This window comes from Zalophus californianus, chromosome 9 (genome assembly GCF_009762305.2).
Source record: "Zalophus californianus isolate mZalCal1 chromosome 9, mZalCal1.pri.v2, whole genome shotgun sequence".
Classification (NCBI taxonomy): Eukaryota; Metazoa; Chordata; class Mammalia; order Carnivora; family Otariidae; genus Zalophus; species Zalophus californianus.
The window spans coordinates 79,488,717-79,632,895 of NC_045603.1; the positions used below are offsets into that span (position 1 = coordinate 79,488,717).

The window sequence follows — 144,179 nt, forward strand, 5'->3', positions numbered from 1 at the left end:
GTGTATGTGAAAGCATTTTGTATACATGTAAGTTCTTTTTATCAGAAGATGCTCTTGAAAGAAGATGCACTTAGTCTCCAAGTTTGCTCCAATGTCCAAATTTTCACATTCAGTGCTTTCACTGTTTTGTCTTAACAATGGCATTATTGAGACGATGTAAGTCAGGAACAGTTAGGAGCACACCTCTAGGATGAGCAGGATTCTGACTGGCCCCCTCTGAGCGTGGTGGAAAGAGTAGCATGACTGCTTACCAGTGTCTGCCACGGGACAGGACGTAATGGTACCTGGGTACCTAGGCCACTCTACTAGTTTCCATGCCATTCTGAGGCATTTTCAATTTCAATTCTGCTTGCAAATTGATTTTGGGGTAGTTATGTACAAACCTGTACAACTATCTTGATTGTTTAAACATAATACAATTGAAACTTCAAATATTGCATTCTTGATGTGATATTTAAGTGTGAAGGTTGCATATATTTACAGAAGAGTCTTTCTTGAGTTTTGGATAACACCTGTCTCGAAACTTGAATATAAAACCAAAACACCTCACCAACAGAAATATTATAAACATAGTTTTTATTCTTTTCTTACCTTCAATGAAAAAGGCCTCATGCCACCAAAACATTTTTTTTGAAATTCAGTAACTAAACACAGAACTTGACAGCCTGATGATTTTTTCTAGACAACTGCTGAATAATTTATATTGCTTTTTAAAAAATAACTAAGAACTATTTTTATTACTTCATTTCTTCTTAAAGTGGCAATATACCCTCACATTTTTTTCATAAAAATCTAAAATATATCTAGGAGTCCCAAGTGTTTTGTATTTATGTTTGTTCTAAGTGTTTCATTAAAACTTTTCAGAAATAAGTGCACTTCTAAAGAGAAAATAAATGTTAAATAAAGACGAGAAGAAATCGTCATCGTTATACAAAACAGTTGTTCTGAATGTTCTGAAACTTAACACCTCCTAGCAAATGTGTTTAGTTGCTAGGGGACCTCTCTCCTGATTAAAATCTCAACTCAGTAACTTAGAGATGGATAGCTGGTTCTTTTACCAGTAGATACTGTTTGATTGTCTAAAGGTTGTCTACAATAAAACATCAAAAATAAATGAATTTAAAAATATTTTTAAATTTACAGACTTACACTAAGATATACAGATGTTTTAAAAACAGAAGCAGTATGCCATTATAGAAATAAATGAAACCGTATCTTAAGCCTTAGCAACCAAAGGAAGTTTGGAGTTTCCACATGTTATTTTCCATTCAACTCTTAGCTTATTAAATCAGCCATTTCACTCAGAAAAGGTTGATTTATAAGAAATTCCTTGTTTTCAGATAGCACTATGCTTCAATAAATTTAAAGATTTAAACTATGTTAGTAAGAAAAGCATAAAAGAAAAATAACGTAACTTGCTTTAATACAAAGGTTTTTTTAATAAAAAAGTCAAAGTCTACATTAAATCTGGAAATCAATATATCTGAATTATACAAGCTTTCTATATACTTAGAAAAACCAAAACACACAGTTTATAATAAAACTCTTTAATTCAAAATAGAGTCTAATTTAAAGAAAATGTCATTATGCCCAGTTGATTAGATAGGGTTTTGTCATTTAAATTAAATGGTTCACCTGAAATATGGTAAGTGTATAATAGAGAAAATTCAATCTCAAGAGTACTTTGCAAATTATCTGGCTAATTTGCATCATGAATCAAATTCTTAGCTTCCAAAGGGCAGACACAGTCTTTAATTGCTTTTAGATAGGCACTTAAGAAATGCTTGTGACGAGAAGGAAACCCCAAAGATTGTGAATCACTCTGTTAACTCCAGGGAAAAATGAGACTCTAAACAAAGTAAACTTTCCAGAACTGCCCTTCCACTGCCAAGAAATCATAACTATTTCCAAGTTCCTCCTGCTAATAAAAATGAGGGAGATAAAAACCAATATGCTCTCCTCTTACTCGATTAAAAAGCAAACTTAGGTAATTCAGTTCCATTATATGAACCCCCCCACCCCCGTCAACTTGAATTAATGACATTTTTCTATACTAGAATAATTACCATATTATAACTAGAGAATGATGCAGTTTCCTCCTATCTTACTCATTCACTATCACACTAGCAAAACAGTCCTTTTTTTTTTTTTTTTTTTTTTAAAAAAAGAGGGGATGAGGTTGGGGTGAGAAAATCTCATAAAACTGAGCAGCAGTTACAGATTTTTTAAAATTAGAGGGAGTTATAATTAGAAGAACCAGAGTTGGTCAAATTGAGATAACCCCAAAATTTTAATAGTTCTCTCTCCTAGATATTCAGCCACATGATCCAAATGAGAAAAATGGAGATGAACTATTAGATGAACCCATAGTAAGTACCAAACAAATACTAGAAAGAATGGAAAGAAGAAGAAAAGAGAGAGAACAGGGGGGAGAAAAACCACCAACCAACCAACCAACCAACCAACCAGGATGGCCTTGTTGAAACATCGTGGAGCTACCTAGTGGCAGCATTTACAAAAGCTTCTGCAGATTTGCATAATGATCCTGGGCAGTTCTTCCCCATTAAGAAGAACATAGCTACAAATAAACCATCACTTTCGATTTTGATCACAGATCATGGTTATAATTGTTGTATCTTTAAAACACTCTTTATCAATTAACAGTTAAGACAAACATTAGGCCATTCTTTGATAAAGTATTGTTCCTTAACTAGTAGTTATGAAACCAAAACCTCAGAGAGTCATTTCAGAATAAAATGTTGAGCTAGAAAAGATGACTTAATTCTTCAGGAAACAGCTAAAGAATTTTATGCTGACATCATCACCCCCATCCTCATTACAACCTCCCCCACGCCCGCCCCCTCCTCCGCCTGCATTCACTTCCGTAATTCCACGTACGTTAACCACAGTGATGTGGCTGAACACGAATATTGCCCTTGAATAAGCTGACCTCTATCAAAGATCTGTCGTGTCTGAATATGGCATTCCCACGGGAAAGGAAAATTCGCAATTGTGAATATCCACTCTGTTCAGGATCTTTGGTACATTTGGAGTGTAAGAAAATAATGGCACGATAATACAAGTACTATCAAAGGAAAAATTTTCACCAAAAGAAAGAAAAGTTAACCAGCCATGATATGTAACAACTTTCTAGAAAACCAAAGTAGATAGCTCGTTGTTCTCTACAAGTCCATTTCCATGATCAGAAGTTTGACATTTAAAAAAATAGTTTAATAAAAATACACCAGTTCTACAGGCAGCCTTCATGGTCATTTCTTAAATTCAACTCACCATAATCAAATCAAAATAATGCCATGTCCTCTTGTTAAAAAAGAAGTCCTTTCGTCATAAGAAAAGCAACTTTACATTTTATATAATACAGTACATCTCCCTATGAGTATACAGACTACGTATATAAAGGTCATCAGTATTTCTGAATGCAAAGTAAATATATTAGTGGAGTGCTTGAGTGAAGATGTTAAACTTCCTCCCTATTATAAACTTGTCACTCCCGACTGTGCAGTTTGTGAAATAACATGATGATAAATTCTATTTTTTAAATAACCAGTGTATTTCCTTTTTAAAATTTCTTAAAACCATTACAGAAATTGTCTTCCTATCTATTCATTCTATAGATGTCCAAACCAGTAGGGCAAGTATTCTAACACCGACTATGGAAGATGGCTTTTTTTTGATTATCTAGACCCATAAGATTTGCAGTAAAACAGCAATACTGCAGCGTTACCTACTGGTTAGCCTATGTTGCTTTAAATGATATGTTTCTCCTGAATTGATCAGAGGTGTTACAGTACAAAGCCACAGCACACACAGGCAGAATGGACCTTAATACGCGTGTAGGCAGTGCAGTTACAAAGGGATGTACGTTTCTTTTATTCCAGTACCTTCGTATAATAAAGTTAACAAAAATAAAAAAATATTAAAAAAAAAAGAAAGCCAGCTGGCACTGCCAACCAATTCCTGTAGTAGTCTTAGAAATCCTAGTCCTGTAGAATTTCCTCTTGTAGTCATAAGCACCACCGTCTCCGGGAGTATTTCAGTGTATTGTTATCTACGCCAAGCAAGCCTGGTGATGCAGCTACCTGAGTTCTCTGGGTTGTGGGAGAACGTGATCTTTATTCATAATTTTCCAGCTTTCATGTAGGTGGGGATAGAGCCACGCTGAGTCAACCCTTCGAACCTTTTATAGGTATAATTGAGAAAAACCCAGTCTTTGGATTTGTAGTCCGGTTCTGTGGTGTTTGGCACTAGAAAGACAGGAAAATTAACCAAGAGCAAAAGAATTTCATTAGTGAACATGTCGGCATCTTTACAGACGGTGAACAGTGTTAGCTGTGTCATAGAGGATCTTACCTGGTTGTAAAATATCAGATTCAGGAAAGTCATCAAAATTTGATGTATCATCAATGCTTTTGATTTCTATAGGGATTGCTGCTGGCCTCTCCCTATAAAAAAAAAGGATTGAGTTGTAGCATGGTAAATTTTCTTGAACTCTTTAATTTTCCAAAAATAATTCTGCTTGCTGTTCTATAGATATTAGAGGAGCCAAGGAAATTTATTGTGGACCTGAAGACTGTTAAGTGGATGTCATGGTTGACTATAATATTTTATGAAAACAAGACCATTTACTTGGAATTTTTATTTCTTTGTACCCAGACTTTCTCATGCTGTTTTGTTTAAAGGGGAAAAATAAGAGCTAATGAAAGGGAAAGTAGAACAGAAGAGATTTTGTTCAAACAATTTTATAATTACGTAATGTATGCTGGCTATTGTGGGTACTGGATCCTAGCTAAGTAACTCAGGAACAGAATTCTTCTACTAGAGGATCCATAAATTAAAAGTCATCTGGGGGGCGTCTGGCTGGCTCAGACGGTAGAGCATTTGACTCTTGGTCTCGGGGTCATGAGTTCGAGCCCCACACTGGGTGTAGAGATTACTTTAAAAAATAAAGACACTTGAAAAACAAAAAACCCTTTGGGAAATTAAGGAGCGCAAAGGGACTACACATTTGCAATGAAATCTAAATCCAAAACCTTCTGTCATATAAATTTTAAGGGAATCAGGGAGATTAGGTTAAAAAAAAAATCAGTCATGAAAATACCTTATCATGCTAAAAATGTTTAAAAATAGAAATAGCTAAAAGAAGCTATCCATTTTTTATTGCTTCTATTTTTTTCACAAATACACTTAAATGGATGTATTAGGTGACAAGTGAACAAAGCCTGTTATCTAAAAGCCTGAGTATTTTTCTCAGAATCATTTCAACTTATTTATACTTAATGTGGTAAATTAATAAATTTATATTACTTTAGTGACAAGAACCATATACTCTGGTGTCCTAAGATGGAATCTCCTGTCATTAACTAGCAGCATGACCTTAGGCAGGCTAGTCCCTGCTCTGAGACTGTTCCCTTACTATCAAAGCAAGAGGTTGCACTAGTGAGCTCTAAGCGTCCTTCCAACTGTAAGAAGTGGGGGATCGTTGTTCCGTTCAACGAGATGAGGTATATACCGCATAATGCGGCATAGCAGTTAAGAACCAGGACACCCAGGGGTCCAATTCTAGTTAGAAATTCTAGCTAGATTATTTACTACCTGTGGCACTGTAGGCAAATTACTTCTCTGTGCTTTAGCTTCCTCATTCGTAAAAGAGACATCATAATAGTACCTATTTTTTAAGGTGTATTATGAGGATGAGAGAAAAAATGCACATAAAGCCCTTACTTGGAACAGTGCTGGACATATAAGTGGTCAAAAAAAAAAAATGAGTTACTATTACAACAGGTCGAGTGCCTGGCACACAGTGGGAGTTCCAGTAAAGGCCTGTGTGGAGCGAGTCACCCATTAGCTGTCTCGCAGGATGAACAGGAGCTGGCCCGGTGGGGCGGGAGTGGGGACAGGAAGGAGCGGGGAGAGAAGAGCGTTTCAGGCAGAATGAAGAGCAAATGGTAAAGCCCTGAGGTGGGAGGAGTGGGAAGGGCCATACAAGATGCCACTGGGGCCGATGAGGGAAGAGCCACACCCCACAGTCCTGAAAGCAGTTACGCTGCCTTCACTTTATTCTAAGTGCAAAGGGGAGGGAGAAAACAGCACGGCCGGTTTTGTTTCAGTACTGTCACAGATCTACTGAAGGTACTTTGGCCACAAACTGAGTAAAGGCCAATGCTTACAGGTAACAACGACAAAGTAGTTGTGCTTACGAGTAACAACAGGCAAATTCTTGAAAGTTACTTGCATCATTTCCCTTTTCCCACAGTGTTTAAAAAAGAGACTATGTCTTCTTATGACTTTACAAAGGAGATGGTATAGGACAAAGAGGAACAGTAGACATTATGATAGAACAGGACAAACATGAGGGCTTATCGTAACAGTGTTACTTCTTGTATTTAGCAGAATCAAAGACAAATTCATTGCTAAACGTAGTAAAAAACAAACATTTTTACTTAAACCTCTCCCGTCCAGAGCCTACGAGCGTACCTGATGTGCCCCCAGTCTACACCTTCAAAAAAAGGATGACCTTTTATTTCTTCTACTCCACTATTTCCAATTCTGTTTTCAGAATCAATACAAAATCTAGAAAATGGAAACAGAGAAAGGATCATATGCAAATTACATCTAAAGTACCCTATTTGCATTTTTTCCCCAAACATTTCGTTTTTTTCTGTTTACCAAAGTCCGCTCTGTTTCTTGTGGGAAATGTGGGAGAGAACAGAAATCCTCTGTAATTGCCCTGTACAGGGAGAGCCGCTGCAAACAGTTTCAAGCCATTTCCTTTAAGTCTTTTATTGCAATTTTTTAAAATACGTGTTAGTACAGTAGTTACTGTTTTAGGGCAATTCTTGTCATTTAATATACTGAGAAAACTTCCCAAAGTCATCGTATATTTTTCTATAACTTCATATTCTAAAATTTGCATGTGGAAATATTACAGTTTATTTAGCCAGTCCACTCTTGTTGAACACTTGGTTTTCAATTGTTCATTACTAAAAACATATGATAAACATATTCTCCCTATATCTTTACACACATCTAATTATCTGCATAAGAAAATTCCTAGAATTGGGGCGCCTGGGTGGCTCAGATGGTTAAGCGTCTGCCTTCAGCTCAGGTCATGATCCCAGGGTCCTGGGATTGAGTCCCGCATCGGGCTCCCTGCTCCTTGGGAGCCTGCTTCTTCCTCTGCTTCTCTCTCTCTCCCTCTGTCTCTCATGAATAAATAAATAAAATCTTAAAAAAAAAAAAATTCCTAGAATCACTGGGTCAAAGGTCATATACAGTTTAAAGATTTTTGACAATATACCATCAATTAGCTGTTCTCATAGGTGGTCCCAATTTATATTCCTTGCAGCCATTCACAACAATACCAAACTTCATCTTAGTTGAGAAATAGAATGGAATCCTTTGCTTAGAAACAATTTCATAGATAGACTTGTGATATGAACTGCTACTAACAATTTATTTTCCCTTTTCTCTTTAATGAAATAGGGTCATTGCATGGTTGCATCAACAGGAGTGACCTTTGAAATGATACAAGACACCTTCCCTCTTCTTAACTCTTACTTTTTTTTACTGCATGCTTCCTTTTAATTGTTTGCAGTTTTTAAAAAACACATTTTCTTTATTGATCTCTTTGACTGTATAGCTCAGTGGTGGTCCCTTTTCCTCCCACGAGAGTAAAATGGGCAATTCGATCTTTTTAGATAACCTGTAAAATTTTAAAATACCATAAACTCCTCTAGGGATTTAACCACTGACCTAAGAATTAAGTCCTTGGCTTTCTCAGATATAGGTACCTCTGGAGGAAATACCAAAGTTTCTTTCCAGTTCATCACTTTTCTATATGTTTCTTGAGGAGTTTCAGAGCAGAAAGGTGGATATCCTGCATATGAGATAAAACACAAGTTTTATCATCCTTAATAATCAAATATACTCTATCTACTGTGTATGTGCCATAGGAAAAGAGAATTAGCCAGAAGTGCTCTATTCAACAATAAAAAATGTCACCATTCATCAATTTATAATAAAATTGCTAATAAAGGCAATAAAACAAAAGGATTCAAACCATCACCCAGTTTATCTGAAAGACCATGTAGATACAATTTTGACACATGGAAGTTCTGGTTAAATACCCTTTTCCTGAATCTCTACAGAGCTCACTGGTATTTATCATTGTTGACAGTGGGGGATGTCAAAGAGCTCAGTGATTTTAGCCCATGAGATCTGTAATATGTTCAATCAGTGGCACTCACGAAATTTATATAGGATGTACATAAACAAATGATAAGACATACCTATTAGCATTTCATACATAATCACTCCCAAAGACCACCAGTCACACAATTTGTTGTAACCAGTCTGCATGAATACTTCTGGAGCAATGTAATCTGGTGTCCCAACTGTGGAATATGCCTGCAAAGGAAGAGCTTATCAAACCAGCATTCTTAAATATATGTTGAACGATCTGAGTATGGCTCACTACTGGAAAAAGCAATATATACAGCTGTTAAATTTTCATTTAATAATTGTTTTGCATGTTTATCATGTAGAGAGCTTAGTGACAGGTACCAAGTCAGATAATATGTTATTTAAGATATGATTTCTGACCCCCCACCCAAGAAGCTCAACTAAATTATTTACATATTTAGCCCTAAATCCTGTGAAAATTAATAAAAGGACAGCTCACTAACATGGACCCCGGATGCTAGAAGGGGGAGCTACACTACTGTACTACCCGCTGTCAGTTACAGGAGGGGCTGTCAATTGCAGACCCCAACAGAGGAATCATCAACAGGGAAAGAATCACCAATTATGGGCCCCAACAGGGAAAGATGTACACTGCATCTCCTATGAGAAAGCAACTACCCCGCAACTCAGCCAAGGAGAGACCTTCACCACCCTCAACTCTTGCTTTTCTCCAATGGACTTTTGTTCAAAACAGCTCCTTTCAAATCCTCCTTCTTCTCTTAAAATACCAATTTTCTTCTTTTTTGTTGGAGTTGCCAATGGTTTTGCCACAGCTTGCCTGTCCCAAATTGCAATTCTCTGTTATTCCTGAATAAACCCATTTTTGCTGGTAAAATAACTGTTTTATTTTTAAGGTTAACAATCCATTTCAAAAAGAATAAAGAGGTTGAACCCAGTGGGCCTGAGTCCACCACTCACAACTAACATGTTCTCAGGCAAGTGATTCAACCCATCTGAGCCTCAGCTTCTGCTTACAGAAAACTGGAGTGATAATATAGTCCTAACACAGTTGATAGGAGGATGAAACAAGAAAAGGAATGTGGTTTAGAAACTACAACCTACTGTATATATAAACGTCACGTATTTTCATTATAAACCTAATTCCAGGGCACTGCTTATCCATTAGAAAGCAATGGAGTATTTCATTCTTAATGCATATAAAATCTTACAAAAATGATTTCTTTAAGGCAGTAGTTCTCATTTAAGGCAGCATGCTAGGGACCACTTGAAAATGTGTGCCAGCAGACTTTGTCATTTCAAGGACCTGAGGGGTGGGAGTGGGAGGTTGCTGATTGGCATTTAGTTGGGGGGGGGGATACAAGATCTAAAGGATTTCCTACCCAAAATACTAAGAATCCCCTCTACTTCTCCCTTGGTAAATAAACATTGATAGAAGTCATGATAATGTCCACAAGAATATAAAACATGACAGCAGTAATCACCTGTGAATACTCTGTAAGTCGAATTCCCACCATATTTTTAAGCAGTATTCATTTTTTCCCCTTAAAAGTAGGAAATACTGCAATTCTTCTCTCAGTGGTAAAATCTGATCTGAAAATGGCACATTTAAAAGTAGAAGGAAGTTTTTGTCATTAATTCATAGCTCCATAGTTTTAAAACTTTTTTTTTTTTTAACTTTTAAAAACACTGAAATGTTTTACAAGCACAGGAAGCTTGCAGTTAATTACTCAGGCCATTGACAGAATGAGTTCACCCATGCAAAGGTCTTATTATTTGGTTGGAGAGTGTATCAGACTATTATCTTTCAGTCTATTTACCTCACCCAGTACTCAGAGGGAATGCTGAATTAATTTCCCTTTCATCACTTGGTTGAATTTAACAAGTATTTATAGTGTCTGTATGTACCGGGCTGTACAAGAGATCAGGAAAACATAGTCAAAAGGCACATTCCTAACCCTGAGAATGTTCGTGGACCTAGGCAATAGGATAAAGGGAAGAGGGAAAGGGGCAAGCAATTCTTATATTCACTAAGTAATAAAGGAGAAATAGTGTGGGGCAAAAGTAGTTTTATCCCACTGTCCTTAAAAAGAGTATTTAAATTTATCTGTGGTAAAGTCTGCTTTCCGTTTCTGTTTTATCTGTTAACATGCCAAACTTCCTATTTACTTTGTCCATGAAGAAGTTCTTAGAAACACACAACCACCTTACTTATGCTGACTGGCGTTTGTTGTTTCAGAACAAGTATGAAAAATGGAACACACAAGGCATTCACTACAATCACACTCACCTCTGTGAGTTTTATATTGTGCTAATTACTAGTAGACAGATTACTTAATCATAGGTATGAGCCATAAAATGCTATAAAGTTAAATCATAAAGTAAAAATCAGCATTTACTTTCCAGGCAAGGAAAGGTTACAGAGAAACTAAAAGAACTATGTGACCCAGGAAGCAGCTTTATCACTGCTACAAAGTAAGTACTAATCATTGTGAAGATAGGAAATGATCAACCAAAGCCAATGAAATTTTAGAACCAGGGCAACCTTTCTTAAAGACATGGCTAACTTACCAGCTGTCTCCGGTTCTTCTTCCATGTTTCTGCTTTCCTCTTTGAGTTCATGTTCTGAAATGCTAATTTCAATAAGAGAGAATTGTAATCATGAGGGAAAAAACTCCACCAAAAAACAAATTCACAAATATACACGTAAATACATTGGTTTAAGGAGAAGAGGAAGAGAACTTTCAGTGCTCAACAATACTGCATTAAACCGGCTACACTATGTTACCCAGGAAAAAAAAATCAGACTTACAGAAGTCACTTGGCGGGTTGTGTGTAAGGTTTCTGTAGAATTCAGTCCTATGAGCTTTCTTTAATCCCGTGCATAAACCAAAATCAGATAATTTTACATGACCCTAAAAAAAAAAATCCAGTAAAATCAAGAGATTATATTAACTTTGAAACAAAAGCCTAATTATAAATTCTTCTTTTAAATGCAATCATTATAAAAACTCTTAGCAGTATAAGAATTCCTACAGGTGATAAGTAAAATTATAAATATTTGATGACGATTTTTACGAGTAGAAAATGGAAGAAGATAAAGACGGCCATCCTCCCTTGATGTCAGTTCACTCCAGAGTCTTCTCTCATCGCATCATTCTATGACATCACGTAGTTGAGCAATAATATAAATGGTAGTTGTCCATTCAATCACAAAATCAGCTCCATTACTCCATTAAAGAATCAGCAACCCAATAATTCACCAGTTTCTTCACATACCTTGGCATCCAATAAAAGGTTGTCTGGTTTAATATCCCGATGGATGAAACCCAACTGGTGGATTGCATCTATTGCTAGAACAGTCTCTGAAATGTAGAACTGTGTCTCCTCTTCTGTCAAGGTATCTTTCTTCATTAGCAATGTCATCATGTCACCTACATAAGGGAAACCAAGTATCATGTATTAGAAACACCTCAAGCTTCCTCTGTATTCATACAACCTATGCCTGATTTTTGCATTGTGCGACCCACCCAGTATACCTCCAACCATCTCTGGAGCCAAGTAAAAAAAGTGTCATTGCATTAGCAGAAGTTTCACGACATTTAATGACTTTTAAGATAGAAAGCAGGTGATAATGAAGTAATATCCACCACTCAACATCCCGAATAGGTAGCTGAGGAAAATATGCTGAACTGAGAAAATGAATCAGAGGAAGCACACCTGGAAACGGGATATATTCTTTCAAATTCAAGTTTCAAAAATGTTCAGAGCTCTTCAGTCCATCAAAAACAAAACACTATCCCACTACAAGATATTCTTTTACTTTCAAGGAATGTTTTCTTTAAAAAGAGGCAAAGAATAAACAATGGAGCCCATCAAAAGTAAAACATTGTCCCACTAAAAGATATTTTTACTTTCAAGGAATTTTTTCTTTAAAAAGGGGCAAAGAATAAACAATGGTGAACTTACAACTCAGAGCTGACAACTGTTAATATTTTTTATAATACATCGAGTCTTAAAACACGGAAAGGTGTTCTTTGTCCTCTATCCCATTTTATTTATTCCCCTTTCCCTTTTTGCTGAGTAACCATTATCATGGACTTGGCTTGGTGGGTTTCTTTCTAGCTTATTTTTAAAATATGTTTTCAGATACATGTATCTTAATCTATGAAATTATAGTCTTTGAAATTTTTTAAAAATTACATAAATGGTATCAACTGTACATACAATTTTACAGCTTGCTTTCTTATTCCACTGTTCCTGAGATCTTCTTATTGAAAGGGATAGAGCTCCCGACTTTTAACTACTGTAAAATATTTCAGCACATAATTATGCCACATTTTATTTATCCATTCTACTGATGGGCATTTATCTTGCTTGCAGTTTTTCACTATCACAACAATGCTTCAGTGGTCTCACAGGTCTCTTGTGCATGTGTCCGGGACAATCTCTAGGGAATACACTAGTTGTAAAATTGCTGGATTGTAGGACGCATGCACTTTCAACTTCAGTGGTATCTATGAATTGCTCTCTGTTAAGAGTAGAGATTAATTTAGATACAAGAGAGGCCAGTTTCTCCCACAGCCTCATCAGACTCTTAATGTTCTTACTAATCAGATATGTGTGAAATGGTAGCTCATTTTTGTTTTAATTTGCATTTCCCTGAATATGAGCAGAGTTGAACATTTTCCTATATATTTATAGACCTGCCAGAGCTTCTCTTCTATATATTGTCTATCACTTGCCCATTGGGTTGTTTGTCTTTCTTAAGTGACTTATTGTTCCTAACTCTGGACCTGCAACAATCTAACTAATTATACCCCGTAAGCCCAGACCGGTAATGTTTAAAATATGCTGGATTTATTATTCCTTCAAAATAATCTGATTTGTGGTAAAAAATTAGCATTATTATGGGAGGAACTATTGGAAAACCATGACTGCTAGGAACAGGACAGTAAACCTAACCAACAGGATAATAATTACATATAAAGATGTGCTTGCGTTCAGTCTGTCCATCCTATTACATTTGTTTTTACCTCCAGGGAGAAATTCCATGATCAGATAAAGGTTCCTCTTATCTTGAAAACTGTAAAACATCTTCACCACCCAGGCACCATCTGCTTCTACCAAAATATCTCTTTCTGCTCGGATATGGGCCACCTAGATGAATGTATTTTGAAAAAAATAATTGCAACACATTACACATTTTTTCAAGTTTATTTCTTACCATCCAGTTCCTTAACAGTCATGAAGGAAAAGGGGGAGTTTTAGAAAAGATTTGAAATATACACGCATGTTCAGATCCTCATTATATATGGAGAACCTCAGGAAATGGTGTATTTTAGAGTTTATCTTTAGGCCTGAAAAGATGGGATCTACAGGTACATTACAGAAAGCTGAGGCCTCTGAGGTAGAAAAATGCTTAGTCCAAAAACTTTCCAACCAGAATCCTTATTCGCCAAGGATCCTGGCTTTGTTATATAAATTTCAGCCCCTGGTCTTTTTTTTTTTTTTTAAGGTTTGTTTGTTTATTTAGTTATTTATTTATTTGAAAGAGAGAGAGAGAGCAAGCAGGGGGAGGAGCAGATGCGGAAGAAGAAGGGGGAAGGAATCTCAAGCAGACTCTATGCTGAGCGCAGGGCCTGATATGGGGTCAGATCTCATGACCCTGAGATCATGATCCTGAGATCAAGATCTGAGTCAAAACCAACAGTCGGACACTTAACTGACTGAGCCACCCAGGTGCCCCTGGCCTGACTTTTGAAAGTTAAAAGTAGTAAGCAATGCCTTAACAGGTTGGTATGACAAAGTCAGGGTCCTCAGCAAACTGTTTTTAAGGGCTATTAGTTAAAAAAACGGGGGCCTTATGTGGTTTTTAAACATTTGTTTTGTTTTGTTTTTTAACAAGCAGAAACATTTATAATAACTTTGTATTATCCTGTCAATTATAATAACTTTATATTATTTTGTTAAATATAAAACCTCCATAATATCTATTAACATGATCTACAGCAAATTAGTGTAACTTTTGGGGGTTTTGCTGCTGACTTGTCAGACATACAATTATACTAGGGATACTTTTATATGAACATTTTATAGACTGGAAAATTGTATAAACTGAGTAATTTATCGGGTTGGTATAATCAATTTTCAGATGTTTTGCATTAATATATTTATACATTTTCTCTTCAAAGATTAACAATAATATTTGATTTTATCCCTTTGCTGTTCTCATTATGCATCATTATGAACTCTGGCCCAAAGCACATGAGAACCCAGATTTCCTAAGCCTTTTCATGGTAATGAAACATGATCTGCTTAAAATGTCATATTTGGGATTACTGTATTTATTACCTGGTACAATAAATGCTCTGAGATCAAAGCACAGGAAAAACAGTTGAAAACTAAGAACTTGCTTTCGGGCATGAAAAAACCTCAGAATTTCTCCGGATCTGTTTCATAAAGTGAATAATGGTATCAAAATTCCTACCTATTGCCTTCAACAAAGCATTTTAAGATTAATAAAGGAAAAACATTAAACCTTTGATGTTGCATCTGCTGCTGTCAGGAAAAACTATGTCATCAACTTGGCTTGATTGTTTTTAAATATCTTGAAGTCAGATTACAGGATGTTTTCAAAATGGGCCTATGTTTTCAAAGAATAGGAAGTTATCGTACATAGTAATCTGGTACCACAATATCAGGGAGATAAGTTGCTACTTTGTGAACTGGTTAGTATTAAAGTAAATGTAATAAACACTTCACATAATGACATATTAGAATTGAGTGGGAAAAAGTTTTCTAAAATGAAATTCAATGGTAGCAAATGCAGGTTAATTTATATAGGGGGAAAACAATAACAAAATGCAAAACAGACTTGATGTTTGGGCTCCAGTGAGATTTTCCCTGCATAGGAACGAACAGTGGTCAGAAACTCTTCAACTTCTGGCAAAATATTCTAGATCAGTGCTGTCCAACAGAAATACAATGCAAGCCACAAACATAATTTAAAATTCTAGTCACATAAATTACACAAATACAATGCAAGCCACAAACATAAATTAAAATTTGTAGTCACATAAAAAGTAAAAAGAAACAGATGAAATATTTTTAATTATATACAGTTTATCATTTCAGTATGTAATGAATACAAAAATTACTGAGATTTTTTTTTGTACGAAGTCTTCAAAATTTGGTATATATTTGCCATTTACAGCATATCTCAATTCAGACTAGCTACACTCAAGTGCCTGGTAGCCACATGTTGGCTAGTAAGATGAAGACTATAGCTGGAACGAACTGCTCCCTTTGTCCCTCCGCCAAAACCCTATCCAGGACTAATCCCAGACGGCTTAGTTAGATCCTGTTTATCTCTTTGTCTCTGAGGCTCTACATCTTGACCCAGACCTTTATTCTTATCATTATCTGTAATTCTCTAATACAATTCAATACCTCGACCTTCCTCGAGTTCCAAACCAACCTCTTCCCTCTGGAATCAGTGTGTCTTCAAAAAAGTCCCATATCGTCTCACCTCTGGATGGTTCTTTCACCTTGTCATTCTAACTGAAACCAGGCTGTTGACAGTTCTGTCTTCCTGCACAGTGAGTTCTCAGGAATGACCTGCTCTCCTCTCATGCCTTACTTGGCGAGGGGGTAAGTTTCCTGCTCATTCTTCTGCTGCTTCTGTACCACTGTGACCCTCTCCTTCTCTGCACCTCCTTTGAAGTGCACACTGGGCAACTCCATCACCCATCATCTATCCTCATGGCTATCATTTAGAGAGCTCCTGGGTCCACCCTCTCACTCATTCATGACTTCAGCTCCTGGCTCACCAACTTCCTTTCTAGCTTCTCCACTCATGGATAGATTTCAACATCCATAAGGTGAACCATCAAATGCCCTATCTACTGACTTCTTTCTCATCTGCAATGATCTCTTCCACCACTGCACCTCAGCCACCCATGGTAATCGTCTTGGCCTTCTCATCACCAATAACTGTACCCCCTCTAAAATCTCCATTTTGAGGAACTCTATTTCCACCTTTTATCCTTCCAGATCTCTTATTCTTATATTTCAATCTTCCTTCCATGGATTCTACAACTTTTTCTCTTTTGCTCTCCTCACAACCTCATTTCTTTTTCTACCCAGCCTAGATTCCATCATTCTGATCACTCTTTTTGCAAACACTCTGAACTCTCTTGTCCCCTTCCTCCATTGTATTTGCCTGGCAAAACACCAACCCTAATTAGACTCAAATTTCGGTCTATTCTCTATCTACCCCAGAGCAACTAAGTATTGCTACAGAAAGGTCACCCAACTATGCCAACAGGTTTCACTGTACATTCAGGATTGCAAATGTCAATGGGTATTCAACTGCATTTCCGCAGCAAGTCTGCTCTCCCACCCTTTAAGCCAATAGTTGTGACTGTTTCACAAATTCTCTCTCTATACACCTCCAGCAAGCCAGCTGTCCCTCTCTACTCTGAGATGATGACCTCACTTATTTGCACTCAGGCAGGAACTTGGCACCTGACGCTGCCAGATCAACCACCCTGCATTTGTTCCCATTTTCTCTGCCTCTCCTTCCTGTTTTAATGGATAGGTACTGTCCACTCCTCTCAAAGATCAACTCTTCTGTCTTCCAGTGTATTCCTATAGTTATCCGTCCCCTCTCTCCTGCATCTTCAATTTTTCTTTCTAATGGATTCTTCTAATCAGCATCAAAACATTTCTTGTCTTAAAAAAAAAAAAAAATCCTTTTTTACCCTAAGTCTCACTTTACAAATCTGTTCTTTGGGGGAAAAAAAGAAAAAAACAAACACAAACAAACAATCTGTTCTTTGTTCTGCCTCACATGGAAGATTTATCTGCACTCACATTCCCCACTCTTGCTTCCCATTTTCTTTCTCACCATTTCAGTTAGGCTTCTGCCCTGCAATCCACTGGAAATGTCTTTGCCAAGTTATTAAAAAATCTCCATATTGTGACATCCACTGGCTTGTCTTCCTCTTGTACTCTCTCAGCAGCATTCCACATAGTTGACCACCTACCTCCTCCTTTAAGCACTTTCTTCTCTTGGCTTCCATGACACGATGTTCTCCCAGTTTTCCCCTACCGGATTAGATGTTCCCTCTTGGTTCCCTCTGCTGGTTTCTCTTCTGCCTATTGTTCCCTAGGGCTTGGATCCAGGCCCTCTTTCCTTCTCTACTATATTTGTTTTCTAGGCAATTTCATCTTGTCCCCAGTATATGATCAATATATTGGTGGCTTCCAAATTATAATTCTAGTGAAACTTCTCTCCAGATTCCAGCCAACTGTGAACTTAATATCTTTTCCTGGATCTAACACGCAGCTCAAACTCAATATACCACAGAGAGAACCCTTCATTCCCACTATCTCCAAATCTGTTCTTTCTTCAGTCTTTTCTAAATCAGAAAACAACACCATAATGTGTCCCATTCCTAAATAAAACTCTAGGTAGTATCCTGATTCTTCCATTTTCCCCTCACTATCCTTACCCATTGTCTCATCCCCCAGTGTACAGGACATCACAGAAAATCCTGCTGGCTCTCCCACTAAAACACATACTTAATCTGACTTTTCTTCAGTTTCTCTGCTCTAAGCCACAATCACATCCTGGCTGGAATTGGTACACCAGTCTCTCAGTTGGCTTTTCTGATTCACCTCTTGTTTCCTCCATCAGCAAGCAAAGGGACTCATTCATCTTTGTAAAACATCAATCAGACATACCATTCCCCCTCAAACAACAGCGTCCTCCCATTGCATTTAGAATAAAACCCAAACGCTCTACCTTGGCCTTCAGAGCTCTGGGATCTGATCCTTGTCTACCTCTCCCACCATTCTTCTTGCACTGAATTCTAGCCACAATGGCTTCTTTCTCTTTAAGCGGGCCAAGATTATTCTTGCCTCAGGGCCTCTGCATTTGCTGCCTGGATATTTGTTCTACCTGATCTTTATCTGTCATTCTTTCTCATTATTTAGTCTTTCATCAAATATTCTCTCTTCAGAGAAACATTCCCTGATCTAATTCTTCCTCTTAAACCCAGATCAATTGCATCAATTCATCCTTTTGTAAAAACTTTCTTTGTAGTCTTTCTCAATCATGACTATTTGAAATAGCTGCCTGCCTATTTCCCCACTACTAGAAAAAAATAAGGATCGGGTTTGTCCTGTTAATCCCATCTATGTGTTACCCAGAACACCACAGGCCCATTTGGCACATCATAGGCCCCCAATAAATACTTGTTGAACGCATGAAATAGAAATAAAGTGAAAGAATGCAGTGAAAATTCAAGGGGGGGGCATATTTAAATAAAAACCAATATTATACTGCTGTAATAACTAAGTAAGTTTTAGGCGGGACTTTTCTCAGCTGCGGCTAAGGTGCTGGGTCCTTCCTGGGTCCTTCCGAGGAAGCTAGGACCGTGTTGGGTGAGACCCTCACTTCCTCCGGTTAGCACCTTGCGGCTACAGCACTCACCCACACTACGGCGGCGCTGTCTCGGGCTCGCCTGCATCTACTCAGCCCTCATCCTCCAGTCATGGAGGATAAGATCAATGTCCTCATTAAAGCAGCGGGTGTAAAAGTTGAACCTTTCTGGCCAGGTTTGTCTACAAAGGCCCCCAGCCAGTGTCAACATCAACATCAGGAGCCTCATCTGCAAGCAAGGGGCTGGTGGAGCCTCCCCAGCGCCTGATGCTGCCCCAGCAGGAGGTCCCGCCCCCTCCACCAAGGCTGCCCCCACTGAGGAGAAGGAATTGGAAGCAAAGAGAGGAGAATCAGAGAGGAGTCTGATGAGGACGTGCACTTTGGTCTTTTTGACTAAACCTCTTCTGTAACCTGTTCAGTCAAAAGCTGAACTCTTAAGTAAGCTTTAGGCAGGGACTAAAAGACTGAAGTAGAGCATTAGGTAGAGAGAGGGGCCATCCTCCCTCTATACTCTGTTGTTGAGTCCTCCCCTAGCATATGTAATCCATTTAGGGTTCTACAGAGCTTCTACCCAGACCAGAAACAGAGGGGAATACATAAATAATACTATTTTTGTTTTCAGATTTATGGCCTACCCTTAAGCTGCATTAAGTCACAGCAAACATAGAGAGTCCAGGAGTATGAAATTGGGGGAGGGGGGTGGTTTGCAGATTTTGGAAATATGTAAAATCAGCCAATTCACAGGAGACTGGTCTTGTTTATATGTGATAGGGATTAAGGAAGCTGAGAACTGTCCTTTATTTTCACTGAAGTCAGAAAAGAAGGTATTTTGTTATGGATTAAATGTTTGTGTATTGTCCCCCTCCACCAAATTCCTATAGTGATGCCCTAACCCCCAGGGTGACTGAATTTGGAGATGGGGCTCTAAGGAAGTAATTAAGGTTAAGTGAAGCCATAGAAGGAGAGGCGGATAGTGTCCTTTTAAGAAGAGGCACCAGAGAGCTCCCTTTCTTTCTCTGTGCACACAGCAAGGATAGGCGATGAGGGCCTTAGTGGGAAGGCAGCAAGCCATCTGCAAGCCAGAAGAGCACCTCACTAGAATCAAACCGTGCCAGAATCCTGGTCTTGGACTTTCAGCCTCCAGAACTGTGAGAAAATAAATTTCTGTTGTTTAAGCCACCCAGTCTTTGGTATTTTGTTATGGCAGGCTGAACAGGCTAATACATTTTCAGATTATAAATTTGGAAGCAATTTTAACTATAAGAATCAAGAAACAATAAAACAGGCTACCAAAATATTAATAGACCATATACAGTAAGATGTGTCGACTCCTTTTTACAAATTCCAATATTAACATTTACTCTAACACCTAGTCAGTGGTATTCCTTCGGTTATATGTGTTAAAGAACTCATACCTGCTCTTTTTCAAGCATATCAGCTTTTCTCAATATCTTCATTGCATAGATATGGCCTGTATCTTTCTTCTGGACCAGCCGCACCTAGAATGTAAAAATTGACCATACTATCAATGGTAAACAGTCACTACTATTGATTTAGAAGCAAAAGGTAAGTTCTTTTAAAGGGATCAGTGTTGCAATTTGCCATTGCTTATATTTTAGGAATTCTTAAACTATTCTGATACATTAAACTATTTTAATACATATTAACCTATTGAAATACCTATTTTAAACTATCTTAAGCTACATATTTTCAACAGCAGTGTCTTTAAAAAGGAAGTAACCTCTCCAAACGCTCCTCTTCCTATAACTTTCAGAGACTCAAAGTCATCCAAGCCAAGTCGGGTCCTCTTGAGCCGTAAGAACTCTGTTTCCTTTCGGGCATGTTGTGATCGGCGTAACTTTTTCTATTAAAAAAGACAATTTAAAAGGATGATTCTAAATTTAGATTGCTCTAAAGGAAGCCTGTAGTATTAAAATAGATAAGATAAGTAAAATGGGGGCAAAGTATCTTAAATATTATATACGAATGTTAGAACTTATTTACCAAAGTTGAGTATTTGTTAAGCATGGAAAGAATAAAACAATCTAAAGAAAACATTTTTTATTTTTACCAACTGATAAATCTTTATTCTTGAGGTGGACTCCTTTAATATTTCATCTTAGTGAAGTTTATCTTGTATTTCATGTATATGCTAACTTAATTCATACATAAAAGTTAAGCTTTAGGAAATGCTAATAGTATTCTGATCATGAATTTTACAGTCAGGCAATCTACTTTGCTTCAATTCCCTAATTTCCAGGTTGTGCTGTCACAACTCCTGAGATTTAGGACACCAAAATAATACCACAGCAGTGTTTCCATGGAGATTTACTTATGATAGAATTTTTTCCTAGATAAATTTTAATAAACTGCTTTGAGATTTGGCACACAACTTCCTAAGAATATAAAATTGCAAAATAATAATAAAGAATTCATTAAAATATTCAAGTCAGGAATTTCATAATGCACTCTCCAAAGATCACCAAAAAATAACAAACGCTGATAAGAAACATTATGAAATACCTGAAGGTTATATTTGGAAGAGGCGTTCACTTCACTGTTCTAAACGTCATTTCCCCCCTGACCAAACAAAACTCTGTTGACCTTCTGTTAGGTCCTGGTAAAGGTCACATAGAGTAGGAAATAAACAAAATCAAAAAAATTAAGCACCTGTTCATGGTCAACTGAACCCTACCAGGTTTTCAGGAGTTCCATTCTGAGGGAAAGGCAAGTCGACATGGCCATCGCAGCTCAGAAACACTGCTTTTAAATGCAGCTCAAGGTATAACCACTGAATGGTGTCTTACACTATTCCTGTGTATATCTGTTTTCAGAAAGGGATGGCAAACTATCAATCAATTGGAAATAGGTAAATGCGCATCCCAGTGCAATGGAATTCTGAAACTTCCAACAAAATTAATCTAAGAAGATGCAATCAAGAAATTTTATCTTCGATTTAAACATCTTTAAACAGCTGAAGGAAGTTACACACTCAGGCACATCAATGGTGGAAACAGACTATTTTTTTGTTCAAAAATGCCCACTGAATGATTTTTTTAAAAAAATAACTGAATTACTATAGTAAAACAACACTTGATCTTAGCCAAAAGGCCAAGCCCAAAAAAGCAGCTTAAGACTAATTAAAAAGGCCACATGGTGGCACTATAATATCATGTCTTTCAAAGCAATAGAGAGGTTTCGGGAGGTTTGTTTCAATTACATAAATGAATAAATATAAGAATTTTGAAACTCTTTCTGGGTCTATGACTTTATGGACTATAAAATGGAGTATGGTTGGGTGTAGTTTCAGAAACTTGTCTAATCTGAATGGAAAAGATGATCTCATTACACACTTTCATAATCATGCTCAAAATCAACAGAAGAGAGGCCACTAAAGAAAATAATGTTCACTAATATTTAATAGCTTGTGTAATGCAGCAAGTAAACAATGTTTATGTAGTTTGGGGCACAGCTATTTAATTGCAAAAAGGGAGAATCACAAGTAAACGGAGCACATAATTCTACAAAAATGAGACCACGCTATACCATTGTTACATTACTTAAAAAAAAAAACCTATTCCATGATATTAGTCTTTTTTTTTTTTAAGATTTATTTTTATTTTAGAGAGATAGAGAGTGGATGTGAGCGAGGGAGGGGCAGGGGGAGAGGGAAAGCAGACCCCCCGCTGAGTGGAGCCCAAGGCCCCACAACCCTGAGATCATAACCTGAGCCAAGACCAAGAGTCCAGAGCTTAACTGACTGAGCCACCCAGGCGCCCCCCCCATGATATTAGTCTTCAAATCAGTGTTGCAGTCCAGAGGGAGGTAAAGCAAGCTAGCATTAAAAAATAGACTGATGGAGCACCTGGGTGGCACAGTTAAGCATCAGACTCTTGGTTTTGATTCAGGTTGTCAGATGGAACCCCGTGTAGGGCTCTGCGCTCAGCTGGAGACTCTCTCTCTCTCCCTCTGCTCCTCCTGCACACGCTCTCTCTCTCTCAGATAAATAAATAAATCTTAAAAAAATATATTGATGACATGATGAGCACTGAGTAATGTATAGGATTGCTGAATCACTGAAACTTACACCTGAAACTAATATAACACTGTATGTTGACTATACTAAGAATTAAAATAAAAAAGTTAATAAAGTCAAAAAAATATACTGATGGAAAAAACATGTTGATGTATCTGCTTGTGTAGATTAAGTAGCCTTGAAAAACAAGTAACATTTTTGTGGTAATCATATCCTTTCTCGCCAAAGAGGACAACAAAATCTGTGGGCAGGCTTAACATTTCATGGCTCCCTTTTGCAGCTTAAATTTATTTTGTTTTTCCATCAGAGTGAATAATATTCCATGTCTGATGGGATTTTCTTAAGTGAGACGAAACTAGACATACATCGTTTTCTTCCTTTCTCCATTCCTTTTTAAATGGGTGTTCCTCAAATTCTCGATCTATGGGATGCTCAGGTTTTATATAAGACAGGCAGTGTACACAGAAGTTCTGAGATCTGAAAGAGTTCAGCTGGCAACTCCACCTCTGCATATATGCTCTACATGACCACATCACATGGTTTAATTTTCACAAATAACTTTCACGAATTATTTCACAAAGATTTTCTATTTTGAATGAATTAAGGATAAATACTAGTTTTCAATTTAAAACTAGATTTTTTATAAAACAATTTTATTTTTTAAAAAATCCACCCCAGGGTACCTGGGTGGCTCAGTCGGTTAAGCGTCTGCCTTTGGCTCAGGTCATGATCCCAGGGTCCAGGATCGAGCCCCACGTCAGGCTCCTTACTCGGCGGGGAGTCTGCTTCTCCCTCTCCCTCTCCCTCTGACCCTCCTCCCACTCTCTCAAATAAATAGAACCTTTAAAAAGAAAAATCCACCCCACACAATGATAGTTACAACATATTTTATATCAAGGTTTAAGAGATGGTATCTATTCTGTAGAATTTGACATAATCTAAGACCTAGCATAGGGCCTAACAAGCATTTGTGGAATTAAAATATCTTCACAAAAAAGTTTTAGAAGTTTTATAGTTATTATGGGCCACTATTTTTAGATATAAATCATATCACATTTTCTACAAGTTAATGAGAAGAATTAAAGAAAATAGCTCTAAATGTATTTAGCACTTCCTGGTGCAGAGCAGAGGTTGCGAACCGAAAGCTACAAACTGTATTCAACCTACAGATGTACTTAATTTGGCCTGCAAGTTGGTTTTAAAACACTTGAATTATTTGCAGATATTTTTAAAAAGCAGGTGATGTCACATAGAAGTCCAGATTTCCAGCCTCTCTTGAAAGACAGGAACTCGGCCACACTGGGCCAAAGAGGCAGTGAGTCCCCTTTTGATGGACACCAGGTCTCTAATTGGTCACAGTCTCCACCATTGATGCCAGTCATCAGGTGACGAGTAGACTGGGGCTGGTGCTCCTGTCTCCTTTCAGTGAAGTTGAAAAGGGGTATGTCTTTATCAAAAGATAAACTGTGAGGATCAGATATTTCAGAAAAAGAAAAAAAAAAAAGTCTATTTCTTTCTGGAAGTGAAAAAAAATATTCTTAGGAGTTGAATGTGCAAACAAAGTGTGTTGGATCAAAAGAATATATAACCTAAGATGTCATAAAAACAACCCGGCCAGCTTCCCTCATTCATGTTACCTGCTTGACCCCCTGAGCATCTGTTTTTATAATTTCTCCCTCCAGATTTCCAATTAAGATCTTATGCTTAAGATTTCTATACATATATTACAAATATATATGTGAAATATGTAAATATAATGATGTACAATATACATTAATACAATTATAAGATTATTAATAAGAAAGTTTTTAATACTAATGAATAAACAAGAAAAGGTTTGCTTAGCTTTATTTTTTCTTTATTGATTGTAATACAGATCTAAATCGCTACCTTTCTCATTTAAAGTTTAAAGAATATAATTAAATGAGTTTTTAAAACATTTATCATAGTAATTTTAGGCAAATAATTTGGGTTTTCTAGATTGAGTCAACTGATTAACAAGGTAACCACGTTTGGTACAAATCATAAAACATTTTATTCGAACAGTGCCAGCAGAAAAATAAAGGAACAGTCCTAGGAAAGGTACAGGGAAGATTAAATAATGGTTCGATTTCAAATCACCATTTGGACGACCACTCTTAAAGTATAGAAATTTTTTTCTGATCACTGAAAACTGTTAAGCTAATTAATCTCAGCTGTATTTCCCTATTGCCTAGAAAACAAAGTGTACATTTCTTAGTAGACTACTACCAGCCTAGCCTTTCCATAGGTGCTGTCAATTTACCTTGCTATTTCCTTTATCGCATCCTTTATAGTTCATTGTTCTGCAATTATTTTGTATTTATCTTTTGATTCTAATGTAAATCTACCTATTTTTCTAAGATTGAAATCAATTGCTACCTCTTCCATGAAACCTCTTCTGATCCATCCTATATAGAAAATCCCTGTATTTTCAGTTTGCCACATTCTATCATGTCTATGTGTTTTTACACACACACATACATCATCTCTCCTTGTAACTGGTAAATCCCTTGAGGGAAAGGTCATTGTGTCTTTAGTCACCAAACAGTTATTATGTCTATAGCCCTCCGCCATCCGTGGAGGTATAAAGCTGAATAAGACATTATGGAGTTTCTACTGTGGGGAGAGGATATTTAGAGCTGCCGCAGGGATAGGAACGGTGTTCATGCAGAATGTAGGAAGAGTACCTCAAGAGATTAGGCAAGATTTCCTAGTGGAACTGAGGCCCGAAGTGAGGCCCAGAGTTTCCTCAAGAATAAAGGGAATTGGGCAAGAGTAAGGAAGTTCTAGCGACAGAAATAGCCTATGAAAGGTCCACAGGCAAGAGCGTGGAAATTAAAGTAACTCAGTAGTGGTGGTCAGCATGGGGGTGGGGGACAAGAGATGAGGGTAGAGCGAGAACGCAGAGGCCAAACTGTGAAGGCTCTTGCACGTTAATGTTAAGGCCTACCCTCATCCGAGAGTACCCGGGAACCAAAAGAGGGATGTGATCAAACCCGTTTTTAGACAGAACTCTGGGTGGAGTGTGCAGAAAACCTGGGGGTGGGAGTGGGGCCCAGAATGCAGGAAGAGAGCCCAGCTGGGGGCAGTTTTTCTTCAAGTGAAACACACAGTAACTTAAAGAAGGGGAGAGGCACTGGACTAGAGCACTGGATGGTTTTAAGAAATATTCAGGAAAAAATGTGAGGAGATTTGGCGATTCACTGATTGTTCTTGGAGCCCACTTTTCCTGTTCCAGGCACTTAGGATACTGTAGACCCTGTTCACTAAATCTATGTTCTCGGATTTAAAACAATAAAAAGCTGCCTCCTTTTAAAGATCTCCATCATAGCAACAAAGTAAGAAGCCCATATTCAAATGATGAAATCCACATTACCTAAGTTATAAAATTATCTTATATCAATAAATGAAAAAGTCACTGGAGTTGCCATTATACAGTAATTAGTACCCCCCACCCAACTAACTTTCTTGGGATATAATTGACATACATATAACACTGCAAGTTTAAAGTCTACAATGTGATGTTTTGATGCACATACATATCATGAAATGATTACCACAATAAGGCTAGTTAACATATCCAATCGCCTCATATAAGTAATTTTTTTTTATAGTGAGAACATTTTAAGATCCACTCTTAGTAACTTTCAAGTACATGGTATCATTAACTACAGTCACAGTAATTACAGCTAACATTACCTCTTCATCTGCCAATCCTTCCTCTTCCATGGCCACTTCTAATTTCTTCTGCCTTTTCAAAGAAAAAATAATTTAAATTTTAAATACATTCCTAACTACTCCCATTTAAGAAATGTTCACTTATTTATTTGAGTTTACGACTCGGTTTGCTATGCTAAAAAAAAAAAACAAGTTGAATCAAAATAATTATTAAAAATAGTTTTCTTTCTCAAAATATAAACCCTACCCAGATTTCACTTTCTCATATTGGCCAAATAAAAACTTTGCTTCTAACGCTGCTTAAATCAATGATTAGCAAAGGTGACTAATGTTTTAATAAGGAAAATCTGTTGTCTAATATTCAAACCACCAAAATCATTAACATTTATCAGTGTTTACATTAGAAGCATATAAAAGTAACTACAGTGACTAAAAGTATAAATATTTAAGGTGGATATCCCTGTTTGAACCCTGATTCTAATACTTATTAGCTAAATGAGCTTACGGAAGTCCTTCATTTAAAGTCTAAGCTTGATTTCCTAATTAGTCAAGAAAAAATGTTCAATGCAATTGAGTGTATTTTATTCTAATTCTTCAAAAACTGTACATAAAAAAAAAAGTAACCACCAGAACATTTGCTTTTGTAGGTATAGCCAAGTCCAGTTATTCGTCATTTTTAAATGACACCGCCGGAGTTAGTTAAGCACAGCACTGCAGGGGGATGGGGAGGAGAAGGGGAGGGGTTGGGTGGATGAAGTAACTAGTAACTACAGAGATGGTTGTGATACAAATTGTGCAACTCACTCCCAACTGAATATTCATTATTTTACTTCTACTGTATTGGTTTTTCCTAAAGATAAACCTGACAGAGCTCTTCCTAGTTAGTTTTGGAATATGTTAGAATAAGACTAACTTTCCAGGATTTACCTACACGGGAATATAAGGGTTGAGGACTGAAATCATCGTATACATTTTTTAGCATTTGTCATTTACAATATGTCCATAGGTAAGCTCTTTCCTAACCCATTATTCTTATGGAAAATTCATAACAAAAATATCTAAAGCTGCTCATAAGTCAGCACCCCAATGGTAATGACACCTGCCTACTTCCTCAACATTTGTAATAGACACCTTCGTGCTTATCACGCTGATTTTTATCTGTTATTTACACACTGTTTTCCAAAGCCCAACCCTCAGAATGGAGCAAGCTCTGTGCCTGCCATCATGCCCCTCTGGGCCCTGCAGAGCTGCTCGTTGAAGGATTTTGAGTGCTCTCCTCTGCAGACAGAATACACAGTGGAGAAGGACCACTAATCTGGGAGGGCCCATGAGTATATAGGCAACTTCATTTTTCTGTCAAATCTCTACTGCCCCCTTCCCTCACTGTTGCCAAGACTAACACTTCATGAAATCATCCCTTACTCTGGAGAGAGAGGCAGTAACCTTCATCCGTTTCTACCATATCTAAACGAGAAGACCTGTGGCTTCTCTTGTACCTGCAAAGAAAACAGTGTTCCTCCTAAATGCCCTGGACATTTTGTTCTGATTGGTACTTTATTTGGCTTATGTATTTATCCAATTAGTTAAGCCTTAAAAATTCATCACATGTAGTCCTAAAGTATAAGCTTTTAGAAAATATGAGCTGAAATATGAAATACGACTTCCATGGCACCAAGCTGAGACTGCTTTTTTTTTTTTCTTCTTGAAATAACAGCAGATACTTTTATTCTTACTTTCCTTTGTTTGGAAATAGAGGGCAAAACTGAATTACTGAAAGATTTCATCAGGAAAAGACAAGGAGCGTTCAAAATTCTGATGCATAACCTCAGTGTCTGCCTCCTGAAAAAGCAGTCTTTCTTTGCCTGATTCTCTTCTACTTTGTTCACTCTCCCTTGGTGATTGGATGATTTCCAGAGACTTTCATTGTATTTACAATTAGTATAATTACTCATATGTTTGGATTCATTTCTAACTGATTGTGTGGTTTCTATTTGTGTCGACTTTTTGGTGTTTTAGTTTTTCTTTTTCCCTTGCCTTACTTTGAACCAGGACTTTTTCCTCATTCTATTGTCTCCCCTCTACTAGTTTGGAATTTATAAACTGTATTAGTCTGAAATGAATCAATCCTTACCCCCTCTGTATGTTGTACCTCTATTGCAGAGATACAAAGATCTCTAGGAACACTTTAATTATACTTACTTCCCTCCTGACTGATAGTCCACTCCTGGAAAATATTTTAATTCTACTTTAAAAAAGGTATAAGACATTATCATTATTGTTGTTTTTGTTTTTATGCTATTCATGTTGAGATTTATCCACACATTTACATTTAGATCTGTTTGTGATCGCTTTCCTTCAGCCTAAATTGAATCTTCTGGAAGTTTTGCTGATGGTGAATTTAGTTTAACCTGCTTCCACTCCAGCCTCTTTCCTCTCTTCCTTTAGGAACTTTGGTTAGAGATGTTAGCTCTACTCACTATTCTCCTTCATATTTTCCGACTCTGTGTCTCTAGGCTGACTTCAGAATAATCACTTAAGTTTTATTTTCTAGTTCAATTCTCTGCTCAGCTTGGCTGATCGGTAGTTAGACCTGTCCAACATTTCATACCCAGCTAGGCACCACTTTTGTCAATCTTTCTTGCTCCTAAGTTCTATTCTATTGTCACGATCCTAATTCAAGCCTTCTTTCTATGTGCCTGGACTACATCACTAGCCTTTCCTGTTTCCTATTTCTCCACCCACAATCCATTCTGTACATCACAACTAAAGTACTTTTCTAGAGAAACACCCATGATCACTGATTGTGTTCAAAAATCTTCAAGCCTTTCTACTCCCATGAGAATCGCTACATTAACAAAGCATCTGAGGCTCCCAGGAAATGCTGAAATCCAGCTCGAGTTAGACTGGCTCCTGCCTGACCCAGCACCAAAGGCGGTTTCTTCTGTCTGTAATATCCTTCCTCCTGCTCCTTTATCTCCTTCTTCTCCCATTAATGCATGTATAATTAATACTCTTCCTTGAGAGCCCTGATAAATGCCCCTACCATTTATGACGGCTTCCCAGTTACTTTAGTCAAAAGCAATCTCTCCCTTCTTTGCCCTTCTCTTAGTGATGCTGTTCATTCTTTCATGTAATATTTATGGGCCTTATCTCCCTCTTCAGAGTTTTCTGAAGGCAAAATAACACGTCGTTCATCTTTTTATTCTTCTCCCTCCACTTACACTCTATACATGTTTTTGGATAATTAATAATATTAATTATTCATAAAGTATAAAGATATATCATAATTTCATGATTAGAAATGTTTTACTGAAGATATCAGCTGACATGTGATTTAAGCATATGGGTGCACAGGACAAGAAACCATTCTGCGAAAATAACTAGAGACACTGTCAGTATAGGAAACCTAAAAACAGCATACAGGGATCCACAATATTTATATTATTAATGGACAACACGTTTACACCCTACTTGCAACCTAACGGCTTATTAAAACAAACAGAAAATTCTGACCAGCCTTTACTATACCTGGTTTCTCTCTCTTCATGCTGTAAAATTAGGTTGCTGTAAAAATTCTCCAACGTGAGCTTGGCCACAGTCACTCTTTCCCGGGTATGGTTGCTCATTGGAAAGGTGCTTGTAGTCCCTGCTGTCATTGCCATAGTAACAGAAACTGAAACAACACATAAACACAAATTGTTCAGTAGAAAAACACTTTCTATCCCTCACAATAAACTCTGGAGATGGTTTAATTTCTGCTCAGCACAATTCTACCCTAACAGTTAAGACATCCAAGTCTTTCACATTATAAATAACACAATGCTAGTAAAGAAGGAGGAAGCAATAGAAATTATTTTTGTGTTAGCACTACCAGGGCTAAGAGTCAAGAAGCACCAGTCCACACACAACATGGGCACATTTTATACAAAAGGTTGTAGTCAACAAGCATTCAAAACAAGAGGTTCGATCTATTTTGTTTTTGTTTTATTGATCACTAAATAAAATCCACAAGATTTTGTTAATGCATATGCCTGCACTAAACATAAGTCTCCGTAGAGTTAATGCAGGCCAGTTAAATAGTAAGAAATAACTTCTGCCATATAAATTCTAGGAAACACGAAGCAGTGCATCAAATCTGCACACAAACATCAGTCTGAAGCAATTCTTACATATCATAGGCTTTACGGGTAAACTACTTTTAAAAACAAGCCCCTTTGAATGGAGCCCTTGTTGCCCTATTTCATTCTGAACTCTATGTCATTTCAGAAAGTGCTGTAACAAGGTCAGGTGTACTTCTCCAGACTGTGAGGTCCATTTCATATCCAAATGACACTCAAATGTCCACAGGAATCAGGCAGAAAAGACAAATGAATCAAGGCAGGTGACGGTAGGGATGTTTTGGGACCTTAACTGGGCAACGTGTGTCTACTCAAAGCCATTCAAGTGCCATCTTCGAAAAACCACTGGGCCAGCCAAATGAAGTACTGGTTTGAAGAAGATAATTTGGACGATAAGACAAGGAATGTAGCAAAATGGCTGCTTCGGGCGGGGGGGCAGGGGACAGACTGAACTGTGGTGGCTGCTACTGGTAGGCACTGACCCTAAGAGACTTGTCTCCTACAGTCTACATCAGGACCAAAAAAGACTAGAATGGTTTCATACAGTAAAGAGGTTTTTGCTTATCTGGATGGAGATCATAACAGACCTAGAGAAGATCCAGACTGCCAACAGTGAGCATCCAACATTGCACTATTAGCTGGAAAGCATTCCCCCAAACCTGATACCTACTCCCCAACACCCACCTCTCCCTAATTACGTGAAGATACAGACCCCAGGTATGGACCTGAACTTCAGTAGACTCCAGGGATAATGGAATGAACCAAAAGACCTTTCTTATTCTTCAATGTCAAGCAAGTCGAGTATAGGCTGAAAGTATACAACTTAACTCGGGCAAATTCCCGGTTCCACTGCCCTCTTACTGGCTTTATACCTCAATGTACTGCATAAGCTTCAAAGTCATTATGTCTAAACATGAATCTATTATTTTAGCCTCACAAACTTGTGCCTCTGCTGACTACTCTAAAGATTTTTAGAACAAGAAGTTGATCGTGTCACTTGTTTAAAAATCATTCACTTCTCCTCACTGCCTATAGCAAATCAAATTAGCTTGGCATGATAAACAAAGGCAACTCACAGACACTGAATGGTTGTGCCTATCAGGAATCGTATGATATTTGATTCACTGATTTCTCCCTTTTTTCTCCAGAGGATTTAAGAGAGTGGCGCTTCCTATGCACGAGCGCATTTCCTCCTCACAACAGAAACTGAAGCTCAGAAAGGTCACAAGGCTAGTGTGCTGTGGAGTCAGGATCCAACTCCAGGTGCTGTCTCCAACTTGCCTGCCTAGCCTTCTCTATTGCCTCACCCCCACCCCCTCTTCTCCCAACATACTCAGCTCTTTCCTGCCTCCAAACCCTTGCATGACCTATCCCCAATCACTTTTGACCTTTAAGATCCACTTTAGCTCAAGTCTTCCTGTGATGACTTCTCTAACATTCGCTACCGAAAGAGGCATAACATTTGGTATTCTTCCATGTGTGTTGCCTAGCACCTGCACCAATATATCTCAGATACTGGTATTTAAGCCCTCATTTCTCTCTTCCACTAAACTAGGAGCACCTCTGGGGCAAGAACTTTTCCGCATTCATTTTTGAGTGTTCACCACAATAGCACTGTATCTGACACATAGTAGGCTTTAATGGATGAATGAGTCAACCTGTCAATGGGGGGGTGGAGGAAGAGCTGAAACAATTGGCAAAAAATAAAGTACACTATAAAGGTTGGCTACTACGCAACTATAGGAAAAGAAATTACTGAACCTAGGAGTCAGCAATTTCACAAAAGTGTGAATTTCGAGACCTAAACCAGACCCTGCTGCTAATGATCGTAAGGTCTTATTCGAATCACTAGAACACTGAACTCAAGAGGGATTTTATAATATTTGCTCTGTCTGGTTCACAGGCGTAGTCTAAGGCCATCTGAGATGATACACAGCAAAGCCACAATGGCTTATACAAATGTAAGACATTATTTGAGGCACCTAGTTCAATTTTTTAATGTGTTAAATCCTTTAACATAATGAATATTATTCAATAATATTCACAACAATAAAAAATGAAAACAAATAGAACTCAAGAATGATCATGGCCAAATGATTTTTGAGTACTCAGATCTCACTCTTCTTGGAATGCTATCTAAGGCAATGCCGCCACACCATCTTTAGAAACCTCAGAATCAATGGATTCACGTTCTGTATTTCAGGATCAGATGTAGAAAAGTCAAAGAAGGAAAAGTAGAACAGGCAGGGTATACAGCAGACACCCTGAACCCCACATAACTGGGATTTGAGGATGGAGGGAAGGCTGAGGAAGATGGACTAGAAGTTGAGGAATTCAAATAAATTTAGGAAATTAAAATTAAACAGAGTTAAACAAGTGTCTGATTTTAAGACTTCTCAGCACCTTTAATATGCTAATATGCATCTTAAATCCTCAAAAAGGGGATAGATATAAAATCTGCAGTAGTATCCTAAGGAGCTTCCTTTAGGCATATGAAATTTAAGTTCATAGATAATTCTCATCAAACACAAAGAAGTGCCTGTAACTTTTTTTCAACATTTGTGGGGGGAGCAAAAAACTTAGAAGCTCCAACACAGAGCAATACCCAGGGATTTCATAGTGTTTTCTCATTTGTCCAGAAGATCTGTACCTGATAAGGAATTTTCAAATTGGTTTGCCAGTTCCTAGGAGGAAAAAAGGCCAAGACCCAACTATGGCTGTCCAAGGTCTATACGTTCCTTTCAAAAAGTGAGTGGTGAAAAAACAACCAACCAACCAAAATCTTCTGTGGCGCCTCCTAATAAAGCACAAAGAAATAACACCTAAGTAATGCTTGTAAAGTCAGAAAGAAAGATGTGTGATGAACTCAGGGAATGGCCTTATAAGGCAGCTGACTGGCTGCCAAGGGACCTCGTAGAGCAAGCTCTGGCCTTCAGCTTCCAGAGACCCAGAGCAATCAAATTCTGGAAGCTACTTTAGCCTAACAGAGTTCACAAGGGACTGATATGTATGACATAATAGCAATTTATTGAATTACACAATAAGAGCAACAAGGAACAGAGACTTGCATCTTCTGGCAAATGTATTCCATCCTTGTAGGCAAGCTAGGTATAAAGCCTTAATTAGGATCAGAAGATTGCTTGGTGAGCATGGCATCAAAACAAAGAGAACCATTATTTAATTTAAATGTTTAATGGCATCAGACTAAGGCAGATTCTTAAAAATAAATAAATAAAAGACAGATCACTATCTTGCCCACGGTACTTTAAAGTAGCTGGAGATGGCCAGCATTAAGCTCTCCTGCTGACTGGGCTCTCCCAGAATGAAGCAAAACTGAGGAGCTAGATATGGGCAGAATTATTACTGAGCAAAACTTTGAGGGACACTTTTGTGAAACATAAAAAAAATTGCTAGGGAATTCTAAACATCAGTAATTGTGTGCATCAACAGTAGAGAGCAATATGAGGTTTTTTTAGATAAAAATGTTAAGAACCTGAGATCTTTATAAAAGAGGGATAAACACAAAATCAGGTTTCTCCCATCATAAGAAGATGTAATGAGTTCAATTCCAAAATCCAAAGGTGGATGTTGAGTAATGAAAAACAATTTCCAGACACTATATCATCTAATCATGATTAATTCTTTCCACTCTGCTTTATACATATATACCTGCAAGTACGTATACTGTGTTTAAAACACAAATCAGAGCAAAACCTATTCACCTTTGTATTCGTCTTTGTAATGAAAGTATTACAACACCTGGCAAGGTGCAGAGCACACAGTAGGCATTCAGCAAATGATGGTAACAGAACTCAAATTTAATGGAGTTGAAATTACATGTTTCATATGTAATAGTGTCCTTTGGATTAAGAACTACAGAATCATTTAATGTTACATTAACTTCAGGAAAAAAACCCTACTTGAGAGATATAATTGCAGAAAAAGCCAAAGCCCCACCCTTAGTCTTGATTAAATACTATCCTTTAGAAATTAGCTTTAAAAACAAGAAAAAATAATTTCCTTCTAATCAGACACAAATAGGCTTTAAAATTTTCAAATTAAACAAAACCAAGAACAGAAGTGACCAAATTATTACAAAGAATGATGTAGATGACTGGCACTTATTATATTGCAAATTTATTCCTCTAATGGATTTAACACTGTCCTTTGTCTTTTACTGAAGCCCTTTCTTTAGTCAGAAAAAGAACAGGATACAATTTGCAAGTCTAGAATTCCTGGACTGATAAAAACAACACTAGGTGCCCTTGAATTTCCTGTTCACGTGTTTTCTCCAGACTCCCCTATTCATTAATGGAGACGCTACCAATAGTTAAGTCCAACATTCTTTCATTTATCAAGCCTGGGGAAAGGAGATAACAAATCTGGCACTCAAGCTACCTATAAATAGATGTGGTGTCTCCAACCATTTACCATCAAACTTCTAAAGTAGGAAAACAGAACTGCTTTACCTGACTGGCAAAACACACTACTTCACTGGGGATTTCACCTTAATTTCCACATACTACATGTCTGAGGAACGAGTATCCTTAATGCTACCGTACTGCCTTGGAGTAGGAAATCTTTTCTTTCTTTTTTTTTTTAAAGATTTTTTTTTAAATTTATTCATTTGAGACAGAGAGATAGAGAGAGAGAGAGAGAGAGAGAGAGAGAGAGAGAGAGCATGAGCAGGGGCAGGTGCAGAGGGAGAGGGAGAAGCAGGCTCTCTGCTGAGCAGGGAGCCGGATATGGGACTCGATCCCAGGACCCTGGGATCACCATCTGAGCCGAAGGCAGAGGCTTAACCATCTGAGCCACGCAGGCACCCCAGAAAACTTTTCTAAATGCATTTAGAAAATGCAACCATAATGCCCTAAGCTACGACAGGTCCTCAGATTGGATACTATATACACCGGGTCCCTAAGCTTCAGGCAGCCACAGTTTCCTTCCTCTGGGCAGTACATTCAGAAGAGCAAGAAATTCGGTCAGGTGAAGGCTAAAGTTGTAGCACTCACTCTTACTGACTGGATCATTTCCAACTAACATATCCTGTGGGTTTACACTATGTGCCAACACTGCACACGTTACTGAGAATACTAAGATGGATAAAATTTAGTCCCTGCCTTAGGGAGTTCACAATCTTATGGGGATGCAAAGAAGGGAGAAATTAGCTCTCCAAGGGTTTAAGAGTAGTCAAAGGTTTCACAGAAGAGGAGATACTTGAACTGAATCTCAGGGTGGGTGGGAAGGACTAAAGGTTCACAAGTCAGATGAACAGGGCAGAGGAGGAAGTGTAAGGGTGTGAAACAGAGTGACACACAAGAGTGTAGACATGGCTTGAGTATATTCAGTGAAACAGCAGAAGATGAAGGTGAAAGGACAGGTAAAGAGTCATAATAAAATACCTTTCTGCCATGTTAAAGTATACTAAGCATAAATGGGAGCCCTTCAGGGCTTTTAGCCAAGTGAAAAGTAACAGCCAACAAATGACATTTCCTGAGGGCTTATTACCCAAGTATCAAGAACTCTCCTAAGAATGGTACATATTTTAATGCAGTTAAAACTCCTGTCACCAGCAAGACCCTAAGACCTGAACTCTGCTGCCCACCTGCATGTACCTACCTACCTTTGTGCCCCATTTTCCTTAAGTTCTTATTTCCAGGTTATCTCTCAACTCAGGCAAAAGACCCAATGGGCAAAGCATCCCATGATGGAAACCAAAACTACCCCTCAAGCTATAACAATTGCCATGGGGAAGAGCTCCAGAGGCCCAGGCCACCCAGACCAGCTTGAGCTTATCCACCGACTCACATAGGTGCATGTGCAAATGGACCAGGTAGTGACCAACAGCGACCTCTACCTCATTATCATGCTAAATTCCCCACCCAAGGAAGAGCACAAGCCTCATTAACATAACATACAATGTATGTATAGGCATGTTTCCTTGAGGCACACGTGTGACCCTATGCCTGCCTGTACATACAATGACAAGGATCCCCTTTATAAATATTCATCCTAACCCTAAATAAAAGGAACCCATTCACTCTTGCTTGGGGAATCACAGCTTTGGAAGTTATTCCCCATGATCTCCTTATCTGCTGCAAATAAAGGTGACTTTGTATGACAACTCTACCTGATGTAGTTTCTATCTGTAAGTCACCAAGGAGCTAACTCATGTTGGTTCAATTACATAACTACCTCTAAAATCCTATGTGACTGGTACCTCAGATACAGGATGCTAGTACGGGGAGGACAGCGAAAAGGCTGGGAGTAGACCAGACTGAAGGAATGTAAATCAGGTTGGGGGACGCCATAAGAAATAGTCACGGGTTACAAACTTGTGGCCTGCAGTCATATTTTTGTTTGGCTTGCACTGTGACTTAGAATATGAAGGTTTCACTTAAGAATTCAGATTTCTGGTCCTGAAAAAGCAGCTCGGTCAAATATAAGCCCACATGACTGCCTGGAACAGAAAAGCAGCAGCCCCCCTGCGAGAGAGAACATCTTGCCCAAGTCCACCAACTTTCTACTCCCTTTTGCCCAACATCCTTCACACATTTTATTACCTGACTCCTTCTGGTAAACATCTGAAATCACAATCTTTGGTTTAGTATAAAATAATGAGGGCCTAATTTAAGATAGTAGCGCAGAAAAGATTAAAAGAGGGGCTCATATATTCAGCTGGAAAGACTGAAATCTATAATTACCTCTGGGTTTCAGATTGGGATGAGCGGGTAAATGGTGATATCATTAATAATAGGAATTATGAGAAGAGCTACGTTGGTAGGGAAAGAAAATAAGTTCAAGTCTGATTCGGTCTGAGTTATATCACCAGACTCAGTTTAAAATTTATGCTTTAAAATGTGAATTTTAAAGATTTACATTTAGAAATGAAAAAAATAATCCTGTTCCCAAAGGTAGCAAAGAGAAGGGGATGAGAACAACATTCATAAAATACCTAGGAATACCTTGATTCAAAAAAAAAAAAAAGTTAGCCTTTTTATGAGGAAATCTAATCATAGATTGTAGAAGGAAGGGAAGAATTATTCCGTTAATGGTGTTGGAACTGGTTATCTATTTAAGCAAGCCAGATGTTCATTCCACTCCAAGGGACAAAATAAATTTCAAATGGTTCAAAAGTGTGAACATAAAAAGTAAAGAGGAAAAAAAAGGAAAGAAAAGGGGAAACAAAGTAAAAAGAAAAGTTTAACTTCAAAAAAATTACAAGAAAATATAGAAGAATAACTATCTGATCTTTGAATTGACAGGAACTGTATTAAAAAATCACAATAAGGGGCACTTGGGTGGCTCAGTGTTTAAGCGTCTGCCTTCGGCTCAGGTCATGATCCCAGGGTCCTGGAATCAAGCCCCGCATCGGGCTCCCGCTTCTCCCTCTCCCACTCCCCCTGCTGGTGTTCCCTCTCTCGCTGTCTCTCTCTGTGTCAAATAAATAAATAAAATCTTAAAAAAAAAAATCATCACAATAAAAATAGTGCTACATATCATTATGTAAAAATTTGGAATATACATATATGGATATATGGATATCAAGCAAGATTAAAAGACAGTATTTTGGGGGAAAACTGCAAAATAACAGTGTATGTTAAAAGTATTTATTGAAGTATAAAGGTATATGTTAAAAATAAATTCATTTCTTAAAACGTATGAAAAACTTATAACACAGCTTTTTAAACATTAAAGTTGTGAGGGGAAAATAAGGACCCTAATAATAAAGAAATAATACTGATTGACAATATATAAATAAAAACAGCTAACATCTAGAAAATGTTCAATTTTCCCAAGTAAATCAAAGATATGGAAACTTTAAAATAATACATATGTTTCCTATGTGAAAACAGCCATGATTTAGGGGGAAACCCTCTTGGTCCAGGCTATCATGAGATGACCTTCTCATATACCATCTGTGTTTGTGTAAAGTGTGGTTTTTTTCTAACTCTATTGAGATGTAATTGACATATAACATTGTGTAATGTTAAGACATACCAAGTAATGATTTGATACATACATACAATATATGCATAAATCATGAAATGATTACCACAGTAAGGTTAGTTATCTATCACATCGATAGTTACAATTTTGGTGTGTGTGGTGAGAATTTTTAAGTTTTTACTCTTAGCAACTTTCAAATATACAATACAGTATTGTTAACTATAGTTACCATGCTGTACAGTACATGACTAGAATTTATAATCGAAATTTTGTACACTTTAGCCACCTCTACCCATTCCCCCTCCAACTGCCCTTACCCCAGGGCCCATGGCAACCACCAACCCAACTGCTATTTCTTTCCTTTTTTTTTAAAGATTTATTTATTTGACAGAGAGAGAGCACAAATAGGCAGAGAGGCAGGCAGAGGGAGAGAGAGAAGCTGGACCCTGGGATCATGACCTGAGCTGAAGGCAGTTGCTTAATGGACTGAGCCACCCAGGCGCCCCCAAACTGCTATTTCTGAGTTCAATTTTTTTTAGATTCCACATATAAGTGATATCATACAGTATTTGTCTTTTCCTGTCTGATTTATTTCACTTAGCATAATGCCCTCAAGGTCCATCCATGTTGTCACAAGTGGCAGGCTATCCTTTTTTATGGCTGAATGATATTCTATTATATCAAAATACCACATTTTGTTTATTCATTCATCCATCAGTAGACACTTAGGTTGCTTCCATGCCTTGGCTATTGTGAATAATGCTGCAATGAACACAGGGGTGCAGCTATCTCGAGACAATGATTTCGTTTCATTTGCACATACCCAGAAATGGAATTACTAGAACATAGGGTAGTTCTATTTTTAGTTTTGGGGGGGAAACTCCGTACCAATTTATATTTCAACCAACAGTGTATAAGAGTTCCTATTTTTCCACATCCTCACAAACACTTGCTATCTCTTGATAATACCTATTCTAACAGGCGTGAAGTTAATACCTCACTGTGGTTTTCATTTGCATTTCTCTGGTGATTAGTGATATTAGCCACCTTTTAATCTACCTGTTGGCCATCTGAATATCTTCTTTGGAAAAAAAATGTTTATTCAAGTCTCTGTCCATTTTTTTTAATTTTATTTATTTATTCATGAGAGACAGGGAGAGAGAGAGAGAGAGAGAAGCAGAGGGAGAAGCAGGCTCCCAAGGAGCAGGGAGCCCGATGCGGGACTCGATCCCAGGACCCTGGGATCATGACCTGAGCCGAAGGCAGACGCTTAACCATCTGAGCCACCCAGGCGCCCAGTCTTTGTCCATTTTTAATCAGATTATTTACTCTTCTTGCTATTGAGTTACATAAGTTCCTTATATATATTAACCTCCGTCCTGAGCTTTTCTTTTCTGGGAGATTTTTTGATTACTGATTCAATCTCCTTACTCAGTGTTGGTCTGGTCAGATTTTCTATTTCTTCAGGATTTGGTCTTGGTAGATTGCATGTTTGCAGGAAATCATCTAGTTTTTCTAAGGCTATCCAATTTGTTGGCGTTTCATTGTTCACTGTAGTCTCTTATGATCCTTTGTATTTCTACAGGATCAGCTGTAATATCTTCTCTTTCATTTCTAATTTTACTTGAATCCTCTCTTTTTTTCTTTGTTAGTCTAGCTATAGGTTTCTCACTTTTGTTTACCTTTTCAAAAAACCAACCAAAAGTTTTGTTAAACTTTTCTATTGTTTCCCTTATCTCTACTTATTTCTTCTCAGGTCTTTATTAATTCCTTCCTTCAGCGAACTTTGAGCTTAATTTATTCTTCTTTTTGTAGTTCCTTGAGGAGTAAAGTTATGATATTTAAGATCTTTTTTCTTAATGTATGCATTTATCACTATAAACTTACAATAAACTCTTAGAACCACCTTTGCTGCATCCCATAAGTTTGGGTATGCTGGGTTTCCATTTTCACTTGTCCCATTTTTAAAAATTATTTTTCTTTTGATTTTACTTTGACCCACTGGTTGTCGAGGAGTGTGTTGTTTAATTTTCATGTATTTGTGAATTTTCCAGCTTTCCTCCTATTATTGATTTCTAGTTTCACACCATTGTGGTCAGAAAGATACTTCATGTAATTCCTGTCTTCTTGAGTTTGTTTAAGACTTGTGTTGTGGCCTGTTGGATGGCATGTTTTATTTTAGTCTGTTAGGTCCATTTGGTCTAGTGTTATTCATATCTGCTGTTTGCTTATTGATTCTCTGTCTGAATGATCTATCCATTATTGAGAGGGGGTATTAAAGTCCCCAACAATTATTGCATAGCTGTTTATTTCCCTTTAGTTCTGTTAGTATTTGTGTTATAGATTAGGCACTCTGATGTCAGGTACATAATTATTTACAGTTGCTATATATTCTTAATTAACCCCTTTATCATTACATAATGACCTTCTCTGTCTCTTCTGACCATTTTTAGCTTAGTCTATTTTGTCTGATTTAAGTTTAACTACCCCTGCTTTTTTCAGTTACCATTTGCTTGAAATGACTTTCCAACCCTTCATTCTCCATCTATGTGTGTCCTTAAAGCTTAAATGAGTGTCTTGTAGACAGCACATCATTGGATCTTGTTTTTTAATCCATTCGGCCATTCTGTGTCTTTTGATTGGAGAATTTAATCCATTTATGTTTAAAGCGATTAATGACAGGTAAGGACTTAATATTGCCATCGTGTTGTTTTCTGTTTTGTATATCCTTTCTTCTTTGCCTCCTCTTTTGCTACTTGTTTTATGAATGATGACTTTTTCTTTTTTTGGCAGTATGCTTTGACTCTTTTATGATAATCTTTTGTGTTTCTACTATAGTTTTTTTGTGATTATCATGAGGTTTACATTGATAACATCCTATTTTTTTATTATTATGTTCAATTAGCAACATATATCATTAGTTTACATCCTATTTTAAGCTAATAACAACTTAACTTCAATAGCTGACAGAAACTTTATACTTTGACTTCTCTACCCCTCACATTTTAGGTTACTGGTGTTTTAATTTACATCTCCTTGATATTGTGTATTCAGTAATAAATTATTGGAGTTATGCTTATTTTTAAGATGCTTATTTTTAAACTAGAGTTGTGAATTATGTGCCACCATTAATATTTAAGAATGTGACCAATGGGGGCACCTGGGTGGCTCAGTTGGTTAAGCATCTGCCTTCAGCTCAGGTCATGATCCCAAGGTCCTGGGATCGAGTCCTGCATCAGACTCCCTGCTCAATAGGAAGCGTGCTTCTCCCTCTCCCTCTGCCTGCCGCTCTCCCTGCTTGTTCTCTCTCTGTCAAATAATAAATACATAATCTTTTTTTTAAAAAAAGAGTGTGACCAGTGAGTTTTACACATTCATATGTTTTTATGATGTTCATTAGCATCCTTTTATTTCTACTTGAAGAACACAACTTTAACATTTCCTGTAAATTAGGTCCAGGGGCAATGCTTTTGTTGATTTGGAAATTCTTTATCTCTCTCCCATTTGTAAAGGACAGCTTTAGGGCATATAGTATTCTTGGTTGACAGGCTTTTTCTCTTTCAATATTTTGAATACATCATCCCTTTTACTCTGGACTGCAAAGTTTCTTTTAAGAAATCGCTTATAGTCTTATGAGGGCACCCTTGTAGAAACAAGTTGTTTTTCTTTTGCTGCTTTCAAAATTCTCTTTTTTCTTTGACTTCTGACAATTTACAATGTATCTTGGTATAGCCCTTTTGGGGTCAATCTATTTGAGATTCACTGCACCTCCTGAATCTGGATGTCCATTTCTGTCCCCAAGTTTGGAGAATTTTCTGCCATTCTTGCTTTATTTTTTTTTAAGACTTTATTTATTTGAGAGAGAGACAGCAGGGGGAAGAGCAGAGGGAGGGGGAAGAACAGAGGGAGAGGGACAAGCAGACTTTGTGCTGAGAGTGGAGCTCAACATAGGGCTTGATCTCATGACCCTGAGATCAAGACCTGAGCCGAAACCAAGAGTCAGAGGCTTAACCAACTGAGCCATCCAGGTACCCCTGCCATTCTTGCTTTAAACAGATTTCTGTCCCTTTCTCTTCTGGGTATTCATAATAATATACATATTCATAATACATATTTGCATCTCCTAATTGTGTCTTATAATTCTGTAGACTTTCTTCACTCATTTTTTTTTTTTCCTCTGACTGGATAATTTCAAATAACCTATCTTTCAATTCACTAGTTCTTTTTTCTACTTTGTCAAATCTGTTGTTGAAGCTCTCAATTGAATTCTTGAATTCACTATATTCTTCAGTTCTAGGATTTGTTTTTTTTTAATAGTTTCTATCAAAAACTTTGTTGAACTTTTCATTTTGTACATGCACTGTTTTCTAAATTTCATTTAGTTGTGTGTCTGTGTGTTCTTGTAGTTCACTGAGCTTCTTTAAGAGGATTATTCTGAATTCTTTGTTAGATAGTTCACAGACCCCATTTTTTTAGGGTCAATTATTGGAGTTTTATTAGTTTTCTTTGGTGGTGTCATGTTTACCTGATTCTTCATGTTCCTTGATTCCTTGTGTTGGTATCTGCCATTTAGGTAATTGGTCTCTTCCCCCAGATTTTATAGGTTCAGCATGGAAAGACCTTCACCAGTCAGCTCAGCTTGGAATACTGGACAGATCAGCTGGTAGTATCTATGGGCAGGGAGGGCTTCCTATCAGGGTCTCTAGTTGCGTGAGGCCACTGCTCATGCTCTGAAGTTAGGGTGAGTGCAACTACCGGGTTCTGTGGTTGGGTGCGTCTGCTGGCTGGGTTCCACATTCAAGCAAGGGCAATGGGATGGCTCCCTGATCAGGTGGAGCTGCTGGCTGTGCTTACAGTCAGGTGGGGCCACTAGCTGGATTCTACAATTACATCTGGTCAAGTGAGGTCACAGACTGTGTTCCCTGGCATGGTGGTAACACTGGTTGGATTCCCAGATTGGGCAGGGCTATGGCCTGGGGTCTGCAATCACTCCTGTTTGGATGGGGTCTCAGACTGTGCTTCCTGATTGGGTGGTGGTGCTGGCTGGACTCCATGCTGAGGGAGGCTGCAGACAGGTCTTTGTGGTTGGACAGGGCCTCTGGCTATGCTCTGTAATCAAACAGACTACAGGCTGTGCCCCAAGGTTGGGCAAGGTCTCAGGTTGCACTTCACAATCAGGTAAGCTGTTGGCTGTGCTCCATCCACTGTTGGAGAAGATCGCTGGTTGAGTTCTCTGGTTGGGAGGAGCTCTGTCTGTGTTCTACGGTTAGATGGGCTAGAGATCGTGCTCTGCAAATGGACAGGGCTGCTGTCCAGGCTTCCTCATCAGGTGAGGCTGCAGGCTACGCTCCCACTTGGACAGGTCACTGGCTGGGCTCCCCGCCTGGGAGAGGAAGCAGGCTGTGTTTAACAATCAGGCAGAGCCACAGGCTGTGCTCTGTTGCAGGGCAGGACTGTCGTGTGGGCTGAGCAACTGGGCAGTACTATAGACTGGGCTCTAAGGCTGTCCAGGCTCACTGTTCAGATTCCCTGGTTAGGCAGTGCCAGAAGCTATCCTTAATATAGTATACTTACCAGGGCTGCTGGCTTGGCTTCCTGCCCAAGTGGGGTTGTAGGATAGGCCCTGTGGCTGCACAGATTCTTCGGCCAGGTAGGAATGGAGGCTATACTCAGCACTGGAACAGAGTTGTGAATGTGCTTCCCTGCCTGTGTGGGGCCATAGAACAGGCTCCATACTTGGTATAGCTTGTTGGCTGGGGACCCAAATAAGGCAGAGCTGTCAATCAAGCTCCCTAATAAACAAGGCCACTGATTTGGCACTGCAGATCAGCAGAGCAGCTGGCTGGGGTCTCTGCTCAGGCACCACTGTAAGCAGGAATATGGTCCACCAAGATCTGAGCACCGGGTGGTAGAAACCCAGCCTCCTTCTCTGTCTATCTGATCCCCAGGAGTAGAGCCCTGCAGATTTTCCCAGTGAGCCCTGTGAGGTAAGACCTGAGTGGGCATCCCTGGATGTATCCCCATAATGCCAGAGGAGCTGGATGTCCACGTTGGGCTCTTTTTCCCACTGGAAAAAACATAGGCCCGGGGGGCCTTCTCAGTACAGCACTGTGCCGGCCTAGGGGGCAATGAGGTCAGAGTATGTGGCCCTTCTCAGTCTCTGTGATACAGGGGGTTGCTTCAGCCTCATACCTGGGTTCTGGGATTATTACAGTGGTGTTGTCTATAGGTAGTTGCTAGTTGGTCTTCTTACAAGGGAGGCTGAAGTTGGAAACAATCTATAATCACCACCTTGATGATATCACTCCCTGTGCTTATGTTAATTGATAGGAATATAATCCTTCCCGGTAGGGAGTATAGTAATTTGTATTAAGAACCTTAAGGTTTTGTAGGGTTTTTTGACATAATAATTTTACCTTTAGGAATCTATCATAAGAAAGTAATAAAAATTGCAGCAAAGATTTATAGAGTTGTTTTTAAATCAAAGCATTATTTAAAATAGCAAATAAAACAAGCGTTTAAAATTAGGTGAAATGATTGATGGAATGATGATAGCATAAAATACCACAGAAACACTGAAGAAAATTTCCCCCAAAAAATTTAACATGAGAAATAATATGAAGTAAAGTAAACAAGATACAAAGCTCTATCTACACGTAAAATATGAACTCAACAATATGGGAAAAAAGGGGGTAAATTATGGATAAATTTTGTCCTTTATCATCTTTTAAATATTCCAATTTTTCTACAATGAGAAAACAATGATTTTTATAATAAGAAAAAAAAGTACGTCAGAGGAATTGTGTGAGGGCAGATGTGTGAGCAGTAAAAGGGAATCAAACTGAATTCTTCAGCCCACAAAGGTGGTTTCCCAGGTACCACTGTACTTGGGAGTTTTTTCCTATGAACCAAATTCTTAGTTCTGGTTTAGTGGAGGATAATGAAGAACAGCAAAAAGAGTCTGAGTCATAGAATAAAATTAAACACAAACCACAAGACTAATGAGAATTCTGAAAAGTTTTCCAGTCATATCTTGCACTTCTTTTTAGGAAAACAGATTTTTAGTGGCTTATACTTGTGCATGTTTACAAGGGCTAAAACTGTTTGTCACTCTCTTAAATAGCTTGTCTACTGGGGACGCCAAAGGCCCATCTCAAAATCAAAAAACAGGGCAGCATGAATCTTAAATTAACTTCAAGTCTTATTTAAGGTAAGGGAACTACTCCAAAATCGTAAGAGACAAAATGAGCGCTCTAGCTTCAAAGATCCCTACTCCCCTTACTCCTTCTTTAAAGGAGATACAGCCGGATTCAAAGCACCAGTACAACCAAAAACGCCTATTTTGTGCTAAAAGGTGAAGGTTTGGTGTGACCAGAGAACACCAATGAAGTGGTGAGAGGTGGTGTGATGCACTGTAAAGGAAAGGGGAGGAACAAGCTTGGCAGAGCAGCCCACACACATACATCACTCAGTGGCCCAACTGGCAGAAGCTGCTTATCTTCGAACTCCTGCCTTTCACTTTCTTAAAAGTAAGCGTCTAATGGGAATGGGAATGGGGGAGGGAGAGAGAGAGAGAGAGAGAGAGAGAGAGAGAGAGAGAGAGAGAGAGAAACAGACTGACCTTCATACCCAAAACAAAACCTGAAAATAGGCTTAAGTTTAAGTGAGAATGTAAAATACAAATTTCCCCAAAATGAATCTGATTAAAAAGATAAACTCATAGTTTAATTTTCCCATTCACGCAAAAATATTCAAAGCTTCTAAGTCACTGAAGAGGTTCAAGAGAGATGTGGATTCCTCCACTGTACCAATTCCTTTTATATTCCCTAATTTTAGTTTTAAAAATTATTACTGCGTTATCTCATTTGCCGTTCTTTTTGAAACAACAACCACTCACTGAAAGAGATCAGACTGATTTAACATCGTAAAAGCCAGAAGCAGCAATGCTTTTTGAGGGCAAAAATTGGATTAGACTAAAAATAAAACATGGTATCACCAAGCTTACAATTTTAAGATGTAAGTAGCTCTGAGTTACTTTTAGTTATTTTGAGTCATTTAAACTCTCCCAAGAGGCTTTTTGACGATCACAAGTGACCAACAAAAACTGCTCCCAGCTAAAAGCAGACATACCATGTGACTCATAAGATTCAGACATTGTGTTAAACACACAGATCACTTGCCTTCTGCAACTGTGAGAAAATCCAGAAGGTACTCCACCTCATTTAAGACACTCAAATCTTTAAGGCAGAAAAAAAAAAACGTTTTCAGTGCTACTGACCTTTATAATTGATATCTGAACAGCTGATTAGCTAAGTATCACATGGGGTCATACCACTTTACTCACTTGTGATCTTTTGTGATCGTTAGAACACAATTCTGGTTTTTTTGGAAAAAAATATAGGCGAGGGAAAAAATGCCTAAGATGGAATAAAAAGTAAACTGTATAGTTTGTTGTCATCAAGGATATCCTGTAATTCAAGTGAGTATACTGGCAAATCCTCCCATAAATCAGTTTATGAGTTCAATTCTGTTCAGCATTTTTCTGGATTTCACTAACAGTCTAAGGTGGCAAATTTAGTTCACCAACACACAAGACTGTTAGAATCACAGAACTCAAAAACAGAAGCTGTATTATCTAATCCGTCTCCCTCATTTTACAAAGTGCGGCCCACAGTCATTTGGCTATCTGGTGGAAAAGCCTGGACTAGAACCAGTCACTCGACCTTCAGGTGGAGCTCCCAGCCTAACAGGAGAGTCCATGGTGCGGTGGCAGCTCTAGGAGTCCATATTACCCTGTGGAGAAGCTGGCTCTCAGGACACTGACAGCCAGGGCCAAGGTCAGGTCTACATGGTGTCTATGAGCTCTAACACTGATGTCCAAGTCCACCGCTAAATCACTGTTTACTGTCTTACGATTACAGGTCTGTGGATCAAAATAACTGGTTTCTGCCTGCTTTTCAGATAACTGAAGAATGACATTTTTACTCCAAACTTTCTAAAAACCAAAATATTATGACTAAAGCCTTCTTCAAAGCGATTAGGATTTCGCTTACACAAGTTAACCACCATGAAGTGATCTAAATTCAGCCTGGGACTCTACCTCTATCTATGATTATTTCCTTGTAAAAATAACCCCCAAGTGAGGTTTTCAAAAATCTTATATACTACATGGAATCATGCGTACTCCTTGTCCATGACACCTGAGCATGAGGGCAAAGCTAAGTGTACATATATTCAGATGCCTGGAATCTGCCACAGGTATTCTGTAACATGGAATAAGATTTCTAAAATATAAAAATGCACTTTTTTTTCTTTCCAAACTGGAAATATCTTTCTTCTATTAATGAAAGCAAACGTTTCCTGTAAAAATGTGAAAATATCCAAAAGTATATAAATTGCAACGTGAAAGTGACCTCGCACTCCTACCTCCCATACCATCCAGTTTTAACTGCTGGGTGCCAGACTGGCGTTCCACTGCCCGGATTTAAATTCTGGCTCTGTCACTGACGAACTCTGAGAGTTCTCAGGGTGTCAGTGTCCTTATCTACAAAACAGAGATAATGACGGCGTGTGAGAATTAAGTTGTTTACAAAGTGTAGGTATTGTTCCAAGCACTTAAAACATATTAACAAATCTTAATAAAGTGGCTGACTGATAGATGTTAGAGCACTGAACAGTGCCTCGGCCTTAGTCACGTGCTCACTGAACATCAACTGTTCTGATGACCTTCCCAAACTTTAATGTGTATACAAACACACACACACAGATGGTTTTAATACAAATGGGCTCATATAAACTGCTCTGTTACCCCCTTTTTCCCTTACTATTTTAACATAAACAGACCCACTTTATCTTAAGGACCATACAGTAATAACATTTTCCAACATACAGTGAGTTGCTTTGTGTTTTATGTGTATCATCTCATGTACCCCTATACGAACCCTAAAAAGCGTGTGCTTTTACTATTACTACATAGAGAGGAGGAAAGAAAGATTCAACTGGATCAAGTAACTTGCCCAAGATCATAGAGCTAACTGTGGTGGAACCAGGCTCTGAAGTTAGTGACCATAGCGCTCTCCGTTTTCTGTAGTGCCATAGTTTTAAACCGATGTCCACTAAGAGATGCTTAGATGGATCCCATTTTAGGGACGTATTTTTAGCAATGCTGCAGTGAACATATTCCGATCACAGATTGTGCACTCTATCTCTTATTTCCTTATTATATTCTTCCAATGTGCAATTGCTGAATCAAAGAATATTCACATTTTAAATTTTGATACATGATGCAAGATTCCTTCCCAGAGAGGGAGTACCAACTGACCATCTACAGATACGTGAAAGAGGCAACATTGGGCACTGTCCATCTTTTTCATCTTTGCCAGCCTGATGGGTTAAAAAAAAAATCCTACTTTCACTTATGCATTCCTCTGACTAAAATGAGGTAAGCATATTTTCATATATTTTAAATAATTATTTCTTCTTTTCTAAGCTGCCTAAGTTCCTTGCCCACTTTTGTATTGAAAAATTCATTCTTTAACAGAGTGAGACTATATTTTCACAATATAATTATCATAGACCATTTTTAGCTATGTTAAATAGCTTAAATCATACCTTAACGCCAATATTTAAATAATTTCAGTTTATCCAACTACGAAAAAAGTCAAAGAATGCTTTAGTTCACGTAGAAACTGTAGTTATTACATTAGAAGCAGGGCACTTTCCTACAAATCAGTAAGATCAAATCAAAACTACTGTCACACAACTCAAAGGTTGAAGATGTAAGTAGAAAGAGTTTTCCAGACTAAGTAAGATTTTCTGTTATTGGGATGTGACATTAAGACCCTATTATTTGAAGACAAATACCATATGATTTCACTTATTTGTGGAATTTAAGAAAAGAACTGATGGACAAACCATAAGAGACTCTTAAATATAGAGAACAAACTGAGGGTTGCTGGAGGGGAGGTGGGTAGGGCGATGGGGTAACTGGGTGATGGGCATTAAGGAGGGCACGTGATGTGATGAGCACTGAGTGTTACATACAACTGATGAATCACTAAATTCTACCCCTGAAAGTAATATGTTAACTTGAATATAAATTAAATCTAAAAATAGTGAAAACAAAAAGACCCTATTGTTTGGACCCTATTTATTTAGACCAGCATATATAATTTCTTTTTTAAAATAAAGCCAATTTACTCTTCAGCAGAAGACTTCCCAGCATAGATAATGATCCTCTGGGAAGCAACCAACCAATGTCATTGTCATTATTATCACTGTCATCACAGTGGCTTATGACTACCACCACTAAGCACCTAACCTTCTCCGCGCCAGACAATACTGTGTACATCACCTCACTCAATCTTCACAACAACTGTATGTGGTAGGTACTATTTCCCCATTTAACAAATGAGCAACTGAGGCTCCAAGAGGTTAAGTTACTTGCCAGAGGCCCTGGACTAGAAAGTAGCAGAGCTGGGCTCTGAACCCTGTCTGACTCCAGGGCTATTGTTCTAACATCACTCCTACCCTTTATGATCAGACTCAACTAGTTTCAACAAAGCTAAAGCCAAAAATAAATGTTAACCTCCTAAAGACAACCCAAAAGAATTACTGGTCTCTTCTTACATGATCGCCTTATTTATTCTTAATAAATCTGAAAGCACTGTATAGTTCCTGGTTTTACAGTAACTAAAAGAATCAACTAGCCTATCCTCCCAGAAACGAGGCTGTGTTAACCTTCCCCCCACTCAACATACTCTCTCACCTAAACAGCTGTACAAACTGTTTAAGGAGTTTTATTATCTTTTGGGAACATTTGCAATTATTTCACAGATTATTTAAAATACATATTTGTCTATACTATGCTGTCATCATTTACTTGTCTAAATAGGGGGAAAGTATCAGAATGCTTTAGTGTGTGAGCGGGAGGATTAACCAACACTGAGTGGCAGTCAGAAACCCAGCAAAGTTGCCATATTAGGGTTGAAGTCCACCTTTAAGCTGCTTCTAGATGGGTTCCCAGGAGCCCTGAAATAACCTCAGAAAGCCAGAAAGGTCTCCACAGTGGTGACAAAGGAGTCTCTCTTATCTGTTTGGCAGCCTTACAATCAGAAAGTTCTTCTTACATCTAACCTAAATCTCTCCTACTGAAATTCAAACACTTTTATTTTTCTGAGATGCTCCATAAAAATGAAGAACTTCAACTGCAGCAATTAACTCGCCCAAATTCTCCTAGCAAATAAGAAAAAGGTAGCTAGAATCAGCACTGATTTCCTTTGATTCTCATCATTCCATAATCCAAATTTCTTAAATTTTCAGTCCATTTTGTTAAGGGAAAAACTGCTTGTCTCCCTCAAAAAAACCGTGAAACTGATTTGAGAATAAAGCTGCTCTTCTGAAATCTTGATGACTCGTATTTATTTAAGAATTTAAAAAACAGAAGGGCATCCGCGTGGCTCAGCTGTTAAGTGTCTGCCTTTGGCTCAGGTTGTGATCCCAGGGTCCTGGGATCGACCCCGCATCGGGCTCTCTGCTCAGTGGGAAGCCTGCTTCTCCCTCTCCCACTCCCCCTGCTTGTGTTCCCTCTCTCGCTGTTTCTCTCTGTCAAGTAAATAAATAAAATCTTTAAAAAAAAAAAAAGATTTTTTTTTTCCACATGCATGACAATCTTTCATCTTCACAAAAATTCTGTGAAGTAGATGTTTCCAGACTTACAGATGAGGAAACAGAGAGTTTGTTAAGTTGCCACCCCAAAGACATACAACTAGTAAATGGAGCCTAGTCTGCCCTGTATCAGGGCCCAAGCTCACAACCCATTTAACTATACTGTCTCTCATCTGGCTTTTATTTTCAAATGAGTAAGCCCCGCTTTACAGAGTACTCTGTTCCTGAAAGCACCATGCTCATTATTATAAATTTGATTTCCCTCACCTCTTTCCATTATAAAATGTGTGGAAAAATAGCACCCTAAGCTTTCATAAAACTAAAAAGTCATACTTAAGAATACAGCAGAAATTTTTTATTATTTTTTAAATATCATGTTGTACACCTTTAATTTTTTTTAAGATTTTATTTTTAAGTAATCTCTACACCCAATATGGGGCTCAAACTCACAACCCTGAGATCAAGAGTCATGTGCTCTACCGACTGAGCCAGCCAGGCACCCCTAGTGGACATTTTTTAAAAACTAAGAAAAAAATTCGTGCACTAAGACTTAGGAGTAAGTATGACCACCTACAGAACTTTTGCACTAGATAACCATCTTGTCAGAGTCCATTCTGAGACTCTTCTTTGTTCCATTAATCTATCGATCAATCTATCTATTCATCCATCCATCCATTCATTTTCACATCTAAACCAAACTATTTTATTTTCAGAGCTGTAAAATATTTTTTGACACCTGCTTGGGCAAGCCTCTCCCCTTTACCCTTGTTTCCCCTCCCCCAAATTTTTACACACTTTTTCATATGAATTTTAGAATCTGCTTGTAAAGTTTAATTAAAAATATTGTTGGGATTTTGATTGGGTATTATCTTTTTTTTTTTTAGATGTATTTATTTTAGAGAGAGGGAGAGAATGCATGCGAGCAGGGGGCAGGGCAGATGGGGAGAAAGAGAGACAGAGGGAAAGAAGCAGACTCCCTGCTGAGCACAGAGCCCGACGCAGGGATCAATCTCATGACTCTGAGATCATGACCTGAGCCGAAATCAGGAGTTGGATGCCTAGCCAACTGAGCCACCAGATGCCCCATGTATTGTCTTTTTGAAAATAGGGAAAAACATGGTTTAAACTAACCCAGCATCAGCCTTGGGCTTCAAATTACCATTTTGATTTCAGTTCTTTGCCAAGGTATTTCTGCCACCTCGGGGACAAGTATCCAGACTGAAGGTTGCAGTTTTTCATAGTCCTTTTTAAAAAGCTGCATCCAAACTTACAGTGTCTGTTACTGATTACAGAAAACAAACTAAGATATTCAATAAGCCTATTAAGTGGTGTTTGCAAGACAGTTAGGGCCTTGGGGTGGCCAAATATAGAAAAATAGAAGAAACCAGCTAAGCCATAGTTCCACTGGTTTCAGGTAAGGCTGATCAAATAATTGGCATCATTATCACCTGATATACACCTGACTCTTTGCTAGTAGGAAGAGACGCCAATAGTAAGAGATGATATGAGCACTCTAAGATCCCATAATATTTTCGAACAGAGCAAGACTAACTCATAGAAGCAATCAGTGCATGTGGCTAATAAGCCTGGGTGGGCCTTTGTGATATAAGCAGGGCTTCAGAACAGGGAAATATGGGTGCAGGCTGCAGTGCCCAATAAAAACTAGTAGGTTGGGTAGCTCGGCTCTAGCTTCACTGAATGCTTCACAGTAATCAAAACTTAATGACATCTATTTAAAAGTCCATGTGAAGAAAAATAGTGATGATCTCAATTTGCTTGATAAATCAAGACTGAGCCAAACTTACAACACCCTAATAGAAGGACCGAGACCCCATAGGCAAGCATCACCCATTGTTCCTCCTGAAGCTACTCCCCATGATGTGCGCAAACTGTGGCCTGCAAGAGATTAACCCAATGGGAAATCCCAATGCTTTGTGGCTCGAGGGACTATTCGGTAGCAGAACCTTAATTCCATTCCCCTCTCTGCGACCTGAAAAGTCCCTATTCCATAGGACTTGCATCCACAAAAACCTCCACCCAGTTTCCCAACATCATGGAAATTTACTAGTTCACTCAGAAGACCTAGTATGTGGGCTCATCTATTTGTGGAAAGAGGTAGTTCTTTCCAAAATTACTGAGTCAGAAAATTTTACCAGCACTAGATTTGTTAAAAAAAAAAAAAAAAAGGAAAAAAAAATTTTTTTTAGTTGAATAAACAGGATGAACACTGTATCTCCTCCCAAGGAGGAAAAAAAAAAAAAAACAACTGCTAAACATAGCTGGGAATATTGGTTGGGAGGACTTAGGATGGAACCTTTTTTTTTTTTTTTTAATTTAAATCATATGCAAACTCTACAGTTATTTAATTTAAAAATCATTATTAGATAATGCAAAGCAAGACATCTCAGTGATTTCTTTACCACACTGACATACCAGTGAGCATTATGTTAGGAAGGGTATTGTCTTTGAAAAGGAGTAGCAAACTTACCTGTGATTGGTATTAAAGCAGTTTCACTAAAATCTGGAAGTTAAGACTATTTAACCCTCTGAGGTTCTTTCCCTTCAGTCCTTCCATGTTGTTTATGCTTTTTAAAGGTAACTATTTGTACTTTAAATTAAGCAGAGAACACAGCAGGGTGTGAACAGTTCTCACACACAAGCCTCAGAACTCTGCTTCTAATCAGATACACTGCACAGCATAAAACATCACTTCATACTCTATAGCTTTTATTAAGTGAAATTGGGAAGGTTGGTGGGTTGTGCATTTTTAGACATGAAATACTCTGTATAGTTCCCCACGTACTTTAAGAGTTGTGAGGGTCAAAAGGAAGAGGCAAAATGGTTTTTTAAAAGGCAAGTCACTACTCAATATTACATGCACTGGAACAATAAAAATTCTATATCCAGGATAATGGTTATTTCTGTGGAAGGAGGGAAAGAGTACAGAAGGCATCTCCAACTCTATTAATGTTTTGTTACTTAATAAAATCCAAGGCAAATCTGGCAAAATATTAATATCTGTGCACCAGACACATGATGTTCCTTATACTTTTCTCTGCAACTGTGTATGTTTATAATAATTCCTAATAAAAAATTCAACTATTAGTTTATAATGCAATCTTAAGAAAAGAAAAACGACAAAGATGCCAAGGAATTTTAAAGGTTTCTTGTGGATGTATTTTTTTAAAGCTACTTAACTTCATACATATATAGAGTATCTTATTTTCTACTATTTTCCTTATTAATATCATCACCATCTCTTGTCTTCCTTCCACCTCCATCTAACAGAGTTTCAATAACAAAGCACACTCTCCAGGGACAACGGAGGCTCAGGGAGAAGGGAGCAGTGAAGGCCATGGGCCTGGGAACAGCTGGGTAAGGGGAGGAGAGGGCACCAGGGCACAAGACCACCACTCAGCAGGAGGGGCCACCAGATTTCCAGACCCAGGTCTTCAGGGAGCCTTCAATATTCTGTTTGAAGTATCATGACTTCCCAGAATACCAGGGAGATCTATATTTAAAGGATTAAAAACATATCCCATACATACTAAAATATTTCCGGATGAAACAATGTAACATCGAGGATTTGCGGCAAGGTAATATGAAGGGAGTAGGTGGGGGTACAGATGAAACAGGACTGGTCATGCTTTCTTAACTGTTCAAGCTGGTGAGGGTACGTGGAAATACATAATCCTCTCCTATTGTGTATATTTAAACTTTTCCACAATAAAGTTTTTTAGGAAGAAAATCCCAAACTAAAATAAATAACTGAATGATTACCACGTTAAAAGTCCTGCCCCATTTCAATGTGTTAGGCCCCTTGTGGCAAGGGGATCGGGCAGCCAGGCCAGGGTCGGTCGTGACACGACCGCTAGTCAGAGTTTATCTGAGCTTTTGATTTTGAGTTTATCCAACTGAAAAAAAATGAAAGGGTTGGATGAGATAATATTACGTTCCCTTTTAACTATAACATGATCACTGGATTTCTAAAACTGACTTATAGTTACTGTACAACACAATTAAGAACTGCTAATGTTATTAGTGATATAGTATGGCCAAGCGGGAGCTTCTTTGATCCCTCATTTATTTACATATTTGACAAACACTCTGGGAATGCGTACGATGTGCCAGGCAGTGCTACATGTGGGTAGAATACAAAGTAAAATGACACAGAATCTGCTTTCGAGATCCAATCTAATCATGGGAGACAGATGTATAAATAAATGACAATACAATGTAAGTGAGATGATAGGGACGATGGAGCTGAAAATGCCAAAGGCCCTCACAGTGTTAGAGAGTAGGGAATTGTAAATAATCTCATAAGCAGAAGGCGAAAGTTAAGTGGCAGGAGATGACACTGGATAAGAAAGTAGGGACCAGACTGAAAAGAGCCAGGAATGCCATACCAAGGAATTTGGATGGTATCTTGAAAAGTGATAAAGAAGGCATTTTAAAGATTGTAAGCCTGGAAATGATGCAGTCCCATTTCCATTTTAGATGAACTGTTGGAGCAGGAATATAGATTTGGTGATGGTTCCTGGTGTTTGGGGAACAGAGGAGGGAGTAAAAGAAGGGAAGGGAGGTTTACCTGGTAGTTAGGCGTACTACAATGGCCCAGCAGGATATGATGAGAGCTTGAACCAAGGCAGTATTAGTGGAGATTACTGAGATACTGTTACAGCTTTAGAAATGCAGATTTTAGGTACTCTACTATATTTCTCTCCCCATCTTTCAAGATAATATACAAGCTACAGCATGAAATAACAGTATCTATTCATCAAGTGGGGTACCAGCTTCGAGCACAGTGCCAAACACATAGTAGATGCTTAATAAATGCGGGTTATGTATCTACTGTGATGAGTTTTAATGAACTAATGAAATGGACAGTACTGTGTGGTCATATTAACAATGACTTGATAAAAAGCACAAGTAAGGAAAGATGAAAAATATTTTTCAGGTGATTTTTGTGACCCTCTATAACCCTCCTCCCATCCCCCCAAACTTTTAGGCAATATCAGCAATAACCCTTATTGCTATTTCTTAAAATAATAGAGTGGATAGTTAATTTGTTGTGTAGACTATAATAGAAGATATTTTTTCCCTTATAAACTACATAGTACCTTTTAAGTACCAAAAAGGGCACTTCTAAGAAAAGTATTAGAAGTACTCAGTCAGTACTGGGTACCACAAACCATATAAACTTTTGTTTCGATTTTGACAAAACAAAAGCAATGTTTTCCCCTCAACAACCATTATCTTTACTTAAACAAAAATAAAAAGTAAAGCACAGAAAAGCAGATCATCTGGACGATGTCCTGCTGTTACAACTATTACTCTGAAATTAGAAAATTATGCCCTTTAATTATTACCTTCTTATAATTTCAGATTTTCTCAGCAGTAAGCCTGTGGTACTAAACATCAAAACTTGTCAGTTTTATTCTATTCCAAACCTAGAACTCTAAGAATGTTAATATCACCCCAAATGTCATTGACAATAACAAATGTATAATTCATAATAAGTAACTGAACATTAATTATGTGCCCGATATGGAGCGCCTGCACGGTTCAGTGTGTTAAACACCTAACCAGCTCAGGTCATGATCTCAGGGTCCTGGGATGTGCTCAGCAGGGAGGCTTCTCCCTCTCCCTCCCTTCTCTGCTCCTCCCCCACCCACCCATGCTCCTGCTCTCTCTTTCCCTCTCTCTCTCTAATATATAAATAAATTAAATTAAATCTTTAAAAAAAGATTTGTGTGCCAGGCTTAACATTTTATTTATTAACAGGTTAACCCTTGCATTAACCCTAAGAAGTGGTACATAAAATTACTGCCATTTTGCAGTAGAAAAAAAAAAATTGGTCTCAGAGAAGATGTGTACCTTATTCGATGTTATACAACCAAAACAAGCTTGTCAGTAACCCAGACTCCGCCACTATAGGCCTGACTGCCTCTCCCAAACCGTGTGAGGTAGGTGGGCAGGTATTATTATTCCTATTTTAAAGATGAAAAACCTGAGAGGTTCAGAAGGTTAACAAAACTTGCCTAAGGTAACACATTTAGAAATGGAACCAGCAAGTTAGGCTCCTGGTTCAGGGCCTCTACACTCCACCTCTAACACTGCACCTGTTTCATGAAAGAAATCATAACCACTTCATGGGAATCAGCAAAGTAGAAAATCCCCACTGTTGTTGAAAAACAAATCAAATCAAACACGAAATGTCTGTCAGCATAGCACAAAGGTCGTAAGGTTCTTAAAAAAACAAAAAACAAAAAAAGGCAGAAGACAGTAAAGTTTCTTTTTGACACATCAAGACTACCTTTAACTCGGGGCGCCTGGGTGGCTCAGTCATTAAGTGTCTGCCTTCAGCTCAGGTCATGATCCCAGGGTCCTGGGATCGAGCCCCGCATCGGGCTCCCTGCTCGGCGGGAAGCCTGCTTCTCCCTCTCCCACTCCCTCTGCTTGTGTTCTGTCTCTTGCTGTGTCTCTCTCTGTCAAATAAATAAAATCTTAAAAAAAAAAAAAAAAACCACCTTTAACTCAAATCATAAAAGGAGCTAATTTAGAAAACAGGATTTTCCAAATTTCGAATGTGTGCATTTACTTTTGTTTTCCCAATATTTATTTATGTGTTTCTTCTACAGGCCACATTCAACCGCCAAAGTTTTCAGTACTTATCAGAGACTTGGGAAAAGGTTAAAGAGCAATTTTCTGTCCCCAACCCACAGAGTAAACAATGTCTACAATTAATCCTCACAGAATCTACTGCCAAGTAACAAGCAGGTGCAATATTTCTCTGATGCATTGTATGTATGTGGGGCGGAGGTGGTAAAAAAAAAGCGTAGAGAGAAACATTAAAAACAAACTACATTGGGGCGCCTGGGTGGCTCAGTCGTTAAGCGTCTGCCTTCAGCTCGGGTCATGATCCCAGGGTCCTGGGATCGAGCCCCGCATCGGGCTCCCTGCTCCGCGGGAAGCCTGCTTCTCCCTCTCCCACTCCCCCTGCTTGTGTTCCCTCTCTCACTGTGTCTCTGTCAAATAAATAAATAAAATCTTTAAAAAAAAAAATAAAAAAAAAGATAAAAACAAACTACATTTGGGGGGCTCATTTCTTCTTAATGACTTACGACTAATAAGGCATCTGGCTGTTGACAAGATGATCCCGCCCTTGAATACAAGGAAGTTGCACACAGTCTCACAAAGCACAGATTCAGTCACCCCAAACAGAAATCTGGACTTCCCTGAAGACAAATATGGAATTCAATCTGTGTGATGCCTTGAATGCGGCTAATTAATTTGCAATCCTTTAGTATGACCATACAAGGGAGGGAAAAGAGCTACCTTCCTAGTCCTTCCTTGAGGGGGAAGCAATAGAGGAAAAAGCATAATATTTAAATCCCATAGCGAAGTTTTAAAACTTTTCCATTAAGATACACACCCTAGCTGAGTCATCAGCATAATACAGTGCAGCCAATCACCTCAGTACTAACTACCTTTCCTATACGTGGTTGTTCCAACTCTGCTAATTCTACTCAAAATAGAATGGGTAAGAAGCTATAATTTGTTTTCATTCTTTTCACTTAGTCATATAACCCTATAATTTTTAGAGGAAATGCACTGACCTTAATTCATCTAAGTACTTAATCTACAGTGAAATGAATAAAGAAACCACAACTGAGTGAAAAATATATCTGAAATAACCAATAGCCAAAGCAATAATAGCAACCTAAAGAAAACTGTTTCAGGAACCAATGAGAATGTTTTAAATCCAAAATAAAGATTATGAGGAGGAAAATTCTCTTAACCTAAAAGTACTTGATCCCATCTACCACATGGAAAATGTGTTTCCCATTCTTTCACCATCACATTAAAAAACAGAACAGTTTTAGGTGAATTCTTCTCTTAAACCAAATATTAATTTTTAAAAAGTAATTCTTCAGATACCAGTTGATGAACATCTTATGAATCTACTTCTAAGACTCTGCAACTAGACTGCCTGAGTTTAAATCCCTGATTGCACTCTTGTTAGCTGTTTGATCTTGGAGAAGTAAATTCATCTGTCTGGGCCTTGGTTTCCTCATCCACCAAAGGGGTTCTCGTGAGTTAATACAAGTAATACATTTAGAAAAGTACGTGACACATGATAAGTGAAGAAACTGTTATTATCATTTCTCTCACCACTGTAGTTGACAATTATACTGCTTAACAGGTCCCTTTGCCATCCTTCCAGCATGTGGAAAATCTACTGAAAGATAATTAGATCTCTGAATTACCACTAAGCTAAAGAAAATGATACACTGACAGTTTGGTCAGCAAGTTACATAATTCAAAGAACTTAAGTCTGTGATTTGACATCATAAGGACTCAACTTTAATAATAGTTTAGGATTCATTTGTATCTCTTATGGGTAGCTGTTACAGATTTCAAGCAGTCCCTAAGTGACAGGTATTAAATTTTTGAAATTATGAAGCCAAAAATATTTTGTATTCAAAATAATCACAATACACTTGGAGAGACAGATGCATCTACAACTAGGCTACAATATAGGAAATAAAATTATAGTAATTTGAACAGGGGATTAAATAGGTTCATTTTTCCTGGGGTTAAGAAAAAATAGCAGCAACAAAAAAAATGGTACTGAAGATTGAAAAATTATAGGTTATGAAATATAACATCCACCATGAATATGCCATGGTTATCAATATGTAGTCAAGATTTTGTAAAAAACAATTCATGCATATTAAAATTATGCATATTAAAATTTACAATATTAAAATACTAAGGTAGAAAACAACACACTAGCATCACAGTATGAAAAATAAGCCACCAACTAGATTAAGATATTTGCAACACTTAAAAATAAAGAATTAAATACAACAAAGATAATATAGTATGAATAGCTATTCTTATATACTTGTTACTACGTATTAGGCACTGTTCTAAACAGTATATCTTAAATACATTAAGAATTTCTATGAGTCAATTAAAAAAACAAAAAAAATAAAAATAAAAAGAGCAAAAACCCCAAACAGGAATTTCACAGAAGGGAACACACAAATGGTCCATAAATATAATGTAAGATGCTCAACTACAATTCTAATCAAGGAAATGAAAATTAAAACCCCAATGAGCTATCATTTCATATCCCTAGATCAGCAAAAACTTAAAAAGTTGTCAATATCTAGTTTTGCTGAGGGAGTAGAACAATAGGAACTCTCTTATCCACTGCTGATGAAGGTACACTGCTTTGGGGAACAGTTTGATACTTCTCAGTAAAGCTGAACAGACACATACCCAATGACCAAGCAACTACATTCCAAGACATATGCCAAAAAGATACACATGGAGTACAGGGGACAATTACTTAATGATGGTCATTGGGGCACTGTCCCCATAGACAAACAACAATAACAACAACAAAACACAATGATCATCAACAGGAGTGGAACAAAAAAAATAGTGTGGTATGGTCATATAATTGAAAACTACATAGCAGTGAAAATGATCTAAGTACCACTACATGGATGAATCTCAGAAACAAAGTTGGAAAAAAAAGAAGCAAGTCACAGAATATATACTGTTTGTTTCCACTTATATAAAGTTCAGAAATAAACAAACTAAAAAATAATATTCACTCAATGGGATATACTCCCAGGTAATGAAACTATAAGTAAAGCAAAGGGATGCTTAACAAAAATGAAAGAACTGCTTTACCACTGAGAGAGGAAAAGGCATGTGGGAAGCTTCCGGATACTGGTTAAGTTCTATTTCTTAACCTCCATGGAAATTACTGCACAGATACATTTTATGTTCTTGTATATAATACACTTTAAACAAAAACAATTTAACATATTCCTTTTAGAAGAGTTGTGGGGGTGCCTATGTGGCTCAGTCGGTTGAGCATCTGACTCCTGATCTCAGCTCAGGTCTTGATCTTAGGGTCATGAGTTCAAACCCTGCATTGGGCTCCACCATGGGCATGGAACCTACTTAAAAAAAAAATTTTTTTTTTTTTTAAAGAGTTGTGGGTAAGTCTACATAACGAACTCATCATTGAAACAATGTAGACATTTCAGACTAGGAAAGTAACTATTTAGGAAAAAGAATGTAAGAAATAACTTAAAACCTGCAGCAGAAAAACAACAAAGTAACGATATAAAGCATCTTTTGTCCAAGTGTGTTCTACAAAACACTTCTTATTAGATGTCTGAAGGAAAATGGGTTCCAGTAGTGAAATAAATTGGGGGAATAATGGGTTAAACAAGTAAATCTCCTAAAGAACAAACAGAATTTCCCCAACTCTTTGACTCTGGAATCTTTTAACATGGTGAATTACATAGTGGTTCTTTTAGGACCTGTGTTTCATATAATACAAATTGGGAAACATTTTATAATACAGAGGTCATTCTAGATACACATTCTACCCCCAAGACTGAAGTGAGAGCAGGAGAAAATAGTCTAGTAAATAGGTACTTAGATGTCTAAGTCTTCCGTAATTGACCTGTCCAAGCCAAACCCTGGACAGTCGGAAGCAAAACCCATAACCAAACAGAACCCTTAAGAACTAAGTGAACCACCATTCTATGTTATATGAACATGAACACAGCTTTGTGATAAAAGGCAAAACATGAGGTAGGCATAAAGTACGACAGAAAAGATCTAGATGGAATATAAAGAAGTATTTCTACAGCTTTTAGGGCCATGGTAGATTAATAGGCAGAGGGTTTTATTTGATTTAGGTAGAGTCAAGCACAAAAATCTAGGTTTCAAATCAGATCTCTTGGTTAAAAGGTTTTTCTATTAATCTATAAAATTAGAAATTCTCTAATTTTCTACTAAAGTTTTTCCTAGGTACAATGAATCTATGAACTGAATCTGAAAATTCTTCATAATATGCTTTTATTACCATAGGAAAATAACATGATAATGCTCTTTGAAAGATAATATAAACACTGCACATTTTTAAAACTTCTTTATGATTAGACGACCATCATAAACTTTTGCATACACTATTCTTCTTGAAAACTAACTTCTGGGTGGCAGTGAAATATATTTTTAAAGAAAAGGTTGTTGGGGCGCCTGGGTGGCTCAGTTGTTAAGCGTCTGCCTTCGGCTCAAGTCATGGTCCCAGGGTCCTGGGATCGAGCCCCATGTCGGGCTCCCTGCTCAGTCGGAAGCCTGCTTCTCCCTCTCCCACGCCCCCTGCCTATGTTCCCTCTCGCAGTGTCTCTCTCTGTCAAATAAATAAATAATATCTTTAAAAAAAAAGAAAGAAAGAAAAAGTTGTTGAACACAATGTCTTTGTATCTCAAAAACGTTAAAATATTATTTGAGAAGAGTCAAACATCTGTCCTTTCAGGGTACCACCAGGATTCAAATGTGGAAATGTGGTACTGCCATGGGTTTTTATAAGGTGAAGACTCTCAGACTGCCTTCTTCAGAGGGCTCTTGGTGATTTACCACAACCTAGGCCTAATCCACAGCCTTAAAGGCTCAGAAATCTGATTTTTATCAGCATCAATAAGGTAGCTCCATCTTTTAGAGGCAAACAAAAATTAATATAAGCCTCAAGAGAAATCAGAATACAAATTTTCTAATAGAGAATGACAAATTGCTGTGACAGAAACAAGAACGTCTGTTTATGGCCGTACATGGCCAATACTCTCCTTACAGCCAGACCTCTATGGACAGTTCCTGAGTACTCATGGAATTAGAATTAAGGAAGTCAGAGGAATTGAGTATTTAATGGTCTTCTTTCATTCTACAAAGAACTTTCTTTAAAGTAACTTTTAAGCAACTACTGTGTCCAGGCACTCTCCTAGATGCTAGAGATACAGACATCTCAGCTTTCAGAGAAAGCACAAAATTTCCAAAAAAATTTTGGAAGCAATCTAAATGTTTAACAATAGAACTGTGATTAAATAATGGCAAATCCAAATGATAAAAGAAAATGCAGTTCTAAAAAAAGAATCAAAAAAAAAAAGAAAATGCAGTTCTTTAAGAATGGTGTATTTAAGCAGCCATTCATGACATGGGAAAATTATCATGATGCAATGTTAAATGAAAAAGCAAGTGACAAAAGCCCATAGTAGTACACAATCGTATATACATATAAACATATACATATATATGTATCACATGTATACATATATATGTATATATATGTATGTATCTATTTCCTATCCCTTTATACGCAAAAGAAAAAGACCAGAAAGAAAACCAATCAAGTACTGTTAATGGTTATCTTTTTTCCTTATACCTTTTTGAATTTTATAATTTCCTAAAATAGCTTGACATGCCTTTTATCACCAAGGGAAAAATTACTTGTTAAAGTAATTTCAATCAACACGAATACGAGGATCCCTTCAGATTTATCTACTAGAAGCTATCCATGAAAGCCAGTCCTTGAACCTCTGTCTTTGAACTCTCTGAGAGACCTCATCCTTTAGCCTGCTGTTACGCAAGACTCTCCATGGATGAGTAACACACCCTACCTTTTCATCCAACCTGCTGTCTCATATTTCTCTGCTGAACATTTCAACCTAAACACCTTACAGATGACTCATATATAATTACGTCCAAAAGTAAATGTATACATTTCCTCCACAGCCAACCCCATTTCTGTCCATGGCACCCACCTTTCTTCCAGTCAGAAAGCTTGGAAAGCAATTCAACTCTCCCTCTCCTGTTTCAAGTTCATTAACAAACTGTCCAAGTCTCTCTCCCATCCCACCTTATTCTTCATTCTCATTTCCATCATCTCATCAGTCCAGGCCCCGATCACAATGTCAGTGACATAACTGCAGCAGCGTTCCAGGGGGGTCTTCCTGATGCCATTCTCTGCCATCTGTAAACCGCTGCTCCTTCTATAGAACTTGGATGATGTCATTCCTTGGCTCAAAAACATTTAAAGCCTTCTCCTTTCTGCCACTCCAATCTAAACTTCTTTGCCTGGCTTTTATTAAACCCCATAATTTGGCTCCACCCTAACTACTTAACTTTATTTTCCATTATTCGCCAGTCTCCTCCCTCATCAACCAACAGACATACCATAATCAACCCTAACACCAAACCCTGGAATATCTTAAAAATAGTCCTTCCTTTCCCCCTCTATTTGTATTTAAAGAACCTCATGAATTTTTCCTCTTCTACAAAGCTGTTCTTGATTTCTCCAACCTCATTTAGGCTTCACTTCAGAACCTGTCTAGCACTTACTATGAATCTCACAGTTAGGCATTTAATTCCATACTCCTGTGTAAAGTGGATTTACTGTCATGTATGTTAGTCATCTATTACATTCCCTATTTCTTGAGGACAAGAGCCATACCTTACTATGTCCCCCACAGCATTTAGCAGGATGCACAACAAAAAGAAAGGGCTAATACTTGTTGACTGAAGTAATCAACTTCAGCCCTCACTTCTCTTTCACTATGTTATATACACTGCTACATACATTGTAGCAATTTGGGCAGGTCAACACCCTCCTAAGGAATATAGCAGGAGACTATTTCAGCACAGTACTAGGAAGTCCAATTAGATATAACACTGTAGTGATGACAGGGGGTCCCCATGTTCCAAAGCTGGAACAACAGAGTTCTAGGGAATGATAATTGGGGTTCTCGAAGTCTCTTCCAAGGGGATAGTAATGAGGATCTCAAACGCCTTCTATTCTCCATGAGAACAGGTGCTAGGTCTTCTGAAAGAGTGCTTTGACTGGAGTGAACGTCAAAGAGAAATGCCTATTAAAACAAAAGACCTGAGCATAGTCCTACCTATTCATAAAATGCTATTACATAAATCAGCAAATCTCAGGTGCCATGCTGCTACTGGTTAAGAGATGGTAACTGCCAACTGATAAGAAATTTTTCATGTGCAGAGTAGTAGTGCCCATATTTATGAAGTTCTTTAAGAGTCTTCAAAGGACTTTCTACATCATCTGTTATTATCTGACCTTTCCTAAATACAGGGTGAAATGGATATAAAGTATCACATTAAAATAGAGTTCATATACAACATATATTGTTTGAGTCTACTTTAAGTACCCATATCCACATCATTATGAAATTAGGAGCTACTTCAGAACCTGACTATTCAATGACTTTATGAGTTTTCTTCTATGGAAAAGGTAATGTTTTAGAATGCTTAACCTATCAACACTTACCATAATCTCTGTAATGCTTTCTCCCTTTTAGAAGAGGTATTTTAACTTACTCATTTTGTGCCAAGTCAATTAAAACATATATGGAATTCACTAAATATAAATTATAGAAACCAGTTTTCAACAACATTTCTATTTATAAAAGTTAAGGTTTTTCTTTAAATTTAAAGAAATAATTTGGGGCGCCAGGGTGGCTCAGTCAGTTAAGCGTCTGCTTTCGGCTCAGGTCATGATCCCAGGGTCCTGGGATCGAGCCCCATGTCAGGGTCCCTGCTCCACAGGGAGCCTGCTTCTCCCTCTGCCTCTGCCTGCTGCTCCCCCCTGCTTGTGCTCTTCTATCAATAAATAAAATCTTTCAAAAAAATAAAATAAATAAATTTAAAGAAATAATTTGCATTCAATTTCAAAGTGTAATGCCTGGGTTGTCAATAAAGGCATTATTATTGTCTGGACCTTAACACTAAAATAAGGGATTACTGTGATGGTTCTTGTGCTTTCTTTTAGCAACTGGACAGTGTTAAAGGATGATATGATGGCAGATGGATGCCTGATTCATAGCTCAGCATACAGGCATCTGTAACAGACTTTTGGCTGATGTTTTCCATTGCAAAAACTAAGAAATGTATGTGTTCACAAAGAGAACTGCTGCTGTGGCTAGTGAGAGCTAGCATTTGCTGACTGCTTCCGTGGGCTGAGCACATGCTAATAAACACACCGAACGTCAGATATGCCCTATGTTAATATATTACGCCCTTAAACCCATGTCTGGCAAATACAGTAAAACAAATATAAAAGTTCATCATCATTATCTTCATGTCACTTGATTCTGAGACGAGGATGAAAATATTTAAATATATTATGAAGCAGGCATGATTTTATTGTAGCTCCCATCCCTTCCCCCTTTTACAGATACAAAAACAAGTTTAGGAGACGTAAGTCATTTCATTTGTTCCAGGCCACACAGTTAAAATGGTATATCCAAAGCCTTTTCTAATCACTAGGTAATCTTTTTCCTATTTTACTGAGATATCATTGACATATAGCACTCCATAAGTTTAAGGTATACAGCATGACGGTATGACTTACATATATTGTGAAATGATCACTGTTATAAGTTTAGTTAGCATCCATCATCTCGTACAGATACAATAAATAGAGAAAGCAAAAGAAGAAAACTTTTTTCTCCTTGTGACGAGAACTCTTAGGATTTATTCTTTGAACAACTTTCCTATATACCACACAGCAGTGTTAGCCACAGTCGTCATGTTGTACCTTCCATCCCTAGTACTTACTTATGTTGTAACTGGAAGTTTGTACCTTTTGACCACCTTTCTCCTATCCTTCCCTTCCCCCCCCCCCCCCCCCAGCTCTGGTAAGCACAAATCTGACCATTTTTTTTTTTCTGAGTTTGTTTTGTTTTGGTTTAGATTCCACATATAAGTGAGATCCTATGTACTTGTCTTTCTCTGTTTGACTTATTTCACTTAGCATAATACCATTCAGGTCCATCTATATTGTTGTGAATGGTAGGATTTCCTCATTTTCCTAAAGGCTGAATAATATTGCACTGTGTGTGTGTGTGTGTGCGCATGCATGCACAATTTTTTTTCTATTTTTTTAAAATATGGTGCTTGTTTCGGCAGCACATATACTATTTTTTTAAAATATGTATTTATTTGAGACAGAGTGCACATAGGGGAAGGAGCAGAGGGAGAGGGAGAGAGAAACCCAAGCAGACTCCACACTGAGTGCAGAGTCCGACACCAGGATCGATCTCACAATCCTGAGACCACGACCCGAGCCCAAACCAAGAGTTGGATGCTTAACCATCTGCACCATCCAGGTGCCCCCACAGACATTTTCTCTATCCATTCATCTATCAGTGATGCTTAGGCTGTCTTGACTACTGTAAATAATGCTGCTATGAACATGGAGGTGCAGACATCTTTGAGTTGGTGTTTTTGTTTCCTTTGGATATATTCCCAGAAGTCACTAAGTAATTTTGATTCATTGATCAAGTGGATTTTAAGCTTAAAATCGAAGAAGAGGTAGGAAAAGTTTAGATATTATTGTAACTATGAAAGAAGCTGGTCATGCTCTGAAAAAAAAAAATGACAATGAGAAAGGTCTAGCAAATTATTTGTTGCAGAAAAACAAATGGAAAGGGTGTTAGCAACAATGTGGTATTAGGTTCCTGCGAACACAATCCCAGAATATAAGTATTAAAGAAAGAAAATTACCATTTTACAAATACGTAAATACAATACCATTAAGCATCACTGGGATTTGATGGGATAGGACTCTGAACTGGAATAGAGCAATGGTAGAAAGGTAGAGCATAAAGGATTGCCGATTTGGAATATTCTAGAGACTGAAACTGACACAGAAATAAATCGAGCTGTGATGGAGACTTCAACTTTTGGGATATCTGCTAGAATTCTTCCACAGCTAAAAATCAAGGCATCTGATAAATGCCTTGCTAAGCCTTCCATCTCTCAAATAGGGAAAGAAACATTCTAGATATAAATGTGACCATGAGAAGAAATTAGTTGACTAAATGGAAGTACTGGGAAACCTGACAGCAATTTTGAAGTTTTGTTACAATGGCTGGGAATGTGGGACATTAGAGAACACAAATTACAGAAAGTTCACAGAAAATAAAAGCAAATCTTGCCTGAGACTTTAAAAGGAAATCTGCATGATATGTTTTAGGAAGCTCTCAAGAATACAACTCTAGTTAAACTAGCTTTGATTGAGTAATATTTACCTAGCATCCACTATAGATAGGCCAGGTACTGCTCTTGGCAGTAAGGACACAGATGACATAAAACACCTGCCCTTATGAAGCTTACACTCTAGTTGGGGAGGGAATAGAAAGTGCAGGGACTGAGGGAGGCGTTAACATTTTAAATAAGGTCATCATTTTGAAAGATGGGGCAGTTTGTCTCTTGTGTCCCTTGAGAAGGAAGTTTGAATGAGGTGAGTAAAAGTGGTTTCAAAACCTGGGGGAAGGGACACCTGGGTGGCTCAGTCATTAAGCGTCTACCTTTGGCTCAGGTCATGATTTCAGGGTCCTGGGATCGAGTCCCGCATCAGGCTCCCTGCTCAGCGGGAGGCCTGCTTCTCCCTCTGCCCCTCTCCCTGCTCATGATCTCTCTCTCTCTCTCTCTCTCTCTCTCTCTAAAATAAAGAAATAAATAAAATCTTAAATAAACTTCTAGGTTTTAGAGTAAATAATTCCTAAAATTTTATCACTAGAAGTATCCAGGAAAGAAAGCTGAAAGAGAGAGAATTAAAGAAAGAGAAGGAGTCAGAAAAACATGAGGAAGAAAAGTATAACCAAACAGTATTACCCCTATTCATCCTAGTCATGTGGGAAAAAAGTAAAACTTAAAATGATTAGGTGTGAAAAAAACAGAACTCTGGTTATAAACTGCAAAGGATTAATAACAGAGAAAAGGGAAAGATTCTGAAAAGACTGGCTGCACAAAGAGCTCCTCAATGAACTTAGATTGTAAAGACGCAGATAAGAGAAACAGAGCGGAGGCACACATAACATGGATGCGTATAAAAGAAACAGAGGATGGTATCAGGAAGCCAGATGTGCCCACAATGAGCTGAACTGAAGAAATTGTAGCCCATCAAGGGCTACAAAAGCAGCTTCTGAATTCCCACCTGGAAGGGAAAATATGCAATTGGCCTGGGTAAGTTGGTGCAGGGAAATGGTGTAGTTAACACAGGGCAGGAACAAAAAAAGAAAGATAAAAGAAAAACCACTTCTGTTTTGCTTTTTAAAAAATATTACACTTGCGTACCCCTTTACAGCTTACATATTTCTATTTTATGACATCCTTGCTGGGGAGGTACAAGCCCTGTGTTATAGAGGAGAACTCCCAGTGGGGTGCCCACCCGCCACCCACCAGTGGAGCTCCACCTCTCTTCTCAGCGGAGGGTGGGAAACAAGAGGCCAAACGTGGATGCCCAACCAGGGAGCGGAAGCCCGGGACACAGGAGGCCATAAGACAACTGCCCCCAACGCCCTGCAAATCTTCTCACCTGACCAGCTGATCGGTTTGCGAATCTCAGACCCACGTGCTCTAAGCACGCGGAAGAACTCTTGAGTGCCAGAGAGCTGCGCTGAAGAGACGAACTGCCCCATCTCTCAAAATGAGGAAAGAACATGAACTTTACAAAAGAACAGGGACGTTACAAAACACTCACTGTTGTGCTTATCATCCAGCCTGAGGAAAATTCTAGAACAGATAATAAAGCAGATAGCTTTTGAACAGGCAAAGATGGATGATCACTAAAAATCCACACGGATTCAGGAGGAACAAGTCTTGCCAAGTAACTGTATTTCTTTTGTTGGCGAATCTAAAGGACAAATAATCTCTGTGACTCTGAAAGGTACCAATCAAGCCCCACTCTCCAATTTTTTTTAGTGGGAGGAAGGGAGACAGATGAAGAAAAATGGGCTGAGTATTGGATGTGTTTATAACTGATGAAGCAACAAAACTCAGAGTGCTCTTAAGTAAGTTCTGCGAGACTCGCTGGGCAGGCAATTATATTACCAATGAACCGGATACAGTTCTGTCCTTATCAGATGTTATCCTTTTCAAAGTCCTTATCCCGAACTGGAATCTGGAGAGCATAATCAAACGGGGCACAGTGGAGTCACAATCCAAAACAATTTTAACAGAAGATTAACTTTAACCAGTGAAATTTAATAGAGAAAAGGTAAAGAATTATATCTGGATTCAAAAAAACTAAATGCTATCATATATGGTGACAAACTGTTATATACATTAAGAACAACTAAAGATTTCTGTTGAACAAAACTTGACATAAATTAAAAATGTGAAATGGCTATCCCCAAAATTTATGCAATCTTAATAATAGGCTAAGCTCATAGACATAAAAGGTCAAGAACAAGGAAGGTAAATGTCATACTGTACACTGCATTGGTTAGCTCATACCTGGAGAACTTTGCAATAGTTGGCAATGCCTTATAGTCAGTACAAAGGGACAAAGCAAAATGCGTAATTTGAAAATCAAATCACCCTCTAGGACTAATATCAACATGAATCAAATAGAGCAGTAGAAATTAGTTATCAATATAAGTAATCCAAAAAAAAAAAATGTGTGGCTGAAAATATCTGGAATACCCACACCAATCAAAAGTGAACAGGGTCTAGTTTCTGGGAGGCAGTATTGGAATGTGAATTAAGAAAGCTGAAACTTTGTGGGGCACCTGGGTGTCTCAGTTAAGTGTCCAACTCTTGGTTTTGGCTCAGGTTGTGATCTCACGGTCGTGGGATCAAACCCCACATTGGTCTCCATGCTTAGCACAGAGTCTGCTTGAGATTCTTTCTCCCTCTGCCCCTCCCGTTCATGTTTTCTCCCCTCCCCAAAATTAATAAAGAAATCTTTAAAAAAAAAAAAAGAAAGAGGGCGCCTGGGTGGCTCAGTTGGTTAAGTGCCTGCCTTCGGCTCAGGTCATGATCCTGGAGTCCCGGGATCGAGTCCCACATCGGGCTCCCTGCTCAGCGGGGAGTCTGCTTCTCCCTCTGACCCTCCCCCCTCTCATGCTCTCTCTCTTTCTCTCTCTCTCATTCTCTCTCTCAAATAAATAAATAAAATCTAAAAAAAAAAAAAAGAAAGAAAAGAAAGCTGAAATCTTGTCAATTTTGTTTTCTTCTGGCTAAAGAAACTGTGTTAAAAGAACACTGTTATATTAATCTGGGGGAAAGAAAGCAGGAGTTTAACATACAAAATTTTGCCTGTGTTCCTCTGACACTGTCCGAGATTAAAATGGGCTGCCCATATCCAGAACAGCAGTGGGCAGATGCATCCTTATAAAAAAGACGCTTCATCAGGCTATCATGGTTTAGCAACGCTTCCCATGAAGGCTGTCCTAGTGGGTAACAGTGTACTGACCAAATGATGCATGCTTCCATTCTACTCACAGTTATATTAATAAGTTCATTAACTGGCATTCTTGTGTTTATATAGCGGTCTCTTGGTCACTTGCTAAACGTAAGTAAATTTCCATACTCCTGACTATTTCTGGACACACACAATTCACATTTATGGAGCTGGAAAAGTAAGGTCTACACCTTAAATATTAAGTATGCTAGGAAAGGGATGGACAACGGAGTCCCAAGCTCAGAAGAGGTCTGAGCAAGATACACAGATTTGGAAGTGATCGTGACAGAGTGGTCCCTAATGACGTCAGGGCACATGAGATCATCCAGCAACCAGAGCATGTGGAGGGAGAAGAAAGGAGGATGGGGGGCAGAAGGCTAGAGAACACCAGCCCCTGAAAGGAATGAAAGTTAGGTAACCTGTAAACTGCTGAATTCCTTGCCTCTAGCAAGGAACTAGAATATGTAGACAAAGACGAGCCGACCCCTTGCCAAGGATTAGAGGGAACGCACAGTAGGGAGTCCATCTGACCTCTACAGCAGCTTTCAGCTCTGAGCATGAGCCAGAGACTTTCATTCAATCCAGTATTCCTCACAATCTGAGAAATAACCTCTCCATTACAGAAACACTAAAATTGTGCTTATTCTTATTCTTTTGCTTTGTTAGCCAGTCACAGAAAAACGTTTTGAAGAATTAAAGCTTCTTGTTTCCTGAAAGTGAAACGTACTTGGTTTACCTGGACAGGAGACCACACTCTACATCTAATCTCTTACCCTATTTTTCCTTCTGTGGGTCCAGTTATATGAGTAGTTTGAAAATGCAGTTTTATCCAACCATGTGTTCCTACTTACGCTTCCCTTCCCTTTCTACCACCTCTGCCTGATGGGGGCTACATACATAATCTGTGGGTTTAAATCTTAAATGTTTTACTACCTTTCAGCAATGTACTGTAACTTTGACTAATATTTAAAATGTGCTGGTTTCTGTTTCCCTCTCTACTCAATACTAAAAACAGAGGCACAGGTATACACACAAATTCTGTTTTTATTAAATCCAGAAATATCTGATTAAAACAGTCATTTTTGGCATAACAATACACCCAGCGTATTTTCAGACATGACCTACTGGCGGTTCAACTCATCTTAAAATATGACACGCGTCCCATGAAGTGGCACCTGGAACAGGTGTCAGAGGTATTTGACCCCTTTTAACCTTTTCTCCAGCTCCTACCCTATGCTCCAGCTCCAGCTCCCCCGATACCTGCAAGCCACCTTTTTCTTGTCCCTCTTCTCTTTCACGTTCCTCGTGGTAGTGCCCAGAAACTTTTATGATTACCGCTAATGACACTAAAGCTAACACAGCTGCCAAGTCCCAGCCTAGAATACAGTGGATATAATTCTAAAGAACTTTCTGGTTGTCCTTCGAAAACAACTGTATTCTGTTTCAGTGGCCCAATGCACAAGACAGAATAAATGGCTGTAGAAAAAAAAAACCTATGTGAAAAAGAAACCTGGCTTCCTAGCTCTGGCTGTCTAATATAGATTACATACACACAGTTCAGAATCATGATCTGCCAATGCAGCTTTTTTTTTAAGAGATTATATTTATTTATTTTGAGAGAAAGAAGGGGAGACAGGGACACAGAGAGAAGAGAGGAAGGGCACGAAGGGGCAGGAAGGGCAGAGGGAGACCTCAATGCAGGTTTCGGAATGCCCAGAAAAGATGGGAGGGGAGTAAACTAGAGTCCGCGTTCGACACCATTTAAAGTTTAAGTCATGCTAAGTTATAAAGTATAGTAAGGGTCAGAGTAGAGAAGATGAAAAAAAAAAATCAAGGCTAGAACCAGAACAAAGGGACTTTAGCACTCGATATTACAGTTCTGGGAAATTTTCACGGGTTCCATAAAACTTTATGGGAAAGGTAAATAACTGTGTTCCTACCACAATCCCCTTCCTTGAATCAAGTGCTCTTGAAACTGTGCGTCGAAGCTGTATTCTCTTTATAAGACAACCCTAGTGGTTCTGGGCGTTCATCAGAGAAAAAATTTTCAGTGGATCGCTTTCTCTCTCTGTCTCCCATTACCTTTTCTATTTAATTTCACAAAATGGAAGCAAGAGGCAATTTATTACTGGCAGTATACTTGCAGGCTGGGAGTGCGAAGCACAGCAGAGGTACTTCCGCTAAACTCTAAGAGGCAATAGAAATACTTCCTCACAAAAGCTCAGATTGCTAGAGCTGGATAAAATAAATATTTAAAAAAAAAACAAAAACAACCATGGCAGGGGCACCTGAGTGGCTCAGTCAGTTAAGCATCTGCCTTCAGCTCAGGTCATGATCCCAGGGTCCTGGGATTGAGCCCTGCATCAGGCTCCCTGCTCCGAGGGGAGTCTGCTTCTCCCTCTCCCTCTGCCCCTCCCCCTGCTCATGCGTGAGCACATACTCTCTCTCTCTCTGAAATAAATAAAATCTTTAAAAAAGAAGACTTAAAAAAAGCATGGCAAATAAAATGCTATTTTATTAAGAGAAGTCCATTTTTCCTACTAGCCTCACGTCCCAACACTAAAATAACACAGTCTCTTAGATCTCTATGCTATCATGTCCTCCTGCTGCTTTCTGGCCTGAAAAACTCCTACTCACCCTTCAAATCTAAGTTCACACACTACCACCTCCCTGGAAGGCTTCTCTGATTTTCCCAAATAGGTGCTCCTTTTCCTTAGCTGCCCCTCCTACTGCTCCTTCATTGTAACTGCTATGTGCTATTGCAATCATGTCTACACTGCGAGTGTGGCTCTCTAGTTCCCTGCCTGCTGCCTGGGGGAGCACCATGTCCTTCCATCACTGTAACTCCTGGCCCATGACATGTACCTCACAGGTAATTCACACGGTGAAAGAACTTCCTAGGTCTCAAGATGCAAGTCTCTCTTTTCCAATCCCACCTAGTTTAGAACTTTTATTATCTATCTCCTAGATCATTTAGTGTCTTCAAAACAAAAACACAAATTTAGAAAGATACATGCACGCCTATGTTTATTGCAGCATTACTTACAATAGCCAAGATATGGAAGCAACCTAAGTGTCCATCCATAGATAAATGGATGAAGAAGATATTGTGTGTCCATACAATGGAATATTAGTCAGTCATAAAAAAAGGGATGAGATCATGCCATCTGCAACATGGATGGACCTAGAGGACATTATGCCAAGCAAAATAAGTCAGATTGAGAAAGACAAATACCATAGGATTTCCTTCATATGTGGAATCTTAAAAAACAAATGAATAAACAAAAAGCAGAATCAGGCCTATAAATACAGAGAACAAACCAATGGTTGCCAGAGGGGAGGGGCGGGGCTGGGCAAAATGGGTGAAGGGGAGTGGGAGGCACAGGCTTCCAGTTAGGAAATGAGTAAGTCATGCGGATGAAACAAACAGCATAGGGGACACAGTCAATGATACTGTAATAGCATTGTGTTGGTGACAGGTGGTAGCTACACTTAGGGTGAGCATAGCGTGATGTATAGAGTTATTGAATCGCTATGTTGTACTCCTGAAACTAATGTAACATCGTGTGTCAACTATACTCAAATAAAGAAAATTTAAAAATAAATAAAAATAGTCTCTTCAGTGGTCTTCTCATTGCTGGTCCCTCTTCCCTTGAATCCAGTCCAAAGACACTACTGCCACTGTAATGTTACTAAAGTATGACTTTAATTAAATGCATCAGGTTGAACAGTTGATGATGCAAGAATGAAAAGCTTTCTGAAAAACACCTGTTCTCAAAGCTCAGTGGGCTTAAATCCAACCAGGGCAGAGAGAGAAGTAAATAATTAACATAATTTACCAGGTGTTATAGAGATATATCCAATTCATGCTAATCCCTCTGCCTGGCCTGACCTTCACTCTTAAATAGCCAATTCATATTTCACTTTATATGGGAAGCCTTCCTAATCTCTCCAGCCAGAAGCAATCCCTCCTTCCTCTGCTCCCACAGCGACCTGTCACTCACGTATCACTTTCTATTTGAATTACAGTTATTTGTACCCATACATTATGTCTCTTGCTGGATGGAGCCTTTCTAAGTGGAAGTGCAATATATTATACTCATCTCTATTTTGCCACAGTACCTCACATGGTGCCCTGCAAATAGACGATAAACGTTGAATTATGATGATTAACCTCACTAAAACATTATGAGTCTGTGATTCCTTTAGGATTTGCCAGTATTAAGAACATCAATGGGCCAAATACATGCAATTCAGATGGAAATTTTTCCACTCTAGCCACAAAAATAGAAAAAGTCTTTTTGGTTTGGCTAGATAATAGTGGACATATGGAGAATATCCTCAACCAGATTTGAAAGATGTGTCCAAATGAAATGGATCTCTATTGTAAAAACACAACAAAAGGCAACTCCCTAGCACTGTAAACCAGGCAACCAGCCTCTGCTGACAAGTACCCAAAAACAGTGAAGCACAGTGGTGTTCCCACACTGGAACCAACTCAATGGGCAAACGCTTAACTAAGAAAAAATATCCAGTTTAGTAAAAATTAAATTTAGTAAAACAAGATACTGGCACAAGATACACTTTTTAAAGATAGATCATTGAATAAGCTCTCTGATCTCTCAAATAATACAACTTGCCAGAGTTCAATACATGTAGCCTGTTCATTCTCTAAAGTTAACATCCAATTTCCTACAATAGTGACACTTTAAGATACTTCATCAAGCCCTCGTTAGGATCTCCATTTCCCAATTTCACTTCTGAAATGATTATCTGTCTTCCCTCCACCCCAATCCTTCACTGTAATCCTTTTAGTTAAATGCCACAGTTGTATGCAGGATGAGGTAGGCAGCAACTTAACCACCATTCACCTGAATCACAAGAATGGAGGACTTTGAAATTTGATTTAAAATGCAGAACTAAAATTCCAACTTCTCAAATTTGACCAAAAAGGAAGCTCAAATCTCAAAACTGTAACACCCTTTAAGAAAATGCTGTGCTGTCTACTGGGTATTTACCCCAAAGATACAAATGTAGGGACCCGAAGGGGTACGTGCACCCCAATGTTTATAGCAGCAATGTCCACAATAGCCAAACTGTGGAAAGAGCCAAGATGTCCATCGACAGATGAATGGATAAAGAAGATGTGGTATATATACACAATGGAATATTATGCAGCCATCAAAAGGAATGAGATCTTGCCATTTGCAATGACGTGGATAGAACTGGAGGGTGTTATGCTTAGTGAAATAAGTCAATCAGAGAAAGACATGTATCATATGACCTCACTGATATGAGGAATTCTTAATCTCAGGAACAAACTGAGTGTTACTGGAGTGGTTGGGGGTGGGAGGGATGGGGTGGCTGGGTGATAGACATTGGGGAGGGTATGTCCTACGGTGAGCGCTGTGAATTGTGCAAGACTGTTGAATCACAGATCTGTACTTCTGAAACAAATAACGCAACATATTTTAAGAAAAAAGAAAAAGAAGAAGATAGCAGGAGAGGAAGAATGAAGGGGAGTAAGTCAGAGGGGGAGACGAACCAGGAGAGATGATAGACTCTGAAAAACAAACTGAGGGTTCTAGAGGGGAGGAGGGTAGGGGGATGGGTTAGCCTGGTGATGGGTATTAAAGAGGGCACATTTTGCATGGAGCACTGGGTGTTATGAACAAACAATGAATCATGGAACAGTACACCAAAACAAATGATGTAATATATGGTGATTAACATAACAATAAAAAATTTAAAAAAAAAAGAAAGAAAATGCTGTGTTGTAATGTATTTACCTGCTCTTAATTGGCTTGAAGTCAGAACATTTGATTATATCATTTATTTCAGCATTAAAATTGCTGAGGGCAGGAACTGTGTCTCATTAACTTATTTTGCACAGTCCTTAGGAAAGTGCCTGTAGCAGCTTTTAATCTAAGGACCTGAGTTAAAGGGAGGATTTCTAGGAGGATATGTGGGGAAAAAAAATGCTTTAGGAAATTCTAAAGCACAGTACCAATATAAGGTGCTACAACTAGTATTCTTACAATAAGCTCTCTCCAAGAGCAAGTCCCCCTCTACAGGAAATATGAGTTGAGTTGAATTATTTCTGTATACTTCTCCTAAAAAGATTTATGTTTGACATGCAAAACTGTAAATAATTCCTAAAAATGGGAGGAAGGGAAGAAAGAAAATTCAGGTGGGACTAGATGAAGGAAGTAAATTAAACAGCAGAGGAGACATTTTTTAAATAAAATAAAGCAATACAAAAGAAAGCAAACTGTATCTCAGGGATCAAGTTCTAACTCCATCACTTACTATCTCCCCACATGACCCTGGTCACTTCTCCAAAGACTACAGTTTCCTCATGTGTAAGCAGAAATAGTAACTCATAAGGTTGCCGCAGGGATTAAATGAGATGATATTAATATACAGTCTTTAGCGTTATGTCTTATACATAGTAAGTGAGAAATGAGTGATTACTGTTGATAAAATTATTATTAGACCTGTACACTAATTGGTTACATTCAGGAAGAAAAAAGAGCCAAGAACATGTCAGAAGGGAAGGTGACAGAGAGCTAAATCTATAAATTCCTGTTGGGATACAAAGTTTAAGAAACATAGATTACACAAAGCATTTTTCATATTAAATGTACAAATGACGTACTGTGTCTCCAGGATTGCTGAAGAATCTACAGAACTATAGCCAAAACCTCAAAGTCATAAACGCAGAAGAGCAATGACCACATGGAGAGAGAGCAGGACACCCCCCCCAAAAAAGTGCTTATTGATGTGTACAGAAGCCTGTTTCCAAACTTTCAATTTTTTAACTTTTCCTAGACAGAATGCAAGCTAGGCTCCATAGCAAAGGCACACCAACTCTGCTTGCCAAAAATAGATGGCATTAACAACCATGCACAGTCATTTAGGTTTCTGTCATCTTGTTCTTTATTCTGGGGAAGTTGTATTTGTGGCTGATTTTAGGTGTTAAATATTTTTAACTCCATCATCTTCAGTAACTGCAAAAGTAAGGAAAGTGTTCCAAAATTAGGAATCAGATGTAGAGATAGCAAGTAATTATAAAAAGGTAAAAAAATAAGGGGAAAGGTAAGAGATATAAGAGGTAGGAAAACACTGGATGCTGCCTGTGTATACGGGATCAGACTTGTGTCAGTTGTAATAAAGTCTATACCTGTGGAATCAGTAAGAATCAGCAAAAGACAAGGAAAACAAGAAAGGTGCATGTGTGGCCAGAGAATCAACATCAGTTTGGGTTGTCAACTGGTCTGGTGTTAGTTCAGGAGAAGGCAAGGAGCTTGTTGAACGGTTTAAAAGCTGAGCATAGCAGAAGTGCTACTACCACAAAACTGCCGAAGTTCAAGGCCTTTTTGAATTTACCCAACTCAGTGTGAATGGTTAGCTCACCATATGACCTGTCACTGCTAAGATCTTCTCTAAGACCTGTACAGACATCATCTAAGAGGGAAGCTACCTGTCTCAGTGGATGTTCAACACAGACAAAACTAGTCTACTGGGGAAAAGATGCTCCAAAATTTCTACCAGCAAGGAGGTGAGAGTAAATCTGGTTTCCCTCTAAGGCACCAGATCACACTCCTCTTTACTAAGAATAACCTTTCAAAACCAAACCTGTACTTAGAGAAATGTTAACTTTTTTTTATAACAAAGCATAATTGTCTTATGAGTATCTGCATGAGGGGCACCTGGGCGGCTCAGTCAGTTAAGCGTCCGACCCTTGATTTCAGCTCAGGTCATGTCGTCAGGGTTGTAGACAGAGCCATAGTCGGGCTCCACAATGGGTGTGGAGTCTGCTTAAGATTCTCTCTCCTCCTCTCTCTCTGCCCCTCCCCCCATGCACACTCTCTCTCTCTCTCTCTCTAATAAAATCTTTTATAAGACATAAATTTTTTTAAAAGTATATGCATGAAATTATGGGCTGAAGATCCTAAAAATTTTGTCAATCAGGTGATGGTAAATGGAAATAATATGCCATCACTATTAAGCTGTGTAAAAATACATAGATATGTATCTACAAATACATATATATTTAAATTTGTTTTGCCACTTTTGTCTAATTGTAATAATATAAATATATGAGCTTTAAATACTGGCTTTAGTTCTTCTACTTTTCCTATTAGGTTTTTTTTGGATCATGACTGGAGCCGAAGGCAGACGCTTAACAACTGAGCCACCCACGCACCCCTCCTATTGGGTTTTAAGCTCATCAACCATAAATTACCTACTGTGGGGGTTTTCTACACTCTACCTGACTCGGACAAGGAGAGAACACTTAACTATATTCAACCTCAGAAAATGTGCCTCTGGAACTCTATTATGAGTTTGGTCAATCAGGACACAAAGGAGCTGAAGAGTCTGCATCTTGATAAGACAGTATCCAACCACTGCCGAGATATACTTTCCCTTCCTAAACTTTAAATCCAGTTGCGTTTATTGTGATCCCAGTACTTTGATAACCAATAGCAAATGTGAACTATTCTTGAAACTTCATTAATAAAATCATTCGCAACATTCATTCAACAAAGAAGCGTTTACTGAGTAGGTCTATAGGAGGCACAGTGCATTTTGATGGCACCTTTTATTTTACAATCCCAAAAGAGCTCTCAAAGGTGCCCTAACAGAAAGTATCAGTGATTGAACTTCTCTCATTTTATACATGTACAACACTCTATTCAAAACCCTGATTCATGGGGCGCCTGGCTAGCTCAGTCAGTAGACCATGCAACTCGATCTTGGGGTTGTGAGTTCAAGCCCTGCGTTGGGTGTAGAGATTGCTTAAAAGTAAAATCTTAAAAAAAAAAAAAACCCTGATTCAGGCATAATATATTTAGCTATTTGTGGAAATAAAAACTAAAAGGGCTGAGACTACCAATCATTAACTAAATTCCAACCTCACAATTCAGTCCAAAAAATACCCAGTGCCAAGTGATTTTTTTAAATTACAAGCCAAAATATACAGTGATTCAAACATTCCATTAGGCAAAGGAGTTAATTTAATTACAATTTCTTATTTCTAAATCCTATGGGTATGGTACTAGGTAATATGTCAAATTTATCAAGAGTCCCACTCAATGGTTACATTTAATTTGCACCAAGAGCAACTTTTTGAAATTATCTAACATTCCAAAAATAACTTACTTACCTGGGTGTTCTTTATTTTGAAGCTCTTTCTAGAAAATTGAGCCCTAAATCTATGTGCCAGAGAAATGTATTTTCCTAAATCAATTTTTTTGAAAAAGACCATCAAGAATGGAAGAGAAAATAAGGATAGAGATGAAGCACAAGGACACAGGTATAAGCCAGAATGTTTGGGCTGGAACCCGTTCTATCATTTTCTAGTTATCTGGTCTTGGTACCTCAGTTACTCTGTCTGCAAAATGGGAATACTAAAAAATACCTACTCCGTATGGTTGTTACAGGAATTAAACCCAGGTAAATTAGTACATGTAAGGTTTTGGCAGCAATCAGCATTATATAAAGTGTTTACTTATTATGATCATCATGACTAGACCATCCAGATCATCTATACAAATGCCTTTCCCTACTCAAAACCTTCCTTAATTGATCTAGTAGAATTTAATCCCTCCCTCCTAGCCTTCTCCACAAAATGCATGTGTATTACAGTTACTTGGGTACATTTCCCTCCTATCAGATTGTATCTCTCTGAAGATAGAGACAACAGCTCATCTGACTGCACCAGACAGCAAATATTGTTCACTGTTGTCCTTCTTTTCCCTCTCTCTAAAGGTTCTGAAAAATCATACTGTGTCAATTAGCAAACCTTTACCTGGAGACAGGGGATTTATGTAACCAGCGCACTTAAATACCGGTCTTACCTTGCTAAATAGGATCTCTTAAGACTTAAATGAAATTTTGTGGGGAGAGGGAGGGAGGAAAGAAGGATTAATTTGTTTAAACTGCTAAGAATATTTTTTAAACTAATTTATTTTTTAAAAATGTCTATGCCTACAAGCTTACTTGCATTATTTCATTCAAAAAAGCCTATGGTACTTTTAATATAAAAATACAGTAGCATACTTTCTGCATATGTCAAGTCTAACCTAATCATAACTTGCCCATCTGCTGATTTTAATGTAATCCTGGGGATGCTAGAAGACAGTATGCGTGCCTGATTCACCCTACACTATTTATGTAAAATAAAATCATTTTAACATTACACTGAGATGCAAATCTTTCTGGCTTTGATTTGTGCCCTCTTTTCCCTCTTAAAAAAAGTGCCACACACACACACACACACACACACACAACAAGCCTCCAACTCATTCCGGATCACTGGGAAAGCACTTTCTAAAGTATTACCCAACTTCGCTCACACAATGATGTGGCCCTTACTGTGAGAGAACAGAACTTTTCTGAAAACAAATGGCTGAATTGAGTGCATTTTCTACAAATTTTCCTTTGTTTTTATAGTGTCCTGCCTTTTGAAATTAATTTTTCAGCATAAAAACTGCTGAGGACACCTATTCATTTGCACAAATTTTCCTAGTCTCTATTCTTTGATTCATTTTAAAACAAACTAAAAAACAGAAAGCTGAAAAAGAATTGCACCCATTTAAAGTGGCTTTTCCAAGTCTAATTTTTTTTCATTCCTCAGTGGCAGGGCCTTTCAAAGGCTACACAAAAACTACACCCAATTTATTTCTCATCCTAAACACAACCCAGCCAAATGGAAAACATTATCAGCCATCTTAACCAGGAGAAAAACACAAAGTTCCGCCACATCAAACCAATATTTTTTTTTTTTAGATGAGGATTTTTCACACAAAAGTACTTTAATGAACCCATGCAATGAACAAATGTAATCACAATTTAACATCATATTTTGAACTAATTTATCTTCCTCAAATCGTCACAATGATGGCTAATTCACCTATAATACCTCTCAGCTACCGGGTAGAGTATAGTAAACTTAATTGTTTTATATATCCTGAGGCATACAAAGAAAGGTCAGTCAAACACAAAGAGGTTCCCAGTATCTTATATACATATATGACTGACACAAAAAATCTGCACTGGGTAAGTAAAATTGGGCTTAAGCAACAATAGATCCCGCCCTAAAGTAGGGAGACCTGACAAGTTAAGCCCCCACCCCCACCCCCTAAAAGACAAAGTCTCATTCCCATCTTAAAACCAGGAGGCATAAATTAAAACACTTAAGAGTTGTTTCCTCAGACTTTAGCCGTAAGAAAGCTAATACGCCTTTTCCGAGTAACTGGCTTCTATCAAAACTTATCACAAGTTATGTGAAACCGACAAGAACGTTGGTTCTGCATTTTACCAAGTGAGAACAACAGCATCAGTTTTTGGACAAGCCACCACTTCCAGCACCTCCTGCTCTTCCCGCCCCTCCTCCCCCATTTCTTTTAATATCCTTCCTCCAAACTTGCAACCCGAAAAGGGATCCCACAAAACAAAAGCAGCATCAGTAAACGGGAGGCTACTGGTTTTGAAAATAAAGTTTGTTCCTTTGCTGTCAACCTGATAACTTTTTAAAGATGAAACGTCTCCTACTCGATCGGGTACAACCTTTCCTATTCCCTTACCAAACAACCACTCGTTTGCCCCCGACAGTAAAGAGAAAAAAAGGGAGTGGGAGAAAATGATATTGAAAAGAGGGTCTACGGTGCCAGGGGTAGGGACAGATTTTTGAGACCGGCGTTTGAACACTCCGTGCTTCTGAGAGCTGGGAGGCTTTACTGTGTCGATCTGAGAAATGTTTAGCGATCTGACGCATCAGTTTTTAGGAATGGTACACAAGCAGCCCCCACAATTTGAGCCATGCCTAGAATCCTTCTTCTCGGTGACATCGGCTGGAGGGCACGGGACGGGCGAGAGGGGGGCACCAGGAGAGGTTCCGTGACATTTGTTATTGTTTATGTAGCCCAGGCAGGGACCGGGATCGGGGTGCTCGGGGGCCGAGGAGTGGAAGGGGAGAGGAGCAGGGAAGCACAAAGATTCCTCCCGGAGCCCGGGGCTACTTCTCCGGGGACGGGCGGCTAGTAGCCCCTCGGGGAACAAGAGGGCCAAGGCCGTCGCTGGAGCTTCACCGGAGAGACACTGCCAGCCCCGACATTAGCCCGGCTATCCCTGGACACCCAAAGACACAGAAAATCTCCTCCGCCTCCTGCACGCAGAGTTGGGGCCGGCGCAGCGAGCGGGGCCCCCCAGCCGCGGCGGCAAGCGCCGCGCGCCGCATCCGCGTACTCACCTGCCTCCGGTCGCGCTCGCGGCCGGCTCAGCCTCCGCACGGTCCGCAGCCGGTCCGGGGCCCGTCCGCTCCCTTTTGCCCGCTCCGCCCTCGCCCCGCCCCCGGGAGGTGGCACCCGCGGCCGCTCCGGAATCTCGGGGCGGCCTTCCTGAACTCTCGCGAGCCCTCCTTCCTCGGCTTCTCGGTGGCTGGGCCGGTCAGACTCGGCCCTGACGTCATACGCACCACAGCCGGAAGTAGTCTTCTGTCGTCAACGCCGGCTCGTCTGCCCCACCCACCTACTCCTGGTGAATTCCTGGTGAATTCCTGATGGCCCTGGAGGAGTGGACTGGACAGTCCTACTTCCCTCATTCATCAACCTCACCTAACTTACCTCTTCTCTATTCAAAGCTGGTCCACAGCTGGTTCTTGTGAGAGCGCCCAGTGTGTTGCCCACGTGTCCTAAGTGACAGACTTTTTCTTAATACTTCACAATGTAATGCAAAGAATGCAAAGAATAAGTCACAATGTAATGCAAAGAAATGGAAAGGGGTTTAGAGATAATCCCCACGAATCCACACATTTTGCAGATTAGGAAAGGGTGGCCAACAAAGATGGTTTGGCTGACCAACTTGCTTAATCTGTAGCTGTGGGATCTAGAAGCCACCCAGGTTCCTTGACCCTTTTCCATCTCACCGTGACTCCACTGCAAAGACTGGATTCAAATTGGAAAAGCCACAGAAAACTTGGAGGCATTCGCGAAAAACTTGCTTAGGTTGTCTTGGAAAATCTAAACTGACAGTACTGGGCTGCTTTATGTAGGATCTGAGAACTAGGAGGGAAATCCCTGCATTATGACTCAAAAGGGATGGCTTTGTAAAGATGATGCATTTGACTTTGGAGAAAAAAAGTTACTGGGCAAACCAAATAAGAGAATCGTTCCTAATTATTGTCAACAAATTTATCTTCAATTTGAATACTGGAGGTGTTACAAAATACCCTTGGCTTTTAGAGACTACTAAGACAATATGTAAAGCTGGTATTGTGCTTGCAGAAAACATAATTATCTTTAGTTTCACCAAGAGGAAGTGATAGATGCAAAAGAGGTAGGGAAGCATCATGACATCACTTCTCTCTCTCTCTCTCTCTTTTTTTTTACACCCTGTGCTTTCTCAAATATATAGCTTAGTAACAGAAAAAGCACTACTTTGGTAATTAGTGTATTCCCGAGGAAATCAGTTCCACTGATATATGGTCCTTTTGAGACTCAAATAACAATTGCCATATATGAGTATAAGGAGGTTTAATTGTGATCAAACATGCTTGACAGAGGCCTGTACACCTCTCTCCCTCCACACCTCTCTCCCTCCACCACACACATACATATATTAATTCAAATGAGTAGAATGGAGAACAGTTTATGGAGTGTTCTATAGCAAATTTATGCTCTCAAATATGCCATACATTTTTCATAACACTGGGGAGTAATATGGACTAGTCCAGGGTATCAGAGTAGGATAATATGGAGGCTAAAGCTTTGACCTCCAGTTTCTAAACTGAGGCTATTCTAAACAAATTCCCACAGGAAGTTGTTGAAAGTGCCTAAACTGAAATAAATTAGAGCCATATGCCCTTCAGGAAGCTTGGTGAAATCTGGGGACCTTTCTCAGAATATTGTTCTTAAATGCATAAAATAAACTGTCTAGGGCTACAAAGGAAATCGATTTTATTGACATATAGTTATCAAAATACTAAAAAGGGAATTTTTGATATAGTTATGTGATCAGCAGCTTCTAAAATGACTCCCAATAATCCTCATTTCTGGTATTCCTGTCTTGTGCAACCCCCTCCTCTTGAGTGTGGATCTAGTGACTTGGTTCTGAAAAATAAAATACAGCAAAACTGATGGGATGTCACATATCATGAGTAAGTTACAAAAAGAATCTGCCTTCCATCTTGCTGTCCTCCCTTGCTCTCTCCCTTGCTCGCTGTGGTCGAAACCAGCTTGCCATGCTGTGACCTATCTTATGGAGAGGCTCACTTGGCAGGGAACTGAGAGAGGTCTCTGGTCAGCAGCCACCAAAGGATTGAGGCACTCAGTCCAACAACCCATGAAGAACTGCCAACAACCTGAGTGAGCTTGGAAGCAGATTCTTTCCCAGGTGAGCCTTGAGGAGAGAGCAGCTCTAGCGGACACCTTGATTGCAGCCTGGGAAAGGACCCTGAGCCACAGACCCAGCTGAACCATGTCAGCTTCCTGGCCCACAGAGAACGTGAAATAATAAGTATTTGTTGTTTAAGCCCCTAATCTGGGTGGTAATTTATTACACAGTCAAAGATAACAGTTACATATTTGTGTCTTTATTAACGCATTAAATAACACGATCAAGACCTACGGTAATTTTGCAGTAGCGAAGCACATAAACAATATTTTAGATGTCTGCAACAACTTTAATGTGGTAGAAAATATGTGTGATTTCTCTTGGGGGTGAAGTCACAGGTTGCTAACATTACTGTGGTTTGCTGGTTACATTCATAATGGAAGAAATGCTCATTTACAGTTGGACTTTAGTGAAAAATATATAAATATACATATATGTTAAAATATAAGTATGTATATTATGGATATATTTACTTTTTCATCAAATTTCATAGACAACAGAGTAAGAACTCATTGCCTAAATAACAGATTATTTGTATGTTCTTCCAAAACTCTTACTATCAACTCTCTCGGACATTAGAATTAAAGTCCAGGTAATAAACTCAGTAGGTATAGACCATGGCCACTGCTAACTTTATTAACCTACAGTTGAACATGAATTTTTATCCCCTTTCTTTCACTTATTCCCTCTTCTCCAAATCTATGCTAAACATAGATAGGCTAAAATCTTAGGCTGGAAAGTGAGAAAAATTGTGGGTGAAAACTTCTACAGCTCTCAGAATTCACCTGATTTTTGTTTTCAGCATGTAAGCTGAAATCGTAAGCTCCCTGGACAAAGTGACTCTATAGTATTACCTTTACTCTTCTAGGCCTGCCTCATAGTAAGTAACCAATGAATGCCAAATGATGGCAGTAAATAATAATAGAAGGAAACTATTAATAAAATCTTCCCACTGGGTGAGTAAAGCTGCTTTTCTATATATGCAGCTTTGTAATTGCGGGATATGGCCAAAGCAGTATTTGGAGGATAGTTTATTGCTTTAAATGCATTTAACAGAATACGCAAAATGTAAAAACAGATGAACCAAGCTCTTAACTCTAACTTGAAAAAGAAAAGAAATCTAAAGAATGTAGAAGGATGTAAAGACTAGTACGGAATCCCTTCGAGGGGTCCATGGCCCTTATCTGCACCATGTATTACAGATCAAAACATAATCAATCCTAGATATAACTGTTTTTCAAATGGGTGTAAATTCTATTATTATTAACAAATTCAAATACAGTTCTAAAATATAAAGGCAGAAATTAATACAAGAGGGAATTTTTTTAAAAGATTTATTTATTTATTTATTTGAAAGAGAGAGAATGAGAGCACACGAGAGGGGGGAGGGTCAGAGGGAGAAGCGGACTTCCTGCTGAGCAGGGAGCCCGATGCGGGACTCGATCCCGGGACTCCAGGATCATGACCTGAGCCGAAGGCAGTCACTTAACCAACTGAGCCACCCAGGCGCCCCACAAGAGGGAATTTTTTAAAAAAGACTGAAATTGACCTATAACAACCAAAAGGTGATTCTTTGAAAAGTCAAGGAAGTAGGAAAAACTTTGGTAAGACTAATTCAGGAACAAAAAGAAAAGACACAAACAGTAACAATGATAATGGAGATGTAACTGGTATGGAGATTTTTTTTTAAAGAGTAAGAAATTATGATTAAAAAAGAGAGACTATTAAGACAACCTGGTTGAGCACTCTCCTCTGTGTGAATAAAAGAGTAATGTTAATTCCTGATTCACTCCACGTTTAGACTAAAGAGCAACTAATATTTACTGAGTCTGTGTGTCGAGCATTGTGTTCTTTGCTTGTACTATCTCATTTAATTCTTACAATAAGCCTGTGAGTTGCGTACTATTATCCCCAGTTTTCAGTTAATGAAACTGAGGCTCAGGGAGCTATAGTGACTTAGCTCAGGTCATCCCAGATAGTGAATGAGAAAGGCAACCACTCAGATTCCCAATAGTAGACAAAAGAAGCACTACTGAGCGAAAGCAAAAGCAAGAAATCTGGAGACAGAGATACTTGTTTTAAGTCACTTGCCTACTTATAACATGCACGGTGAATGTTAGCTATTATTGTTATGATAATTCCCGTACTTTAAATGGGTTTAAGACTATACCACCTCAAAGACACAAGAAATAAGGGGAAATTTACTTTCAAGGATGTTTATCCCAGCATTATTTATTCACAACTATGAAAAGTTGGAATTAACCCAGATGCCTAAAGGCAGGGGTCAGTGCAATAAATTACGGTGGATCCGTACAGTGTAATAGCACATATGTGTTAGAAATCATAAGTAGATCAATGATTAACATGGGAAGATGTTCAGATATATTATTAGGTTTGAGAATTCTTTTAAAGCAGGTTGCCAAGAAAATAATATCCTTTGTGTGAAAATTATTTGAAAAATAACATGTGTATATATGTAGACATTCATAATATGCACGTTCATATGCATATTTAAAGACTGAAAAGAAAGACACTAAAATAAAAGTTTTCTCTCAGTGTGATTATGAGAAAAAAACTATGATGTACAATGTTATGCCAGTAGATTTTTTAAATTTTTTTTAAAGGAGAGAGAGAAAGAATAAGTGCTTTTCAGTTTTCCATGAAGGCTGTCCTGATGGAAATCCATTACTTTTCTTACTATGGAAAAAAATGAGAAGTTTATGGAATAATGCCTTTCCAGTTTGACCTTGAGAGTGTTTGATTCCTGGCTCCTCTTCTCATAGTCCTGATTTTCAAAGGGGCTCTAGCTCAGCCAGGCTAAGTGTAATTGAGTTTCTTTGAAAATAAAGGCTCTGTTCTGTCAGCTTCCGGGGCCTTTCCCTGGACCATTTGATCAAACACATGACAATCCATTCAGAACTCTCATCAGACTGTCTTCCCCAAAGCACTTTATAAACCTGGAAACAATGACTTTTAATTGATCCCTGCTTTAATTGTTAACCTGCTTGACTAAATGGCAAACAATTTATCACTAAGGGTCTAAAGCATTCCCAGATTTGGGATCTTTCTCCCCCAAAGTGAAAAGCACCTATGTAAATCAGATGCCTGAAGAGAAGCATTAAGGAAAAGTAAAAAATACATTATGTTGAACTATCTCTTTGCGTTATGTTTATTGCTCTGCAAAGGGTAATAAAGAACCAAACCGGATTTTAATTCCAAGGACCTAGTTCTGTTACTAGCTGTATGATCTAGGACAGATCAAAAAAGTTATCTGAAGTCTTATTTCTGCATCTGCAAAGTGAAGAATTTCAACACAACAGTTGCTACAAAGATGAAATATAATTACGTCTGGTAAAAGCACTTTAAGACCAATAAAACCCGTTGTCATAATGGAAATAATACTAGATTGAAGATAGAAAGATCTCAGTATCAATAGCTACCTCCTAGGATCACTGTGAGGCTTAAGTGAAATTAAATGAGATAAATTAAGCACCTAGTGTAGGACTCAGAACCTATTCACATTCAGTTCAAGTTAATTACCATTTCTGCTAATAATAATATTCAGCAGTATAACAAAAACACACATTTCAGAATGGAACCCTCTTTTCTCTTGTCAACTACAAGTCAAATGGATTCTTTGAATTTAAGGAACAATTTTGGTGATGTTAACATCCATGAAGAGAAAAAGATTCCCTGTCGGACTTTTCCTGTTTTGATTCTTGGCTGCTTTCCATTGATTCTTAGAAATTCCTGATATTAATGGAGATACAGATACAGTGGATTTTCCATCTGTGAAATAGGAAATCTAGTGCATGAGTAAGATGAGGCTAAGTGATGCTGCAGTAACAGACCATCATGGAATTTTAGTGGCTTCAGATGGTGTGGATTTATTTATTGTTTATGCTTTATGACCTTTGTAGGTCGTCAGTAAGGCTTTGCTCATTGGAGGCACTCAGGCCTTGGGGCCGGTAGGGCAGCCATCGTCTTGAACATTATCATTAGCTCATCGGCTAGTCCTCATGCCAGAAGGAAAAGAAGATTGGAGGGTCTCACGTAGAGGTTTCTTCTTACAACGCATTGGTCAGAAGTCGTTGCATGGGCCTATGCAAATAAAAGGGAGCCAGGTGATAGAATCTTTTGATTCTCCAGGAAAGAGAGAAAACCAGAAATATTTGGCAATTGTACCAATGACTACCACACATTGTATATTGGGCGAGTGAAATTGTACTGGTTATGGGAAAACCACTGTCCAAATGCTAACTATTAGGATTCTCTTATCCCCACCTCCTAAAGAAAAGCCGACAATTTCAGTTTCTTAGCAAGGAAAAAAAAAAAAAGATAACAAGAGGGGAAGAATGAAGGGGGGGAAATGGGAGGGGAAGACGAACCATGAGAGACGATGGACTCTGAGAAACAAACGGAGGGTTCTAGAGGGGAGGGGGGGTGGGGGGATGGGTTAGCCTGGTGATGGGTATTAAAGAGGGCACGTTCTGCGTGGAGCACTGGGTGTTATATGCAAACGATGAATCATGGAACACTACATCAAAAACGAATGATGTAATGTATGGTGATTAACATAACAATAAAAATGTAAATATATATATAATTATTCTTACTACTCCTAACTTCTAATTTTTACCAAATACAATATATTTAAGTTATATTCAGAAAAAGAAAAAAGAAAGGAAAACTGCAGGGGCGCCTGGGTGGCTCACTCAGTCAAGCATCTACCTGCAACTCAGGTCATGATCTCAGTGTCCTGGGATCAAGCCCCACATCGGGCTCCCTGCTCCGCGGGAAGCCTGCTTCTCCCTCTCCCACTCCCCCTGCTTGTGCTCCCTCTCTCGCTGCGTCTCTTTGTCAAATAAATAAAATCTTAAAAAAAGAAAAAAGAGGGGTGCCTGGGTGGCTCAGCCAGTTAGGCGTCTGCCTTCAGCTCAGGTCATGATCCCAGGGTCCTGGGGTCGAGCCCCGCATCAGGCTCTCTGCTCAGTGGAGAACCTGCTTCTCCCTCTCCCTCTGCCTGCCGCTCTGCCTACTTGTGCTCTTTCTCTATCTCTCTGTCAAATAAATGGATAAAATCTTTAAAAATAAATAAAATAAATAACAAGAAAGGAAAACTACAAGACACTATGATATTTTGTGATGATACACGCTATATTAGATACAGTTTAAAATTTTTAACATCAAGTTCTAAAAGAAAAAAAAGAAATTTGTTTGGTGTCTTCAGTTTCCTGAAAATGATCTTCATTGACCTTAGAAATTCACTAACATTACAATTAAATTTTTAAAAGACTTTTTCTTTTTAAAACTGAGAAGTGGTTTTTTTCCTTACATTTTTTTATCTTCCCCATTCCTAATTTTAGGGTTGAGTACAAAAATTTCATTTTCTCAAGTAAGAGAAAGAAGCCTCCACCAAAGACTGTTTTTCATCATAATAGTTGAATTCAACTTATAAAAAAACCCATTGATATTTAATGTAGACAGCCTAAGAAAAGCTAAAATAATTTGAATCCATTCTAGCAAATTATTATAGTCACTTTGTTGTAGAGTACCAATTCATATCCTGTGATTCTAGCACTTAAAATTATTATACTTTAAAAATCGAATACTTTCCGGTTTTAAAAGGAATTTTAATGCTAGCACTCCTATTTTTAACAGTAAATCATGCGTGTATGTTTGGTTTTAGATCTGCACTAGAATTCCTATACTTTATTTGGCTTTTCCTCTATAATATATTAGCCATTTAATGTGGAATATGTAAAACACAGTTGATTTCTTTAAAAGTAATTATGACTCTACTTCAAAGTCTGAATTGTTAGAATCAGCTCTTTAGAGATGGTGTTAGGTCTCAGAAAATCTGTAAACAAAGAGGTTTTAGTTGGGCTTTCTTTTTTATAACTGCCATCTTTTGGGATGGGGATTTCTTTCCTTTTCTTATAGCCACCCTATTCAGTGACTCTAAGTGCAGGTCCTACTCCTTCAGTGATCTGCTTCATTCTTAAATTTTTATTTATATATTTATTTATGTATTTATTTTCAATTTTTTTTAATGTTGAAATTCCTGGAGCTGAAGGAACAGTCCAGATAGAGAATGTCTCTAACTCAAACCCCCAGAGTGGCCTGGGTACAAGTAGATGTTCCTACTGCATTCTGAGCCTAGAGGGAATGTCAGACATGGGGCAACTAGCAGACCTGTTTTCCATGGTTTGAAGTACATTGTCCATGCTCAGAGTCAGAGAATAGGACAGACCAAGTGGGCAAGCCGGACAGAGGGTCTCTACCGGGTCACATTGGTTGTCAGAAAGAGGATCACATTTGGCGTCCACCTCTGGACTAAGAGCTGATTCCTTAGCCTTGTGGTCTTGGGCACATTTCTTAAACTTTCTAAACCTCAATTACCTCATCCATAATAGGGATAATTTAGGAGGTCCTCATTATCAGAGGATAATTTTTACTAAGAAACAAAAATTAAGATATTGGAAGGAGAGTCAGTATTTTCTAGTAAATATAGAAAAAAATTGTTATAAGTATTTTATGATAAAAATTTTTGTTATCTAGGGTACAATAACAGCTATGTAGTACTTAGACTGGGCAAAAGCTGAATCACGTCAGGGATTTTTTTAGCATAATTTTTCTGACACTATTGTATGATATTATGGATTGACATCCCTTCAATTGACACTGGACATTACATCACAATCATACAGAAAGGGTCACTCTTGAAAAAAAAATACCTGTTTGCTGAGATCTTTTGATGTTCACATTTTTCTCTTTTAAACCTTTGTTTTCAACAGTTTCCACTATGTTGAAGCAGTTAAAACAATTGAACTCCCTTCTCAGTTATCTCTTCCCACTAGGAGATGTCAACCTTAGGGCAAATTCCTAGAGCTGGGTGCAAGGGAATGCACATTTTACACTTCTACACTTATTGCCCAACCACTCTCCAGAGAGTGTACTAATTTCCACTATAAGCAGCACACAGTACAAGCAAATTCCCACTTCCCCACATGCTTGTTCATGCTAAGCTCTATCTATATTTTTAATCTTGTCCAAGAAAGACTAAGACTTTGGTGTACTATTAGAGAGAGACCCTGGTGTTAAACAGAAGAGAAATTTGTGTGGAGACTCATTTTGTGATAGGTCAATTGGCTAGTCACCATTTTAATGTTTTAATAACTTTTGCTTCTTCAGACAATCTTACAACATTGGGGATTCGAGGAATGAGTACCTGGATGAGAAAGGCCCTCTCCCTCCATCTGAGAGAGTTGTGAAAGCTGAATTAGATAAAAGTACGTAAAATGACAGCTACTTCACAGGCACACCATCAAAGCTCCTCTTCTTCCTTTCAGCGCTGGGGCTACGGTTGAGGTCAAGAGGGTAGGGAAGTAAGTCACAGATCCTGTGGTTTATTTGAACGTAGAGAATTCAACTAGGGTATGGGGCAGACAAGATCATCACTAGTGTTGCTTGATGCTCTGTTGATCATTTTCTTTTTGCTGAGTAGTTCTGTAAATCGAGAGATAGGGATTGTGGGGGAGAAGTTACTGGATCCGCCTCTCATTCTGCTACATTCTCCAACCACCCGGTGAGGTTGTTGTTTTCAGAGGGTTACCGCACACATTTTATGCCGATTTGGTTTCCTGGAGGAAGTAACCCAAATAGGGCTTTCAAAAAAATGATTTTTTTTTTTTCCTGACTAGGTCACACAGGCAGGGCCTGTGGACCAGGTTAAGGAGACTATCTTCATGTAATAGAAATAGGAAGCTCTTGAAGGGTTTTAGGCAGAGGGGTAACATGTCACATTTGCATTTTAAAAATACTCTGACAATAGTGCGAAGAATTAGTCTGAGGGGAACCAGAGTGGTTAGTAGCGGACCATTAGGGGGCTGAGTTTTATATTTATAAGCACTACGTTGTGTATCATAAATGGTCTGGGCAATAATACCATGGTAAGCAGAAATGAGTATCTGGTCTACCTGTAGGTAATTTCCACCAGGGCTGAACAGTGCAGAGAGGATCAGATATTAAAAATCAGATAAATTAAAATCAGATCAATCATCTTACTCATCAAGCAAATTTCTGATTTCACCTCCATTTAAATTTTCTTATGGATTAAGGGTGTGCTAATTAGCTAACAGAAATGGTTTGCTGGACAATTACATTTTTCATTATGAATTGCTACATGTTCTTTTCTGAATTACATTATCCTTACTCTGTATTAATTTCTCTAAGTTTGATTATCTCTGACAAAGTTAAATTTCTGGACATGCAAAGCTAAGGATCAAACTCTGTCCTAAGCAATCTAGACAAAGTTTCTTGTTAACATCTTTGTGTTGTTCTCTGGCTATAATAATTCCTATGGTAGAATCATGCCAGGGTAAAATTCTTACAGGAGGATTAATACACATACTAACTTTAATCATTTTAATGTTTAAAATAGGCCAGTTGTAATGCTTGAAATATTATATATTATATTATATTATATTATATTTATTATATTATATCTCACATATATAATGGCCCAGTTTTAGGTTGGATTTCCTGGGAAGGAAACTCTGAAACCCTCGGGTTAACCTGTGCAGGAGATTTCTTAGGGAGTGATCTCCAGAACCATTCAGGTGGGAGAGAGAAAGTCGCAGGGTTAGGCAGAGGGAGAACTTGAACTCAGATGCAGGTGCAGCAGAGGCCTCAGCCTATCCCACAGGAAGCTCTGGAATTGGGATGACCCTTCAGAGCTGTCCCAGTTGAGGCAAGGGGCCAGGCCTTTGTACCCCAACCCCAACTAACTGTTGGATGGAGAGGCAGCTCAGTTGGCTGAAGGAATAGCTGGAGGCGGACTTGGCTGTGGGCTCTCGGAAGCCAGTGTTCCCAGCAGCCGTGGATTTGAGCGATGCCCTACAGCATCCACTACCAGCCCACTGAAGGCTTTGTCCTCAGGCCCAGGCTTTTATATTGCATACACCAATAAAACACTGCTCTTTAAAAATGCCCCATTTTGCCTCCTGATATGATATACTGAGGTCATATCACTTCTGTATTATCCTGCTTACCCTCAATCTAATCATAAAAAGCATCAGACAAACAAAAAATGAGAGATATTACATAAAATAACTGGCCTATACTCTTCAAAATGTAAATGTCAGGGTGCCTGGGTGGCTCAGGCAGTTAAGCACCCAACTCTTAGATTCTCTCTCTCCCTCTGCCCCTCTCCACCCATTGTGCATGCACGCTCTCTCTCTCCCTAAAAAAAAAAAAGCAAATGCCATTTAAAAAAGACAGACTCAGAAATTGTTCCAGATTTTAAAAGACTAGTGAAATAAGACAGCTAAACGAAACATTTCAGCTCCAATTTATTTCTTGAACAGAATTTTGTTATTATTTGCTATTAAAGACATTATTGGGACAATTGGCAAAAATAAATTAGATAATGTTAATGTAAATTTTTTTATTCTGATCATTGTTCCATGGTTACAGAAGAGAATATCCTTGTTCCTAAGAAATACACACAGCAATACTTAAGCATAAGAGGGTAAAATGTTCCATTTGAACAGTACCATTTATTTTTATCTCAAATATTCCCAATTTGTCCCTCAGAAAAACCACAGTATCTGTCAATGGAGTTGACATTTACTGGACATTACTGGACATTTTCAGTAACTAGGACTAATTACATCTCATAGAAATGTGTTTGCCTAGAATTCATACAAGGAGAATAGATTCTGTTTTCTAAAAGGGCTCTTTCTGGGGCGCGTGGGTGGCTCAGTCAGTTGAGCATCCAACTCTTGATTTCAGCTCAGGTCATGATCTCAGGGTCGTGAAATCTAGCCCCGCATCAGGCTCTGCAGTCAGCGGGGAATCTGCCTGAGATTCTCTCTCCTCTTCCTCTGCCCCTCCCCCCCACTTGTGTGTGCACTCTCTCTCAAATAAATAAATAAATCTTTAAAATAAATACATTAATTAATTAAATAAAAGGACCCTTTCTCATGGTTCTTTACAAAAGCCAAGTGGCTTCATTTATTTCAGACTTGTGCAAATACCTCCTTCCTGCCTATGTATTTTGATCTTTAGGTCCAAAGGCCCTGTATGATTTACCTTCTTTGATATCTTTTTAAACAACGATTTGTAAACATAAATAAATAAATAAATAAATAAGAATTAAACAACAATTTGTTGTGAATTAGTTCCATTTTACATAAATATTATTAGTGAACCTCCATGGGAATTACAGTACCTTAAAAAATGCTAAAGTCATCCTGTTTGTTCAATCAGTAAGTTGCTTTGAATCCTGCTGAGTCTGAATAAAAAAAGAATAACATTGTTATAAACTTTTATAGTTACTTCATGCTTTCTGTAAAGGATCCCAAAGTAATTTACAGGCATTTAGTTAAGCAATGAATACTCCTATGAGCACATTGTAAATTATTCTCATTTTAAAGATGATTCAGGGTGCCTAAGTGGCTCAGTCAGTTAAGCATCTGGCTTTGGCTCAGGTCATGATCCTGAGGTCTTGGGATCGAGCCCCGCATCGGGCTCTCTGCTCAGTGGGGAGCCTGCTTCTCTCTCTCTCCCTCTGCTGCTCCTCCTGCTTGTGCGTTCTCTCTTTCTCTGTCAAGTAAATAAGTAAAATCTTTAAAAAAATGATTCAGCTAAAGAAACATCAAAAGGAGATAGATATGTGTGTATATATATACACACACATACACATATACAATGTATTTAAGTTATTATATGTAATACAAAAGAAAACAGTCTTGCAAGATGTTTGCCTAATCCCCTTTATTTACTTATTTTTATACCTCTAATGTATATCTATGGGGTAACCAACCCATCCCAGTTTGCCAAGAACTGTCTTGGTTTTAGTACTGAAAATCCTGTGTCCTGGGAGCTCTCTCGATATTAGGCAAAGCAATTGTTAGAATGACAATCAGTCATTCTAACTATACCTTCTGTTTGTCTTTCAAAGTAAATGAATGAAAATTGATTATAAAAGTCAGAGACCCCACTAGTTAATAAATTACAGATTGGTCTTGTGGATTTGGGAACTTAAATGCTCACTCTGTTCCATAATAAAAGTGAGACTTGGGTCAACTTACATGGGCTTTTGCATTCTCCACTGAACATTTTAGCTTGTCATTTTTTTTTTTATAGAAGTGACTATGTAGAGCTACCCTATGACCTAGCAATTGCACTACTAGGTATTTATCCAAAGGATACAAACATAGTGATTCGAAGGGGCACATGCACCCCAATGTTTATAGCAGCAATGTCCACAATAGCCAAACTATGGAAAGAGCCCAGATGCCCATCGACAGATGAATGGATAAAGAAGACGACGTGGTGTATATTCCATACACACACACACACACACACACACACACACACGTATATATAGAGAACAGAATATTAGCCATCAAAAAAGAATGAAATCTTGCCCTTTGCAATGTCACGGATGGAACTAGAGGGTATTATGCTAAGCAAAATAAGTCAATTAGAGAAAGACAAATACCCTATGATTTCACTCATATGTGGAATTTAAGAAACAAAACAAATGATTGTAGGGGGAAAAAAAGGGAGAGGCAAACCAAGAAACAGACTCTTAACTATAGAGAACAAACTGGTGGTTACCAGAGGGGAGGTGGGTGGGTGGAATGGGTGAAATAGGTGATAGGGAGTACAGAGTGCCTTGTTGTGATGAGCTCTGGACATTGTGTATAAGTGTTGAATTACTAAATTTTACACCTGAAACTATTATTACACTGTATGTTAACTAATTGGAATTTAAATAAAAACAAAAAAAATGTATATTATAATTCCTAGAACACAGCAAAAAAAAAAAAAAATCTTACTCCAGTGTTCAAACCCAACCTACCTTTCTAACTTTATATGCTAAATTCACTTTCCTGGAATTTCTAGTCTAGTCAATGTTCAGTGAACATACTATCCTGCTTCTCACATTTGCCCACGTTGTTCTCCCTGTCCCTGAATGTCAAATCCTTTAACTTCTCAGATCCTTTAAGATTCACCCCAAATATTTTTTTATTCACTCATTTATTCAGTCAGTCTTTCCAAAACCATTTCTTTTTGGTCTTCTGCTTGCCAGGCATGATGGCAGCTATTGGAGAAGCAGTGGTGAATGAATTACAGTTCCTCCCTTCAAGGAGATTTTTCCCTAGTGGTAGAAACAAAGAAGCACATAGGATTTTCAGTACCTCCATTCTGTGAGCAGGAAGCCATAAGAGGAACATTTAACTCAGTCCAAGGTGATCCGGAAGCTGAATCTAAGCTAGGACCTCACCTAGTCTAAGTCACAGTGATCCTACTGTTTCTTCTGAGGTCACTGTCCTTATCATTCATTCCACTTTTGCTTATGTGGAGCTCTGTACTATTGTGTCAAACACAGGCATTTTTAAACTTTCTGTCCCAGCTCCCTGATGCAGTTTTAATCCTCTTAGTGGCAGAGGGCGTAATCTTTCATTTCTTTTCCTCCTACCCCTCCTCCCAACTTAGAACAATGTCTTGTGTATTTTCTAATTAGCACCTGAGTGCCTAGAAGAGCTCATTTTCAGTAGACTATTCAGTGTACCTGCCTGAATCTTTTTTATTCTCTCAATGTTTCCTTCAAAAAGTATTTATTGAATACCTGCTATATATATATATCAATAATCACTCTATGTTGTGAAACAACTTGGAATGTTGCACCCCAAGTGCTATGATAAAATGTGTACAGGATACAAACAGAATAAAGGGAAGAATGATTTCTTCTTGTTTCCTTTCTGTTCCAGTTTTCATTTTTAAGGAATTGTTATATAACTTAACTAAACGTAGTTTAATTGCTATACATAATAGCCATACACATGGCTATACACAAAAGCTGTTTCGTTCATTTTAGTTACCTTTTAACCTCATCTTTCTTTATATATAAAATATGAATAATATGAAAATCCATACAGTCCTAATTTATAGTGTATGATTGCTGATGATGGGGATCATTACTGATCCTTATGGGACCGCTGCTGCTAGGGCCAAGATCCAGTGCTCCTGTGGGAAGCCGTTCATGAACATACTTCTTACTTTTATTTTGCAAAAGTCTGGCGTTCTTCACAACATGTCTGGGAGTTCTGTTGATGTGTTTTTCGATATTTTACATTTTTCCTAGTGACCCTTCCTATCATGAAGCTCCCAGCCCCTTGGACCTCTAATAACTTCTCTTTCTCAGTGCTGTGCGTTCTAAGACTGGGCTCACAAGAGACTAGGAGCAACATGTAATTCTGTTTACATAATCACTCCTTTTTTTATTCCTTATTTAAATCAATTTAGTTAACATATAGTGTATTATTAGTTTCAGAGGTAGAATTTAGTGATTCATCAGTTGCATACCATACTCAGGGCTCATTACATCACGTGCCCTCCTTAATGTCCTTCAGCCAGTTACCCCATCCCCCCCACCCACAGCAATCCTCGGTTTGTTTCCTACAGTTCAGTGTCTCTTATGGTTTGCCTCCCTCTCTATTTTCATCTTATTTTATTTTTCCTTCCCTTCCCCTATGTTCATCTGTTTTGTTCCTTAAATTCCACATATGAGTGAAATCATAGGGTATTTGTCTTTCTCTGATTGACTTACTTTGCTTAGCATAATACTGTGATATAACACCTTCTAGCTCTATCCATGTCACTGCAAAGGGCAAGATTTCATCCTTTTTTGATGACTAAGTAATATTCCATTCTATATATATATATATATATATATATATATATATATATATATATATATATATACCACGTCTTCTTTATCCATTTATCTGTTGATGGGCATCTGGGTTCTTTCCATAGTTTGGCTATTGTAGATAATGCTGCTATAAACATCAGGGTACATGTACCCCTTCAAATATTTTTGTATTTGAGTAAATACCTGGGAGTAAGAATTTTTAACTTGATGTTCTAGGCAAAAGTAAGGCAATAAAAATTTGAATTGGGAGATGATAAAATCAAAGAAATCCCTTAGTCTGGTGGCAGGGAATGGATGCACTGTTGAATGAAGGAAAGGAAGACACAGAGCTCAGTTAAAAGGCCACAGCAGAGGCCCAAGTTAAAAAGACAAAAACTTTGGGGGTGGCCTTAAAAAGAGAAAAGCAAAGACAGATGAGAGATATTTTGTTTGTGATCCTATCATAAAACAGATACATTCAAGAGAGACTTTGAAGAAATAATCTCTATAGTAGATTGGCTATGGGCAGGGGCAAGGAAAGAATTATGTTTGGGGCCTGGATAAATGAGTGAATGAAAATTATAGCTACATGACAAAAAAAAAGAAAGGAAAAGAAAAGAAAAAGTAGGGGGATGAATTTGGTTTTGGAATGTTGCTATGGTAGCTTGGCTTGAAGATGGTTCCAAATAATTCCATCACTACCTGTACATTCAAGCTGTTTCTTCCATCAAGAGATAGAGCTTATGACCTCTCTTCCTGAATTTGGCTGGACCTAGACTGCTTTCACCAATAGAATACAGAGGAAGTTATGGTCTAGGACTTCTGAACTCTGGCATTAGGAAGGACTGGCAGCTTCCACTTCCTCCCTCTTGGAGCTTGGAGCCATCAGGGAAGAAGTCTAGGATACCCTGCCGAAAAGAGATAGGCTATGGGAATAAGATGACAGATGGAAAATCATCAAGGCAGCAGATGTTCAGGTCCAACTGCTATCTAACCACAACTGCCTGAGAGACTCCAAGTGAGATTCATAAAACTACCCAGTTGAGCCATCCAAGTCAACCCGTGGAATCATGATTTATAATAAAAATGGTGGGCATTTTAAGCCACTAAATTGGGATGGTAGGTTAGGCAGCAATGGGTAATTACAGTGGTTGCTTCTGATGTAATTACAACATATTCAAGTGAAAAAGTGCAGCAGCAGAAAATAAAACTAAGCTGCAAGGCTGGGGCACACGCAGAAGAGCTGTGGCCTGAGAGAGAGAGTAGACCAGCTGACTGGAACTCTTCATCATTCTCTTGCCATGGTCCTAGGAAGATGGAAATCCACAATTATTTTGAAGGCCTATAAATTGAACCATCAGCCTCTCCTTACTCTCCTCTCCAATGCATTAGGCAGAGTATCAGGTAGCCAGGCATTTACCTCCCATCCACATCACCCCTGCAGTAGGGTTGCACCAGGCAAAATACAGGAGGTCCAGTTAAATTTGAATTTCAGATAAACAATGAATCATTTTTAGTATAATTGTGCCCCCAAGGATTGCATGGGACATACTTATACTAAAAACCAATTCAACATCTGTCTGAAATTCAAATTTAACAGGGTACCCTGGTTTCTGTTTTTGCTAAAGCTGGCAATCGTATCATCAGCCACAAAATGAAGAGTTCTTTCCTAAAAGGAGAGCAAGGACAGCCCGTGTGGTATGGGCTTCCAGTGTTTCCCATCGCATTCAGCAGCTTGGAGGCCCACGAGTGTAATGGCTGGCTCCGGGGGTGAGGTCAGCCAGTCAACAAATCCCACCCAGATACACAGTTACACTTTCTAGTATTTCATTCTTACATATAAATAGGTAGCCAGGTATTCCATGAAAGCCTACAACATTAAAGAGAAAGATCAAGAGAGATAAAAAGAAAAAGTTGCCCTAGACAAAACAACTAATATATGGAAGAGGACAGAACTTTTTAAAAATGGAAATAAAATCCCCAGAGAAATTGAGGTGATACTGTATTACTAAAACATGAATAAGATGCTGTGGAAAAGGAAAAGTCAAAGAACAAACCTCATTCTTGGAATTTGAAAATACAGCTGCCAAAATAAAATATTAAAAAGCTTGGGAGATAAAATAAGGAGATTTGGCAAGACATAGAATAAAAAGACATTAAGATAAAAGAGAGGTAGGAAAGTTAAGAAGTGAGGGATCATTCCAGAAAGCCCAAAGTGGCTAAAGAGCATTTCAGAAAAAAAAAACACAAAAAAAACACCAACAGAATAGAAAAGCTAAATGGAGAAACAAGCTGTCTTTGTATTGCACAAGCCCGTTGATTGCAGAACAGGATGAGTTGGGGGGGGAGGGGAACAAAACAGAAAGAAAAAAACCCAGATATGTCACTGGAAATGTATAAAATCCTAACAGCTTGTAGAAAAAGCTTACACACATACATACACGTGCGTGCGTGTGCACACACACACACATCATTATCATGAAAGGAATAAAAGGCAGGCATGCCTCAGATTTCTTATCAGTGGTAGTGCTGTCAAAATTCTGAAAGAAAATGAGTTTCAACCTAGAACTCTACGTGCAGCCTATTGACAGGTTGAAGGCAGAATACGGACACTTACAAGTATGTAAGAACTTGGAAATTTGGGGCACCTGGGTGGCTCAGTTGGTTGGGCGTCAGACTCTTTTGAGTTCTGCTCAGGTCGTGATCTCAGGGTCGTGGGATTGAGCCCTGTGTCAGGCTCCCTGCTCAGCACGGAGTCTGCTTTTCTCCCTTTCCCTCTGCCCCTCTGCCTCTGCGCTTGTGCTCTCTCTCTCTCATATAAAGAAATCTTTAAAAAAAATTTACTTCCAATGCCTCCTTTCTTAGCAAGCTACTTGAGTGTAGTCTCGAGCAAAATGGAAATAGAAATCCGTAAACAAGGAGAGCAATGAAGGGAAGTACCAGAATGGCATCTATTTAGCAGGTTTAAGAGAGAAACTCATTCATTTAGCCAGCAAATATTTATTGTGCACCTACTACATGCTAGGCCCTCTCCTAGGGGATGGGGATTCAACAGTGGACAAACTAGTACTTACATTCCAATGAGGGAAGTAGAAAAGAAATAAACAAATGTGTATGTCATCTAATTGTACTAAGTGACAAATGCTATGAAGGAAAACAAAGCAGGGGAAGGAGGTGTGTGCCAGCTCAGGTAAGGTGGACAAGGAAATCATCTCTGAGGAGTGACACTCGAGGTGAGGCTTGAATGAAATGAGGAAATGGGCCATATGCAACGCTGGGGGAAAAGTATTTCAGGAAGAAGAAAGAGCAAGTGCAAGGGCCTAGGGGTAGACATGAGCTTCGCATGTTAGAAGAGTGGGAAGGAGGCCACTGAGGTTGGGATGTTGGCAGTCGTAGGAGGTGACGTCAGAGAAATTAGCAGGCCCAGATCACATGGACTTCCTGCGGTGTTAGCTGTGACAATAAAGTCACTGGAGGATTTGGAGTGAGAGAATGAAGGGTGCAGCCCCAGAGAAGAATACAGGAAAAGAAGGATTTCCTGGGCTAGAAGGTGTGATTGAAATGATGAAAAATATTAAGGATCAAGGCAAAGAATGAAAGAAAAAAATCGAAGGTAATTTGCAACTCTAGGGAAAATGGGTGGTACAGTAAATAAATGTAACTATAGCACATTACGGGGCTTCCCACTGGAAAAAAAATTAACTCAACACAATAATTTTTACTGACTTTCAACTTTTAGGTTGGGATTGGAGTAAGCATTAAACAGAATAAGCAGAAGAGCACCGTAGTTATGAGCATGGCTTCTAGAACCAGACTGTCTGAATTTGAATCCCGGCCTTGGCATTTCTTAACTATGTGACCTTGGGAAAGTGATTTAACCTCTCTGTTCTTCAGTTTCCTTACCTATAAAATGGGGATAATAAAAAGTACCTACCTCGTATGGCTGTAAGGCATAAATGAGTTGATATTTGTAATGTAGATGGAACAGTGGTTCCATCTTAGCACGTGGTTGGCATTAAATTAATGTTTCTTTGAACTGTAAAGCATGGTATGATCAGAGAGCAAGAGAAAAGTGCTCTACCCAAATCTCTCTGGCCTACAGTTGTGAAATTCCATTATTGGAGATGTTGCTGAAGGCTTCACCATCTTTTAGAGCCCCTGCGAGGTAAAAGTTCTCTTGAGAGGGATGACATCTTAAATTCTCATTTGCTCCAAAGTCGTTTGAATTAATCGAGTCCTTTCCAACCTTGATCCTTGTCTGAGCACACAGGCAGTACGGTGGGTGACTGAGATGGGGAGAGGTGCCCATTCTCCAGGAGGGTAGACAGCTTCGAAAGGGGATAGGAGAGGATAGTTCAAGAGGGAACTAACTAGAACTCCAAGACAAACAACCTCCCAAGTTGGCCAAGAACCAGACTTCAACCAGTAGAGTCTCGGCTCCTGTTTCTCAGTGGCCGGTCCTGTCTGTGTCGCATTGACATGTTTAAATCAGGACAGCCCAGGGACTGAGTGCCAGGTTTGCTGCAGGCTCAGGCTATTTACTACCAGACGGAAAAGCCATGTTGTCTCTGGGGGTGCCATGAAGCCGAACCCCGGGGACTTCTTTCTTCACATTTATTTTTGCCCAAGGCTCACTGGCCCCTACAGTGGACTTGATCCCAAAGGCTGGTCCCTGAAGCAGGTCAGCCTTGAGGGCTTGGGATGGGCTGTTTGTTCAGGCAGGAAACAGCTCACAGAAACTCCACCCGCCTTTGGGAGTGGTTGCCTTGGGAGACCTTTCAATCCACTGCGACTGGGGCCTCCGGCTGGCTCAACTCTTCTACTATTTCCACAGAAAACAGCATCTGCGTTTGAGTGGAAAGAACATCTGTACAAGTTAGGACCTGCCCCTTTGCAAGATGAGAATTTCTGATCCATAGGCAGTCTGCTTTGGGAGTTGATGAAATCCGAAATGTGACATTTTCTGTAAGCCCTTTCTGGCTTATTTAGGTTTCACTTTGAGAGAAACATGATACAGGAGGAAACCGTGCTGGCTTAAACGGTCACCATCCGTATTTGCATCCAAAGTATAGAAATCATGACATTTTAAAGCTGGAAGAGACTTATTATCATCTAGTCCCCCTTCTTCTTTTTATATATGAGGAAGCTGAGAGATAAGTAACTGAGTGACCAAGATTAAACTCAGATGTATTGACTTCCAGAATAGAAATTCAATTCATCAAACACCATTTGTAACCTGGAGAGGACTGGGGAGAGACTATATGAGTCTTGGTGAAAACATTTATTTTCTTTGTATGATATAATTATTATCTACCAATATGCAAAAATAATTTCAAAAGCTGTAAAATTTTTAATAGTTCTTAAATGGTTTAAAAATTTTTAAAGACTGCAAAAATTTAAAGCTACCTACATCTCGCAGATGCCTGTAACTTGTGGCATGCCCACTGAGAGATGCTACAAATCAACTCACCTTAGGAGCTGGTAAAGCACTCCAAACTGGAATATAATTATTTTTTAAAAGATTTTATTTATTTATTTGACAGAGTGAGAGAGCACAAGCAGGGGGAACAACAGAGGGAGAGGGAGAAGCAGGCTCCCCACTGAGCAGGGAGCCTGATGCGGGGCTCCATCCCAGGACGCTGGGATCATTGCAAGGGCTCGATCCTGGGGTCATGATCTGAGCTGATGGCAGATGCTTTACCGACTGAGGCACCCAGGTGCCCCTGCAATGTAATTATTGAAAAAAAGTAGTAGATATCTCTCTTGCAGCCCCACTCCCATTCAAATGGCCAGGCTTAGATGTCTGGTTGTTTGTGAATGCAAAAGAAACTCAGAAGTTTGGAACTGGCAATGGCAAGGTCAGTCCAGCCCCACATGTCCACTGTACTATGGGCTCAGGGGTCCTGAATCCAGAGCCCTTGGGAGCTGGAGACACAAAAGAAACAGGAGAGGACAGAAAGTTTGGGAGCAAACATAGGATTATGTTCAGTTGGGGACGAGCCCATCCCTGTGGAACTCTCAGCATGGTGTGCCCATAGCCTAGGCTATAAAGTGTATCCACCCTGAAATATGGAAATACTAGTATGACATCAGACTGATAAAATGGGCATATCGAGAAAAACAAAATGACTGAATGCTTAAAAAGGTGGCAGTAGGGATGGGATCTGGAAGGCAGGCTGTCAGGGAAGAAAGCGAACTTTCCTTAGGGCAGTATCAGTGAAAACTAGCCTCTGCTCTCAACACTTTTCCCTCTGTCTCTGACTTATCACTTACACTCTTTTTTTTTTCAAGATTTTATTTATTCATTTTGAGAGCGAGAGTGTGCACAAGGGTGTGTGTGTGTGAGAGAGAGAGAGAGAGAGAGAGAGAGAGAGCGAGAGCACATGAGCAGAGGGGAGGGGCAGAGGGAAGGAGAGAAGCGGACCCACACAGCTAGCAGGGAGCCCTACACAGGACTCAATCTGAGGACCCAGGGATCATGACCGAGCTGAAGGCAGACACTTAACTGACCGAGCCACGCAGGCGCCCTATACTCTTTTCTTTTTTTAATGAACTTTATTTTGTATAGCAGTTTTAGGTTCACAGCAAAGTTGAGTGAAAAGTACAGAGTTCCCATATACTCTCTATCCCACACAAGCACAGCGTGCCCCGCTATCAACATGCAGTCCCAAGGTGATGCATTTGTTACAACTGATGAGTTTATTTATATTGACCCATCATTATCACCCACAGTCTATAGTTTACATTGGGTTTCACTCTTGGTGTTGTACATTCTATGGGTTTTGAAAAATGTATGATGAATGTAATCCACCATTATAGTATCATACAAAATTTTCACTGCCCTAAAAATCTTCAATGCTTTGCTTCTTCATCCTTCCCTATTCTGTAACCCCTGGCAACCACTGATCTCTTTTATTACCGGAATGTCATCTAGTAGGAATCATATAATATGTAGCCTTCTCAGATGGGCTTCCTCACTTAGTGATAGGCATTTAGGGTTTCTCCATATCTTTTTTGGCTTGATAGATTATTTCTTTTTAGCACTGAATAATATTCCATTATCTGGATGTACCATAGTTTATTTATCCATTCACCTACTGAAAGACGTCTTTGTTGCTTCCAAATTTTGGTAATTATGAATAAAGGTGCTATAAATATCTATGAGTAGGTTTCTGTGTAGACATAACTTTTCAACTCATTTTGGTAAATACCAAGGAATGTAATTGCCAGGTTATATGGTTAGAATATGTTTAGTGTTTTAAGAAACTGTCAAACTGTCTTCCAAAGTGACTGTACCATTTTGTATTCCTCCCAACAATGAATGAGGGTTCCTATTGCTGCACATCTTCACTAGCGTTTGGTGTTGTCAGTGTTTTGGATTTTAGACATTCTAATAGGTGTGTAGTGGTATCACATTGTTGTTTTGATTTGCAATTCCCTGATGACATAGGTTGTTGAGCATCTTTTCATATGCTTATTGCTATCTGTATATATTCTTTGGTGAAGTATCTATTCAAGTCTTTTACTCATTTTTAATCAGATTATTATTTTATTGTTGATTTTTTTCTTGAGTTCTTTGTATATTTTGGATAACAGTCCTTTATTGGATGTATCTTTTGCAAATATTTTCTCCCACCTAGTGTCCTCTCATCCTCCTGACAGTGTTCTTCACAGAAGTTTTTAATTTTAATGAGGTCTAGTTTATTGATCATTTCTTTCATAGATCATGATTTTGATATTGTCTTTAAAAAAATCATTGCCACACCCTAGGTCATCTAGATTTCCTCCCATGGTATCTTCTAGGAGTTTAATAGTTTTGAATTTTATAGTTAAGTCTATGATACATTTTGAGTTAATTTTTTTGAAGGATGTAAGGTCTGTGGCTAGATTAAGTTTTTATATGCAGATGTCTAGTTGTTTCAGCACAATTTGCTGAAAAAATATCTTTTCTCCATTGTATTGCCTTTGTTTCTTTGTCAGTATAAGTTGTTGGGTTTTGATTGAGATTGCATTGAATCTCTAGATCAAGTTGGGAAGAACTGACATCTTTACAATACTGTGTCTATCCATGAATATGGAATATCTTTCCATTTGTTTAGTTCTTCTTGATTTATTTCATCAGAATTTTAAAAATCTTCTTCATACAGATCTTGTATATATTTTGTTAGATTTATAGCTAAATATTTCTTTCTGGGGGTGTCAATGGAAATGACATTATGCATTTATTTCAAATTTTATTTGTTCATTGCTGGTATATAGGAAAGCAGCTGGCTTTTGTATACTAACCATGTATCCTGCAACTTTGCTCTAGTAGTTTATTAGTTCCAGAGGTTTCTTTTGTTTATTCTTTCAGATTTTCTACATAGACAACTTATGCTCTTTTTAAGTTTTGTTCTACCTGTGTTTTATTTCAGTTACCTCCATTGGAACAGTAGAGTTGAGGGAAGGAGTTTATAGGCAGATACAATTTCCCCTCTGATCCCCCATACTGAACTGAACAGAGCTGGAATTCAGCTCGTTTGTGTTTAGGTCAAAGCACTTGGAATGATGGTGAAGGGATGAGATAGTGGGTGAATAAGGTAATTACTTCACCAGTTTTTCAGATCTTTTGCCTGATTTTTGGCTGTTTCCCCCAAGTACTTTCTTTACCCAAACAACCATGGATGGCTGGAGATGCCTTCTCATTCTCAGACCTGCTATAAAATTTTAAAATATGTAACTGGCTGGTCCTTGAGTTTGTCCTTTTGCAACACTGGCTACCCAGCTGATCTCCAGAAAGATACCTCCTCAATGGAGCAATCTAGGAACTTAAAAAAATAAAATAAAAGATACCTTTGCTGCTATATCCTATCCCCCACCCCCAACCTCCCAGAACACCTGGATTAGGTCAAGTGGCCCCTACAAGCAAATATGCTACAAATATGTGTTCAGCATTGATTTGGTGAGGATATGGATAAACTTATTTTTTTAGTCAATAAAAAGTAAATTTTAAAACGTTTATTTCTAATTTACTTCCACTACTGACCAACAGGAAATGTTCTAAAATAACTTATCAGTAAGTTCTCATTTTTCTGAAGTTCTCTTCTTTCTTCAGTTTTGTTCATTTGTAATTTTATGAGCCAGGAAACATTTTGGGAGGTATATGAAAGGGTGAGTAAAACAAACCACTGGCTGTTTCTCAAGAAACAGCACTAAGACACACATTAATTGACTCAGGAAATTTTAGCTGACCACTAGTGAACATGTGCATCTCAAAAATATCCAAATTAGGTGGACTGCTGCTAATAGAGTGTGGTTTTCATTTCTTTTTGAGGGCAGTGCCTACCTCAATGAAACTGGCACCAATTTTCATTTCCTTAGTACATAAGCAATTGATAGAAAAACCAGAGTTAGTCACTGCTTTCCAGTTCATTCCAGTGAAATGTTGGAGTTGATTTGTTTTTACCAGTGTTATTTTAGCATCCTTTTAAAATCACCCTTTCCCCATCCACCTCCTCCCACAGCTGCCCACTGGCCTGCCTCTTTAATTGGCTCCAAAACTGGTCCCACCTAGTCCAATCACATAGTTTCTTTCTAAAATACTCTTCCTTGGCTCACTAACTTGAAGTTGACAACTTACTCCTGAATAATTTAACTCCTTTCTTGAACTGCCTCTTCTTAACACCTCTCTTAACTTCCACTTCTAAAGGTGGGAGGAAAGTAAAGGTGTTAGAGACTCACTATGTAATTGGCTAAGGAGTACATAAACCTTTTTACCCCCTCCCTAACAGCAAGGGCTTTCACTCAGTCTGATGTAAGGGCATAATATAACCCTAGTTTGATCTGTATTCATAACATTCCCCCCTTTACTCACACTTGAATGTGATGATTTGACTGGGATGTTTTTTTAGTCAGAAAGGGACGGGCATATGGAAAGAAGAGGTAAGTTTAATTTATACTGTAATTCTCCACTGACCAATTATAGCAATATCAACTTCTATTTAAAATTCCATATTCCAGGGGTGCCTGGCTGGCTCAGTCAGTGGAGCATGCAACTCTTCATCTCAGGGTTGTGGGTTTGAGCCCCATGTTGGGTGTAGAGATTACGTAATAAATATTTAAAAAAGTAAAAAATTTTAAAAAATGAAATTCCATATTCCACAAGTCTATTGGGCAATGTTGTTCTGGGAAGTGATTTGGAAATATGTATCAGGAATAGGGATTAGGAATATCTACATTAGTCAAGTTGCCAGCTCAAATTATTTTAAGCAAAAAGAGGCATATATTAGGTCAAGTGTTTGGGAAAGTCTAGGGGAACCAGAAACTCAAATGATGTCATCAAAAATCTCCCTTCTCTCTCCCTCTCTCAGCTCTGCTTTTTCCTGTGTTGGTATCATTGTGGCTAAGAGGACCCATGTCAGTTCCAATATTGGTCCTTGGTGCCCATAATTTCAGAGGAAAAGAGATGTTTTTATCCAAGCATCATTATCAGAATAATTCCTCCTTCCTGGCTCTGCTTGGATCATACGCCCCGTCCTGGACCAGTCCACTGTGTCTGGAATGATAGGAAACAGGACACTGTGATTAATCCCAGCCATGTGACCAAAGGTCCCACCAGGTGGGTTGAGAGGCAATTCATGGAAGGAAATGGGTAAGTGGAATAGAAGGTCAGTTCTATCATCTTAAAAAAAAAAAAAAAGGAATTCTAGGGAGGCAGAAACAAGGGATATCTGTATTTCATGTTCATCCTCTTCTATGAGTTTCCCCTTAGGAAATAATCAGGGGTGTGAGAGAGTTACACGGTCATTCATCAGAGAATTATTTATAATAATTCAAAATCAGAAAGAATTGAAACGTTCAATAAAACAGGTCAGCTGAATAAATGATGTTACATGTTCAATAGAGCACTATGCAGTCTTTGAAAAGTGTGTTGTAGAAGAAAACTTAATGACATGAAAAAATGGTCATGGTATATTAAGCATAACAGAGTGCAGAGCATGTCCCAATTTATATGCATTTTTATACATACACACATTTTATCTATATAAAACATAATGTGTAAATATTATGAAAGATTGAAAGAATATATAATGTTGATTACTTCTACTTGCTGTAATTAGGAGTAATTTTAATCATTCTGGTTCTTTTCTCTATTTTCTATAGTAAATATATATTTTTTTAAATTAACAACATTGAAATATTAACATTATTGAAAAACTTTTAATTACTCACTATTGATTTTAAACTGATCATACTATTTCTCTCTGTGAAAGAAGGAGTTGAAATGGAGATCCTAATTACTGGTAAACAGCAAACTTTGGTTAGACTTCAAGGAAACTACTTAGGAGAATAAATTACTCATCAGTTTTCTAAGATTAGCTAAGACCCAAATGTGTTCTCTATTATGTCACATTTCCATATTTTGAGGCTTTGTGTGTATGCACACGGCTAAGTCTTTCAGAATTAATCAAACAGCTAGATCTGTGCCCAAGCACGGGCCCAGATACCTGCACAGGGAGAGAGTCGGGAAATCCTTTCTGAGCTTCCTAATTATTCCTCAAAGCACCTGGAGAATGTGAAACATATTTCCTGCTGCAAGGGACAGGGAATTTTTCTCGGTAGCATTAAAAATATTCAGATTAGAAGAAACTACTTCAGCAAAACAGAGCGCAATAAACATCCTAAATGAACAAATATATAATTCTTAAATTGCTTACTCCCCTTGTTTCAGTTTTCCCTGGAGAATTCCTTTTTTTGAATGAGACTTTGCATCATCCAAAGAGCCGCTCCATGATCCGACCTCAAGAGGATTAAATTATTGGTCTCTCCCCCGTTTGCCAATTAAAAATATCAATGAGCCAAATCTTTATAAACCCAAAGGGAAAACCCTAAAAAATTACACCAATGACTTTTAGAAGAGTACAAAATTAGGAAAGGAGACAAAAAGCAACACTTATGTTCACTTATTTGTATCATGACCTGTGCCCACCATTCCGTCTGTAAGCTAGCCCCATTTCTTTTTGAATTACCCAACATTAAGAGGCAACTTAATGCTATAGGAAGATGGACTACGGATGCGCTCTAATGAAGATGACATTTGTGTCTTGACACCCTTCCACCATGGGACCCAACTACTCATAGAAGTATGTTAACAATCTGCTTTTATCTGACAAGTTTGTTCTTGTCTCCTGAGTAGAAATCTTAAAATCTTTCAGATACGGCAATGACCTACATGATATCCTTTTTTCTTCCCTATTAACAGAACTCCAGGTATCTTTGGGATGGCAATGTGCCCAGCTTAAAACCTTCATTTTCCAGGATGGCAAGTCCTTTCTTGAAGCAAGGGGGTCTGAGTGGCACATCTCTACTTGCTACCCACTTCAAGGAGTATGGTTGGCTGACAGTCTCATTTATTAGCTCCAGCAACTTAAAAGCTGAGATCATGCTCTTCTGGGGCAGCTCCCAGCCAATGACTAAACAAGATGGTAGTACAAAGGCCTCACCATTTCTGCCCAAGACAGGACTTCCCTAACGAGCAATCTTTGCCCTGGAGCTGCACAGAGATTTGTCAGGTCTTCATTAGGGAATGATGGCTCCCCTGCCCAATTTGGTGGCCTGTTTCTTTCACAGGTGTTACTCCCTATTAAACCCTTTGCATTCCTAACTCCATCCAGCATCTGCTTCCTAAACAACACAACAGGTGACACCCAGATTCCTTGTGGCTTTGGGTGGCCATATGGCCAGTGAGATGTAAATGGAAGTGGGTTAGGTTGGATTCTAGAGAAGCTCTTTAATCACAAGTGGTCTCAGCTGACAGGGACCTTTTGCTCTTTGCATGTTCTGTTCCTTCTGCTTGGGAACAGATGCGTTTTGAAGGGTGGAGCAGCCATCTTGTGAGAACAAGGGGACAAGCACAAGGTCTAAAACTGCATGCTAAGGATGCCAGAGTAGAAACCTGGAAAGAACCTGGAAGGCACTGTGTAGAGATCATACTTGCCTTGGACTGCCTACCTCTAGGTTTCTTATTTTGTGCAACAAATAGACAAATAGCCCTCTTACTTGTTTAAGCCTTGATATGTCGGGTTTTACAGTGGAATGCAAATCTAACTAATGTGTAGGAAAATGTTCTTGGTATTAATCATGTTAAACAAAACCAGCAGGTTACAGAGCAATGTGCAGAGCATGCTTCTAATTATTTATTTACATGTATGTGTATATATACATACAATGTATATCTTTTATATATGCATTTTATACATGTTATACACAATTTATCTATATAAAGCTAAAATATGTGTATAAGAAGAAAAGGGGGATGTTAATATTTACCTGTCCAGCCAAATGGACTAAATCAACCTCCTTCAGGAAGGGGATTGAGAATGACATCTAGTTCACCCCTCTCTCTTTTTCCACAATGACTTGACTTATGAGGAATAAAACAATCAGCATGTGAAATATTTTTTTATGCAAGACAGAAAGCAAATGTTTATCAGTTGTCTAAAACACATATTGATGTGCCCAGGAAAGTGCAAAGCCAAACACTGCATGTAATTCAAGCCAACCCAACTCTTTCCCTAGTAGAGCAGAAGCATTTCAAATTTCTACCTTGTCATCATCCGGGAGTTCCCAATGAGAAGGCAAGAAACCCAATTTTTAAATTTCTGAATAAGGAAACCAGGTAGCTACCCATGCATGGGGTTTTGAACTAGAAATCAGAAAATCTGAAATGCAGACCTAGTATACTGAAAAACTTTACCTATAAAGGCCGTAATATGACTTGTCTTATTCCCTCACAGGAAGTTGTGAGAACCAAATGAGATAATTACTATAACATGCTACATAAATATAAATTAGTAATAATAGTAGTAACAACACCAACTAATATTCTTTGCATGCCAGGCACTATTCTACATACTTTATACATTTTAACTCATTCAATTCTTGCAACAATCCAATGATACTATGTGATGTGATTATGTGGCCCAGAACAATGGGCCCTCAAATATCCTGAGGTCAATTCTCCCTGATGTATGCATTTTATGTATGACCATACATATGTTTAACAAATATGCTTTATATTTTTACATGTTAATGAATACAGGAAATGTGTTCAGTTATGATTTAGTTGAACATTGAGCTGCTTCTATATCTTTGTGCTTCTAATTATTTTTAAGAAAAGAAGAAAGAAGGCACAGGACTAAGGAAAATTGTTGAAGAGGCAGGCACTTTCATTTACCCTTTCCTCGAGTGTGTGTCTTAATCCCAGGCAAAGGGAACCTCTAGTATATTTGTGTCCTCTCTCAATTTGCCCTTTCTTTGTTCCTCCCTATGGGAATGACTGCAGTGATTGGTCAGAGTTGAGGACTATCACTGAACCACTTTTACTGGCAGGCTAGACCTCTGTTGAAAGCTAAACATCAGTGTTCATGACGGTCTTGTCCTCTCATTCACTTCTGAGCCGAGGCCAAACAGACTCTACTTCCTGTCTGTGTGACAAGCACATGTGGGCAGGGCCTGAAGCCCATGTTTTAAAAAGAGGCTTGTGGTCCTTGCCTTTTGTCTGCTCTATGGATTAGTGGACTCAGGGTCTGTTCCAAAATTCCTGCCTATGTCTTTACAACAGCATGCCTGAATACGCAGGTACAGAGGTCTATTAATCAGTGGGCAAAATAGGAAACCCCAGCACAGCCAGACTCAAAATGCTATCTCTAACACCGCAGTCTATCTCAGCCTTGCATTTTGGGGGACTTGTAGCTACTGCTTAGATTAAGAGAATGGTGCATATCCTTTTCATTAGCCAAGTGATCTTTTCATGTATGTTCCTAGAAGAGAAGAGGGTTAGGGGCACCCTAATCTACTAAAATAAATCTAAATTGTAACTTAAGAAACTTGATCTCCTCTGCTAGATGGAACCATATAGTCTTCTTCCATGTGTCCAGGTTGTGGCATAGGATTTGACCCAGAATAGTAGCTCAGAAAATGCTTGTTGGGTGAATTAGTAAAATATGCTAAAAAAAAAAAGAAAGAAAGAAAGAAAGAAAAGAAGAAAAAGTGGAGTTTGAAAGAAAATTTGGAAAGGAAAAGAGATTTCCAGAAAGATGAGAATGTAAACTTAGCTTAGACCGAGCAAGGAAGGGTATAGACTTTCATAGAACCAAGCCAAAGTACCTAGAACTGAAACATCTGACTTTGGAGCTTACAGAACTATCCAAACCAAAGGACCAGAGTCAGAACACAAGGGCAAAAGTTCTCAGGCAGAAGCAGAGATGACAATTAGCTGTCAATAGGATGGCTGCTCTATGACACACCTCCCCACGGGTGGGTCTTGAAATATCTACTATCTGACTCCTAGCAGTTAAAACATCTTCAGAGGTCAATCAAGATATCTGTCAATATCATGTATTTTACATGTCAAAGGGGAGCAACTAGCATATGAGAGTTAAACTTCCTCTTAAACAATAGATGGAAGGCATAAAAGAAATGGTGTGGGCAATCAATCCCCCACTTAAAAATACATATTGTTTAATGAATTCATTAAATGTTTATCGAAATAATACATGTGTAGTTAAGACAATCAAATAGTGAAAAAAAGGCTTGTAATAAAAATTAGCAGTTCCTGTTTCACCATTCACTAATCCCCAATACTGGTCATAATAGGTGACTATTTTTTATCTATTTCTTTGGCATTTTGTTGTTGTTGTTGTTAGAGAAGGAGAGAGAGAGGGAAGGGGAGTGGGGAGGGAGCAGAAGGAGAGAGAGACTCTTAAGCAGGTTCCATGCCCAGCACAGAGCCCAGCATAGGGGTAAATCTCACAACCCTGGGATCATGAACTGAGCCGAAATCAAAAATTGGATGCTTAACTGGCTGAGCCACCCAGGTGCCCCAAAACATATTTCTAAATAACATGCCTACACTGCTATTTCTTAACTTAATAATTTTAGAAACCTATTGACTTCTTCTTATGGAGGATGAGCTCTAACTCTACTACCTCTATCCTCGTTCACTCAAGAGTTAGGTCACAATTTGGGGGTAAATCAACAGTATTATTATAACTATGTACTTATTTACTGTTGAGATAAATAATGGTTTTTTTTAATTTTACATCTTTTTTTTAGAGTTAACCACTGCCTCATCTTTTTCCTTTCTTAATTTCTGATGTTCATAATCCTTATATTTTTCTATCAATCTCCTATACTTGTAGCAATAGTTTTTCTGAATGTTAGACACATCATTTACTCAATCAAGTCCCTTCTTACCCTGAAGCCCTCCACTCTGGTTCCGCATCCCCCTGCTCCAATCTTGATGGGTCTTTAGGCCCAGGCCAACTTCCAGGGACTTTATTTGTCATTTTCTTATGGTTGGATCCTTGATTTCTAGATCTTAGATCTCATTGCTCAGTTGTATTAAGTTGATGGGTTTATCCTTTTTGTAAGTACTAGTACTAGTATTTTTTTTTGTTTTTGACTCATTTTTATCAAATAATAAAGACCAGATGTAATTAAAATATTCTAAAAATTATATGAACTCCTATTTAACAGAAATGATAGAGCTGTCCAATAATAAGCAGGCAGTACCAGCATGAAAATCCTTCACTCCTTGGGCATATTTGGTGTATGGAAGATAAAGTGTTATAGAGCGATGCACAAAAAGTGCAGTCCACATTGTATTAAGGATACTGTGGACTCTAGATAAGCTACTCACTTGGTATCTTTTCAAACCAATATCTTAAAGATATTTCCTTAACTGTGTGTGTGCGTGCGTCTCTAACCCTTATGCCAGGAGAATACTCATCTTTAGTTCCCTCAAAACAAAGCTCCATTTAAAAATGAGGTAAGTGATGCAAGTAGATTTTTTTTTCTGAAAATTCCACTGGGGAATAGTGCATAACTTTTCACAAATAAAGGGGGGAAAAAAAGGAAGGAATGGAGTCCTTCAGCTGTATCTTTTCTTTCAAATCTCCATATTGGGCTTTCAAACCCCTCTTCCCCCCTGCAGCAGTACACCTTCCCAACAACCATCCCTGCTTCTTGGAGCTCCCCCCCACAAACTCTCTTTTATGCCAAACACTTGCACTCTGCCCAGCTCTTGTTCTACACCTGCACAACAACCATTTGTGATCCCTTATTCCAGTCTTGCAGCATGCCAAAGGCTCCTAGATTGATCCTCCAGTTAATTGGGATCCACTTTCTTTAGCAGTCAGTGAAGGATTATTAATAATAAATAAATTTTCTTCTTACATGTTCAAATTCAAACTAACAGATTTCTTCTGTGCACTAAAATTAGAACGGACTAATTTCAATTTCTTCACTTATATAAGGAGATGCACCTAAAAATCTAGGCTTACCAGCATCAAATTTCCAGATTGGTGGGGGGGTGGTGTGTGTGTGTTTATGCCTGGGTAGCTGGCTGACTAACACTGAGAGTGGCTTAGTTGAAAGTGGATCAAGTGAAATCAAGGACCACCATGGAGTTTTCCGGAGAAAGGCAAGTCAAAGAAAATACTGCAGTCGGGTGTGGGGAGGGATTGGTGGGTATAAGGCAACATAGTATCTACTGTTTGGTTTTTCTGGACTGTGAAGGAAAACTGTTGGACTTTCAGGCTAGAGAAGTAGGCAGAGACTAGATTATGGAGAGTCCTGGGGCCAAACTAAGGAGTTTTCGGATTTCATCAATAAAGCAACAGCAATGGGTTCCAGTGGGAAGTCTTAAACTTATCTTGGTATGTAGAAAATAGAAAGAAATGTGAAGAAGGAAGAAAGAAAAAAGGAAGAGGAAGGGCACCTGGGTGGCTCAGTCAGTTAAACATCCAACTCTTAATTTCGGCTCAGGTCATGATCTCAGGGTAGTAAGATCGAGCCCCGCATCGGGCTCCATGCTGGGCATGGAGCCTACTTAACATTCTCTCTCTCCCTCTGCCTCTCCCCCCAAACTGTGTGCGCTCACTCTCTCTCTCTTAAAAAAAAAAATGAGGAGAGAAAGAAAGAAAAGAGAACTAAGGGAATCCTAAGAGTTTGAAGAAGTCTTGACATTTATTTATTTAGTCCCACCTTCTACTCAGTGCTGGAATCCTTTCTTCAACCCCGTACTAAGGGTTCCATGTCCCAGAGTTAACTAAACTTTTTATTTTGAAGTCATTGTAGGTCCACCTGCAGTTGAAATAATACAGAGAGATTATATATATTCTTCATATAGTTTTTCCCCCAAGGTACCAATTTGTATAATTACAGCACAACGTCACAGCCAGAAAATTGTATTTACACAATTGACCTTCACCAGTTTTACATGAAGTCATTTGTGTGTTATATGTGCATTTAGTTCTTTGCAATTTTATCACATGTATATAGACTTATGTGTTCACTACCACTGTCAAGATACAAAGTAGCTTTATCACTAGGATCCCCCTTGAATGGAAATTGATCAGACATCATGATCATATACCTCTAGGAGGAAGCTTTTGCCTACCACCCCATTTCTAAAGATTTTTTAAAAAAATGTATTCCAGAGAGAGACAGAGTGAGAGAGAGCACGAGAGGGCGGGGAGGGTGGGTAGAGGGAGAAGGAGAAGCAGACCGCCCGTTGAGCAGGGAGCCCAATGCAGGGCTTGATCCCAGGACTCTGAGATCATGACCTGAGCCGAGGGCAGACACGCAACCAACTGAGCCACCCACAGACCCCAAATTCCATCCTTTTGGACCTGGTCTTTGATGCTTGTTTCTAGACCTCTCTGATGCAGTCACCCTGTCCATAAGGGTCTTTGCCAATTTCCTGCAACTCTATCCTCTGCTGACATCTTCTTCTACACTGCTTGCATAGAGATGATTGCTTTGACCACGGTCCTGATCTTTTGATAATAGCACACAAAGTGTGTGGGTTAGCACTGAGTTCAATGACATAAAATAGAAAACTGAAATAATTAACTTACACAAGTAAGCTTGTAAGATACATCCAGGCTTGTAGAGTGGCTCTGTGATGTCATGAGCATCCAGTAGCCTCCTTTCTCAGTCTGTCATCCTGCCCATTGTGGTGGATTCTTCTGACATCTCATTGCTCACCTCTATCTATGAGGGAGGTTGGTAAATACACTTTTCAGGATTGCCAGATAAAATATCGCATGACACATGTGTACACTAATACAAATTTAACTGAGAGCTCCATGCTTTTATTTGTTAAGCTGGCAACTGTAAAGCTTTTACTGGACCGCAACCATTGCCATACCCAATAGCATGGGGGCACTAATTGGAAGCTGAGCTTTCCACCAGCAGTCTCTGCCATGCTGAGCCTTCTGTTTTCTTCTGTTGCTTGGTCTTCCAGTTTTTAACCCACGTGTCCCTTCCTTATCCCTAGAGTAATTAGGCAGTTTTAGTCTTTACTAGGGTTCCTCATCTGCTAAAGTTTCTAATAAAGTATTAAAATATTTTTATTTTTAGCAGCACAATAAACTCCATTGTGCACTTGAAGTTTCCCTTGAGAAGTAAACTGAAAGAGAGGCAGTTAGCTTAAATTGGATGTTAAAGACAACTGAATTCTAATATAATTTGTCACATTAAATTTATAGCCTAGATAATTGGGTCCACCTCCCTATGTAAAATGTTTCCTATCTTACTGCTTTTATAGTCCTCAATGCTGTGTTTTAATAGTTAATTTTAAGGTAACTAATATAGTACCAAAAATGGTGATGTAATTATATTCAAAGGAGGACAGAGGGGAAATTGAGGAGAGGAAGTGAACTATTTCATCATCCATTGTAATAAGATGAGACAGGAGGTGGGGGTTGGGGGGGAAAGGGTAAATGTGGTTAAAAGGAATAAAATTCCAGTGGCACCTGGCTGGCTTAGTCGGCACAGCATGTGACTCTTGATCTCAGGGTTGTGAGTTCCAGCCTCATGTTGGGCAAAAGCTTTCTTAAAAAAAAAAAATGGTACAAAATTCCAGTTATAAGATGAATAAGTTCTTGGGATGTAATGTACAGTATGGTGACTATAGTTAACGATATTGTATTGTATGTTTGAGTAGATTTTAAAAGTTCTCAGCACACACACACAAAATATAACTATGTCAGGTGGTGGATGTGTTGACTAACCTTAATTATGGTGATCATTTTGCAATATATACACATATAAAATTACTACATTGTACACCTTAAACTAATAAAATGTTATATGCCAGGTATATCTCATTAACACTGGAGGAAAGAAAAAGGAGATGGCAGTCAGGATTCCTCCCCTTGGTCCTGACAGAACTTTGTAACTGCCTTTGACTAGAAGAATGTGTCAGAAGTGACTTTCAGGATTGGTCATAAATGGCAACAGGTTTCTGCTTGGCTCTCGCTCTCTCTGGACATGTATCTCTGGAGACCTGAGAAGCCATATAAGTCCAGCTACCTCGAAGCTGCCACACTGGAGAGACCACATGGAAAACCCAGAGATTTCTAGGAGCCCCAGCTGTTCAAGCCTTTCCAGTCCAAGCACCAGAAATATAAATGAACAAATATTCAAGATGACCCAACCCCAGCCACAGTCTGGCTAGATTCTGAATATGAGAAAACCACCAGCTGCAGCTCCCAAATTCCTGATCCACATAAACAGAGAAAACTAATACATGAATATATTGCTTCAAGCCATCATATTTCAAGGTGAGTTGTTATGTAGCATTCCGAGCGTCTGGGTGGCTCAGTCGGTCAAGCGTCTACCTTCAGCTCAGGTCATGATCACAGGATCCTGGGATTGAGCCCCACATCAGGCTCCCTGCTCAGCGGGGAGCCTGCTTCTCCCTCTCCCTCTGCCGTAAGGGTCTTTGTCCATACTTGTGCTTTCTCTCTCACTCTCTGTCAAATAAATAAATAAAATCTTTCAAAAAAATAAATAAACAGAACAGCCCCTTCATTTCTCACCCAAGATACACTGCATTTACTAGTTGAAAGTGTCTCCTTAGAGATCATTTTGTGAAATTTTTAACAAACTTTTTTTTTTTTTTTTTTTTTTTTTTTTTACAGAGAGATAGTCAGCGAGAGAGGGAACACAAGCAGGGAGCGTGGGAGAGGGAGAAGCAGGCTTCCCACCGAGCAGGGAGCCCGATGTGGGACTAGATCCCAGGACCCTGGGATCATGACCTGAGCCCAATGCAGATGCTTAACGACTGAGCTACCCAGGCGCCCAACAAACTTTTTTTAAAAAATACAAAGGAGGGGCACCTGGGTGGCTCAGTCAGTAGAGCGATCGACTCTTGGTTTCTGCTCGGGTCTCGATTTCAGGGTTGTGGGACTGAGCCCCGTGTTGGGCTCCGTACTCATCAAGGAGTCTGCTTGGGATTTTCTCTCCCTCTGACCCTCCTCCCCGTTCTCTCTCTCTCTCTCTCTCTCTCTCTCTCAAATAAATAAATAAATTTCTAAAAAAAAATAAATTTTAGGGACACTTAGGTGGCTTAGTCAGTTAAGCATCTGCCTTCGACTGAGGTCATGATCCCAGGGTCCTGGGATTGAGCCCTGCATCAGGCTCCCTGCTCGGCAGAGAGCCTGCTTCTCCCTCTCTCTCTGCCGCTCCCTCTGCTTGTGCGCACTCTCTCTCTCTCTCACTTTTCTCTGTCAAATAAATAAATAAACTCTAAAAAAATAGTAATAAATAAATAAATTTTAAAAATTAAAAAAATACAAATGAGCTCATACTATATATATTATGGTGATTAAGAAACACACCTGTGAGGAGCACTGGCCGATGTATGGAAGTGTCGAATCACTATATTGTACACCTGAAATTAATATTATACTGTATGTTAACTGACAAATTTAAATAAAAACTTTAAAATGTATCATGGACATCTTTGCCCATTAGCATATAGATCAACCTCGTCCTTTAATACCTACATAATACTTCACTATATGGATGTCCCACAATTTGTATTCTCATCCCTCAGTACTATATATATATTTCCAGTCTTTTTGAAATAAATATTTACATCAATACAATTTTATAACAAAATTATAATCATACTATCACACCATTTTGTAAACTATTTTTATATTCGACATTGTTCTTCTTATGATATTCTTTAAAATATTAACTTTATTGTTAGAATAATATATATCATCTGAATGTACAATCATTTATTTAAATAAGTCTATTGCTGGACATTTGTTATTCCTGATTTAAAATACTGCAGTTAACATCATTATACATTCATTCATTTGTATACACTTGTCCAATTATCTCCTTAGAATAAATTTCTAAAAATAAAAATGCGGACCAAAAACTATGAACATTTAAGATATTATACAAACTGTAAAATGCAGGAAAAGGTAGTTCTAATTAATGCTTCCAACAACAGGAAATGAGAATATATACTTTCCTATAAGTTTACTAACTCTGATCATTTTTTTTCAAGGTTTTTATTTATTTATTTATTTATTTGAGAGAGAGAGGGTGAAAGAGAGAGTGAGCAGGGAGAGTGGCAGAGGGAGAAGCAGACTCCCCACTGAGCAGGGAGCCCGATCTGGGGCTTGAGCCCAGGACCCTGAGATCATGACCTGAGCAGAAGGCAGATGCTTAACATACTGAGCCACCCAAGCACCCCTAACTCTGATCTTTTAAAAAAAATTTTTATCTTTGCTAATTTCAGTGGTTAAAATTATTTCACTTTTGTCTTACTTTACATTTCTTTCATTATTGTATATTTTAAGATACAGCCAACCTCAGTTTTCTTTCATAACGTCCTCTGAGATTATTGAAGTAAAAACTCTCAGGGTGCATGGGTGGCTCAGTCATTAAGCGTCTGCCTTCGGCTCAGGTCATGATCCCAGGGTCCTGGGGTCAAGCCCCGCATCGAGCTGCCTGCTCGGCGGGAAACCTGCTTCTCCCTCTCCCACTCCCCCCTGCTTGTGTTCCCTCTCTTGCTGTGTCTCTCTCTGTCAAAGAAATAAAATCCTTAAAAAAAAAAAAAAAAAAAAAAAAAACCTTTCAGCACCACAGGGAATCCTGCCCAAGGAATTGAGAGATTAACTGCCCCCCGGGCTGTCATATGGACTACAGCCTTACCGACTGATGACTAGGTATTTCACATTCCACCCTTTTGCTTTACTATTTTTGACATTTCAGGGTACTTATTTGAGGCAGGTGTATGTACTTATGAGACATAGGTGACATTGGGAGACTGTCAATGCAGAGTCTTTCACTCTGGTTATGCTAGGCTACAAAAGTTGGAATTAAAGTGCTGAGAGAAGATCAATCTTGTTATTTGAACTGATCTTGCTAGACTGTATTTCAAGATGATCTCAACTGGTCATTCCAGTGACCTTCTGCAGGCTCTCAGGAAGGAAAGCTTCTTATGGTACTGGTTGAGGTGCTAATGATTCACACAAAGATCCTGAGTCCATACAGGAGATATTGCTCTTGTTCCCTGAGGACCTACTGCAGCATCTTGCCCCTCTCCCAAAACACCTGACTCAGGATACTGCCCTCTTGGTCTGGGACGGGGATGGAAAATATGTGGTTTGCATGCCATTATTCTCCCCGTCCTTCCTCCCAACCTATGGTGGACATTGCTAATCCATCATGGTGGTCTTTCCTGAAAAGTCCAAATGTGGCCTCCAAATGCTCCAAAACAGTACTCCAAATAGCCACCATCTAGCAAATATCTAGCAGAGTAGATAGATGGTAGATATTTGGAATTGGCAAGAGCATGACAGTAGATAGGATCCACATGAGTAGAGACGGGTATTTTCCTCTCCATCTAGGAGCAACTACTCAAGTATCCGTACCTGTTGCCATCATGAGATCTGGTGACAAAGTTCTCAAAGCAGAGACTGGTAACTCTGAGGTCTCTAACTAGGTTGTTCTCTCTCTCTCTCTCTCTCTCTCTCTCTCTTTTTTTTTTTTTTTTTGGTAGGCTCCACACCTCCACCAGTGTGGAGCCCAACATGGGGCTTGAACTCACGACCCGGAGCTCAAGACCTGAGCTGAGATCAAGAGTTGGGCACTCAACTGACTGAGCCATCCCAGGTGCCCCTAGCCAGTTTGTTTTTAGATGGGGGCGGTATGTCACGGAAGCAAACTGGACTTATTGCTAATTAATCATGTTACTTCTCATCAAGCCCAGATGTGGTCCCACTATTCTTCTCAAAACAACTCCAGATGGCCTCTGCCAATGGTTATAGGTAAAAGCTGCTTGTATCCCATCAGTGTTGGCTTTTTATTTTTTTTTAACTTGATAAATGGGAATCCTGACGGCCAACTGGCAACAAGGGAGTCAAAGGATGGTTTGGAAGCTTATTTCAGCCTGGCCCATTTCAGGTTGAGTGGGCATGAGGCTTGTGACCCTGCGCTAACTCAGATGGGCTTGGGCACAGGGTATGTGAAGTTCCTGCAACAGACAGCCAGCAGGGGAAAAGAATAAGCAATGTGGCTTTTTTAGTCTGGGAAGGAAGAAACTGGGCCAGTATCATTTGGAAGTCAGGTGGGACATTGATCAATTATCTGGATATTTGCCCTGATACAGCAGACCTACACCTGCCAGCAGAGACTTTGGGGAGCAGGATCCAGCTCCAGGAAGGACAGTTGGGAGGTGCCAATGTGGATACCAAAATCATAGTCCTAAAGGGACATTTGGGTCCTAGTCCGGTCAACTTAGGAGGAGAAATTAAGGCAAAGCTGAAGGTCTGTCAAAAACAAGAGCTCGTGGTGGATGAAGGCCTTTGTATGGGTTGATCATGAGGTGCATGATGGTCTTTGGCATGAGGTCGCGGATAGACTTGTTGATGATGGCCACATAGGAGTCCACCAGGTTGTGGATGGTCTCCACCTGCTGCTTGAGTTGCAGGTCCATGGAGAAGGTGTTCTGGGGCAAGGGCGGGAGCTGGGGTATTGCACTTTGGGGGATGGAGCCACAGGGTAGCAGAGGAGGAAATGCACCCTGGGCACCCTCTCAAATGAGGATTCAGGCTGGGGCTGGGGGGACTCACCTGGGGCTTCTCTGGCCAGGAAAGCCTGAGACCAGGCCTTCTGGAAACTGGGGCAGCAAGAGTGCCTGTATCCCCCAGCCCTTCCTGGGGCCCAAGGAGCATGACCACTTCTCAGCAGTGGGAGCTCCAGGCAGTGAGCCAGGCCCAGCAGGCCCCGCATTGCCCACCCTGCGAGTTGTAAATATTCCTTCCTTGGCCGTATTAACCACATGGCCGAGCCTCGGCTGCCAGAGGTGCCTTCGCTGGGTCCGGAAGCCTCCATCCTGCTGGCCTTGCTCTCTCCTCCCTGGGTCCCCTCCTCTTCCTCCTAGGTCCCCAGCATGGCTCAGGCTCAGGGCTGAGTGAGTGGGGAGGCTTTGAGGGCCTTCTGGCTCCCACCCAGTCCTCCCCAACAGGGTAGGCCCCAGGTGGCCCATCGGCGAGCAGACCCTGCTTAAATGACTCGCTCCTCACTCGGTTTGACCACTGTAAGTGCCTGCACTCTGTATCCTATTAATAAACTAAAATAAAGGGAAGAAACTTCAAAAACAAAAACAAAAACAAAAACAAAAACAAAAACAAAACAAAACAAAACACCAAGAGCAAATACCAGGCGTGAGAAATGCTGTGATGAAGAAATCTCAGGGGTACAACTGTAGGCGACCAGGACTGGTGCCACCAGATTCTGGGCCCCGGAAGTATGACTTTATTTCAAGCCACTTTGGTGAGGCTACTGCTGCTGAGATGGGTCCTTATTAAGGTCAGACTAATTCTAGAGGGGCCGTCCGGCCGTGAGGCTCTGGGAAAGGCAAGGACAGAAAACAAGGTGTGGGCACATAACTATGCCTCAGACTTTCCTTCTAAATGTTCCTTGTTCCCTCCTAGGGTTCTTGTGTTCCTGTTCCTTTTCGTACACGGCTCCTCCTGCCTACAGTCCCTTTCCCTTTCTCCAGGTGAGCAGATTCTGTCTTCTGCCTTTTCTAAACCGAAACTATTTGGCCCTCACTTAAGACATCCCATTTCATGTCATATTCTGGTTGTTTGTTTACAAGTTTCCTACACTCTCCTGGACTTTGGACCATGTGCTTTTTGTCCTTATATCTCCCCACAATATACGACATAGTACCAGTAGGTCCTTTTTATTAAATGCTCATAACCTTTCTCCTTTCCCTTTCCTCTTCATTCAGGTGTGGGCAAACGACAGCCTGCATGCTAAATTCAGCCCTCTACCTGTTTTTGTAAATAAAGCTCTATTGGGACACAGCCATGTTCATCTTTACATACTGCCTGTGGCTACTTTTGCTCTAACACAGCAGTGTTGAGTAGTTGTGACAGAATTCTCAAGGCCTGCAAAGCCAAAAACACTTATTGTCTGGACCTTTACAAAACAACAACAACAAACAACTTGCTAATCCTTGCTCATTTTTAGTAAGAAAAGAGATTTGCCCTTTGAACTTCACCCATCAAACCACTCACTGCATTCCCTCTCACCTTACAAAATCTGCAAGTGCCTGGGTGGCTCAGTCATTTAAGCGTCTGCCTTCAGCTCAGGTCATGACCCAGGGTCCTGGGATTGAGTCCACGTCGGGCTCCCCACTTGGCGGGGAGTCTGCTTCTCCCTCTCACTCTGTCCCTCCCCCCTGCTCATGTGCTCTCTTGCTCTCTCTTGCTCTCTGTCAGATAAATAAATAAAATCTTTAGAAGTCATAATGAAATCTGCAAGCTTTAGAATTGTGAAGGATTTTGAGAAATATTCATCATAAAATAGAATCTCAGTTAAGGAAGTGTCAGGGGTTACTTAAGTGCTCTGTAGTAAGCTCATGTACAACCAAAGAAGCACCTAGGAACTTGTCAGACATAATTATCATTGATAAACTGACATTTTAGTTTTGTACATAGTTTTCTCTGCGCTTGGGTAATATAAACCTGTCATTTGCGTTCCAACCCAGCTGGACTCATTCTCTCTTCCCTCAATGCTTCCAGAATCCTTAATTTTCTTTGTTACAGTGTCTACTTCAATTGGCCTTGCCTTCATTTCTTTGCAGGGGTATACTTACAGACTGAGGTTATAAAATCCCTGGGGGAAGGAACTCTTGTCCAACCCTATAGCCCTCATGGAGTTTTCCCAAGGTAAATGGTGATTGAATGGGTGCCACTAATGCAAACATGAAAAATAGGTTTACAGTAACATTGAGCCCATGAAACCATAAGCAAAATTTCAGCAGAGATCCTTCTGTGCTTCACACGTACATGTGTTCAATCCTGTTTACTCCACTCATACCCCTGTTTGCCTTTCTCAGATATGTGTATAGGAAGAAAATCATCTCGAGAACGCCTACTATACAATAGCACTCTGTTGTTCAAAAAAAAAAACCAAGACAAAACAATTCTCTTGAAAATGTAAATGCCTCGTCTGGGGTCAACAGTTTTCTCAGGAAATCAGCATTATTGTGAACCGGAAAACCCTCTGGACCTTATTTCCTCCACTATTCACTTCGCTCTTAAACTTCAGCTCAGTCATGAATCCTCTTTAGCAATCCAAATGACAGATGACCCAATCAGCCTCTAGTTTTCATCTGTGTGAAGTAATATTTATAGTCCAGGCCCCATGGAGTCTAACTAGGAAAACAAAGACTCCCTAGGGTACTTTATTTGCCTTTGTGTAAGAAAAGCTCTCAGTGGTGGACAGAAAGAAAATTTGAATTAGCCTAAGCAAAGGGGATGGGAAGCAGGGGTTGCTGGTTCACCAAATCCTAGAAGGAGGTGAATAAGCAAACGATGGGGAAAATTGGGAGGCGGCTGAGCCTCTGGAACAATGAGAACCAAAAAGTTGAAAGTTGCCAGAACTCTATCCTTCTCTATTTGGAATCTCTGCTTCTCTCTCAAGGCTACCATCATTCTCCATGTAGATCAGCTCTCTCTACCAGGAGGAAAGCTAGCCATACATAAGTCCTTTTCTTTTATTTTTAAAATCTTATAGTTTTATTCGTAGAGGTGAATCGTCCCTCTCCATTTTAATAGGCAAAACCTTTGTGTCCAGGTTGGGTCAAACCTAACAGATGTGTTATATGGAAATGATACTCCTGACTTAGCCATGGGGGTAAGAGGGAAACGAGGGAAGTTGGAGGAGAGACAGTTTTAGGAGAAGGGTTTGGGGTTGACAATTCCAGAGATGTTCTTTGCCCCTTTTCATGACATGGATAAAATGATATAAATCCCTAAGCTAAAGAAAAAAAAAAAGAGGGCTAATAAAGAACCATGCATGGATACTTCATCTCAGAGAATAGACTTTCATCATAGCAGTATAGGTATCCCTCAGCTAAAGGCAAGCAGAGGTGAAACGTTCACATTCATTCCAAGTGTAGGGGTAGAGTCAGCAACAATAGGCTTCCCATCAGAGGGCAGGGAGAGAAACTGACAAGAAGCACCTATACTGTGTAGCGTCTGTAGTGGACTCTCCCATTAAACAACGTAAGGGGTTTGGTCAATTTTCTTAATGCAAAAGGCCATAACTCCAGGCTACCTTATAGTTTCTCCCAGCCCCACACCAGGACTGCAGCCAGCCCATACAGTGGCTCTGTACAAATTTAAAAGGCACACCTTTCCTTGAGGCAGACCCAGCTCCTGGCCACCTCCCTAGCACCATGTCAGGACTCCTGTGTTGAGTGCTGAATTTCAGCCTCCACCTACCCCTCAGCCAGGTACCCTGGCCCAGGGTCCAAACAAAGTGTGTATGGCCAGAGGGAGATAAGGGAGGCAGGCTATCCCTTTTCAAAGCAAGGACTTCCAACATCTGCAGAGGTGAGGCTCAGGCAGTAGCTTGGGCTTGGTGATAGAAGACAGTAGCAGGAATGGCAACAACAACAACAGAATTCAAAGGGCTCTATGGATGGACAGCCCACCTCTGGGTACCGGAGCAGAAGGGACATATCTGGGAGTAAAGAGACCAGCGGTGACTGAGCAAGCTTCGGCAGGTCCTGGAAGGAGTCAAGACGCAGCAATGATGAGGGACCATGTATGCTTGTCTCTCCCAATGAAAAACAGGGTTGTTGGTTTGTTTTGTTTTGTTTTGTTTAAATCAAGAATTTATGTTAAGCAGAATGCCTTGATAGAGATGAAACTTTTTTGTCTCCTTTCTTTTTACCTCTGAAACTCTAAAAATAACTCCCTTTTGAAAGGGACGGTTGTACAAGGATTTAAGGAAGCTCTCCTTAGTCACCCTGAACCCTGGGGGATCAGGGCACAGTTCGTCTGCGAGTGGGCATCCTGCCAGCACCAAAAGCGATGGCCAGAATAGAGAAGCCATCAGCCCAGTGCCCCCGGTCCAGGGAAGAAAGTCCAGGCAGTCTGCTACTGTGCTGTTAGAGCCCCATTTATTTTTGTGCTTCGAAGGAGCTGCCCATGAATGTTCCAGTCACTGCATGAGTCAGAGTCTTGTTCCCCAAGAATGGTTGCAACATGACCTCCATGCTCCCCCTCCTTCCTGGACTCAGACTGAGGCAGCGCTCACCAGTCCCCCTGGCTGTGCAGGAACCGGGGGCTAGGCTGGGTCTCAGACTCTGACAATGTGACGGAGCCCCAGGCTGCAGGGCGCAGGGAAGTGGGAAAGAATTGGGTGCTAGTTAAGTATGGGACAAGAATCGACATTCAAATCACCGAAGAAAGTAATGGATCGTTGAAAAGTGTTGGGAAAATTGACCGGTAATTAGGGGGAAAATATTAGATTATTACCTCACTACATCTTAATAAATTACAGACAGGCCAAAGATTTAAATATAAATGTTTTTAAACACAAAAGTAATAGAAAATAGGAAAAACGAAGACAAATAATGTTGAGTACGAACAATGGAAAACTTTTTGTGTGGCCAAAAAAAAAAATCACATATGAAGTTGAAAGACAAATGACAAACTAAGGGAAAAAATGACAATAATGCGAGGCAAAGGGTTACTATCCATAATATTAAAAGAATTTGTACAAATTAAGAACAATTTAAACTCCAATAGAAAAAAAATGGGCAAAAATCACAAGCGGGTAATTAAATGCAAGTGGTCAGTAAATATATGAAAAAATTTTCAACTTCACTAATAGTCAAAGAGGCAAATTGAAACAATATTGAGATGATTTTACCTACAGCTTGACAAAGATTTTTTAAAATTTCTCAAACTCACACATTGACAAGGTCAGGAGAAACATGGACTTCCCACTTTTTCTGTGGACGTGCAAAATGTGCATGTTTTCAGAGGGCAATCCGACAAGAAATAATAAAATATAAGATGTATATTCCGTTTGGTAACAATGGTACTTGTAGAACTTTCCTCAAAGGAGATAATTACACAAATCTGAAAAGATGTATTCACACTTTGTTTATAGTTTTGAAAAACAGGAAACAACCTTAGCGTCCCTCAACAAGAGCTGGTTAAATAATTATGGTGTACTATTCATGGAATACTATATAGCCCTGGAAAATTACATAAATCTATACAATGCAGAAAGATGGCTTTAGTTATTGATTCTTTGAGGCCCCACCCTTCATGTGGATCAACCACTACCTGTCCTCATCAGCAGAGTTTCCATAATTCTAATTCTCCCCTTATTAATCATAGGCTTTGGTACCTGGCTTACAGTCTTCCAAACGACTATCATCCAAGGTGACTTAAATGTCCGTGTAGACAGATCATCTCATTTCCAGTCTTTGGAATTCTCAAATTCCTCATCTACAATAAGATACAGTCGATTGATATTCCACAGTCACCTATCTTCACAGCTGCAGTAGGCACAAACTGCCCTATCTCTAAATTTACTAAATTGGGTGTCACTCTCTCTCTGATCACATTTTCTTATCTTCTCAACTAGCCTGTTCAACTCTCATAATACATTTCTTCTTCTTTTGCTTCAGGTCCTCTAATCCACCCTTCTATTCATCTTAGACTTAATGACCTTTTCACACATTTTCTTGCCAATATTTTAAACTCCTTTGCCTCATTATCCTCATTGTACCTGCTGCAAAATCTCCCAACCTTCATGGTTTATTTGGACGGTCTGCATTTTTTCCCATGCCTTGGCTACCAAATAATGTTAGAGCCTCACATCCTGGCAGATAGGTACCACTATAAATTAATATTCACTAATTTCATCTGGGCCCTTATCTCGGGTTCAAATCCCACAGAGGCAGAGCCTGAGATGGAGATTGGAATACAAATGGTTTATTTGGAGAGAATTCCAAATAGAGGAACAAAGGGGTGAGGGGGGGGAGAGAGAAGAGGAAGGAAAGGTAGAGAAAACGCAGGGAAAGGGGAGAGGAACCACCACAGGGTATGTTAATGAGCAGATTTTCACTGTGGGTGACTGGGGCTCAGTTCCACTGGGACCTCAGCGAGACTGCGTAGAACCCACCTTCGTGTCATTGCACCCCGTTCCTCTCTGTGGTTGGTTGGGGAATACTCTCAAGGGCTTTAACTCCCCCTCACTCCAAGCTGCCTCCTGCAAGGGTTCCCACAAGCTCCTAACCTGGGAATCCCCTCAGGCTTTCACCAGAAAGCCACAGGCACAGAACCGCAAGTTTCTGGGCAATATTGGTGAGCTACCGACAGCATATGCCGCAGCCTCAGTGTGGCTGAGCATCCCGTCCATGTTACCCTAGTCACCTTCATCTCCCCTCCCTACAACCATTTCAAAAATCCTCCAGTCACTTCAAACCTCTGATGCTCCTGGTTGTGCCTTCACTCTCTTGCCTCCTAGTTCACAGAGAAAGAGTGAAGTTCTCAGAAAGGAACTCATCCAGTTTCCACCAACAATTCTAGCACCCCATCTGTATCTACACCTCTCACTTCTCCCTTCTCCCCTCTTCAGAAGGGCTTCCCTCCCCCTATCTAAGGCCAACACGTCCCCCTGTTCTTGACCGTGTCCCTTCTGTCTTCTTGATGACCGTCCTCTTTGATTGCTTCCTCTCCCTCCTGCATCTTCAATTTCTCTGTCTCCCTTGACTTCTCTCTCCCATTTTAAAACAGATAAACAACCCTTCCTAGAATTCACCTCCCCTTCCGTCTACCATCCTGTCTCTCCTCCTCTTCACACCAGATTTCTTGAGAGAACCTCTTATGTATGTGGCCTCCAGTATGTCTCTTCCCATTCACTTCTTTTTTTTTTTTTAAGAAAGAGAAAGAGAAAGTGTGTGGGGGTGGGGGGTGGGGTAGAGGCTGAGGGAGAGAGAGAATCTTAAGAAGACTCCACGCCCAACATGGAACCCGATGCCGGGCTCGATCTCACCACCCTGTGGTCACTTAACCAACTGAGCCACCCAGGTGCCCCTCTTCCCGTTTCACTTCTTATTGCTCAACAATAACTGCTCTTACCAGCATCACGAATGATCTTCTTGTGGCAAAAGTCAAAGGACATCCATCCTTCTCTATCTTGCCTGCTCAGCAACATTTAATCGTGCAGAGTAGTTTCTCTCCTGGGCTTTCATGGCATCTAACTCTTGGTTTCCTCCTTTCTCTCTGGCATATCCCCTCATGTCTTTATTTCTCTCTTGAAAGTGATGTTGTCCTCAGCTCTCCCTCATTCTCCAGTAGTGGTCTCATCGGTGTCAACTCCTATAATTACCATGCTAACGTGGAGGTCCCCTAGACCCACAGAAACAGCCCAGGTTTCTCTGCTCCAGATTTAAATATACATTTGCTTAATGCTCATACTCAATTCTGTCACTTTGGCCAAATAATTAAACTTCCCTTAACGTTTGTTCCTGGGTATAAAATGGAAATGAAATAGGTACCTCTTACATCCTTTCAAATTTTTTTTAAAAGATTTTATTTATTTATTTATTTATTTATTTATTTATTTATTTATTTGAGAGCGAGAAAGAGAGAGCGAGCAAGAAAGCACAAGCAGGCGGAGCAGTAAAAGGAGAGGGAGAATCAGGCTCCCTGCTCAGCAGGGAGCCTGATGTGGGACTCGATCCCAGGATCCTGGGAGCACGACCTGAGCCGAAGGCAGATGCTTAACCAACTGAACGACCCAGCACCTCACAAAATTTTTTAAATTTTGAAATAATTATGGAGTCACAGAAAGTTGCAAACATAGTAGAGAGAGGTCCCTGGTACCCTTCACCCACTTCCCCCAGTGGTTGCACTTATATTTTATATAAGTATAGTACAATATTAAAACCGGGAAACTGACATTGTAACAATATGTGTAGTTCCGTGCCCTTTTATCACCCGTGCAGATTTGTGGACCCACCACTGCAATCAAGACACAGACCTATTCCATCACCACAAAGAGCTCTGGCATCTGCGTCTCTTTGTACATATTTCTTTTTTCAATTTTTATTCTCATCAGATCCTTGAGAGAAGACACATATGTGTTATTTGGGTTTGTGTTCTCAGAGTCTCACAGAGTGCCTTAGAAGTCACTGCTAAATGTTTATGAAAGCAAGAATGGAAAAAAGGAAGGGCATTCCATCCATGGAGGCCAGGGACTTCAGCCTAGTATCCAGGACAGACCATGTATTCTGCCCAGCTCCATTTTGGTGGCAAGGCACTGAGGACAGAGGCCTCCTTCCTGGATTTACCTCTTGTTGAATGAGGTGTTGGTGATGCGAGACGAATCAGAGTGGTGAGGCTTGTCTCCCAGTAATTCCAATCATCACAGCCCCTGTCTGTAGCAGGGAGGAAGGACTTACTCAATCCAGTACCTTTTTTGGGAATCTCTCACATCACACCACATGGCCAGTTCCCCAATCCACCTATCTGATGTCTGCCCTGCTCTGCCTCACACCATCAGCACACCCCTGTGCTTCCTGGAAGAAGCAGGAAGACGGTCCTAACCTCAGCTTGTCTGCTATTCAGCTGGTGGGTGGGGCATGTTTGTCTCAAAACTCAAGGAAAGTGGCCAGTCCCCAGACATGATTTCAAAATTCTGCTGAATTGTAATTGCTCTTGCCAGATAGGTAATATTTCTCTTTACTTAGTAAGTATGCTAGTCCATAGGAGAATTCTGAAGCTGGGAAGAGAGGCAAAGCACGGAAGAAAACAGCTAAAGAAACTGCACAATTACACGTGCACTCATAGCTACACCCCCCCCACACACACAGAGAACGTGTGTGTGTGTGTGTGTGTGTGTGTGTGTGTACCACCAAATTACTATTCCTATTAGGAGGAGAGATAAAGGAGTATTTATCCAACAAATATCTGTCTTACTATAATAAGTTTTAATCAGAGCAAAAGTAAAATGTGTGTTCCCTTAAATAGCATGGTTAAATTCTCTGAAATGAAAAACCCTAGCTTGGAATCTCTGTGTCAGCAATGAGCAATTTGTGTTGTCTAGTCTGAAAGTCTTGAGGGGCAATTATTTGATTTCCAAGCTTTAAACTCATTTATCGGTTGTAGTTTATAAATGTGGTGCAGCAATTTGTGAGCTGATGTCATGCTTCCAGCAAGGTGGTTTGGAAATGGTCCCTATGGGGATTCATTTTCAGTGGCACAAGTGAGAGGCGTGGAATTAAGGCAATATTTGGGCTCTTCATCTGGGGAAATTTGGGGATTTGGAAGTATTGCGTGCCTTGTACATTGTGTGGAGAACGCTGCTGATCTCACATCAGAGTGTGTTTGAGGTTAACGATCTGCGCTGCAGAGAGCACACACCCAATGGACTTGGTTAAAGGGACAAGGATGTTTGTTTTGTTCACGGGTATTTCCTCAGGGCTCAGAATAATGCCTGGTGCATGGTGGGCTCTCGGAAAATTTTTGATGAGTGAATAGTCAATATTTATACTATGTGCAAGGGAAGAAAGAATAAATCAATAAATCGATAGGTATTAAATTGCCAACAAACCCCGGGCACATTGGGTAACAATGTTACAACTCAGACTTAGTCACAAAGCCTGCTGGATCACAGCCCTAATGACACAGAGGAGAGGGAGAAACCAGGAGTCAGAAGAATAAGGACAGAGGGGACAACCAGACCAGCCCTGGAAACTAACCATGGTCCAGGACCAGCTTGGGTTGGGTTTGGGCAGGTTGGTCTAGTCTGGAGGGTGGGGTTTGGAGATGGGAGTCCAAGTGACAGGCTAGACTGAAAGTCAGGTGGACAGAGAGCAGTCCAGCCCAAGCAAAGCCCAGTCAGTGGCTGAATATTCAAGAGAAAGATGTGGTCTCATAGGGGAGTGACCTGGCAAAAACTGAGCAGGGTGACAGGGTCTAAATACGAGCAAAAAGGGGCGCCTGGGTGGCTCAGTCTTTAAGCGTCTGCCTTCGGCTCAGGTCATGATCCCAGGGTCCTGGGATCGAGCCCCGCATCGGGCTCCCTGCTCGGAGGGAAGCCTGCTTCTCCCTCTTCCACTCCCCCTGCTTGTGTTCCCTCTCTCACTGTCTCTCTCTGTGTGTCAAATAAATAAATAAAAATCTTTTTTAAAAATAAATAAATAAATATGAGCAAAGAACTAGAGTACAGGACGATGGACCTGAAATCAAAGCCTGGTCTTATGGGGCTACCATGGTCGATGGCTGGGCAAGGCTGTGATTTGGTGGGTCTGCACTGATGCCCAAAGCACCCAGCTTTCTAGGTCATCACTGGTCTAATGCTAAGAGTTCACCAACTGATGGGCAAAGGCTCATATCATAGGTAAGGTTGAGCCTACAGGGAAAGGGAATCAGACTAACTCCCTCACTGTGTGCTCCACAGCATCTTTAATGTGTTTCTGGAGACCACTCACCACACTTGCAATTGCTTCGACTTTTGTTCATTGCTGGCGCTGGGGATTGTTCTCTCGTTGATTATCACTTCCTCCCCAGCACCAATACTGACACATAGTAGGCACATACTATGAATAAAAGAAAGAACCAGGGCTTCCCCGTGCAGGAGGCTTAGGAAAGCAGAGACAACTCTGTCGCTGACCAGACTTACATCCCAGAAGTACCGGCCCCCCCGCCCCATCTGCCTCATATTTCCCTGCCTCAGCCGGGCCTGGCACCGAGGAAAAGGAAGATCAGAGTCATGACTCGCCTCGCAGAGCAAAGCTCACCAAGGCAGCTCTGAACCGCTGCCACTTTTTTCCTGAGCAGCGTCAGGTTTTCTATTGCAATGATCCGTATTACTATTTGAACAGCGTATTTTCACGCCGGTATTTTCTTCTCCGGTAAAGAAGAGTAAGACAGTACAAGGTTCCAGGAGAGGAAAGGGGAGGGATAGAGAGAGGAAAGAGGGTAAGGAAAGAAAGAAAAGTACCACATCCCATTACCACTTGAACCAGAGCTGGATTCGCGTTGCTAAGTGCCTCACTGCGTGGTTACAGTCCCCCACCCTGCCCCCTCCTGCCGTCCGCTCCCCCCAAGCGCGGCAGCAAACCACAGCATCCTGCGAGCCATCCCGGAGACCGAGGGAGCCCGGCGCGCCGCCCGCCCGCAGGGCAGCCCCTTTCTGCTGCTCTCCGCTTCCCAACGGTACAGTTCAGCTCTGTTGTGGTTGCTGACCGCTTAGTGCTTTTGTCCTTGTAACATGATCATCCCGCTCAGAGGCACAGAACTTGAAGGTCTTGAGCTTGAGAGCACCTCTGAGGCCCAAGCTAATAGCTGAAAGAAGGGCAGATGGTGGGAGAGAAAGACAGACTCTCTGTATGTATTTATTTTTAAACGAATAAGAAAAATATTGTAAATATAATTCCAACGGGACAAAATCCTACCCAATAGGAAATTGTAAATGCTTCTAAGGAATACCAAAGAATGTAAACTGTTTGCAGAAAGGCCAATAGATGATATCATTGCCTCTACAAGGACTTGGTGTCTGGAAGAAAAATAAACTGGCCCATGAGGCCAACAGATGATGGGAACATATCTGGAATGTGTGATTCTTTGCCCCATATTTGCACAGCAAATAAGAGGAAAGGGTTTCAAGCATAATTCTAAGAGTAGGTGGGGGAAACAAAAAAATAAACCAAATGGTTTGGAACTAGCAGAAGTAACTTCCAGAAAGAGAGGCTCTAGAGTACATGGGAAGGATCAAGAATATCAGCATTTCATTCAGGGGTGCCTGGATGGCCCAGTTGTTAGAGCATGCAACTCTTGATCCTGGGGTTATGAGTTTGAGCCCCATGTTGGGTATAGACATTACCCCCCCCCAAAAAAATCAGTATCTCATTCAGACATAGAAAGGAAGGGATTTTCAAAACCACAATGAGATACCAGCTCACACCTGTGAGAATGGCTAAAATTACCAACTCAGGAAAAAACAGATGTTCGTGAGGATGCGCAGGAAAGGGAGCCCATTTTGCACTGTTGGTGGGAATGCAAGCTGGTGCAGCCACTTTGGAAAACAGTGTGGAGTTTCTTCAAAAAATTAAAAATAGAGCTACCCTACGACCCAGCAAATGCACTTCTAGGTATTTATCCTAAGGATATAAACATAGTGACTCGAAGGGGCACCTGCACCCCAATGTTTAGAGCAGCAGTGTCCACAATAGCCAAACTATGGAAAGACCCCAAATGTCCATCAACTGATGAATGGATAAAGAAGACATAGTATACAATGGAATATTATTCGGCCATCAAAAAGAATAAAATCTTACCATTTGCAACAACATGGATGGAGCTAGAGAGTATTATACTAAGCAAAATAAGTCAGTCAGAGAGAGACAAATGTCATTTGATTTCACTCATATATGGAATGTAAGAAACAAAACAGATAACATAGTGGAAGGGAAGGAAAAATAAAATAATATAAAAGAGAGGGAGGCAAACCATAAGGAACTCTTAAATACAGAGAACAAACTGAGGTTTGCTGGATGGAGGTGGGGGGATGGACTAAAGGGGTGATGGGCATTAAGGAGGGCACTTGTTGGGATGAGCATTAGGTGTTATATATAAGTGATGAATCACTAAATTCTACCCCTGAAACCAATAGTACACTATATGCTAACTAACTCAAATTTTTAGAAAAAGATTTTAAAAATTAAATTAAATTAAAAATTAAAAAAAGAAAGGAAGGGATTTTTACTTTTCCTCATAATGCCTTTTTATGGTTAAATTAGTATTCACTGGGGCCCAAATGGGAAGTAAAACAGAGCTTCTGGCAAGTTCTGCTCAGAGATACAGGTGGTCTTGGAGTCAAGCCCAGGGATCTGTTACCAGGCTACTTTTCCAGGAAATAGAATGCTAGTTAGAGGTTTGGGCATAGGACAGGCAAGGTATCAGTGGGGTGAAATACATTTTAAGAACCTCATAAATACGATAATTGCCCTCATGGCATATTTTATTGGTTTGAGACCATTCTTTCTTTTTGAATGACAAAGGTAACCCAATATAGAAATATCTAACTACTGTGCAAAGGGGATAGGAACACACACCCCATAGTGCTATACAATATAAATGCAAAATACAGTTTACTCGGGAACCTTACAAGCATAGAAGTAGCTGAGAGCAGAGTTCATACAAAGCCCTGAGTTATTTCCCCCCAGGAAAGCATACTTAGGCTGAGACTGAACAGATCTATTCACAAGAAGAACTGCTATACAATGCTCTGCATACTTACAGAGAAAGGTAACTGTGTAACGATGGAAGCTTCCAAATCAAGTTGTTAGGAAGGGGAGCTGTCCCTTATCTCTAAAGGAAAGATAATAATAATACCTATCTCATAAAGCTATTAGGAAGATTAGGATAATCAATACATATAAAGCATGCAGAATGCTGTTTAACACAAAGGAAGCATTTCCTAAAATCTTTTTATTAAAAAGCATGCATCAAGTGTTAACTATAAATCAAGTGCTGCTTTAGCTGCTGAAAACACAATGGTGAACTCGGAGCTTCTATTCTAGTGGGTGTGGCAGATAATAAACCAATAAACAACACAGTATAAACTACAATGGCATGTAACAACAAGTACTCTAAAGAAAAGAAAGTTATGAAAGAGCTTTTTCACATAGGGTGGCATGATATTTGACAAAGATCTGACTGGAGTGAGGCTACAACTCGTAGGCAATCTAGAAGGAAAGGGTATTCTAAGCAAAAGAAACAGCACATACAAAGGTCCTGAGGTGGGAACATGCATGGAGCATTTCCAAGACAGCAAGAAGACCGATGTGCTCAAGAGGTGTAATGGGGAAATGGCAGGAAATGAGATCAGGAAAGTAGGCAGATCCCACAGGACCGTGCAGGGCATGACAAAGACTTCAGATTTTGTTTAAGAATAGTGGTAAGCCACTGAAGAGTGTTGAACCATGAAGTGACATTATCTGACTTATGTTGTAGGTTTGTGAGTGTAAGATAGAGGGCAGGGAGATTTGTTCAATGGCGATGCTCCAGGTGTGAGAAGACAGCACCTAGGACTGACTGCTGGTGTCAGTAGAGGTAGCAAGAAGAAGTCAGATTTGAAGGGAGAAGTTATACATTCTAAGTCTTGTTGGCAGGGTTGACACAAGGTATGAGAGAGAGGAATCACTCAAGCGTTGGTTCTGAGCAACTTGGAAGAAAGGTTGTCGCCATTTATTGAGATGAGCATCATTCAGGAAGGAGCCACTGGGTGAGGGGTGAGGGGTGAGGGTTCACATGGTCTTGAACATGTCAATTTAATTTTTTTAAAAGATTTTATTTATTTATTAGAGAGAGAAAGAGAGCACGAGCAGGGGGAAGTGTAGAAGGAGAAGGAGACTCCCCGCTGAGCAAGGAGCCCAACACAGGGCTCGATCCCAGGACCCCAGGATCATGACCCGAACCGAAGCCTTAACCGACTGAGCCACCCAGGCATCCCGAACATGTTAATTTTAAAATACAAATTAGACACCCCAATTCAGTAGGCAATAGCAATGAGATTTTATAGAACTTTAATCAAAACTGCAGCAAGTATTTCTGAAACAAGTTTGAGGGCCAGTACAGGGAGAGAAGCAGGACTGATAATGCGAACCGTTCTGCAGGAGGGAAGCACTGAAAGAAAAATGGTGGCACCATGTGTGGAATGTTCTGGAATGGGGTAGAGGATGGCACCAGCAAGGTAACAGTGGCAGTGTTTGGGCAGGTATAGGAAGGGGATTTCTCAATGGGGTCCAAGTAACTCCCACATCTCACTTGTTTTTTCCTTGTCTGTAGCTTCTCAGGTCAAGAGTGTGAGGCAAAGATAAATCCCCTAATATTTCTTAGCCTCTTGTTTTTATCTGTAAAGTAAGGAGGATAGACTAATAACACTGATAAGAACTAATAATTATTGAATATTTTTCTGTATGCTAGGCACCACATGAATCACTTGACATGTGTTGTCTCATTTACCCTTCACAATAACTCTGGCAGACTGATGTCATTTTACAGATGATGTAACTGAGATTTAGAGAGGTCAAGGAATGTCCTGGGGTCACATAGCTTGTGAGTGGTTGAGGGACAGAGACCAGGATTAAAATCCAGACAGTGTGATTCGAGAGTCTGCTAAACTGTTCTACTTCCAGCTCGCATGCGCTATTACTGGACGATAAAAATGCCACCTCATATATGTGCTAACATATTACAAAGCACTCTTGAGAAGCACGGGTGTGTTGAATTTGGGGCCCCTGATAATAGTTGCAGCTTTCCAGCATCCAATGCTATGGCAGGCTGGATGCTGCCTCCCTGCCCTCCATATCCTCCCTCCCCTCTCCCCGTGGACATTAGGATGTCAACGACCTAATCTCTGGAACCTGTGACTGTTACAGTATATGGCAAAAGGGATTTTGCAGATGTGATTAAGTTGGGTGTCCTGAGATGGGAAGATTGTCCTGGATTATCCAAGTGGGCCCAAGGCAATCACCAAGGTTCTTCTAAGAGAGAAAGTTATGAGAAGATGGAAATAGAGATTAAGATTTGAAGATGCTACGCTGCTGGCTTTGAAAATGAAGTAAAGGCCCATTAGGCAAGAAATGCAAGAAATACAGTGTTAGAAGCTAGAAAAAGCAAGGAAACAGATTCTCCCCTACAGCCTTCAGGAGGAAGCAGCCCCCTGCAGATACCTCGAGTTAGCAATTTTGGAATTTCTCACCTTCGGAACTATAAGAGAACAAATCTCTCTCTCCCTTTTTAAAGATGTATTTGTTTATTTTAGAGAGACAGAGAGAGAGCGTGGGGGCGGCAGGGGGGAAGAGCTGGAGGGGGGAAGGAGAGTCACAAGCAGACTCCACATTGAGGATGGGGCCTGACGCAGGGCTTGGTCTCACTACCCTGAGATCACTACCTGAGCCGACACTAAGAATCAGACGCTTAACCGACAGCACCATCCAGGCGTCCCATCCACCAGGGGAGACTGGGACCCAGGCACATTGTGGGTGAAGGAATGGCAGCCAGCACAGTGCCTTGTATATAATGGGGCTCCAGTAAAATTCACCTCTTATTTCCTCCCGGATGGTGTGACTCAGAAACAAGAAACATCCACATGTCCACCCACACATATACGTATCTCAGAATTGAGACAAATACTTTCTCATTCTAGATTTCTAAATAAAATAAAGCTGTGGAAAAAAAATTTCTACCCAAACTTTAAAGATTAAAGAAAGGAATCAGACATAGCGAATGGCTCGGATTCTAAGGAAAGTCACGCCATTTTTACTCATATCCAGACTCATGAGCAGTTCACCCACAAAAGGAAAAATGTCAGCATTAGCAATAACAAGTTACCACTGTACCTGATTTATCACCAGCTCTGGGGCAAATGCAAACACATGCCATAATAATTCAGTTTTAATCAACCATTGCATAACTAGTTGAAATACCAGTACCCTGCCATTTTTTTTAAAGATATATTTATTTATTTGAGAGAGAGAGAGAACAAGCGGGAGGGGCAGGGAAAGGGAGAAAGAATCTCAAGCAGACTCTTCACTGAGCACGGAGCCCGATGCCGGGCTGGATCTCATGACCCTGAGATCATGACCTGAGCTGAAACCTAGAGCCCCTCAATTAACCTACTGCACCACCCAGGCCCTCCAGTACCCTACCATTTTTAAACAGGACAATCTAAATTTCCTAAAGTCGTCCCAAGCCTGCTCATCAAAAAACCAAACACACAAAAGAACAACAGAACAAAACAAAAACTGGGACTATTGCTTGATTTCTTCCCAAGAAAAGCATTATTCATGGAGTGACATTATGTCATTTCGGATCTCTGAGGTTTTTAGAGAGTTTCAAATACCCTTGGTTTCAGTGATATTGAGTCAGAACGTAATGGGTTTTGGCTGATAGTCAACAGAATTTACAAATCAAACACCAGGTACAATGTTATTTTTATTATTAACTTTTTCTGATTATTTTTTAAAAATATTTTATTTATTTAACACAGAGAGACATAGTGAGAGAGGGAACACAAGCAGGGGGAGCGGGAGAGGGAGAAGCAGCCCTCCAGCAGAGCAGGGAGCCTGATGTGGGGCTCGATCCCAAGACCCTGGGATCATGACCTGAGCCGAAGGCAGATGCTTAACGAGTGAGCCACCCAGGCGCCCCTAACTTTTTCTGATTATTAAAAACAGTGCATTATCATCTTAGAAAATTTAGTAATGTGGAAAAATTAACAAGAAGAAAATATAAATTACCATAATAGAACTACCTGGATATAGATAGAACTATTAGCATCTTACTGCCTTTTTATTTTATTTCCAGACAATTTATTCACACACACACACACACACACACACACACGCACACACACACACACAAATACATGTGTTTTTTTAACTCAGATCATTCTGAAAAACTGCAGTCTGAATTTTTATTATATTACAAACATTCTTGCAAGCCATTCAAATATTCTTGAAAAATCTGAGTTTACTGGCTGTATCATATGGATTTACCATACTTATTAAAGATTTTACATTATTGGATATTTAGATTGTTTTTCCAAGATTGAATAAAGAGTCTTGTACTTAAATGTCTGTGAAAACTTAAAATTATTTCACTAAATTCATAGAATTAGAATTACTGGGTTAGAAGATAGGAATTTTAAAGGTTCTGATTCAGAGTTACTTGGGTGGCTCAGTCAGTAGAGCATGTGACTCTTGATCTTGGGGGCATGAGTTCGAGCCCCATGTTGGGGGTAGAGTTTACTTAAACAAATACATGAAGGTTCTAATACAGAAAGATTATAACAGTTTACATTCCCACCAAACTTACACCCATTCTGAGTATTATCTTGTTTAAATTAAAAACTAAGACTCAGGAACAAACATACTCCAATAGTTGTAAACACATATCGGACCATGATCGATTGTCCTGTCCTGAATAGACAACTAGAATTTCTCCCGTGGACTTTCTGGTAGAGTTTCACATTTATAGGCAGTTCTTAAAAAGCAGCTTTTTCCTTCTTACTTCTTTTCTGGTGTGTATATGTGTATGTATGTTTCCAATAGGCATCTACCACTTTTCTATCAGGAAAATGAATTCTCAGTTAGAAACATGAGGCTATGCCTTTAACTCAATTGTTCTACAGATAAAGTCTTGCTAAATTAGTATTCCCATTTATGCACATCATTCAAAATAAAATGTAATAGAGCACAATCAGAATATTTGCTTTTTTTACATGTCCAGTGGGTTCCAGTGAAAGACTCTTATTTTGTGTTTGTTGTTGTTTGTTTAGTTTACCAAAAAGATTTTTAACAGGAAAAAAAACCAGTGCATCAGAATAGTCTAAGAGGCAGTCTTAGGGAGGGTGGCTTGAGCTTCTTTGCTCAAAATGGAGGAGAAAACAATCTTTTTCTATCAAAAATGCGTTAAAACCCCCAAAACCTTCCTTTGACCCTACACCCTCCCTATCTCTTCTGCCATCTCTCTCCCCCTCTACCCATCCAGACTTTTGAAAGTCATCTCCACCTGCCGGAAGTCCTCACTTCCATGCTCCCCATTCGGTTCACAGTTGCAGCAAAGCTCCATCCCAGCCGTTCCACTAAAACATGTTTTGCCAGAGCAATCAGTGACCTTCCATTGAGAAATCCAGTGATGACTTCTTTGTCCTTACTTTAGTGAATCTTTCTGCTGAGTGTAGTGCCGTGGATTACTTCTTCCTTCCTGAAATTCTCAACTCTTGGCTTAGGTGACACCGTACCTTCCTGATGCTCCGCTCCTTAAACCCGTCTAACGCTTTCTTCGTGGCCACCTTCCTAAGCCGCTCTTCCGTGGCCCACTCCGTAAGTCTTGGTGTCCTCCCGTTTTCTCGCTAGCCTCCTTCCCTTTTTGCTCTCTGTGTCCTCCCTGGCAGGTCTCACACGCTGTCCTAGTTGTAGCAGCCGCCTGAATGCTAAGTCTCCCAGACCTATACCTCCATCTAAGGCCGCAGACTCACAAATCTGTCTGTACAACATATCCATCAGAATCTATCACCACAGACACCGCAAAGTAATGCATCCCAAACTTCCCCCTCCACACACTTCTCCGCCACCATTCTCTGTTGGGGACACTACCTAAGGATCTAAACTGAACACAGAGACACTTCCTTGATTCCCTTGCACACCCTTCAGTGAATTATAAGCTGCAAAATGTCAAACCATCCATGGTTGAATTCAAACATAAAATTACAATCCAAGGAACATTAGTCTGACAAGACTAATTATTGCTAGTTTGTTAGGTTAGTATAGTTAGTATTGTTATGTTTCATTTTTCATTTCATTAGCTTTGTTATGTTTCATTATTTCATTTCAACTCCCTTTAGTGTTCTCTCAAAGAACCCCAATTCAGGGGAATCAATACCTAGCCAAACTCCTTGTTTTCCCAGTCCATCTTTATGGACTCACATAACAGATGGTGCCTGATGCCTGACAGCTGTTGTCCACACTTTTTACTCTCTCTAAAGTTGCCCACATTTCCCTGACACCATTTCTCTTTGGAAACTCATCCTCCCCTTTTCTCTCTTTCTCATTGTGTGTGTGTGTGTGTGTGTGTGTGTGTGTGTGTTGTGCAGATTCACCTCATTGCTCTCTGGCTGTCATGGCCTTATTTCTGCTTTGTCCCTTACCTAGATTCTAC

General features: G+C 39.4%; 1 protein-coding gene and 1 pseudogene across 2 annotated transcripts; one reads left to right on the forward strand and one right to left on the reverse strand.

The window, feature by feature from the left end:
* Positions 1 to 1,419: 1,419 nt before the first annotated feature.
* On the reverse strand, positions 1,420 to 83,567 carry STK38L (serine/threonine kinase 38 like). 2 transcript variants are annotated; one of them, XM_027594350.2, is made up of 15 exons: positions 83,476 to 83,540; positions 47,900 to 48,017; positions 29,934 to 30,078; positions 26,427 to 26,478; positions 20,412 to 20,534; positions 20,086 to 20,169; positions 13,257 to 13,380; positions 11,500 to 11,654; positions 11,033 to 11,135; positions 10,792 to 10,853; positions 8,310 to 8,427; positions 7,774 to 7,897; positions 6,496 to 6,591; positions 4,372 to 4,463; positions 1,420 to 4,265 (listed from the first exon to the last, which is right to left on the reverse strand). In XM_027594350.2, the coding sequence occupies exons 2-15, from the start codon at positions 47,904 to 47,906 to the stop codon at positions 4,138 to 4,140; spliced, it is 1,413 nt and encodes a 470-aa protein (XP_027450151.1). In that variant the 5' UTR covers positions 47,907 to 48,017; positions 83,476 to 83,540; the 3' UTR covers positions 1,420 to 4,137. The 2 variants fall into 2 exon arrangements, with proteins under 2 accessions (XP_027450151.1, XP_027450152.1); XM_027594351.2 differs by lacking the exon at positions 47,900 to 48,017 and having other exon boundaries at positions 83,476 to 83,567.
* On the forward strand, positions 13,589 to 20,041 carry LOC113921613 (annotated as a pseudogene).
* Positions 83,568 to 144,179: the final 60,612 nt, after the last annotated feature.

What these genes read in the sequence shown, in the direction of transcription:
- STK38L (XM_027594350.2), bottom strand. An exon ending in CATGAAGAGAGAGAAACCAG is followed by an intron (nt 26,479 to 29,933) that starts GTATAGTAAAGG and finishes TTCTTTGAAAAG; the next exon opens with GCAGAAGAAATTAGAAGTGG. An exon ending in GCCAAGGACTTAATTCTTAG is followed by an intron (nt 6,592 to 7,773) that starts GTCAGTGGTTAA and finishes TCCATTTTCTAG; the next exon opens with ATTTTGTATTGATTCTGAAA.